The sequence below is a fragment of the Pelodiscus sinensis genome, chromosome 19, assembly GCF_052426305.1.
Source record: "Pelodiscus sinensis isolate ZL-2025 chromosome 19, ASM5242630v1, whole genome shotgun sequence".
Classification (NCBI taxonomy): domain Eukaryota; kingdom Metazoa; phylum Chordata; order Testudines; family Trionychidae; genus Pelodiscus; species Pelodiscus sinensis.
In genome coordinates, this window is record NC_143070.1 from 4,293,154 (window position 1) to 4,399,783 (window position 106,630).

The following is a 106,630-nucleotide window of genomic DNA, read 5'->3' on the forward strand; positions in this document are numbered from 1 at the left end:
CCATCCTAACCAGCTGTGATGTAGTGGGGATTGCGCTCCTTCTGTTCGCTTGTGGTGTTGTATGTGCTTCCTCCTGTCCTGCACTGCTCTGTGTGTGTGTGTGGTTGTGGTGTTGTATGTGATTCCTCCTGTCCTGCACTGCTCTGTGTGTGCGTGTGGTTGTGGTGTTGTATGTGATTCCTCCTGTCCTGCACTGCTTTGTGTGTGTGTGTGTGTGGTTGTGGTGTTGTATGTGATTCCTCCTGTCCTGCACTGCTCTGTGTGCGTGTGTGTGGTTGTGGTGTTGTATGTGATTCCTCCTGTCCTGCACTGCTTTGTGTGTGTGTGTGTGGTTGTGGTGTTGTATGTGATTCCTCCTGTCCTGCACTGCTTTGTGTGTGTGTGTGTGGTTGTGGTGTTGTATGTGCTTCCTCCTGTCCTGCACTGCTCTGTGTGTGTGTTGTTGTGGTGTTTTATGTGATTCCTCCTGCCCTGCACTGCTCTGTGTGTGTGTGTGTGGTTGCGGTGTTGTATGTGATTCCTCCTATCCTGCACTGCTCTGTGTGTGTGTGTGTGGTTGTAGTGTTGTATGTGATTCCTCCTGTCCTGCACTGCTCTGTGTGTGTGTGTGTGGTTGTGGTGTTGTATGTGATTCCTCCTGTCCTGCACTGCTCTGTGTGTGTGTGTGGTTGTGGTGTTGTATGTGATTCCTCCTGTCCTGCACTGCTCTGTGTGTGTGTGTGTGGTTGTGGTGTTTTATGTGATTCCTCCTGCCCTGCACTGCTCTGTGTGTGTGTGTGTGGTTGCGGTGTTGTATGTGATTCCTCCTGTCCTGCACTGTTTTGTGTGTGTGTGTGTGTGTGTGGTTGTGGTGTTGTATGTGATTCCTCCTGTCCTGCACTGCTCTGTGTGTGCGTGTGGTTGTGGTGTTGTATGTGATTCCTCCTGTCCTGCACTGCTCTGTGTGTGCGTGTGGTTGTGGTGTTGTATGTGGTTCCTCCTGTCCTGCACTGCTCTGTGTGTGCGTGTGGTTGTGGTGTTGTATGTGACTCCTTCTGTCCTGCACTGCTTTGTGTGTGTGTGTGTGGTTGTAGTGTTGTATGTGATTCCTCCTGTCCTGCACTGCTCTGTGTGTGTGTGTGTGTGTGGTTGTGGTGTTGTATGTGATTCCTCCTGTCCTGCACTGCTCTGTGTGTGTATGTGTGTGTGGTTGTGGTGTTGTATGTAATTCCTCCTGTCCTGCACTGCTCTGTGTGTGTGTGTGGTTGTGGTGTTGTATGTGATTCCTCCTGTCCTGCACTGCTTTGTGTGTGTGTGTGTGTGGTTGTGGTGTTGTATGTGATTCCTCCTGTCCTGCACTGTTTTGTGTGTGTGTGTGTGTGTGGTTGTGGTGTTGTATGTGATTCCTCCTGTCCTGCACTGCTCTGTGTGCGCGTGTGGTTGTGGTGTTGTATGTGATTCCTCCTGTCCTGCACTGATCTGTGTGTGCGTGTGGTTGTGGTGTTGTATGTGATACCTTCTGTCCTGCACTGCTTTGTGTGTGTGTGTGGTTGTGGTGTTGTATGTGATTCCTCCTGTCCTGCACTGCTCTGTGTGTGTGTGTGTGGTTGTGGTGTTGTATGTAATTCCTCCTGTCCTGCACTGCTCTGTGTGTGTGTGGTTGTGGAGTTGTATGTGATTCCTCCTGTCCTGCACTGCTCTGTGTGTGTGTGTGTGCTTGTTGTTTTGTATGTGCTTCCTCCTGTCCTGCACTGCTCTGTGTGTGTGTGTGTGTGGTTGTGGTATTGTATGTGATTCCTCCTGTCCTGCACTGCTTTGTGTGTGTGTGTGTGTGGTTGTGGTGTTGTATGTGATTCCTCCTGTCCTGCACTGCTTTGTGTGTGTGTGTGTGATTGTGGTGTTGTATGTGATTCCTCCTGTCCTGCACTGCTCTGTGTGTGCGTGTGGTTGTGGTGTTGTATGTGATTCCTCCTGTCCTGCACTGCTTTGTGTGTGTGTGTGTGGTTGTGGTATTGTATGTGATTCCTCCTGCCCTGCACTGCTCTGTGTGTGTTGTCCTGCGCTGCTCTCCCCCCTCCACACACACACACACACACACACACACACACACACACACACACACGAAGTGCAAGGCAAGAGAGAAACTGGGGCCAAGCAAGTTAAGATCTCAGACAACAAGCAGATCCCATTAGAAGCCAACTCCATGGCTGGTACTGAGCATGAAACCACCGTGCAAGGGAGGAAAAGGCCACAACCCTGCTCCCCAGATGCTCACCCATTCCTGACTGCAGCGCTGACATTTATCAACGCACCCGTGTCCTCGTACCCAGAGCTTCCACAAAAGACACACGGGCCACTCCCTTCTCTGTCTAACCTCTACACACAAGCTGGCATCAAATTACAACCACCTCTTCACCCAGGCACGCTCCTGAGCCAATAGATTCGTGGGACTTTAAGGTGCCCCAGGACTGCTCGCTCTCTTTACAACCACTTTGGTTAAACCGGTGCAAATCCTGCTCCAGGGACATCCTCTTAGTCCATTCCCAACCGATCTGAGCCAAACCAGAAAACGAAAAAAATCTGCTTTTCAACCAAAATAAGAGCATCTGTTGCTGGGGTGTAACAAACTCCGTTTAAATTCACGCTGCAGGGGTAATATCCCCCGTCCCCCCAGACCTTCAGCCTGTCCCCCCGCCCAGCTTCCCTGCCCCCCGCCAGACCCCCAGCCTGCCCCCCCGCCCAGCTTCCCCCATCCCCCCAGACTGTCCCCCCGCCCGGCTTCCCCGCCCCCCGCCAGACCCCCAGCCTGTCCCCCCACCCGGCTTCCCCGCCCTGCTCCCATACCCCCAGCCTGTCCCCCCGCCCGGCTTCCCCGTCCTGCCCCCATACCCCCAGTCTGTCCCCCCGCCCGGCTTCCCCGCCCTGCCCCCATACCCCCAGCCTGTCCCCCCGCCCTGCTCCCATACCTCCAGCCTGTCCCCCCGCCCGGCTTCCCCGCCCTGCCCCCATACCCCCAGCCTGTCCCCCCGCCCGGCAATTTCCCCTGCAGGGACAAAGCCCAAATAGAGGCAAGCGAGAGTTTTTGTTTCCCGTAACTTTAGGGGGCAGCCGAGTTAGCCTGTACAGGATAAACTTACAAAACAACAAACGGTCTGGTAGCACTTTATAGACTAACACATGGAGATGGGATCAGGAGCTCGCGTGGGCAAAGCCCGCTGCTTCAGATGTCCGGAGTGTTAGCTCGTGTTCGTTAAACTGACCCAAACGAGAAACAATCGGGAAGGGTCTGCCTCGCCCCCTCCCCCCCTTTGGCACACATATTGGCTGCGTCTAGACTGGCATGATTTTCCGGAAATGCATTTAACGGAAAAGTTTTCCGTTAAAAGCATTTTCGGAACAGAGCGTCTAGATTGGCACGGACGCGTTTCCAAAAAAGCACTTTTTGTGGAAAAGCAGCTGTGCCAATCTAGACACGCTTTTCCACAAAAAAGCCCCGATCGCCATTTTCGCCATCAGGGCTTTTTTGCGGAAAACCAATCTGAGCTGTCTACACTGGCCCTTTTGCACAAAACCTTTGCACAAAAGGGACTTTTGCCTGAACAGGAGCAGAATAGCATTTCCGCAAGAAGCACTGATTTCTTACAGTAGGAACTCAATGCTTTTGCGGAAATTCAAGCGGCCAGTGTAGGCAGCTGGCAAGTTTTTCCGGAAAAGCGGCTGATTTTTCCGGAAAAACTGGCCAGTCTAGACACAGCCCTCGGTCATGGGTGGGGAACATTTTTGGAGCCGGGGGTCGCACACCCATGAGAAGCAGAAGACTAAAATAATAATAAAAAACCCTTTCGCTGACATGGCCCCTGACTGTGAAGGAGAAAGACAAGCTTCACATTTCCCTTGCACACCAGAGCCTGGGGGGCAGGGATAGCAGATTTTGTGTGCTCCAGCCCTGCCAGGAAAAGGTGGGGGGCAGAGCCAGCATAAGTGTGGGTGAAACTCTGAACCTCGGGGGCCAGATCCGGCCTCCGATCCTAATTGGAGCAGACTGGCAATCAGTTAACTCGTGTTAAAAGGCCCACAATGAAAACAAGGCTCAGGCGTTGAAGCCCAGCTAGTAACAGCCCTTCTCCTCCCCCCAATCTCGCCCCCCTCCCACCCCCATGCACAGCCCCGTAGGGTTGCCAGGTGTCCGATTTTGAACCAGACAGTCCAATACTTGAGCTTTCTGTTCGGGAAACCAATTGAGAAAATATCAATGAGAAAATAGAACTGTCCGGTATTTTCTAACTAAGATGAAATGTCGATGGTGGTGTCATGTCAGGTGCGTTTGGTATTTTTGTTGAAACCATCTGGCAACCCTACTGCCCTGCCTCCCTGCCCAGTCCCCCCCTTTGATCCCTCCCTAACCTCCATGACTCTCTCCCGAGCCCGTCGCAAAAGAGCCGTCGCTTACTTACCCAGCCCCTGCGCCAGCTCCGCAGAGTCTGACGCTCAGACACCAGGAACTACACACTAGTTTCAGTTCTGTAGCACCAGGGAGTGCATGGAAAAAAACCCTGTTCTGCATAACCCCTCCCCTGCGAACCACAGACAGCCCAGAGCTGGGGCCCATCCTACTGCACCCACAGGATCTTCCAGGGGGTGGGTAAAAAACCAAACCCCACCCATTCCCATTGGCATTGCTTCATCCTTCAGGGATGTGAAAAATCCACACCCCTGAGAGATAAAGTTCTATCAAACCTCCCCCCTGCAGGCTCTGGTATTCTTCCATTCACCTAGCTACTACCTGGTAAGGAGGCATTACGTAGAAACCCTCCCTTTGGCAAAGGGAGCATGCACAGTGAAACACGCAGCAAATGTAAACAGGCCCCTGGGTGACTTCTGTGTCCTGGCTGGGGATTTTCCAGGCTGACTGGGTCACATGCCTGCTGCTGGGTATGTAACATGCAGGGGAAATGCAGGGACTTCACGTACTCTGCCCTGAGAGCCACTTGAAAAATTTCAGGGGTCCCAGTTGGAAGGTTTTTACCCGTGCACTTCGTCAATACGGCGTGCGTCATCCCATTCATTTCCTTGGGGATGCTCCAAGGAGTCAAATTAAACAGGTGCATAAGCGTTTGCAGGATCAGCGGCTAAAACCTGCGGGCCTGGAACAATTTGGATAGTACTGTGAGTCATTGAGCCAACCTGTAAATCCTGAATATAGTGGAAACCACTTCAAGCTGGCAGGGAGAAAGGGAGCTGCAGTCCCCGATTCCCAGCAGCTGTGGCTAAACATGTCTTTTGATGGAAACAATTTCTGAGCCGTTAGTCACCATTTTTATTTGTTTGTAGTTTGCATTTCTGTACTGGCAGAGAAGATAGAATTATACTTTTTTTTCCCCCAAACCTCCCTTTTCCCTAAGGCAGCGTTTCCCAATTGGTGCTCAGTGGAACCCCAGGGTTCCGCAAAGCAAAAGTAAGGATTCTGCAAGAACTCTGTCCCCTCTTAAAGAGACAGACTATTTTGCAGGCTTTTTTTTTTTTTTTGCTTGCCAAATTTTACCCTTGGAACCCTAGGGGATCCTCGAAATGATTTTAAGCTGAAAAGGGTTCCGTGGCCAAATAAAATCAGGAAACACTGCAAGGTGCAAAAGGGCTTAAAAAGAAGTGGGAGAAAGTGGAGTGGGAAAACTATTCACTCTTTTCTCCACTGTTTTTATTTTTTTTTAAAAGCAAACACACATACATCCCAACCATCACCTCTTTTTCTGACTTAACAGAAAGGCGGGATTACCTACAAGTGGGATTTCTCCTACAATTTTGCACTGGAAAAAATAATTTTTTTTCCTCCTTACAAGGCACTGGGAAAAAAAAAAAAAAAAAAAAAAAGAAGAAGGGAATGAATTGTTTTGGTGAAGAACGTCATCCAAAGCTTATTCTTCATTTGAAAACTAAAAATAGAACCGTGGTTGAATTTGCAGGACTTGACTCTGCAGTTCACCGAAATAATTGAGCTCACTCCAGCTTGCAAAATTGTGAGTGGGAATTTGTATTGGCCGACTCATAACCGGAGGGGAAAACAAGTGGGTGTGGTGCATGACTCTTGCCAGAGCTACAGCAAAAGCTAACAGGGGACTAGTTAAAGAGCCATCAGGGACCTGAGTTCCAGTAGGACTTAGTACATATAAAAGCACTTGTAAAAAACTTTTCCGTAACTTTCGCCACTGCTCACAGCCTTACCTCACACTTCCCACATGACTGTTTTTAAATACTCACTGACCCAGAGCAGAGGGTAGAGAAGCAACTGTTGGAGGTGGAGCATGGATAAAACCAACCCCCAACCAAATGTAATAGTCACCCTTCCCCCCACAGAGCTATTGGGAAAACCCCCTCGGTTTACCCTGAAATTCTCCCTCCCGCACAGAAAGGACAGCTGTGGAAGACAAAGCCATCAGCTTCCTGATCTAGATCAGCAAGGTTGATGTCCATGTATTATGGTAACACCCTAGAAGCCCTTCCTCTAGTGCTCACAACCAGTGCTATTTTTTGTTTAAAAAAAACCCAAAACAAGCAAACCCACGGCCTCAGAGGGAAAAAAAACCCTTTTCAGTTTCTGCCAGCAATTTTAATGCCGCTTTCTGCCCCGCAGTTTCCTTGTGATCAAAAAGCTTTTTTTTCATAACAACATAAGCTGTTCCTGTCGATTTTTGCTAAAATAGATTATTTCATTGTTTACACATTCTTTAGAAATTTTCATTCCTGCCTTCTTTTCTACTCATAAGAACATAAGAACGGCCGTACTGGGTCAGACCAAAGGTCCATCTAGCCCAGTATCCTGTCTGCCGACAGTGGCCAGCACCAGGTACCCCAGAGAGGGTAGACCGAAGACAATGATCAAGCGATTTGTCTCCTGCCATCCCTCTCCAGCCTCTGACAAACAGAGGCCAAGGACACCATTTTATCCCCTGGCTAATCGCCTTTTATGGACCTAACCTCCATGAAATTATCTAGCTTCTCTTTAAACTCTGTTATAGTCCTAGCCTTCACAGCCTCCTCTGGCAAGGAGTTCCACAGGTTGACTACACACTGTGTGAAGAAGAACTTTCTTTTATTCGTTTTAAACCTGCTCCCCATTAATTTCATTTGGTGTCCTCTAGTTCTTCTCTTTAGGGAACTAATAAATAACTTTTCTTTATCGGCCCTCTCCACACCACAAACTCCCAACAAGAGTCCCAATTTTTTGACAGGGCGTATAGCAAACCTTCTTATTTCGAAAATGTAGCCAGTTGTACTTCTTGCAAAAGTCATTTTTTGGATTGACAGCTAAGCAGCTAGGCCAGTCGTTGTCAGCTTGCTCTTGGACACCAGTTGAACCAGAACGAGAAACGGTCACTGACACAGTTAATTCTTTCTCTTCACTCACTGCGTCATTTGTTCTGGCTTTCTTATTCATGGAAGGTGAAAAGAAACTTGGCATCCTTTTCATTTTTACGTTGGGGTTCAAGACACAGTAAACTAAAAAATACATGTCTACGCGCTGTGGCGTTTCCGTCTCCACGCTGGAAGTCACATGACATGCCTATATTGTGCGCTGGAGGGGTGGAAGTCACATGACATGCCTATATTGTGCGCTGGAGGGGTGGAAGTCACATGACATGCCTATATTGTACGCTGTCGTGTAAACTACAGGGTTTTTTTTTTTTTTTTCGAAAAAATGCCCTTTTTTAGAAAAAACTTCCCCTGCGTCTAGACTGCTGCCGTATTCTTTTGAAAGGAAATCGAAAGAATGTGGTGTTTTTGTTGACTGAGGAAAACCTCGTTTTGTGAGGAATAACGCCTTTTTTTGAAACTGCTCTTTCGAAAAAAGGCGCTATGTAATGCAAACTGTGCTTTTCCGAAAGAGAGCATCCAGACTGCCTGGGTGCTCTCTTTCGACACCACCCCGAAGAGAGGCCGTCCCCTGCATTTCCACGCTCTTGGTGCTGCGTCAGTCCGTACGGCAGGGGTGGAGGGAATTTCGGTGTGTATGGCAGAGTGGCTCCCAGTTCCCACAGGAAAGCCGAGGGAATTTCACACCAGATGAACCACCACGTCACCACTTGTTCCTCCTCTCGCCATGGCAAGGTGCAAGGAGCCGTGTCCACCCAGGCGACATCAGACTTGTGCGCTCTCCTACCCCCACTAGCAGCCTGCGCCCTGGTTTAATTTGTCCCCCGCCATCGACTCTCCCACTGCGTTGGACCTCCCATTCCTGCACAGCCTCAAACCTCCTCCTCCCTCTTTCATGGACCAGGCACCTCCGCCCCTGCAGTGGGACCCTGCCAAGCCATATCCCCAGAGGGCCTAGCCCTGATTTATTCCCTTCACCACAACCAATCCTGAAGACATCCCGGCCTTTCCGTCTTCCATCCCCCCAGGTTACGGAGCTCTGTGGTAGGGTTGCCAGGCGTCTGGTTTTGAACCGAACAGTCCAATATTTGAGCTTTCTGTTCGGGAAACTAATGGAGAAAATAGAAATGAGAAAATAGAACTGTCCGGTATTTTCTAATTAAGATGGAATGTCGATTGTGATGTCATGTCAAGTGTGTCTGGTATTGTCTAACTAAGACGGAATGTCGATTGTGATGTCATGTCAAGTGTGTCTGGTATTGTCTAACTAAGACGGAATGTCGATGGTGATGTCATGTCAAGTGTGTCTGGTATTGTCTAACTAAGATGGAATGTCGATGGTGATGTCATATCAAGTGTGTCTGGTATTGGTAAACTAAGATGGAATGTCGATGGTGATGTCATGTCAAGTGTGTCCGGTATTTTTGTTGAAACCATCTGGCAACCCTACCCCCAGGGCCAGAGAACGGCAATGGATTCCCCCCTGCATTGCATGTGGCTAGGAGGGAAGGGGACATGATGGCTGACTTTTTAAAAGACCACAGTGTAGAGCTGGCTGGAAATTCAACTCAGGGGTTTATTTAAAAAAAAATTTTAAATGGCTTTTTGAAGAAAAGAACTTTTCTGTGAAGTTTTCCCAGAAAAGTAATACTTCCGCCCACACCACTATTGCGTTCTTTCAACCAATAGTAAAAAGAATGGAGAGTTTTTTCCAACAGCAGTAAACCTCATTCCACAAGGAAGAAGCCTTTTTCAGCAAAAGGTGTGTGTGGATGCGGAAGAGAGTGTTTTTTCGAAAGAAGAGGCAGCCAGGAAAAAGCGCAGGTGCCCTGGTGGCCACTCCGCCCACAGCAATCACAACTGAAATGCGAGAGAGCATCTAATCAAATGTGGACGCTATCTTTCGACAAAGCTGATCGTTTTTTCGTTGCGCTTTTGCTGTGCAGACGCTTTCTTTCAAAAAAACTTTTCCAGAAGAACTCTTCCGGAAAAGCTTCTTCCGAAAGAAGCCTGCAGTCTAGACGTAACCTAAAGGGTTACACTCGGGTAGCTAGGAGGTGTCGGCAGGGAGCCAGGAGAGCCAATGAGGGAAGGTGTTGAGATTGTAATGGGAAGATTTACCTGCCTGCTGCTTTCCTTTGTGTGAGTTGAAGCCCAGAGTTGGGGGGCCTAGGTGCTGGGTTGAGAAGAAACTCTCTGTAGGAACAGACCCTGTCTGTGAGGAAAAAATTGAACGGGGCCTAGTGAAACTGGGGCCAACAGTTTGGGGGGCTGTTCTGCTTGCTCGTTGGGCGGTCGTGTTTGGCTTTTCGTTTGGTTGGCATTTGGTTTCGGGTAGGTGTCCTGGGAGCAGGTGTAAGCTACACTGTGATGAACTGCTCTTAAACCAGATTAAGCCCGTCCACACAATGCCAGGGAAAGCTGTTCTGGTGTAACGACACCTGCTCGCAAGGTAACACTGGTTCTCCTAGCTGAGGCCTGTTCATAGGGCAGCATTTGGGGACTTGGCTTCTCTAAGGACCAGCCGGGAAGAGCTAATGAAGCTCAGAGCCCACCAGTTCTGTCTTCTCCTTCGTGGCTTTAACCAGCCCGTCAAAGAGGGGATTTCACTGCTGGGGCCTCAAACCTGCTTATGGCAGCTGCTTTCATCTCCCTGCTTTGCCTGCAGCCCAGTGGGGAAGCAGCACCTGGGAGCAGCACCAAGAGGCCAGCGGGGGAAACTGAGGCAGAAGGACCCAGCCCCCCCCCCCCCCCATAATTCCACAGAAGCTATTTAAGTACTTTACTCCTAGGGGGAACCACACCGAAATAGCTTTGAGGCCCTAGGTCACTGTCCAGATCTTATAATGAGGGCTCCGTGGGTGGCATGTGGGTCGGTCCTTGTAGGTTCGAGACCCTACGTTCCAGCTGAGCATTTACTCTAATTCTTGGCGCTGTGCATTATACCTAGGGCCTGTTTTCCCTCTCGGCCCTGCAGTAAAAGATGCCCCCAACCCAGCCCCCCAGACACTCAATTTGCATCCCCCCCATCCAAACGGCAAAAGCGGGTATAAAGCCAATTGCCGCAGGTCTGCTACAGAGCACTCGAACCGCTGTCGATCCACAGGGCGTCCTTCTGGCAAACCCATCTGTATTCCCCGCTGCAGGTTTCCGACCGGATCGAGCTCCCTTTGGTCACCCCGCAGCTGTTCTTTTCGGCAGAGCCTTTCACGGGGAACCTGCCGGGCCAAGGGAAGAGTCATTGGTCGCCCTCCTGGCATGCAAGGCGTCTTGTTAATGCAGGGCTGGTGTGCGTGGCTAGACCCAGACGAGTATTGACCATTGGAGCACAAAGCATGTGAAAATAATCAAGACAACCCACATGGAGTCCTGGCACGGTCTCATAAGAGCGGCCACACTGGTAAGACCAAGGGTCCATCTAGCCCAGTCTCCTGTCTGCTGACAGGGGCCAATTCCAGGTGCTCCAGAGGGAGTGAACAGAACAGGGAATCCTCAAATGATCCCTCCCAAATCACCTATTTCCAGCTTCTGACCATCAGAGGCTTGGGGGCACCATTCCTACCCATCCTAGCTAATAGTCATTGACCTCCATGAATTTATCCAGTTCTTTTTTGAACCCTGCTACAGTCTTGGCCTTCACTACATCCTCTGGCAAGGAGTTCCACAGGTTGACTGTGCTCTGTGTGAAGAAAAACTTCCTTTTGTTTGTTTTAAACCTGCTACCTATTCATTTCATTGGGTGACCCCTAGGTCTCGTGTTATGAGAACAAAATTTCCTTATTTACTATCTCCACGGAGGTCATGATTTTGTAGACCTCGGTCAGATCCCTCCTCGGAGTCATCTTTTTTCCAAAATGAAAAGTCCCAGTCTTAATCTCTCCTCATACAGAAGAGCTGTTCCATGTTCCTCGTCATTTTTGTTCCCCCTTCCAGCGTCTCTTCTGAGGAAGAAGCACAAAGAACAGCAGCATGGGGGGGCTTCACTCAGAAAGCTCTCCCCATGGATGCTGCATTTCGGCCTTCCAGCGAGTTAGGGTCTAGGCATATCATCTTCAAAAGGCACCTAAGGGATTTGGGTGCCTACGTCCCATTGGCTGTCAGACAGTAAGTGCCCAAATCACTTGGTGCGTTTTGGAAACTGTGCCCTAGAATTTCAAAACCCTGTGGGATTTTGGGGCACCGATGTCTGATCCTGTGGATCGGCACCTCCCCGCAACTGGGCCCTTTCGGGCCATCTCAGCTGGGCACCTGGAAGTCACTAGTCACTACTGAAAGTCTTGGCCTCAGATTATAAAGATAGGCCGCTCTCTGCCTAATTCAGCAACTCCCCGGAAAAGCAACTCACAGCGTCTGATTTAACAAGGATCCATCCAGCCAGGTCCACGTCCTACGGGGCCCGTTGGCACTGAGTCCCATCCAGACAAGGTACTTCTCCTGAACGCTGCTGCCTATGAATTCCTAGAAGCAGGAGAGGGGCATGGGGGGAAAAGACAGCCCGCTGTGACTCCCAGCTGGATTTATAATCTATTCACATTCTCCGTTGGATGAGCAGGACATGCAACACCCGGCCACCAGTGGGTTTCCACTAGCACCTCATGTTAGATCTTTAGGATTGTGTCTACACAGTGCCCTAAACTAAAAGTAAGATACACAATTTGCGCTATGCAATTTGCATATCTTATTTCAATTCTATTTCTCAATAGATTATTCAGAAGAATGGCGCATCTACACAGCACCAAATTTCAAAATAATGTGTTATTTTGAGACATCCCTTCACCCTTGTGGAACAAGGGTTACAGGGATGCTGAAATAACATGCCCATTATTTTGAAAAATATTTCGAAACAATGGGCGCCTTGTTAAGACGTGGGGTAGCTCTTTTGGATACCTCCGATATCCCAAAATAGCCATTCAGTTTAGATGTACCCTAAGGCTACGTCTAGACTGGCCCCTACTCCGGAAGAGGCATGCAAAGCAGGCAAGTCAGAATAGGGAAATCCACGGGGGATTTAAATATCCCCCGCGGGATTTAAATAAACATGGCCGCCGCTTTTTTTCCGGCTTGGGGAAAAGCCGGAAAAGAGCGTCTAGACTGGCGCGATCCTCCGGAATAAAGCCCTTTACTGGAGGATCTCTTATTCCACTTGCAAATCTAGACATAGCCTAAGGGTGTGTCTACACAGAACGGCTTAACTCCAAATAAGTGACGCAAACTGAGCTACGTCAATTGCATAGCTTATTTTGAAATAGCTTCTTTCGAAATTGGGAGCATCTACACGGCACTTATTTCGAAACAGAGCACCCTCCCTCCGACTTCCCTTTCTCCTCGTACACTGAGGCTACGTCTACACTGGCATGATTTTCCGGAAATGCTTTTAACGGAAAAGTTTTCCGTTAAAAGCATTTTCGGAAAAATCACTTCTAGATTGGCAGGACGCTTTTCCGCAAAAGCCATTTTTGCAATCGGGGCTTTTTTGCGGAAAACAGTACTGTGCTGTTTACACTGGCCCTCTTGCACAAATGTTTTGTGCAAGAGGGCTTTTGCCCGAACGGGAGCCGCACCGTATTTCCGCAAGAACACTGACGATCTTACATGAGATCGTCAGTGTTCTTGCGGAAATTCAAACGGCCAGTGTAGACAGCTGGCAAGTTTTCCACAAAATCAAATGATTTTGCGGAAAAACTTGCCAGTCTAGACACAGCCTGAGGGTAACAGGAGTCGGAGTAAGACGTTCTCCAGCTTGACAGTATTTCGACACTATTTCGAAATAACGGCCAGCTGTGTAGACACGGACTAGCTCCCCCACCCTCCATTCTCCCCTCCCGCATTCAGGATTTGGTGCTTCAGCCCCAAATTTGAAAATATTTATAGGAGCTCCATTCTAGACAGCTGTGGTTGAACGTAAGCCCTGCTGAGCTGTGTAGCTCCAAATGCTTTAAAGAGGAAGAGGATTTAAAACCATAGCTGTGTCTACACTGGCAAGTTATTCCGGAAAATCAGCCGCTTTTCCGGAAAAACTTGCCAGCTGTCTACACTGGCCGCTTGAATTTCCTGAAAAGCACTGACGATCTAATGTAAAATCATCAGTGCTTTTCTGGAAAAACTATGCTGCTCCCGTTCGGGCAAAAGTCTTTTTCCAGAAACCTGTTCTGGAAAAGGGCCAGTGTAGACAGTACAGTAGTCTGTGTTTTTCCCTTGGGTTTTTGACAGCCTGGGGATTTGGTCGGGTTTGCTGTATCAACCTGTAGCTCTCCATTGTTCAGAGATCTTGGGGCTGTTTAGGCCTTTTTTTCCCCCTGGCAACAGGAGAGAGAAGCTTTAAATCAACAGGCAGGAAAAACAGGAGTGGACACCTACACAGATTGGCAGAGGAATTTAGGTGGGACCAGTCCTATGATAATACTAAGCACATGGATAAGTGACAAATTGGGGACAGAATCCAACAGAGCAGTTGAAAACCCAACAAAGGAGGAAGCACATCGCCAAACCGCGAACGGTGGTTATTTGCTGGTCTTTGTGTTAAAAAACATTAGAGAGGCCAGACTGCACTAGCCCAAAGGTCCAACTAGCCCAAGATCCTGTCTTCTGACAGTGGCCAATGCCAGGTGCCCCAGAAGGAGTGAACAGACCAGGGAACCATCCAATGATTCTTCCCCTGACGCCCATTCCCAGCTTCTGGCAAACTGAGGCTAGGGGCACCATCCCTGCCCATCCTGGCTAATAGCCATCCTCCATGAATTTATCTAGTTCTTTTTTTAACCCTGTAACAGTTTGGGCCTGCACAACATCCTCCCGCAAGGAGTTCCACAGGTTAACTGTGTGTTGGGTGAAGAAGTAGAAGTATGAAGAAGGTCCGTAGGGCAATTTTATCATTTTTAAAAATCAGCTTAGAAAGGATATTCATTGACACCTCTACCTTTCCAGGGGAAGATTAACACACCCCCTCTGCCCGTTTCACACTTTACCATCTCATCCAGCTTCTGAATCACCACCAGGCGAGAGCTCTTCGCTGAGCAGTCCTCACGGCTCCTGTTCCAGATTTTACTCTCTGTGGAAAACCAGTAGCACTTGTCACTGTGTGGCAGCCAGTCTGGGGGACAGATTTTGCAGCTGGTGCCTTCTGGAGGAGACAAAACAGTAGACACCGTGAATGGTCCTTGATACAGCTGGATTAGGCACTTACATTGAGAGGCTGCGTGGTGCAGTGGCTTGGACAACAGCAAATCTCTGTTCTGTTACTGGCTGCCCCCTACAGACTTCCTGGGTTTCTTAGGAAAGTCATGTCTCCCTCCCGGGCCTCAGTTACCCCTTTCATGGCATATCTGATGGCTACGTCTACACTGGCATGATTTTCCGAAAATGCTTTTAACGGAAAAGTGTTCCGTTAAAAGCATTTTCGGAAAAGCGCGTCTAGATTGGCAGGATGCTTTTCTGCAAAAGCACTTTTTGCTGAAAAGCGTCCGTGGCCAATCTAGACGCGGTTTTCCGCAAAAAAAGCCCCGATCACCTTTTTCACGATCAGGGCTTTATTGTGGAAAACAGTACTGTGCTGTCTACACTGGCCCTTTTGCGCAAAAGTCTTTCAGAAAAAGACTTTTGCCCGAACGGGAGCAGCATAGTATTTCCGGAAAAGCACTCGTGATTTTACAGTAGATCGTCAGTGCTTTTCTGGAAATTCAAGCGGCCAGTGTAGACAGCTGGCAAATTTTTCCAGAAAAGCGGCTGATTTTCCGGAAAAACTTGCCAGTCTAGACACAGCCGATCTGTGTACATTGGGAGCTCTTTGGGGGCAGGGCCTGTCTCCCACTGTGTCTGTGCAGCGCTCGGCCCAACGGGGCCCTGATCTCAACTGGGGCAGGGACTGTCTCTCGCTGTGTCTGTGCAGCACCCAGCACAATGGGGCCCTGATCTCAGCTGGGGCAGGGACTGTCTCTCGCTGTGTCTGTGCAGCGTCCGGCCCAACGATCCCAGCTGGAAGCATGAGGCACTAGCAGAACTCCATTGAGGACAGTGGAATGACTCCAGGAACAATCAGCACTTATAAACCACTTACAAACTTTTTTCCAGGAGATGGAGCTAGTACACCATTGGCACCTGCCCTCACGGATGCTATCACCTGCTGTCATGCCCTCAACTACAGGGTAGCCACTAGGTTGGGATGGGCAAAATACAGCCCATGGACTGGATCCAGCCCTCCAAGCCACCAGGTCCGGCCCACGGCTCAGCAGAAGCCTCAGGCAGGCTCCCGTCTGCTCCACCCCAGCATGCCACTCAGAAAAGCCAGAAGCAGGGCCCTGGTTGTCGATGAACAGCTGTGAGCCTGGAGAGAGGGGGGAAGAGAGGCTTCATGCACTGCACCCGCCCCCAGCACAATCTCACAGCTCCCATTGGATGGTTTCCAGCCAATTGAAGCTGCCCCTTTGAAGAACAGGCGGTGTCCGAATTAGGGTTGCCAGGTGTCTGGTTTTCACCTGGACAGTCTGGTATTTGTTGTCTCTGTCCAGTAAAAAAACCGGAAAATACCGGACATGTACAATGTCCGGTATTTTCTCTTTTTCTTGGATGGAAGGCCGGTGGGGACGTTCTTTCCCTGACATGTCTAGCAGGGGTGGAAGGAGTGGAGAGTGTGGGGATTTAAAGGTGCAGTGACCTTTTTTTTTTTCCCTCAACAAGTTTGGTCCCTTTTTTTTTTTTTTAACTCAACCAATTTTTTCCCCCGGCATGTTCAGGATTTTTTATCTGGCAACCCTCCTCTGAATTACTTCTCCCCCTCCCATTGGGCTCGCAGCATTCAGAGCAGCACACATGGCCCCTGCAGCCAGCTGCTCTGAGCAGCCTGGGAGGAGGGGGTGCATGGGAGGCAGGGAGCCTGGATGAGGAACCTGCTGGGCTGCTGGCTGGGTGCTACCCAAGTAAGCGCCTCCTCAGAGCCTGCCTCCAGCACCCGCCAACCCTCTGACCTCTCACTCCTCTACCCTATGTACCCCAATCTCTCTGCCCCCCCTCCTGCACATCTACCCCTTCTCAGAGTCTCTCCCCTAATCCAATGCCCCAGGCCACATCCCCCTCCTACCCTAGGTCACAACCCAAACCCCTGCACCCCAGTCCCCTGTCCCACATCACAACTTCCTCCTTCACCCAAACTCCTTCCCAGATCCCACCCCCCCTCCTGTGCCCCAGTCCTTTACCCCAAGCTCCCTTATGCACCCAACCTCCATCCCGGCCCCCGCGCCCCCTTCATTAGTATCAGGGGAGACTGTGGCCTTTTACCACTGACAAAATTCCCATCAAAATGATTGCCCGCCCCCTTTCAATCACTGCTCTGCCCCCATCTCTCCAGAGGCCTTTAAACAGAGCTGCCGATGCCAGAGAGAAGCAGCCAGGCGTACCCAGGGAGCTGCTGTTGGGGGGGGCACACAGCTCCTGGCTCAGGCGGGCCACGAGGTGGTTCAGACGGGCGCTGCATTCTTCCCCCGCGTGGACCCCACCCTCTGCGGTAGCGTTCGGCGCTGCACCCAGCAGTCCTGCCGGAGACGAGCCTTGAAAAGAGCCAGGAGAGCCGGGGTAAGAATTTTCACTGGGCAACATGTGAGTGGAGAATGATCTTCAGAGGGAGATCAAGGGGAGAAAAGAAACATGAATTCAGGGGGAGGAGCCAGGATGGGGCACTAGGATTTGTGGGTTCTACCCCCGGCACTAGGAGCGGAGTTAGACTGAGCGGATTAGGGCAGGGAAAACTATCAGGAGCCTAGGGATTGGATGTTGTAACTGACTCATGCTTTGGCCCTGGATATATCACTCTATATAGCTTAACCCTTATTCAGCAAAGGAATAAGAACAATAACCTGGAAGCCAATGTGTAAAGGAGGGTAATTAACCACCGGAGCAAATTGCCAAGGGTCACAGAATCCTAGAACACTAGAACTGGAAGGGATCTCAAGAGGTCATCAAGTCCAGCTCCCTGCACACACGGCAGGACCAAGCCCCATGTAGACCATCCCCTGTCAGGTGTCTGTCCAACCTGCTCTTAAATATCTCCAGGGATGGAGAGTCCACAACCTCCCTGGGCAATTTATTCCAGTGTCTGACCACCCTGACTGTTAGGAACTTTTTCCTAATGTCCAACCTAAACCTCCCTTGCTGCAGTTTAAGCCCATTGCTTCTTGTCCTATCCTCAGAGGCCAAGGAGAACAATTTTTCTCCATCCTCCTTATAACACCCTTTTAGATACTTGACAACTGTTATCATGTCCCCTCTCGGTCTTCTCCTTTCCAAATTAAACAAGCTCACACAAAATACAGGACTATGTAGCACTTTAAAGACTAACAAAATGGTTTAATAGATGATGAGCTTTCGTGGGCCAGACCCACTTCCTCAGATCAAATAGTGGAAGAAAATAGTTGACTATTTTCTTCCACTATTTGATCTGAGGAAGTGGGTCTGGCCCACGAAAGCTCATCATCTAATAAACCATCTTGTTAGTCTTTAAAGTGCTACATAGTCTTGTTTTTTGTTTCAGCCACACCAGACTAACACGGCTACATTTCTATCACTATTAAACAAGCTCAGTTTGTGCAAGGTGTGACTACACTGCAGCGTTTTTCCAGAAAAACTGCCATTTTTCTAGCACCGCCATTGACTTCTTTCGACATAAAGTTGAAAGAACGGAGAGGTTTCTCTGATGGCAGTAAACTAAACAAGCCCAATTCTTTCAGCCTTCCCTGTCATTTCATAGAACACTAGAACTGGAAGGGATCTCTAGAGGTCATTGAGTCCAGTCCCCTGCACACACGGCAGGACCAAGCGCTGTCTAGATCAGTAAATAAGCATGAGATCACTTTTTGAATTTAATTGCAATCCAGGATCTACCTCAAACCCAAATACCCTGGCCCCTCCTCCTTCCCGCCCCTTCTCCGAGACCCCGCCCCTTCTCACTCCGTCCTCCCTCCCCTATCCTCACTCACTTTTATCAGGCTGGAGGCAGGAATTTGGGGTGCTGGAGGGGTTCAGGTCTGGGGCCAGGGAACGGAATGCAGGCTTCAGCTGGGCCCTGCTTACCACAGGTGGCTTCTGGATGGTGGTGCAGGGGGCTAAGGCAGGTTCACCTCTGTCCTTGTCCTGTACCACTTCCAAAAGCAGCCAGCAAACTCTCTCCTTCTGGTCTGTGGAGGTGGGGTTCAGGGTGGAGGAAGCAGCACCCTGAGATCAGCACCCCCCTTCCTCTTCTTCCCATGCCCTGCACAGCAAGCAGGAGGCTCCCACGGGTGTGTGTGTGGGTGGGGGAGACAGCTCCAAGATGGCAGGAGCAGCATGGCAGTGCTGAGAGGGGCAGATGAAGTGCCGGCACTTGATAGTCTCTCAGCCAAACCTCTCAGGATCACCTGTCAAAGGCTCCAAGATCTACCAGTCGATCAGGATCTACCACTGGTCTAGGCCATCCCTGATAGATGTCTGCCCAACCTGCCCTTAAATATCTCCAGGCATGGAGAGTCTATGGCAGATTCTCCATCCCTGACCATTTTAAGAATCAAGCAGGGATGGTTTTCCCAAGAGATCTGCTCTAGGAATTATGATAGGGGCAGATCTCTGGCCTGTGTTATCCAGGCAGCCAGTCTGGGAACCTAGGAGCCCCTGAAAGCTGGGACGGTTTTCAGGATGCCCACAAAAACAAACCGGATGGGGCCACTTACCCAGAATGCTCAGCGTGAGCGCAGCCAGCGTCGCCACGATGCTCCAGGCCCCCAGAAGGCCGATGATGATTTTATACCCGCGGAGGTCGGCAGGAGAACCTGTGAATGAGGATTTGTACGTCAGCCTCAGTGTCCCCCTGGGCCGTGGAACAAGGAACAGCATCACCCTTTCTAGCACCTCTTTCTGGGTGAAAAACAGAGGCCAGGAGGGACTCGACATGGCTCTCCAGCTCAAACGCCCCTCGGCAGAAGTGCTCACAGCCACGGGGCAAGATGTGACAGAAGATCTTAACATAACGGCCACATTGGGTCAGACCAAAGGTCCATCTCGCCCAGGGTCCTGTCGGCCCACAGTGGCCAAGGCCAGGTGCCCCAGAGGGAGGGAACAGAACAATCATCAAGCGATCTATTCCCAGCTTCTGGCAAACAGAGGCTAAGGAAACCCTCCCTTCCCATCCTGGCTAACAGCCATTGATGGACCTAGTTCATTAGGGATTTTAGGGGCCTAGCTGGTGACACCTTATGGGGGAACTGAGTCACCAGGGATAGGCGCTCAGCATTTCCTCGGAATCGGGACCCTTTAAAGCAGGGGCGGGGAACCGTTTTTAGGTGGGGGGGTCACTGACCCATCGAAAAAAAATCAGTCAGAGCGGCCACACATAAGTGAGAAGTATTCTCAAGTAAGGCCTCCAAAAATCAAAGAGGACACATTCACCGGCCACTATAGCAGATTAAAAATCAGAATTTCCCTCCCTACAGGAGCTTCTGACAGGTTCGGTTTGGAAATAGGACAAAATAAATCAAAACGTCAGGGCTGGGGTTTTGGAGCTTTTTTAAATGGATGGAACGGACAGTTTAAACAAATGATTTTAACCATAAATGTTTCGTTTTGGGTTAGTTCAGCATCGACCTGCGTGCAGTGGTACCTCATAGGAGTTGTTCAGGCACCTCTATTCTCCCCTGAGTTGGGCACTCTGAGAGGACTACATCTCCCACAATGCACCCAAGTGGCTCAGCAGGAAGCAAGGTGCATTATGGGAAGGGTAGTCCATCTGAGGGGCCCAGCTCATAGGAGGACATGTGGGTGCGCGGCCTCCAAACTACATCTCCCATGAGGCACTGCAGCAACGTGGGCAAATGAACGGTGATTAATATTGAACGGATCCAAAATATTTAGGTTCAACCAACAATTGGCCTGAGCCAAGAAATTTTGTTTAGCTATTCCCTAAGGGAAAATGATTTATCTTGCTGGAGCGCCCAAAATCACGCCCCAGGTCTCCACTAAGCCAAGCGCACTACAGACACAGAACAGAGACAGCTCCTGCCCAAGGAGCTCACAGCCTTAGTTACAGCATTGGATCATCAGGTTAGGGAAGATGGAGGATGTTTGCCAGAAGCACAAATGGGAGGTAGGCACCCAACTCCCCTAAGTTCCTGTGGATGTTAATATTACCAGTCATTCTCCCTCCGCTTCACTGGTGTTCAGCTGACCAGACATGCGCCTCTGCTTTTCCCTTCTTCCCTGACCTTGGCTTTCTTAGGCTCCGTCTATACTGCACCTCTCTTCTGCAAAAGCGTATGCAAATGACGTGTGGATTAGCATATCTCTGTGCTTCATTTGCATACTTAATTAGGGGCCACTTTTGTGCAAGAGGCTTTTGAGCAAAAAGGAGCTGTGTAGACGGCTCCTTTTTTGCACAAAAAAAACCCTCTTGTTCAAGAGCCGTTCTTCCTGTAAACATGAGGAAGAACGGCTCTTGTGCAAGAAGGTCCCTAATTCATTTCGGTGCAAAAATGGTCCCTCATTAATTATGCAAATGAAGCACAGCAATATGCTAATCTGTGCTTCATTTGCATACGCTTTTGCCGCAGAGAGGTGCAGTAGAGACGTAGCCTTAGTTATAATTTTTTAAGCTTTTTATCATGCCTTTGGTATGTTATCTGTAGTCCAGTGCAATTTCTTGTACCTAAGGCCATGAGGCCCCATTTTGCTTAGAAACTATATGGCTTATAAATATGCATGTTACCTGTGGAATATGCGTGAGGTGTGAATGAGAAATATTCAGCCAAAAGGCGGGTTAGGATCCGTGACCTTTTAAGGCACAAGCTGCTAAATCAACTGAGAAGTGGCCAGAAACTCTCTCTCTCTCTCTCTCGGACAAAATGTAACATCACAGAAGAAACCTGGGACCGGCCCAGAGGAAGCAAAGCCTCCTGCAGATCCGAAGGGATCTCCCAAGGAACATCATGGATGAGTCTGCAGGAAGTTGATGCCTGGCCAGCACTCCAGCCACCAGGGAGTAATCAACGCTACACTTGCAGCCTGCCTCCAAACTGTCAGCATGACTGTGGGGTGTGTGTGTGTGAGAGTATCACTTTACTTTTGAGATTCTGTGCCAATAAACAACCCAAAAGCCATACGGCTCCGGCCCACCCTTCGTCTGGGTTTGTTCCTCAGCAACGTTGAGGAAGTGCAACAGGTAGAAGCCAGACTGCCCCGGGGCTGACCTTGTTCTTTCAGCTTCGGCGAGATTGTCAAACAAAGCAATACAGGAAATGGAGGTGAGAAACGGTCCCTAGATGAACGCTTCACAGGACACACCAAATCTGAGGTAGGACAGAGACAGGATGTGGTGCGGCATGCGTTGTTATCCCTTGGACACTAGTACCGAGTGACTCCTGGTGAGAACTCATTGCTCAAAGGGCTGATTATATCCCTCCAGTTGCAGACAGAGGCAACCGAGGCCCTGAGAGATACAGCGATTTGGTCACGGTCTCGCACACAGGATCTGGGGGAGAGTTAGCAACTGGATCCAGTTCTCCTGGGTCCTAGCCCAGTGCAGCAACTGTGAGTGGTTGCTTAGTGCTGCTGCTAGGACAGTGGACACCAACCAGTCGATCGGGATCTACTGGTCGATCTTGGAGCCTCTCACAGGGGATCCTGACTGGTTTGGCCAAGAGGCTGTCAAGCGCCGGCACTTCAGCGGCTTCTTCTGCCACTGCTGCGCATTTCCTACCCTTTGCCTTGGAGCAAACCCCTCAGGAGCCTCCTGTTTGCTGTGCGAGGCAGGGGAGGAAGAGGAGGAGGCGCTGATGTCGAGGTGCCCCCCTCTCCCACTCTGTATCCTATCTCCACGGTGCAGACAGGGGCCACAACAAGACTTGGGAAGGAGTTTGCTGGCTGCTTTTGGGTGTGGTGCAGGGCCAGGGCAAGGGCGAGCCTGTCTTAATCCCATTGCACCACCACCCAGGAGCCACCTGATGTAAACAGTGCCCTGCTGGAGCTCACATCCTGAAACCCTACCCCAGTCATGAACCCAAGTCCCTGCCCTAGCCCCGAACAGCCCCACATCGTAGAATCATAGAACACTAGAACTGGAAGGGACCTCGAGAGGTCATCAAGTCCCATCCCCTGCCCTCACGGCAGGACCCAGCACCATCTAGACCATCCCTGACAGGTGTCTGTCCAACCTGCTCTTAAATATCTCTAGGGATGGAGATTCCATAACCCCCCTGAGCAATTTATTCCAGTGTTTCACCAGCCCGACAGTTAGGAAGTTTTTCCTAATGTCCCACCTAAACCTCCCTTGCTGCAATTTAAGCCCATTGCTTCTTGTTCTATCCCCAGAGGCCAAGGAGAACAATTTTTCTCCACCCTCCTTGTAACACCCTTTTAGATACTTGAAAACTGCTATCAGTGGCCAGACCCACTTCCTCACATCAAATTCTGGAAGAGAATTGGCATGAATTTGATCTGAGGAAGTGGGTCTGGCCCACGAAAGCTCATCAAGGCCTAATAAACCATCTTGTTAGTCTTTAAAAGTGCTGCATAGTCCTGTCTTTTGTTTCAGCAAGATCAGCTTAATTCGGCGACATCTCTATTACTATTCCCTGCGGGGTGGTTCACGTTGAATACCTACAGGGCAGCCAGGCAGGCTCCATTGGGTTGCTTTCTACACCAAGATGTCGGGGATCCTAGCCCCAAACAGCTCATTGCGGGAATTCTCTTCTTCTGCTCCATACAAACTCGGCAAGAAACAGAGCCGAGCCCTCCAGGCCGTAGGGCTGGGCCTTGAGAGACACAACGGTGCAAGAACGGTGCTGGGTTGGCCAATAAACCCCATACCCACCCACAGCCTGTCTGGAGTGTAGCACGGACCAGTTCCAGCACCACGGCTCTGATATGTCGATCCTCCTCATCCCCCCCCTTCCTTTGCTGTCCTCCATCGCACCCATACGAACATCCTCCTAGCTAGAGCACGCTTGGTAAGCCCCACAGCATTGAAACATCTCATGGTCTTTCCTGTATCCATCCTCCCCCGGACTGGCAGTGCTTTTATCCCCATGTCACAGCTGGGCAAACCGAGGCCCGGAGCAAAGACGAGAGTTCTCCAGGGGAACACAAAAGAGTTGGCCGGCAGAGCAAAGATTCAAACCAATTCACCCACCTCCCAGGCCAGAGCCTGCATCACAAGAAGCATCCGTGGCCTGTTTTCCAGCCAGCCTCAGACCGCCCCCCTCCCTCTCTCCGAAAGCACAATCTGGAATGACTGTGAGGGAAGGGAGAGGCCCTGCAGAGACTTCGGAGCGATACCTTGGATCCTGTTTGCCGCCAGGCACCTGGTGGTTCCCATCTTGGATCGGAGATTCAGCACCGTGTAACCTGCCTCATCCTGCATCCTCTGCAGTCGCTGTTCTTGCCTCCCAGCAAATGGGAAGGGGCTGGGGGGAATCAGAGACAGACCGAGAGACCCAGGGACGGGTTGCCTGAGATCCGGACCGTTTGGCTTGTAGGGCACCAACGTGCGGAGGAAACGGACGCCTCCCAGGCCAGCCCGCTTGGAAACCACACAGGAAACGTCAGGCCTCGCACAGCAAGCTGGCATGGGTCCAAACTGGAGCAGGGCGGGGCCCTACCTTGGGCCTTGTGTCCTATGCAAAAATCAGCCTCAAAGCTCTCCTGATGCCTCATGGCACTGTTTCCCAGCTCTGCTGATGGGATATGGCTGGTGGGAGGGTGAAGCGCCTGAATCCAAGAGCCAGGCCCCTGGAGGTTTGGGTGGCAGGAGGACTCTGGTATTTTTTTGGCTCGTGACCTTGCCGGTCGAGGCTGATAGCTCTCTCACGCACGGGGAGGGGGACCCGCACTGCAGCTGGGCTCTCCCGGAGTCAGGGAGCCCAGCCCAATTTGCCCCCCCCCAAAGGGAAATGGGTGCTACAGCCACTGATGGGGGGTGGGAAGAAGTTCAGGGGGGAGTTTCAAAGGCTGACCCTCTGCAGGCCGGAGAGCTGCACCCCAAAGGGGGGGTTTGCTTCCGGTTTTTATTTCCTTCTCTGGAGATACTTAAGAGCAGGTTGGACAGACATCTGTCAGGGATGATCTAGATGAGTGTTTCTCATCCAGTGGTACACATCCCCTCAGGGGTACTCGAGAGCAGTCTGGGGGGTACGTCGACACCACTAACATTTGGCGAAACCTGAATTTCTGTTTTAAGTTTTACAGCATTTTATTAGTTTTGTACTTTTTACACCCAAAAATGCCATCACCACCCGGCTACGATTAAATTGTTTCAACAAATGTAGCAATGGTAGAAAAAAATGTTGAGTGTCTGAAAACTCTAGGTCCTGGGGGTACTTATAATTTTTTAAGGGGGTACGTTATAAACAAAGATTGAGAAGCACTGCTCTAGACAGTACTGGGTCCTGCTGTGAGGGCAGGCGACTGGACTCTCGAGGTCCCTTCCAGTCCTAGGCTATGTCTACACTGGCACCCTTTTCCGGAAATGCTTAAAACGGAACAGTTTTCCGTTATAAGTATTTCCGGAAAAAGATCGTTTACATTGGCAGGATGCTTTTCCGGAAAAGCACTTTTTCCGGAAAAGCGTCCGTGGCCAATCTAGACGCGCTTTTCCGCAAAAAAGCCCCGATTGTCATTTTCGCGATCGGGGCTTTTTTCCGGAAAAGACTACTGGGCTGTCTACACTAGTCCTTTTCCGGAACAGTTTTCCAGAAAAGGAATTTTGCCCGAACGGGAGCAACATAGTTTTTCTGGAAAAACACAATTTTACAGTAGATCGTCATTGCTTTTCCGGAAATTCAAGCGGCCAGTGTAGACAGCTGGCAAGTTATTCCGGAAAAGCGGCTGCTTTTCCGGAATAAGTGGCCCAGTGTAGACACAGCCCCCTAGTGTTCTATGATTCTATTATTTTTCCTGGTGACTCCCTTGATTCTCACTTGTGGCTCCCAGCAATACCACGCCCTGGCCTTGGCCTGATGGGCTAACCCCAGGAACAAGCACGAGCAGCAGCAACCACGAGAAAAGGGCCCGTCCATCCCTCCCAGGGCTCACCAAGGAGTTAGGAAGGAAACTATGGGCTACGCCTACATTGGCATGATTTTCCGAAAATGCTCTGCTGGAGCTCGCGATGGCTACGTCTACACTGGCCCCTTTTCCGGAAGGGGCATGTTAATTTCACCTATTGTAGTAGGGAAATCCGCGGGGGATTTAAATATCCCCCGCGGCATTTAAATAAAAATGTCCACCGCTTTTTTCCGGCTTTTAAAAAAGCCGGAAAAGAGCGTCTACACTGGCCCCGATCCTCCGGAAAAAGCACCCTTTTCCGGAGGCTCTTATTCCTACTTCAAAGTAGGAATAAGAGCCTCTGGAAAAGGGCTTTTTTTCCGGAGGATCGGGGCCAGTGTAGACGCTCTTTTCCGGCTTTTCTAAAAGCCGGAAAAAAGCGGCGGACATTATTTAAATGCCGCGGGGGATATTTAAATCCCCCGCGGATTTCCCTACTACGATAGTTGAAATTAACATGCCCCTTCCGGAAAAGGGGCCAGTGTAGACGTAGCCATCCTGAAACCCTACCCCAGTCATGAACCCAAGTCCCTGCCCTAGCCCCAAACAGCCCCGCATCATAGAATCATAGAACATTAGAGGCTACGTCTACACTGGCATGATTTTCCAAAAATGCTTTTAACGGAAAAGTTTTCCGTTAAAAGCATTTTTGGAAAAGCACGTCTAGATTGGCAGGATGCTTTTCCGGAAGAGCACTTTTTGCGGAAAAGCGTCCCTGGCCAATCTAGATGCGGTTTTCCGCAAAAAAGCCCCAATCGCCATTTTCGCCATCGGGGCTTTTTTTGCAGAAAACAGTACTGTGCTGTCTACACCTGCCCTTTTGTGCAAAAGTCTTTTGGAAAAAGACTTTTGCCCGAATGGGAGCAGCACAGTATTTCCGCAAGAAACACTGATGATTTTACATGAGATCGTCAGTGTTCTTGCAGAAATTCAAGTGACCCGTGTAGACAGCTGGCAAGTTTTTCCGCAAAAGCAGATGATTTTGCGGAAAATTTGCCAGTCTGGACACAGCCATGGTGAACAGGAGGCCATAGACCCCCACATGAAGCTGGAGGAGACTGCACCGAGACCCCTCAGTGTTGGGAAGACAAGAATTGAAAGTCTTAGCCTCCTGGAGTTGGCAGAGACCTCAGGAGTCAGAGGCCAACCCCCTGCCCAAAACAGGACCAATCCCAACTCAATCATCCTAGCCAGGGCTTTATCAAGCTGGGACTTAGCTACCTCTAGGGTTGGAGATTCCACCCCCTCCCTAGGGAACCCATCCCAGGGCTTCCCCACCCTCCTAGGGAAATAATTTTTCCTAATATCCAACCTAGACCTCCCCCACTGCAACTTGAGACCATTGCTCCTTGTTCCGTCACCCGCCCCCACTGCGATCAGCCTCTCTTCATACGTCATGTGCTCTCGCTCCCAATCATTTTGGTTGCCCTCCACTGGACTCTCCAACGTGTCCACATCCTTCTGTAATGGGAGGGAGAGGCCCAGAACTGGTTACCCTCACCTCAACCCCCCCTCCCCCTCCCGAGGGAACGGAAAGATCCGTGGGCGAGGGAGAGCTGATCCGAGAGGCCAGCAGAAGCCGTGTAAAGCCACCCACGCTGAGGCACCATGGAGCTTGCTGGTCAGAAGCCACTTCCTGTGGGTCACTGTTGTGCTCCCACCTTTGCAGAGGTGTGTAAAGACGGACTGTGATTGGCTGGAGCTCTCCTGCGTAGGGTCTTTGAACCTACAGGACTTAACACTGAAAACACCCTTGTGGCTGACTCATCATGGGGTGTTTTCCAGGGAAATCCTCCTCTTGCAGCAGAGCCCACAGCCCTAGAAATGAAAAGTTGGGGGGTTTAACCAAAAATGAAAGTTAAGCTTTTGAACCTGAACATTTTTGCAGTTTCCCCTCCCTCCTCTCCTTGTTTTTGCCGCCGTAGAAAGGGAGGGCAGGGGGAAGAGAACAAAGGGGAAAATCCAAACTCGTGTTGGTTTGGTCCTGTGGAACATACCCTAACCCCTTCATCCCATGCCAATCTAATCTATGTGACTTCAGCTATGCTATTTGACATACTTGCCATAACATCATGTGTGCGGTAAGGTCAGGGGGAGGAGTGTTGCTCTCCCATCAACGCTGGCTGCTCGTCTCATCTTGGTGGAGCACTACTATCGAGCAGAGAGCACTCGGAGATTGATTTAGCACCTCAAAATAGACACCTGGTGGATCGCCCGCTGCAGCATTAATCCGCAGCATAGAGGGGACAAGCCCTTAGGTGCTAGGGATTTTGAGAAGCACAAAGCTGCGTTGAAAAGCAGCAAGACCGGGGCAACTGACTGACTTCCCAGTCAGCCCAGTGAAATCATAGCGAGGGGTCACTGCTAGGTTTAGATGAGGAAAGAGGAGTAAGTCCTGGTTAGTGGCCTGTGTGGGCAAAAAAGAAGCAAAATTCCCCCTAATCTCAGGTGGGACAGGGTCTGTCTGACCCTCTGGGTGGCACAGATCTCTGGATCCTTAGGTAATATTTTTGTTGGTCTTTAAGGTGCCACAGGACGACTCGTTGCTTTTAAAGTTACAGACTAATACAGCCACCCTTCTGAGACTCTGGGTCCTTAGGTGTTATGGCCAGACAGATCCCTGCCCTCAAACATCAGCAGGTTGTGCAACGTTGTGGTGTGAGCCACTTTCTAGAACAGGAGTGGGCAATCATTTTTGATGGCGGGGGAAGGCACTCCAAGAATTTGAAATGTGGTTGAGGGCCGCACTCTTCCATGATATTACTGGAGGAGGTGCAGGGGTCTGGGACGGTAGTTGGGTGCAGAAGGGAGCTTGGAGTAAGGGCGGGTGTTTGGTTGGAGGAAGCAGCTGGGGCACTGGACTGGTGTGCAGGGGTTTGGATTGTGACTTAGGGCAGGGAACTGGGATACAGGAGAGGGCGCAAGGATTTGGGCTATAAGAAAGGGCAGGAGGGGACTGTGATCTGGGGCAGGGGATTGGAGTGCCAGATCTGGCAGGGGGTATGGGTACAGGAGGAGGGCAAAGGATTTGGTTATGGGGAGTAGGGGGCAGGTGTGGGGGGCAAAGTGTTGGGGAAGGGAGGGGCTGGGATGCCAGAGGTAGGTTTTGGTCAGGAGACTTACCAGCCAGCAGCCTCCCTGCCTGCCAATGTTCCCTCTAAACTGTGTGGCAGCACGGCGTCACAGGTGGTTAATCAGCTCCGTGCAAGAGACCCTGAACCTCTGGCTGGGCTGGGCTGTTTAATCACTTAAGAAGCAGGCTACAGCCATGTGCTCTGGAGCTCCTTGTGCTTCGTGGCTGCCGGTTATTGAAATAGGCAGCTCCCATTGGCCAGTTTCTGTCCAGAAGCCAGCCAATGGGGATTGTGCTGGAGGCTGAAGCAGCTCCTAAAGTCCGCCCGCTATCCCCCCGGACTCATAGTTTTTAAAAGAAAAACCACCCCGCAGCCACATTTCTGAACAGCGTGTGGGTGTGGTGAGGCCTGGGGCTCCCTGCAATGTCCATGGGCTAGATCCGGTGGCTAGGCGGGCTGGATTCGGCCCACAGGCCGGATTTTGCCCAGGCTTGTTCTAGAAAGACTTTCAAAGCAGGGAGAGGAAATAGGAATGGTGGTTTCTTGTCTGGCTAGCTTAGCCCATTCCTAAATTTAAAATTCAACCGTCACTTACCTCAACGAGGCAGGATGCGTGTGATCACACTAGCAGAGCTACACACACACACACACACACACACACACACACATATACAGGTGTGTGCATGTTAATTTGTGCTCCAGAATAAAGAGATACCCATTCTGATCTGAGCAGCACCCCCAAAAATTGAGGGTCAATAAATTGTTCCAATTAGGAGAAAGCAGTGAGAAGCAAGGATTTATTGGGCCCAGATTTGTTTATTGACAAACACTGTACAAAAGTGCTGGTTCCCTTGACACAGAACAAAACAAAGATAACAGGGCCCAGCTTATTTTGCTGACAGCACCAAGAACACATGTTTCAGGCTACATCTTGCTCCAGGCTCAAACACTATGGCTGTGTCTAGACTGGCCAGTTTTTCCGGAAAATCAGCCGCTTTTCAGAAAAACTTGCCAGCTGTCTACACTGGCCGCTTGAATTTCCACAAAAGCACTGACGATCTCATGCCAGATTGTCAGTGCTTTTGTGGAAATACTATGCTGCTCCCATTCAGGCAAAAGTCTTTTTCCAAAAAACTTTTGCGCAAAAGGGCCAGTGTAGACAGCACAGTCGTGTTTTCCACAAAAAAGCCCTGATGGCAAAAATGGCAATCGGGGCTTTTTTGCGGAAAAGCATCCATGCCAATCCAGACGCTCTTTTCCGCAAATGCTTTTAACGGAAAAACTTTTCCGTTAAAAGCATTTATGGACAATCATGCCAGTCTAGACGTAGCCTATGGGTATGTCTAGAATACATGACTCTGTCGACGGAGTCGTGTAGATTAGCTTTCTAGACATAGGAAAATGTCATTCCACGAGGCATAACAGGGCAGTCGACAAAGCTTCCCTTGTCGACCGCGAAGCGTCCAGACTACTGCGCTGTGCCGCCAAACAGCTGATGGGCACAGTGCATTTTGATGTAAATGAAGCGGGATTATTTAAATTGCTGCTTCATTTTCCTATGTCTAGAAAGCTAATCTACACGACTCTGTTGACAGAACCATGTAGTCTAGACATACCCTATGTTTCCAGTTACTCCTTCCTGCTGTCCTTGTAGCCTTGTGGCCCTCTGTGGGAGGTAGAGTCCTCCTCTCCCCCCAAAACACTCAATACTTTGCAAAGCACCCCCACACATTCACTCCCAAAGTTCCAGACCCGTTCACATAGCCTGTGGGTCTGGAGTGGGGGCTTGCAATTAACTTACCCTGAGAGTTGTGTTAATTGAAAGGTGCATGCACACCCATCAGTCAAGTCTGTGTCATCAACGCACTCCTCAGTGGAACAGTATGAGGGTATGTCTACACAACAGAGGGGTTTTTTTTTTTGGAAAAACAGCTGTTTTTCCAAAAAAATGTCACTTATGCCCACACTGCAATTGCGTTCTTCTGAAAAAAAATCAAAAGAACAGAGGAGTTTTTCCGACATTGGTAAACCCCTTGCCATGAGGAAGACGACTTTTTCCCAAAGAGCTCTTTTGAAAAAAGACACGTGTGGACAAAGAAGAGGGAGTTCTTTTGCAAGGAGAGGAAAGAGGAAAAAGCACAGATGCCCAGGTAGCCATTCCACCCATAGTAATCACAGTTTGCGTGCAAGATGGCATCCAAACTGAAAGGACACTATCTTTAGAAAAAGCAGATGGCTTTTTCAATGCGCTTTGGCAGTGTGGACACACTCTTGCGGAAGAAGTTTTTCCGGAAGATCTCTTCCAGAAAAGATTCTTCTGAAAGAAGCCTGCCATCTAGACAAAGCCTTAGTCAGATATCAATAATCTTAACACTGTAATGACATCACCTTGCAATGCACATTCAAACCCAACAGGCTTCGTCTAGACTGGCATGATTGTCCTCAAATGCTTTTAACGGAAAAGTTTTTCCGTTGAAAGCATTTGCGGAAAGAGCGTCTAGATTGGCACGGATGCTTTGGCGCAAAAGCACTTTTTGTGGAAAAGTGTCCGTGCCAATCTAGACGCGGTTTTGCGCAAGAAAGCCCCGATTGCCATTTTCGCCATCAGGGCTTTTTTGCGCAAAACACTTTTTAGCTGTCGGCACTGTCGGCAAATACATTTTCGCAAGAGGGCTTTTTCCTGAGCGGGAGCAGCACAGAAAAGCGGCTGATTTTCCAGAAAAACTTGCCAGTCTAGACGCAACCAACAATGTTTCAGTTACTGCTGTTCCCGAGGCGCAGTGCAATTTTACTGTGGCTCCAAATGCAACAGTTGTGGAATTCCCCTGAGACGAAGCATAACAACCCATTATAAACACTGTGCAGAAAAAAGGGGAGGGGGCTGTTAAATATATAAGTTGGCAATAATAGCAGTGTTAAATAAATCAGAGGTTTTAAAGTTGTGCAAACCAACAAACTGACATGGAGCCCGTCACAACACAGTGGATGCATCAATGATGCATGTAAACAGGACAGCAGCTCTGGAGAGACCGCACCTACACAGGCCCGTGCCTAGAAGGTCACCACGATTTGGGGCTTTCCAGGAAAGGTTGGTGGTCAGGGCCAACATAAGGTAGACCTCTCCTTATCTGGAACAAGGATGCTCCAAGTTCCATTAGGGTATGTCTACACTACCCCGCTAGTTCGAACTAGGATGGTAATGTAGGCATACTGCACTTGCAAATGAAGCCCGGGATTTGAATTTCCCGGGCTTCATTTGCATAAGCGGGGAGCCGCCATTTTTAAATCCCCGCTGGGTCGAACCCCGTGCCGCGCGGCTACACAGGGCTCGAACTAGGTAGTTCGGACTAGGTTCCTATTCCGAACTACCGGTACACCCCGCTGCACGGGGTTCGAACCAGTGGGGATTTAAAAATGGCGGCTCCCCGCTGTGGGAGAAAAATCAAATAACTCCAATTGTGTCTAAGGGGGGACTGCAGAAATCAAAACTCTCTAAAAGAAAACTGTTGTAAGGGTTAAAAGTTTTCCAGGCCTCTCTCCCTGTAACAGAGAGAAATCAAATTAACTCTAATCAAGACCCTTACAAATGACTATCTCAAATTCATGGATACTCCTAGTCTGTCACAAATTATCATGTAAACTCTTATCTTTGTCACAGTTTGCCTTGTAAGACTACTCACTCCACATTCTCATGTGCCTTTGTTTTGTAAAACTTACTTCTAGCACTCCCGGGGTGAACAGAAGTCTCAGAGTACTTCTGCTGAGACTTTGATATGTTAAAGAATAACAATCCACAACTGAACTGTCTAAGCATTCTGTATAAAGGATCAAAAACCCTGTAACTCAGGGCTGACTGCTACGGCTGCCAGCCTGCATGCATGCATAATAAAGTTTTCTCTTCTAGGTTTCTCTCCTGCCTCACTGATTTGATTTGACCTCCAGCCTCGAACCCTTCTGAGGGCTCTGTACCCCAGGGGAGCGAGATTTCCCCCTCACCGCTTATGCAAATGAAGCCCGGGAAATTCAAATCCCGGGCTTCATTTGCAAGTGCAGTATGCCTACATTACCCCGCTAATTCGAACTAGCGGGGTAGTGTAGACATACCCTTAGAGACTAAGGGCCACATCTCCAGTTGCTGCGCTGGATGGAGATTGATCTTCTGGCATTTGATTTAGCGGATCTAATAAGGACCTGCTAAATCGAATGCTGAGGATGCTCCCCATCAGCAAGGGCACCCCCTGGCAGTTGGGAGGAGGAAGGGAAGCCGAGAGGAGCGCTTCCTCCCGCCGACCTCCCGCTGCAGGGATGGTGCCAAGCTCAGTTTTAAGGTAAGTTGACTCAAGCTATGTTATTTATGGAACTGGAGCTGCGTCCCGTAAGCCAACCGTCGGGGTGTAGTATGCCAGCATCACCTCTTTGTGACGATCTCTCCTGGAAGCTTACTGCTGTGCAGCCCACACTGGTAAGGGCATGCCAGCCCTTCCCTCCTGCATAAATAAAAATACTGTTCCCAAGACAGGACCATCCTCTGGACCCCTCTGTGTGGGCCTCGGGTGGTCAGCAGCACCAAACAAGAATGGATTTCTGCAGCAGCTTAGTACCATGCCGAGGTAGGAAAACGGACGGTCGCATGGTACTCTACAGCCACCTCTCGGCTTCCTGTCTGTTGCGGGGTGCTCTCACCCCGCCCCGTTTGGCCCTGGGGTAGAGCCTTTACACCCATGGGCCCTGAGGCCTAGTCCACAGCAAACACTGGCCTTGAGTCCTAGTCCAGGCTCTGGGAGGATGGGCTAGGGGGGTCCGGGTCCTCCCTCTCCACTGGACCCCAACCCAGAGCCCTATTAGTGGTGGGTGGTTCCCAGCACTGGTTCGGTGGGGAGTTCTCCCCAAAATGCACCAAGCCCACTGGGCGATTTCCTGCCCCCTGCCCTGGGTTGCTTCCTACCCCAGCCCCCTGTCCGACGGAGACAGGAACGGTGCGGGTGGTGGCCGTGACGTTGGCAGGCCCGATGTCTGTGGCAGCGGCGCAGAGTTTGCCCACCGCAGCTGGGGGGGGCTGTCCCCCGGGGTCGGCGTTGCAGTCAGGCTCAGCCTGTAGCGGTGAGGGCGGCAGGCCCGGTGGTTCCAGCTCCGGCGGCAGGTCCAGACGTGGCTCCGGAGGTCCTCCCTCCCCGGAGGCCAGCCCCAACTGAGCTGTCTCCCTGGCCTTTATACCTGGTCCACAGTTGGAGCAAGCCCAGCATGGCTGCAGGGGCGTGGCTTGCTGGCTTCCCCCTTGGCCAGTGCGGGGCTGGACTGCTCCATCACACTCCCCCGCCCTTAAGATGGCTCCCCCAGCGGGTCCTTCCTCTCCTTCCCCCAGGCTACTGCGGGAGAAGAAATCAGCATTCGTATGTCTCCCTCCTCCCCCTAGTCTATTGGCCAACTGGAAAGAGCAAGGCTGCAGCGCAAATACCAGCGCATTATTCAGGTGTTGGTGTCCTTCATGGTTTGCAGCCATCTGAGCGGGACGTGATCAGTTACTAATGTAAAAGATCCCCCTAGCAGGTAATAGCGAAAGGCCTCAATGGCCCACTTTGTTTCCCAGGCCTTCCGTTCAGTCGTTGAGTACTTCGTTTCCCGGGCTGAGGTAAAGAATTGGGTGTTCCTCCCCATCCGTTTCTTGGGATAACACCGCTCCCAGCCCAACCTCCGAGGCATCGGTCTGGAGTATGAAAGGTCTTGTGAAGTCCGGCTGAGCCAGGACTGGTTCTCGGAGCAGCTGGTCTTTCAGGGCCTAGGAGGCCTCTTCCACTTTCTACTCATTCCACTTTCCGGGGCTGTTGGTTCTTGGTCAGATCGGTCGGGGGGCCGCTAGGGTGGAAAAGTTGGGCACAAATCTGCAGTAGTACCCCGCCAGCCCTAAAACCTGCCCCTCCTGCCTCTTTGTCGTCGGGGTGGGGTGGTTTCAGAGGGCCTGCACCTTATCCACCAATGGTTTTACTGCTCCTCTTCCCACGGTGTACCCTAGGTACGTCACCTCTCGTTGACCTAGGTAGCAGTTAGCTGGATTCGCCGTCAGCTTGGCTTCTAGCACCTTTTCTAGGCGGTGAAGGTGCTCCTCCCAGCTCCTGCTATACACAACGATGTCGTCGATGTACGCCGCCGCATACCCCTTGTGGGGTCTCAGGACTTGATTGATTAGGTGCTGGAACGTAGCGGCGGCCCCATGCAAACTGAACGGCATCATCGTGAACTGATACAGCCCGAAGGGGGTTGGAAAAGCTGTGTTTTCTTTTGCCACCGGGGTTAAAGGAATCTGCCAGTACGCCTTTGTAAGATCTAGAGTGGAGATGTACTCGGCTTTTCCTATTCGCTTGAGCCATCGTCTACCCTGGGCATTGGATAAGCGTCGAACCGTGATATAGCGTTGACTTTTCGGAAATCGACGCAGAACCGTACCGACCCATCAGGCTTGGGGACCAACACGATCAGGCTTCTCCACTCACTCCTGGACTCTTCTATGACCCCGAGGTCCAGCATTTCTTTCCGCTCTCGACGTACGGCGTCCCACATTTTTCGTGGTAGGGGTCGATTGTTCTCTCTCACCTTCTGGCCAGCGATGGTGACAATGTGGTGACTCGCTAGTGGGGTTCTCCCTGGCCGGCCCAACAGGACATGCGAGAATCTGGCCAACAGGCTTCCTACCTGCTGTCGTTGTGTTGTGGCTGGTCCAGGTCTCCCCCGAGATCTACTACTGGACATTCCCCTAGGGAGCTGACTTGTGGCCCTAGCTCTGGCTCTGGGGCATCTGGGGCTGTGACGTAGTGGGGGAGAACTTGCTGGTTTCTATGGGTCTGTGGTAACCCCACTGGCTGCCGCCGGTACCACAGCCCAGAAGGACAGGGATGGGTCATTATGCAAAGAGGCCCTCTCAACCGGTCCGACCAGATAACCCCCATGGAGAGGAACAAAGGAAGGTGAATGCTGCCCTGGCTGGGGGGCAGGGCTGGAGGAGAGGGAGTTAGTTTCTGTCTGGGAGCATGGAGGAAGCAGCCTCAGCAAAGGTTGAGGGGTTTAGAAGCCGAGACCCCTACCCCATATCAAGGGGGGCTGAGGCATCCTAGGCCTGCCCTGTAACCTGATGACATCTGTGCTGTGCTGTATACTGGAGAAGCAATAAACCACCTCTATTCTACTGGCTGGTGGAGTCTGTTCGTGCCATTTCGGGGGTGCAGAAGACGGGGGACCCCAACGCGTCATCACAGGGGCTATCATGGCATCCCGCTCCTTCCAAGCCTTTAACAGGATTACATGGTATATGCGGGTTTCCTGACGTCTCCCCGGTAGCCGTACTTTGTAATCCACGGGACCCAGCCTCCGGGTCACTTCAAACGGTCCCTGATATTCGGCTAACAGTTTGGATTCCGCGGAGGGGAGCAAGAGCAGTACCCTATCGCCAGGCCGAAAGGTCCGGGCCTTCGCCCCTTTGTTATATTGTCGGGCCTGCTCCCCCTGGGCTTTCTGTAGGTTTTCTAGGGCTAATCGGCCTAGTTCTTCCATCGACCCGCGAGTCCATTGGTTCAGAAGGCAGCTGTGACATTGACAAGAGCGGCTGAAGGAAGCGATGCAGTGGCCGTAAGTGGAGCGCTGCTCAGCTATCTCTTTGGGCCACATATGCCGCCCACGGGGCGTTACCTGGGCTGTAAGGGCCAGGAAGCAGGGCAGCCCCAGACCCCAGAGCTTGTGGGGCCGGGTGGTAGTTGCAGGCCACCTGCTGCACTGGGCAGCCAGGAATTCAGGAGAAAAAAAAAAGTTTGAAACCCGCTGTGCTGGCACCCGGCTGATCTGGCTCAGACGCAGCAGGGAAAGAGGCCTCAGGGGACAGGAATCCCCCACTGCCTCGGGTCCAGCCTGCTGCCTGAGGAGAGGAAAGGACACCGAATGGGCAGTCACAGGATCCCTTGCCCACTGGGGAATGTTTACGCCCACACATGGGTCTCTTCGGCCCTCCCGGGTGCTCTTTGGTTTAGCTCTCGCGCCCACTGGCTGGAGAAATGGCCCGGCCCGTCTGCGTCGACGTTCTCCCGTCTCTTCGGGGGCGGGACCTCCAGCCCCCTGCCCGGCTACGCCTTTGGCCCCCCGGGGGGCGCGCTGCAGATCCAGCGTCTCTCCATTGAGCACCGCGAGGAGCTGATGGCGATGCCTTCCTTCAGGTACACGCACTCCCCGCCCCCTCCGATTTTAAACCTGCGGGGAAGGCACAGAGGGACCGTCAGAGGCATGGGGTGGGAGCGACTCCCAGCACAGTCCATGGACACGCACAGTCACACGGCCCACCAAGGCCGCTCACTGGGGTCCCCCTCCTCCATCACCGAGTGTGGGGCAGTCACCCATCCGGACGTGACTCCCAGGCAGCAGGTAGAAGAGAAGGCTCACGCGTTGACAGGGACACAGCGTAGCACCGACTTGCCGTTACAGGAACCAGAAGGAGTTAACACCATCCATCTTGGGGATAAAGGGAGCCCAGAGGCTTCTGCCCGACCCCCCAAGCCAGCTAGACTCTCCTCTCCCTCAGCCAGCTGAAAACTCAACTCACACACCCAGCAACTGGTCCCAGCCCTCTAGGCAGTCCCGCCTCCTCCTTTATCCTGCCTCCGGGTCCCAAGGTGTTATCTGCTGTCACCTGGTCCTCAAGAGGTGAGAGACTGCACATACTTCCCCAGTGACTCATGCCCAGCCTTCCCAGGGAAAGTGAGGCACACACACACACAAGAACACATATTCCTGTGCATCCAGAAATATAATCTATGCTATCATGTGCCGAAAGTGTCCATCTACTATGTACATTGGACAAACGTCTCAGACACTTCACCAAAGGATCAACGCCCACAAAACAGATATTAGACAAGATCACAAAGAAAAAACAGTTTCTTGCCATTTCAACCAGAAAGGACACTGTCTCAAAGCCTTAATTACCTGCATCCTGCTTCAAAAGCCTTTTAAAACTGCACTTGAAAGGGAATCCTCTGAACTGTTATTCATGCTAAAATTCGACACTTTACGCGGGGGTCTCAACAAAGACTCTAGTTATCTTACCCATTACAAAGATAGCTTCCCCAATTATCACCTCTAATATCATTAGCTCATAGACATTTACCTTCCCCCCCTCCTCCCCCGCATCCCCCTTCTGTTCTGAAATGTGATTTGTCCTTTTCATATGTGTTCTTTTTTTTAATTGTATCCTTTGGTATCTGTGGTTGTGACTATTTTCTTCCACTATTTGATCTGAGGAAGTGGGTCTGGCCCAGGAAAGCTCATCACCTAATAAACCATCTTGTTAGTCTTTAAAGTGCTACATAGTCCTGTCTTTTGCTTCATCTACACCAGACTAACACGGCTACATTTCTATCACTATTCCACACACACCCAGAGTTACTCAGGAAGAGCACAAGCCAGTAGACTCACACACACAACGAAGCAAACAATGTGACCACAGGGCCGACAAGCGTTCCCACGACGTCACACACCTCTTAACACGGAGGCAAAGGGACCTGCCCCCGGCAGCTATTAGCGACAGAGCGGGGCTCAGAACCCAGGTCTCCCAGTTCTGGTCCCCTGGACCCAGCTGGGAAGCTCTGAGGGAGAATATCCCCCCCGGCGCCGCGGTCGGGGGCAACGCGAGAGCAGCCCCTCGTCCTCCCGCCACGGGCACGGCAGCTGCTGATGAATGAGGCGTCTGAGCCGTCCCTGCCAGGGCAGCTGCGACAGGGTTAGGGCCCCCCCACGGCAAACACGTACATGGGAGGTCAGTCAGCCGCAGCTGCCAGGTTTCCCCCTGCCCCGGGCAGAGGCAAGAGGGCAGCGGCGCCCCTCCGGCCCTAGAGAGAGCCACAGCAGAGTCCAGGAGAGAGGGGCAGCCACAGCACACAGAGAGCAGCTGTTTGGCATGGGCGGGAGGAGACAGACAGAGAGAGCAGCTACGCTAGAGCCCAGCGCAGAAGGGCAGGAAATTTGCACCCCGCAGGTGCAAAGCAGCAGAGACCCATGCAGAGGGACCCAACTCCATGACACCCCAGGAGACAGGGGGTGGAGATCTCTGAAGGCAGAGAGGAATTAGCCCCACGCAGGCCTGGAAGCTGACCCCCCTCTCCCCATTGCTCCCCTGTGCCTCCCCGAGAGGCGGCGTGGGGGGCGGACGCGGACACAGGCCGGTATCATGCCGGACTCAGCTTTCCCTGGCCAGTGACGAGTCCCGGCTGGTCCAAGTCCAGCCCACGCTCAGGGGGAGAAGGGAGAACTCACCAGTTGTTGAATTCGGTGCCGTTCACCCATCGCCGGGGCTGGTCTTCCTCCCCCTGGAGGCCGATCCAGTGGTCAGAGAGGCCTCTGTAGCGCAGCATGAAGGCCTGCAAGGAGAGCCGCGGGACGCCGCGCGTGAACGCCGGACGCAGCTCCCAGCCAGCAGGGCGAATCTACTGGCCGACAGAGGGGACCCCACCAACACGCCGCTTGGAAGAGATTATTCTACAATGACTTGATCCAGGGACTCCCACCCCTTCCCAGGGCCCTGAGTCTCAAGAGTGATAATTAGGGAGGAAAAATGTTGATGAATTGGCTGCTTTGAAGCACCTCCTACTTTCCCCCTTTGCCTCTTCTTTCGGATAGAGGCGGCAGAGCGACTGGTTGACTAGCGGGTCGACTCGCCAAGAAGCATTTGCGTATCAGTTGGCTAGTCGATCACATCCCTAGGGATCATCCGAGGGGTCTCCCCTTGACTCCCTCATCCTGAGTCCCATGAGACAGGCCTGAGACGTATCCAACGTGTCCCCGTCTAAGAGCCCCAGGACACAGGGACTAAGGTGAGGCCCAGGGGAAAGCAGTCGAGCTGGACTCAGGGAATCTGCTGGACAGGGAGAAGTGAGAGCTCAGGCCAGAGAGGGTGGATGGGGAGATGCCAGCAGATGGGGGGCCGGGGAGAGTGCAGGTGAAGGGGCTTTGGTAGCCATGGCTGGGTGGGGCTGGGGGGTGGAGATCTCAGTGCCTGGGGAGCTGGGGAGTTGGTGGAGACAGCAAAGGGTTGACCGGGATGGGCAGAATCTCATGGGTTGCTGCCGTGAGTTTGGAAGCCGGACGCCTTCCGCACAGACGTGGCTGGAAACACAGCCCTGAGGATTCATGGGTTTTGTGTCCGAGAGGGGAGAAGAGCCAAGTGCAGAGAGCGGAGGCTGACGGACAGACAGCCTGCCCCGGGGAGGGAGCCGGCTGTGCCCACGGGGATGGGGGTCTGCCCGGGAGAGGGGCCCTTAGGTCAACACAGGGCTGGGATGCAGCCCGGCCCCCATTGCTCCAGCTCCCACCCCGCCCCTTGGTCTGAGCCCTGACACCGCTGCAGCCTCAGCCTGCCGACCTGTCACTGCTCCGGGGACTCACCATTTCCTGCGGGGTGTCGATCGCAGCCAGGGAGGCCCCCAGGGCAGAGCAGTGGCTTCGGCTGTAGGTCCAGTTCCCTTCGGCCTCGGAGAAATAGAAGCATTTCCCCTGGAAGCTGACCCAGACCCCGGAGCAGGTTACAGGAGCCCTTGATGCAACCACTGGGAACGAAAGAGAGGGTGAGACGGTCCCTGTTCCCTGCCCTCCCAGGGGAACAGCCCCTCAGGCAAAGAATCCTACATCCCCACCCCAACTCAGGGCAGAGAGCCAGGACCCCCCACATCGGAGCCAGCGACTCCGGGCCCAAGAGAGACCCCACCCCCTCTGATCCTCCATACGGACCAGGAGGCAGGATTCCTGGGGTCTCATCCCCCCGTTCTGCAAACCCAGCCCCATGGGGCCCCTCAGTAAGGAGGGGACAGTCCTGCCCCCCTTTGGGGCGGAGAGAAGTCACCTTGGGGCAGAACCATCCTCTCACTTTCTGCTGGGAGAGGGTGGGGAGAGCCGGCCATACAAAAGGGAAGGGCCTGGCCTGAGATGATGGGGAGTCAGCCGCCGAGTTGCAATCAGAACCCAGAAGGCCTAGCGGCCAGGCTGCCTCCTCCGCTCGAGTTGGGGGGCCAGGCCCTTGCGGGGGGCAGGGTGGGAGCATGGCTGAAACAAAGGTTTGCGTGGGGCAAATGGACCTCACGGCTCACACCGAGCAGCCTGGACAGCGGGAGCGGATCCTAGCCGGAGGGGGGCTTCTCAGTTCCAACTGGTCGGGCAGGCGTAACGCCCGGCTGTGCCGCTCTAAGAGAGCCCCCGTCCCCGCCACGGGCTACCCCAGCCTGCTCAAAGAAGCTGCAGAGCCTGCCAGCCTGGACCTGGGAGCCGTCCCCGTGACGGGGGGGTGCGGGAAAGGCCGGTGTCGCGCCGAGCAACGCTGGGGAGGGAGCCCGAGAGCTGGGAGTGGGAATTCAGGTCAGCCCACTGATCTAGGGGAGGGAGTCTGAGCTGCATAGAGGAGCGATGGTCGCTGGGAACCACATTTCCTGGGGATCCTTCCTCAACCCGCTGCTGAGGTGCGAGGCCAGGAGGGGAGAACACACCACGGAGGGGGGAGCACAGAGGAGGGCAGGTGGGGAACTTACCTGCCAGAGCTATTGTCAAAGCTATGACGAGGCTGCTGAGGAGAACGTACAGGCCACATGTGCCTGATGCGGTTCTGGAGGGAGACCGACGACCTGAAAGAGACGGTACAGATGCCCGCAGGGCTGCTCCACAGCAGAGGGAGCAGAGAAAGCGCGTTAGTGCCCAGAGCAGACACAGACCAGGGATTTATATATAGCGCCGGAATGCACCTACCCCCACTCGTTAGGGATCAGAAAGGCCCACCCAGGCCTGCCGAGGGTAGGGAGCTGCTCCAATTGTTCGGGACAGCCCCTGTCCTTTGTGGGCCCTGCAGCCAGAGGTCGCTCCCGTCCAGCCTCAGTAGACGGGGGGGAGCGCACCAGTCCCACTGGACAGAAGCAGCCCCCCGCTTGTCCCCCCATTAGTCAGTTAACTCGTTAAATATAATGCTTTCTAGCTGGTTGACCAGTTAAACAGGATTTTACATCCCTAGCACGCGGGCGTCGTTATTGGCTAGAAACCGTCCAGAGTCCTAACAACTCCCATCAAGATGAATTTTAACAACACAGCAAACGGTCTGGTAGCGCTTTAAAGACTACTTTAAATTTAAAGCGCTTTAAATCCCACTTCTTCAGATGGAGAAGCGCCCACAAAAGCGACCCCATCTCTATGCATGGTTAGTCTTTAAAGTGCTACCAGACCGTTTGCTTTTGTTTTTTTAAGTTTATCCATGTCATGGCTCCTTCCCCACTCTGGCATGATTAATGCAGAAGTGGGGGCCAGCAAGTGTACCCCCAAGCCTTATCTACCAGGCTTTGGTATAAAACTTCCCCCAAAATCTTAAAAAACCTAGATCTCCAGTCCTCCCAGGTGAGAAAATCCCCGTTCGTAACTGCGGATCCGACATAAGTCGGATCCGCGTAACTCGGGGACTGCCTGTATTCCAACAAGAGTCTCACAAAGAGAAATGGCAGCAGGTATATACATACCATTCAAATTTCAACCATCTTTCCCATTGGTTCTCCTTGCTTCCTGCCAACACCCCCGCTAGCTACCTGACACCACGTCTACACTGTAGCTTTTGTCAACAGAGGCAATGCAAATGAAGCACTCATTAGCATTTCTCGAGCTCTCATTTGCATAGTCTCTTCCGATCCGCTTGGCGGAAGAGGCTTTTGCGCAAAAAACGCAGAGGCTGTGTCTACACTGGCATGAATTTCCGGAAATGCTTAAAACGGAATACTATTCCGTTTTCAGTTTTTTTGAAAAAGGAGCATCTACATTGGCAGGCTGCTTTTCCGGAAAAGCCCTTTTTCCGGAAGAGCGTCTGTGGCCAATGTAGACGCGCTTTTCTGGAAAAGAGCCCCGATCGCCATTTTTGCGATCAGGGCTTTTTTCCGGAAAAGACTACTGGGCTGTCTACACTGGCCCTTTTCCAGAACAGTGTTCCGGAATAAGGAGTTATGCCCGAGCGGGAGCAGAATAGTTTTTCCGGAATAGCGGCTGATTTTGTACAGTAGAGCGTCGTTGCTTTTCCGGAAATTCAAGGGCCAGTGTAGACAGCTCGCAGCTTATTCCGGAAAAGTGGCTGATTTTCCAGAATAAGTGGCCCAGTGTAGACACAGCCAGAGTATACAAGCCCATTTTGTGCAAAAAAACCCCCCAAAACCCTTTTTGCACAAGAACCCTTATTCCTCAAAAAACCAGGTAGACAGGATCTTGCATAAAAGGGTTTTTTGCCCCGTCTACACTGAGGGGTTTTTTTTGTGCTAAATCCTCTTCCGCCGATAAAGGCTGCAGTGTAGACAGCCTGAGTGCAACTCTTTAGTCACTGGGTGCTGGCCAGCCTTCCTCCTATCCATCACTCCCCCCACAAGTCAAAGATGGTTCTGTTACAGGCACAGGTCGGGTAACTGCGGACAGGCGCTGATTGGGGCAATTGCAGCTTTGATACCTGGACAAATGCAAGGCGACAAACCCACAGTGGAAGCAGATATTGCAAAGGCCGGCGTGCGTCTCCCCGCTGACCAGGAAGTTGGGATTACCTGGATTTTGCTCTCTCCTTGCATCTCCGTTGCCACAGGAGACCATCAGGGACCGCTGCTCTCCTTGAGGCGTCTCGCCAGATTCCGTCTCTCCGCCTGTCTCCGGCCCCCCATTACAGGTGGGTTGCCCCTCGCCTTGTGGAACCTGCTCAAGAGCGTCCGCTGTTCCCTCCATCTCTCCGCCAACACGCCACTTCCCCGCGGCTGGAGCGAGCGTCGCTTCCTCCGGACGGGAAGGCGGCCGCACCCCGATTTTTCTCCCTCTGCGGCTTCTGCAGGAGCTGAAAGCCAAGGGGTCATGCTTCGGTCAGTTCATATCTTTGGGGGAAGCTGCTGCTTGGGAAGGTGAGGTACCCAATCTGTGGCCCCGCCCCTGCTCCTGAGGCCTCACCCCCAGCTCTCCAGGCCCCGCCTCCTCCCCATTATCCCTCCCCCGTTCTGCTCACCCTTCCAGCCAAACCCCAAAGGTAGCAAATCTCTTACTCTACCTACAAAATAAAAAAAAATTTCCTGCGGGATGACAGAGCGACATCGTGCCACTCTACGTCCCACAGCCCATCCCCCCTTTCCCTCCCTGATGCTGGGGTGGACTGTGGGCCCAGAGGGTGTGTCTAGACTACAGGGTTTTGTCGACAAAAGAGGACTTTTGTCGACAAAACTGTACCTGCATCCACACTGCCTTTGAGTTATGTCGACAGAACGTCGACAACACTCAGCAGTGTTGTCGACGTATGTAAACTTCATTCTACGAGGAATAACGCCTTTTGTCGACAGAGTTCTGTCGATAGAAGGCGTTATTGCATCTACACTGTCCTTTGCGTCCACACTGTTATGTCGACAAAGCACCTTGCTTTGTCGACAGAACTGGATGTCGTCTAGACGCTCTTTGTCGACAGAAGCTTTGTCGACAGTATCTGTTGACAAAACTTCTGTCGACGAAACCCTGTAGTCTAGACATACCCAGAGTCTTCTCCCCCCGCCCCATCAGCCAGAGGGATGAGCATGGGGGAGCCAGGGTGCCCCGGAGGCCTTTTTCCATTACGGGGGGGGACCTCAGAGGCCTTTCCCCCTCATGGGGGGTCAACTAGCCATGGACCAGCCCAGCTCTCTGGCGGGCGCAGGGAGAATCGGCATGGCGTAGGCCCAGCCCCTCCCAACACACAGGGGGAAAGCTGGACCTGACCCCCCTCAGTGACAGGGGGGAGGCAAGGAGTCCCTGGGGGATCAGGGGGCAGCGAGGGAGAGAGGTGGGCGGTCTCGGGGCTGGTCCCTCCCCAGAGTCAGGGGGAAGAGCCAGTGCTGTGGTGGCCTCTGATACTCCCTTGTGGTGGGGGAGAGAGGCAGAACCACCGGGGTTTGAGCCAGCCAGACATGTGCCGTGGACCGGACCGGCTGCTGGGATTATGGTTAGACCATGGTGGGAGAGAGAGAAAGGGCCAGGGCTGGCAGATGTGGGGAGGGAGAAGGGCCCCAGGCCGACATGGCTGCAGCCCAGCCCTCCCTGTTGGCCAGGGGGAGCCAGGGTTCCCTACCCCCTATGACGAGGGGGCGGGGGGAGGTAAGTGCAGCCCCCTAGTGGAATTTAAAAATAACACCCACACTCTAAAATTTCTTCCTAAAGAAATTGGAGCATGCTTCCCCGTGCATGGTGGATTGTGAAGACAAGACGTGCAGAAGGTCCCTACTTTTTTTATTTCCAAATGTCAGTCACAGGGATTTCTGGTACACCCTGAAGTTGGCCAGAGATTTATTTGCAAAAGCTTTGTGAGGCAGGCAAATCAGCTGTCCTGCTGAATGCAACATTCCATAGGATGCAAAACTGGACACAGCTCCGTCTGGTTTCCATTTTCGTAGTCAGTATTTCTAAGCTGATTTTATATTTTAAACGTACTCTCATGCCTTCACAAAGCAGTCATTCCAGATCGTTTCGGCGCCTTAAACATGTAGTAAAGACATTTTAAATCAATCAGCCAGAATTGTTTCACATGTTAGAACAAGGTTCCAACAACACACCTCCTGGCAGGCTCCAGCTTTTATCGTTTTCATCAGTGTCTATGCCTGGTGTTGTGTTACAGCTCTTTTATCTGTGTGGCAGCTATTTCAATTTCCACAGTTGTGGGGCAACCCGGGGGAGGGGGCGTGGTGGCTTCAGACACTGTTTCATGACTGTTCGTGAGACTATGCCAAGTTCAAGCTTTAGAAATGTTTTAACAATCTGCGCCACCCGTCCAAAGACATAAAATCAACTCTTGAGTCTTATTCTTCCTTTGCCAGGCTGTACATTTGAACAGAGATTTTTGTTGGTGTGTCCGTGTGTGGTGAAGCCAATCCTGACATGTCACTATCATAGAATATTAGGACTGGAAGGAACCTCGAGAGGTCATCGAGTCCAGTCCCCTGCCCTCATGGCAGGACCAAATACTGTCTAGACCATCCCTGATAGACATTTATCTAACCCGCTCTTAAATATCTCCAGAGATGGAGATTCCACAAGCTCCCTAGGCAATTTATTCCAGTGTTTAACCACCTGACAGTTAAGAACTTTTTCCTAATGTCCAACCTAAACCTCCCTTGCTGCAGTTTAAGCCCATTGCTTCTTGTTCTATCCTCAGAGGCAAAGACGAACAATTTTTCTCACTCCTCCTTGTGATACCCTTTTAGATACCTGAAAACCACGGTCATGTCCCCTCTCAGTCTTCTCCTTTCCAAACTAAACAAGCCCAATTCTTTCAGCCTTCCTTCATAGCTCATGTTCTCTAGACCTTTCATCATTCTTGTCGCTCTTTTCTGGACCTTCTCCAATTTCTCCACATCTTTCTTGAAATGCGGTGCCCAGAACTGGACACAATATTCCAACTGAGGACTAACTAGTGCAGAGTAGAGCGGAAGAAAGACTTCTCGTGTCTTGCTCACAACACCCCTGTTAATGCCTCCCAGAATCATGTTGCTTTTTTTGCAACAGCAAAGTACAGGGACCCACCAGGTTCCCTGAGGGAAACAGTGGCTTTGAGGACTCTAAGGGTGTGTCTAAACTGTATGGCTCCATCGATGGAGCCATGTAGATTAGGCTGATCGGCAAAGGGAAATGAAGCTGCGATTTAAATAATCACGGCTTCATTTAAATTTACATGGCTGCCGCGCTGAGCCGACAAACAGCTGATCAGCTGTTTGTCGGCTCAGCGCGCTAGTCTGGACGCTCCCGCGCAGACATGAAAGCCTTTTATCGACCTCTCCGTTATGCCTTGTAGGATGAGGTTTACTGGGGAGGTCGATAAAGGGCTTTCCTGTCGACAGGGGAGCATTCAGACTAGCGCGCTGAGCCAACAAACAGCTGATCAGCTGTTTGTCGGCTCAGCGCGGCAGCCATTTAAATTTAAATGAAGCCGCGATTATTTAAATCACGGCTTCATTTCCCTTTGCTGATCAGCCTAATCTACATGGCTCCATCGATGAAGCCGTGTCATTTAGACACACCCTAAGATAACAGAGGCCAATTTGAGAAAGGAACCATTCTTCCTGACAAAGTCTGTTATGAAAAATAACCAATGACCCTAAATGCCTTGTTCTGGTCAAACAAACCAGCTGAAAAGGAACAGTAATGGGACCCTATGTGCAGGGTACTTTCTGTTTCGGAAAGAGCAAACAGAACAGGGAATCAGATGATCCATCCGCTGTCCTACTCCCGGATTCTGGCAAACAGATAGGGTTGCCAGGCATCTACCTGGTTTAAAACCAAAAAAAAGGAGAAAATACTGGACACTTTCTGTTTTTCGCAGACAGAAGGCTGCTTGGGACATTCTTTCTCTGCCATATCTGGAGGGGGTGGGGGGGGGCGTGGGGATTTAAAGGCGCAGTGACTCTTTTTGTTGTTGTTGTGTGGCTTTTTTTTTTTTTTTGCTCAACCAATTTTTTTCCTGCCATGTTTGGTATTTTTTGTGAAAGTATCTGCTTTGGCAAGGAGTTCCACAGATTGACTGTGTGTTTGTTTTAAGCCTGCTGCCTATTCATTTTATTTGATGGTGCCTAGTTCTTGTTACATGAAGGAGTAAATAACATGCCCTTATTGATATGTAGAGACATGATGATATTTTCTGCCTTGTTCTCCATCCCTTTCCTAATAGATGTTGTGTCGCCGTTCTATCATTAAATGGCTGTTAATCAGTGATCACAAGCAAACAATGAAACTGGTTTTCAGAGAACACCCTTCAGTCTAATCTAGGATCTCAAAGAATGACTTTTCAGAGCAGAGTGGACTGATTTAAATCAAAGCACTTTAAAAACCACCAACCACAAACCCTTAATCTAACCATTTATTTGAATCCTGTTTTGAATTTGTACTTTATTTTCCTAAACCGTGCTGATTAGAAATCATTAAAACATGCTGACTTGCAAGTAAATGTGGTGGGTTTTTGTGCTAGCCAGGAGGACAGATTATATCAGTGGTTCCCAGCCTGTGGGATTAAGAAATTACAGGCAGTCCCGGGTTACATCGGATCCCTACTTACAAATGTGGTGAGGCAACCCCACACTAGCTGCTTCCCCACAGCAGACCAGGGAGACGCGGAGCGGCTTTTCTCAGCAAACACCTCAGCTTGAGAATAAAGGACTGAGGGAAGTGAGGTGTGGGAGAATAAAACTGAGCTCTGGAGAAATGTTTGGCTAGAGTTTCCCCTACAATATGTACCAGTTCCGACTTACATACAAATTCAGCTTAAGAACAAACCTACAGTCCCTATCTTGTACGTAACCCAGGGACTGCCTGTATACTATGCTAAAAGATGGACCCAGCGTTGCTCAGGTGCATAACTCTATTAAATATTTTTTTAAATAAAAGGGAAAAGGGCATGATTTAAATGATTGTATTTTTCAATAAAAAAGTGTTATTTTTATGAAGTTAATATTTATTCTTGATTTCTTTTAAAAAGGACTTAAAATTGGTCTCGTGAATTTTTTTGTTCATTTTTTACATGGGAATTCCACACAGTGTATTTTTTCCCCTTCATCCCTATAAACTCTTATTATTCACACTTCTTTACCAAAAAGGGCTCTAGTCACTTTGGCTTCCAAAAATGTTGCCCTCTAATTTTCAAACCTTAAACCCCCTCTCTTGTGGCCGGTCAATATTGAATAGATTTGACTCACTGGGTGTCATCTGCCAAGACATTGGTTATTTTTCATAACAGACTATGTCAGGAATAATTGTCCCCTTTTCAAAGTAGCCTCCAATATCACATTGTTCTCGAAGTCACTGTGTCCCTCGGGAACGCTGGTGGATCCCCACACTTCGAGGAAACAGAGAGATGCAATTCTCAAAACGACCATGGAGCGAGGAGCTGTATTGGCTCCTATCCCACTGAGGACAACAGGAGATGACACCATTTTGGAAGAGGGCAGCTCTGCCTGATGTTTTCTGTAACAAGCTGTTGTATCTGTCTCCATTCTGCAGGAGACCATGAGAACAGCTGGGTCAGACCAAAGGTCCATCTAGCCCAGTGTCCAGTCTGCCGACAGTGGCCAATACAGATGCCCCAGAGGGAGGGAACACAACAGGGAATCGTCATATGTTCCCTCTCCTGTCACCCGTTTCCAGATGGAGGCTAGGGACACCGTTCCTACCCACCCTGGCTAATAGCCACTGATGGACCTAACCTCCATGAATCTGTCTAGCTCTTTTTTGAACCCTGTTAAAGTCCTGCCCTTCATCACATCTTCTGGCAAGGAGTTCCACAGGTTGTCTGCTGCATGAAGAAAAACCTCCTTTTGTTTGTGTTAAACCTGCTGCCTATTTATTTCATTTGGTCACCCCTAGTTCTTATATTGTGGGAACAACTAAATGACTTTTCCTTATTCACTTTTTTTACACCAGTCATGATTGTATAGACCTCTATCACACCATATCAGTCCGAGGCATAAGGATCTTGTGCAAAAAGGGAGTTTTGTGCAAAAAGGAAAAGTACACACTGTCTGCTTTTGCACAAAAACTTGCCAGCTGTCTACACTGGCCGCTTGAATTTGCGCAAGAGCACTGACTTTGTAATGTACAAAATCAGTGCTTCCTGCGCAAATACTTTCATGCTCCCGCTTGGGAAAAAGCTCTCTTGTGCAAGAATACTTGCTCAAGAGGGTCAGTGTAGACAGGGAAGAATTGTTCTGCGCAAAAAAGCCACGATGGCTAAAATGGCGATCGGGGCTTTCTTGCGCAAAATCGCATCTAGACTGGCCACGGATGCTTTTGCGCAACAGCATTCGTGCCAATCTAGATGCGCTTTTGTAGAAATACTTTTAACGGAAAAACGTTATGGCTGTGTCTACACTGACCACTTATTCTGGAAAATCAGCCACTTTTCCAGAATAACTTGCCAGCTGTCTACACTGGCCCCTTGAATTTCCGGAAAAGCACTGATGATCTACTGTAAGAAAGCAGACACTTTTCCAGAAATACTATGCTGCTCCCGTTCGGGCAAAATTCCTTTTTCCGGAAAACTGTTCCGGAAAAGGGCCAGTGTAGACAGCACAGTAGTGTTTTCCGCAAAAAAGCCCCGATCGTGAAAATGACGATCGGGACTTTTTTGCGGAAAAGCGCGTCTACATTGGCACGGACAAACATCCTGCCGATGTAGACGCGCTTTTTCCGGAAATACTTATAACGGAAAACTGTTCCGTTTTAAGCATTTCCGGAAAATCATGCCAGTTTAGACGTAGCCTATGTGTTTAGGCTACTATTGAATATACGAGATTGCAGCGATAGGATTACATGGGAAATATAAAGAAATCAGAGAAGGCAGAGTTTGGGCACCCAAACTTTAAAACGTTTGCATTGCTTTTAATGGTCACCAGAATGGTGAATCCCTTAGGGTTGTGTCTTGACTGGCATGATTTTACGCAAATACTTTTAACAGAAAAGTTTTTCTGTTAAAAGTATTTGCACAAGAGAGCGTCTATACTGGCATGTGCCTTTGCGCAAAAGCAACTGTGCCCAGTGTAGACGCTCTCTTGCACAAGAAAGCTCCAATGGCCATTTTAGCCATCAGGCTTTCTTGCGCAAGAAATTAACGTGGCTGTCTACACTGGCCCTCTTGTGCGAGAATACTTGCGCAAGAGGGCTTATGCCTGAGCGGGAGCGTGAAAGTATTTGTGCAAGAAGCACTGATTTTGTACATTACAAAGTCAGTGTTCTTGCACAAATTCTCGTGGCCAGTGTAGACAGCTGGAAAGTTTTTGCGCAAAAGCAGCTGCTTTTGGGCAAAATCTTGCCAGTCTAGATGCACCCTAGATGTGTGAGTCCCTTTGGAGGGTTGTAGTGTATATCCTCACCCACGCATTTGTGCTCTCAACTGCAACTCTATTTTAATACTGGTTTTGACCAAGAATTGATCCAAGATGTTTTTTCCCGCATGTTCAGTGTCCTGTCACAGGAGGAAGTCAGAATAGAAACACATCTAAAGAGGAAGTTGCGGACAGAGCATTGATTTTTCATCCAGCTTTCTATCCCTACTGGGTAGCACAGCAGCATTTTAATTATGTGTTTGACAGGCTGCAGGGTGCAAGAGACTGTACAAAGGGAAGCCCCCGCACTGGAGTGCTCTCTGGTGGCAAGCTATGGTCTGACCATAGAATCACAGGGCTGGAAGAGACCTCAGACGGTCGTCAAGTCCAGACCCCTGCCCAAGGCAGGACCAATCCCAACTAAATCAACCCAGCCAGGCCTTTGTCAAGCCGAGACCGCTTGGCATGGATTCTTAGACTGGCTTCCTCTATAACAGCCCTTCCTCGGGGCTGGTTTATTGCAGAAAATGTCCCACAAATAGCCCAAAACTTAAGTCCCAAGTAACACATGAGTCATTTCTCACTGAAGCACAAGACGACCGCCTAACCTCAAGATGATTCTTACCAACAACCACAGGACATACCACACTAACACCAACCCTGGTACCTTCCCTTGCAACAAACCCCGTTGCCAGCTTTGTCCACATAGTCACTCTGCTGATACCATTATTGGACCTAACCAAGTGAATTATAAGATCAACAACACATATTCCTGCGCATCCAGAAATATAATCTATGCCATCATGTGCCGACAGTGTCCGTCTGCTATGTACATTGGACAAACGTCTCAGACACTTCGCCAAAGGATCAATGCCCACAAAACAGATATTAGACAGGATCACAAAGAAAAAACAGTTTCTTGCCAACCCAACTCCTTTCCCTCTGCCCTCTGCCCCCCCAGCTCAACTCTGCCCCCCCCCCCGCACCGGTTCTGTGTGCAGACCAGTCTTTTTCCTCCTCTCTGCCCCCCCCAGCTCAACTCTGCCCCCCCCCGCACCGGTTCTGTGCTCAGCCCAGTCTTTTTCCTCCTCTCTACCCCCCCAGCTCAACTCTGCCCCCCCCCCACACCGGTTCTATGTGCAGACCAGTCTTTTTCCTCCTCTCTACCCCCCCAGCTCAACTCTGCCCCCCCCCCGCACCGGTTCTATGTGCAGACCAGTCTTTTTCCTCCTCTCTGCCCCCCCAGCTCAACTCTGCCCCCCCCGCACCGGTTCTGTGCGCAGACCAGTCTTTTTCCTCCTCTCTGCCCCCCCAGCTCAACTGTGCCCCCCCCGCACCGGTTCTGTGCACAGACCAGTGTTTTTCCTCCTCTCTACCCCCCCAGCTCAACTCTGCCCCCCCCCCGCACCGGTTCTGTGCGCAGACCAGTCTTTTTCCTCCTCTCTGCCCCCCCAGCTCAACTCTGCCCCCCCCCGCACCGGTTCTATGCGCAGCCCAGTCTTTTTCCTCCTCTCTGCCCCCCCCAGCTCAACTCTGCCCCCCCCCCGCACCGGTTCTGTGCGCAGACCAGTCTTTTTCCTCCTCTCTGCCCCCCCAGCTCAACTCTGCCCCCCCCCCCCGCACCGGTTCTGTGCGCAGACCAGTCTTTTTCCTCCTCTCTACCCCCCCCAGCTCAACTCTGCCCCCCCCCGCACCGGTTCTATGCGCAGACCAGTCTTTTTCCTCCTCTCTGCCCCCCCAGCTCAACTCTGACCCCCCCCCCCGCACCGGTTCTGTGCGCAGACCAGTCTTTTTCCTCCTCTCTACCCCCCCAGCTCAACTCTGCCCCCCCCCGCACCGGTTCTGTGCGCAGACCAGTCTTTTTCCTCCTCTCTGCCCCCCCCAGCTCAACTCTGCCCCCCCCTGCACCGGTTCTATGCGCAGACCAGTCTTTTTCTTCCTCTCTGCCCCCCCCAGCTCAACTCTGCCCCCCCCTGCACCGGTTCTGTGCGCAGACCAGTCTTTTTCCTCCTCTCTACCCCCCCAGCTCAACTCTGCCCCCCCCCCCGCACCGGTTCTGTGCGCAGACCAGTCTTTTTCCTCCTCTCTGCCCCCCCCAGCTCAACTCTGCCCCCCCCTGCACCGGTTCTATGCGCAGACCAGTCTTTTTCCTCCTCTCTACCCCCCCCCGCGGTCCAACCTCCCACCCCGACGCGCTCAGCACCCCCCGGTCTGCCCAGTCCCGGAGCCTACCTGCCCCCCCCCAAAAAAAATCCCGAAGTAGGGGGCGATCAGCGCTCAGCCCGCGCGGGGAAAGTTCCCCCTGCAAGGAGACACGCGTGGGAAAGAGCCATCCGCGCCACTCACCCCAAGCCGCGAGTCAGGGACAAGCGCCCGGTGCCTCTGGCTGCAGCGAGCCAGCTGCGAAAACCCTTCCTGGGGTGGAGTGGGCTGCAGGAAAGCCCAGGTCCCTGAGTCACACGCCGCTCAGCTTATTGCAGGTCCCAGGACTGCCAGATCTCTCTCGGGGGCGGGGAAAGTCCCCCAGAGGCGGAGTTCCAGGGGGCAGCTGAGTTAGTCTGTACAGGGTTAAACTTAAAAAGCAACAAAGGGTACGTCTACACTACAGCGCTAGTTCGAACTAACTTAGTTCGAATTAGTTAATTCGAACTAAGCTAGTTCGAACTAACGCATCTAGAACTAAAAACTAGTTCGAACTAGCGTTTTGCTAGTTCGAACTAGTAAGTCCACATTGAGTGGACTCTGAACAGGGCTTAAGGATGGCCGGAAGCAGTGCCGGCAGGGCATAAAAGGAGGACTTAGAGCATGGAGATACTGTCTCAGGCTAGCCGAGGGCTGCGCTTAAAGGGTCCCGACCCCCACCCCGGACACACAGTTCTAAGGGGTGCCCCGCTTGCAAAGAAGTTCTGGCTTGGAGTGCCCTGAGTGCCCACACTGGGCACATCACACCACTCGGCCATCAGCCCGGCTGCACTTGCCGCAGGCTGCCATCTGGGGAGAGGGAGTAATTGGGGGGCTGCAGGAGAGCTTCCACCCCCAGAAGCCCGCAGAGCCAGCCCAGTCCTCCCCATCGGGGGCTCGTACCCCATTCCTCCCTCACCTCCTTCCACTTACCCTTCCTTAGCCCCCTTCTTATTGATGTACAAAATAAAGATAACGTTTCTTCCAACATTGACTCTGTCTTTATTGAACAAAAACTGGGGGAGACTGGGAAAAGGAGGTGGGAGAGGGGAAGAGAAAGGCTGGGAGAGGGGAGGGCAACTAACATGATCAGGGGTTGGGAACAGGTCCCAGATGAAGAGAGGCTACAGAGACTGGGACTGTTCAGCTTAGAAAAGAGGAGACGGAGGGGGGACAGGATAGAGGTCTCTAAAAGCAGGGGTTGGGTGGAGAGGGTGCATTCAGAAAAGTTCTTCCTGAGTTCCCATAAAGAAGGACTAGAGGACACCAAAGGAAAGGACTGGGTAGCAGGCTTGAAACTAGTAAGAGAAAGTTGTTCTTCTTCACAAAGCAAATAGTTAACCTGTGGAACTCCTTGCTGCAGGAGGCTGTGAAGGCTAGAACTGGAACAGAGTTTAAAGGGAAGTGAGATCAAGTCATGGAGGTTGGGTCCATGGAGTCCTATTAGCCAGAGGGTAGGAGTGGTGTCCCTGCCCAAGGTTTGTGGAAGGCTGGAGAGGGATGGCATGAGACAAATGGCTTGGTCACTGTCTTCGGTCCATCCCCTCCAGGGTCCCTAGGGTTGGCCGCTGTCGGCAGACAGGCTACTGGGCTAGATGGACCTTTGGTCTGACCCAGTACGGCCATTGTAAGCTCAGGGCTCAGGGTCGGGGGTCTCAGTGGACCCCCTTGATTTTCATGCACACCTGGTCCTGGGTGGCCAGGCTGGCAGCTCTCCTGCCCTAGCCGGCCACTTTCCTGTGCCTAGTGCGGAGATCGTGGACGAGGTCCACGATGTCCGCACTAGCCCAGGAAGGTGCCCGCCTCTTGCGGTCCAGGGCAAGCTCCCGGGAGCCGCCAGCCTGGTCCCGGCAAGAGGGGGTGGGCTGGGGGGCATCGGGTGGGTGGCTCTGTGCCGTGCCAGGTGCAGGGTCTGCTAGCTGGGTGCTGGCAGGCTTGCACCTGGCACGGGCACCGTAGCCAGCCCGTGCCCCTTTAAGGGGTCCGGGGCCGGGAGGGGGGCATAGAGTTTCCCTGGTGTTGGCCAGAGTGGCCACCAGGGAAACCTGGGGAGGGCTAGCCTCCCACTAGTTCGAACTAAAGGGCTACACAGCCCTTAGTTCGAACTAGCTAGTTCGAACTAGGCGTTAGTCCTCGTAAAATGAGGTTTACCTAGTTCGAACTAAGCGCTCCGCTAGTTCGATTCAAATTCGAACTAGCGGAGCGCTAGTGTAGCACCTATTAAAGTTAGTTCGAACTAACGTCCGTTAGTTCGAACTAACTTTGTAGTGTAGACATACCCAAAGGGTCTGGGAGCACTTTATAGACCATCTCCATGTTTTTAAAGGGCTAGCAGACCATTTGCATTTCGTGGAATCACAGTCCTACTACTTTGGGGGGCGGGGAGGGATGCCACTAACGTAGAAGTCAAAGTATCCTTCTGGAAAACTACTTGACCAAAAGTGCAAAAGTACGGAATCTGAACTAGACTTAAATATCCAGTCGTAAAATGTAGCTGCCCTGTGGACATCTATGATTAACCACCACAGTTATTGGAGAGCACCATTAGTTTTCACCGGCATGTCTAGGCTACCCATTTTTTTTCTGAGAGGAGATATGCAAATTCAGCGCTAATTTGCACATCTTCTTCCATAGCTTTTTTTTTTTTAAAGTGAAGGTAGTTTAGACCCCGTTCTTTCAGAAAAAGAAATCCTTTTTTGAAAGACTCCTTCCTACTAAACTACTTTCACTTTCAAAAAAAAGCGCCGTCAGAATATAGGCAAATTAGCATTGAATTTGCATATCTTGGGGGGCGGGGGGGACATAGTCTAGACATGCCCTCAGGCTATATCTAGACTGCAGGCTTCTTTCAGAAGAAGCTTTTCTGGAAGAGATCTTCTGAAAAAACTTCTTCTGAAAATGAGCATACATACTGAAAAAGTGCATCAAAAAAACAATTTGCTTTTTCAATAGATAGGCTACTCTACACTATAAGGTTTCTGTGCAAAAACTGGAGGCTTTGTGCACACCTCAAGCACGCTTTTGCGCAAGTAAATTGGCAGAAAAGAGGGCGTTTGCCGGTAAAGTTATTCCTCTCCCCACAAGGAATAACTCCTTTTTGCACAAGACTCAGCTCCTTTCCCACCTGGGACACAGACACCCACATCTGGCCGAGTCCAGGGAGCAGAGGCTGACGGAGGGGAGGGAGCTGGCTGTGCCCACAGAGCAGTTAGGTCAACGCAGGGCTGGGATGTGTCGAAGCAAAAACCTCACTCAGTTTACGCGGCTAAGCAGACAGTTTTATTGGCCAGTAAAAGCAAAGTGAGCCAAACGTGGGCCCAGCAGAGCCGGGCCCAGTGAGGCTGGCTAATACAATTAATCCTAGTATTTTATACCCATAACCAAACAAGTCTGACATCAGGGCAACAAATCAAAGCGAACTTCAAAGAGGAATTATTATCAGCAGAGAAAGAAACAGGTTTAGAGTGAGTTCGAGCTTCAGCTCAAAATAGAATCATAGAATCATAGGACTGGAAGGGACCTCAAGAGGTCATCTAGTCCAGCCTCCCGCCCTCAAGGCAGGACCAAGCTCCGTCTACACCATCCCTGACAGATGTCTATCTAACCTGTTCTTAAATATCTCCAGAGAGGGAGATTCCACCATCTCCCTTGGCAATTTATTCCAATATTTGACCACCCTGACAGTTAGGAATTTTTTTCTAATGTCCAATCTAAACCTCCCCTGCTGCACTTTAAGCCCATTACTCCTTGTCCTGTCCTCAGAAACCAAGAGGAACAAATTTTCTCCTTCCTCCTTGTGACACCCTTTTAGATATTTGAAAACCGCTCTCATGTCCCCCCTTAATCTTCTTTTTTCCAAACTAAACAAGCCCAGTTCATGAAGCCTGGCTTCATAGCTCATGTTCTCTAGACCTTTAATCATTCTTGTCGCTCTTCTCTGTACCCTTTCCAATTTCTCCACATCTTTCTTGAAATGTGGCGCCCAGAACTGGACACAGTACTCCAGCTGAGGCCTAACTAGTGCAGAGTAGAGCGGCAGAATGACTTCACGAGTTTTGCTTACAACACACCTGTTCATTAACCATAGTTCATTAACACATTCCAACAGCGCATTCCTCTGGCCTCTCCCCACCTCGATGAAGGCCAATTCTCTCCCTCTAGTATACGTGCAGACACAAGAAACTGAAATGGCTTTTGTTATACAGAATGGCTTCTAGCTAAATATGAAATGGTTTCTACAGCTCTCCCCTTTTAGCCTTTTAAAGGCTAACTTTGAAGCCATTTCATGCCCCCATTTCCATCAAAGCCTTTATATACATTTCTTGTTCCCTTCTCTGCTCATCATATTTTAACATCATTACTTCCACATTCCCTTTAGTATGAGTCTGTCTTGTGTTTTCCAGAATATAAGAAATACAGCAAAGCTGTGTCAAGACTGGCAAGTTTTTCCGCAAAATCATGTGATTTTGCGGAAAAACTTACCAGCTGTCTACACTGGCCGTTTGAATTTCCGGAATAGCACTGACGATCTCATGTAAGATCGTCAGTGATTTTCCAGAAAAACTTTGCTGCTCTCGTTTGGGCAAAAGTCTTTTTCTGAAAGACTTTTGCCCAAAAGGGCCAGTGTAAACAACACAGTAGTGTTTTCCGCAAAAATGGCGATCGGGGCTTTTTTGCGGAAAACTGCGTCTAGATTGGCCACGGACACTTTTCCGCCAAAGTGCTTTTGCGGAAAAGCATCCTGCCAATCTAGACGCGCTTTTCCAAAAATGCTTTTAACGGAAAACTTTTCCGTTAAAAGCATTTTCGGAAATTCATGCCAGTCTAGACGTAGCCCAATTGATTAACCAGAAACAAAAATAAACGCAAAAGAATATAGCTGTGGAGGCAGGAAAAGGGAATAAGGGAATTTGTGTGCAGTCATCTTGGTCTTGTTAACAAGAGAGCAAGAGTCAGGCTAAGTCTGTGGCTTGACAACGCAAGATCTGTAATCGCCTCTCGCCTCCATACGGAGATAAGGATAGAACGCTGACTCTGGCAGGGACCTTGAGATAAGGAGCATCTGGGTGGAACTAAAATAATTGTTAGTCATTGATGTTTGTAATGGGAAGGAGACTAATTGTTTATTGTTACTATATCTAATGGACAGTATATAAACTGATTCATAATTGCTTGTATCCGAAGATCTGCCTCGGAGCGGGGTGGGGGGGGATTTCCCCCCGTCCGAACCAGTTTTTCCCTTGCTGCAGCTCGTAATAAAACTGCCTCTGGCTACTTGTTGCTTACAAACACAGAGTGAGGACAATGTTTTCTTCCACAATTTGGTGCCGGGACTCGGATGGCAACTCCCGATTGAAGACAGCGACAGCGGCTGCAGACTGTCCCCCTTCACCTCCAGGGCGCCAAACGAGAGGTAAGAGACCTTTTGAAATCTCTACTGGGGTGTGGAGGAGGACTGCCTGTAGGGTCGTCTGCTTCTTGTGGGCTCACGCCATCCGAACTTCTTGAATCTGCAACAAGGTCAGACGCAAAGCGGTTCTGGGGAGGTTGTTTTGTTACCCCCGAGTAGGCCTAAGTTTATGCAGTGCTGGGAACTGCTGTGGTATTGATGGTGCCGCCCCGGGCACGGGAAGAAAATTGTATTGCGTCCGGACATAAGGCACCTAGGTTTATGCAGTGCTGGGAACTGCTGTGGTTCTGGGGGAGAACATGTTGTTTGCCACCCCAAATATGGACAAGGTCCATAAAGAGAGATGCATCTAAATGTAGGAGGAAAATTTCTGTGTGAAAAGCATGCTGAGTGTGAATGTAATGAGTGGAGTATGAATGCCGCTGCCCAGGTCTCTGAGAAGTAAGCTGATTCCAGCCGCACCAGGGCTCTCCCACGAGGGAGTTCTGAACGCAAGGGGGTCAGCCGAACCTCGAGACCGAGCGGATATGTGAGGGAGTGACGACTCCCCTGATTTCATGAGCTGCTGATAAGGTCTGACACTCTAGACCCAGCAGACCCCTTCTTTGGAGTGTGTAGATTTAGTTTCCTATAAGTCACTGTACGCACGGGGAGTGGACAGGATGCTTCCCTGAATGACTAAAATGGATGGGGATCCGTCTAAGTATACCCCCCAGACCGCTGAAAGTCACCCCTGCGTACTACATGTACGTGCATCATGGTCCAAGGACCTGTAAGCATTTGACCGATTCACAGAGGAAGAAATTAAAGCCCTGAGGGATGAGATTGAAGCTCAAAAAAGCAAAAATCCGCCCTGCAGTGAGAAATGTAACTTACACGCAAGTGCACAGCCTCTCCCAAGCTTAGGGGGGAATTTGGCCCAACATTACCCCCTCTTCTCCTCTCTATGCCCAGCCCTATATGGGCCCTTACCACACATTACTGAAGATAGAGAGGAGGCACGGAAGATAATTAAAAGGGATCAGATCTTCTCTTTGGAAGAACGGGCTCTAGTTACAAATCTGTCCGATTCAAAGCAAAACACCGAGTTTTGAAATAGACTTAACAGCTTGTGGGAAGTATTCCTCCAAATTCTCACGGAAGGAATGCCTACCGACCATCAAGCCATATTGGCCCTAGGCATTTTGGTTGGAAACATATTCACGGAACACAACGCAGGAGTAGGAAAGGGCTGCCAAGCAACTTTAGGAGATTTTCAAGCCCTTGTTAGCGAATAGATAACTACAGCCTCTCAGGCTGGAATCGCAGGCTACCCAAGGATGTTTCACAACGCACAAGTGGGGGCCGTCCAGAAAAAAATAATAAACAGTTAAAACCTTTCCCTCACATGCCGTTATAATAGGCTTGAGGGCATGGGAGGAGGTAACCTAAAAATCAACCGGTAGAAATTGAATTTGAAGATGTAATCACTAGAAGCTAAATCCGCCCTAACAAGGAGACACATTCTGCAACATAAATCTCCTTACAGAGCATGGGCGAGTGATCCACCCCAGAGTCAGCAGCATAGATCAACTGCTGCAGCAAGGATGTTATGAAAACCCTATACTGAGAAGTTTAAAATTAGTAACAGCTGACTGCAATAATACACATTTGGATTTACTGATTGAAAAGAATTAGGAGGTGTGGGGGCTAATGGGAAAGCCCACCCTCCTTACCAAATTAATACTGGACAAACCTGTGTAATTGGGAAAGGTCATTTAGTAGGAATCAGGACAGATCATAAGAAGGAATTAAGCGATTGTTGTAATATATGAAGGGAAACCTGCTTTAAAAACTGACTCCTTGTTTCTTGCAGCCTTTTTCAATAATCCAGGCAAAGAAACAATCAAATGTAAACATTTGGCTACAGACACTTTTGTTAAATCTGTAAAAGGAAAATAAGGAATTCTATTGACACTTAACTGGTTAACTGTATAAAAGAATGAAATCTATACATTCAATCCTTAAGGTTAAATTTACTCTTTAAGAAAACAAATAATTGTTTTAAGAATCCAAGCCCTGAAACTTCACTGTCTCTTTTCAAGGCTAAGTTGATAACACTTTTGGCTTGCTTTCAAATCCAACGTTATATGTGAATACAGACTGCCTGGCTATTTCAAAGGAATATAAAACACCTGTCCCCTCAAGTAAATTGTCCAAATACAAACAAAATATTTATAAGCACCCATTTAACAAAATTTAATGTCAATATTATTATTACTATAGTCTTAATAAGTAACACTGTATATGATTCTTTTCAGGAAAAGAAAAGCTTTTTGCTTGCTGGAACAGTAACTGGCCAATACCTTGTGCTAAGGAAAAGCATTATAGCTTCACACATTAAGCCTGATCTGTGATACAAGAGGAAAATCAAGGCATGCCACCTTTAACTTAATAATTGAACAATGAAGTAATCCACTCAAACCCTCTGAAGCTGGTGTGCAAAATAAAAGCATACCATTGGGTAACAACAGGCTGATCAAAATTAACAAAGCGCATCTGTAAAAGAAAAGTATTTTAAGTTATAATGTACCACCCCGATGGGGGTAGAAATGTTTTCTTGTCTTTCAGATCATGAGAAAGTGCTGGTGCCAGCTGAAGAAAAACAACAACAACAACAACAACAACAAACCATGGTTCTGTGTCATGACATCATAAGTTTGTGTTCTGTCCAAGTTTGTCTTGTGTGTCTTAATTGTAATACGTATCGCAAATATTGTTGTGTGTAGGATATTGTTTTAATGAAAGGATAATTTGAGTAAAGCAGAAGCATGAATTTAAACCAACAAAATTAATAATTGGTCCCAATCAATTGGCAACTCTAAACTTAGTCAATTGGCAACTTTAAAATTTAGTGAAAGGATAATAGTTTAGTAATTGTTTAAGCTAGGAGAATGTTAACAATGTCTCCACAGGTGAACAAAAAGGGAACTGGAAGGAAGCAAGAAGTGTGCCACGTGAACAGAAGGACTGGGAGTGGGGTACCAGCCCTCTCCCCCACCGGATTGATTTTGCTTTAATGGCCACACAAATGAAATATTTATCTTCTGTAAATTTGCACACCAACCATAAAAGTGGTTTGGCCAGAGATAATAAGAAATCTATAAGTAACAACACGGGCAAGTGGGACATCAGCATATTTAAGTAAAGATGCCCGCAACAATGAGGAAACTAGTAACCTCACCATTGCAGTAACAGCTACTTGCCTTGCTACTCATTGGTGCCTGATGCCTTAAAAGGCCTCAGGAATTATGGAATTGCATGGGTTATCAATTAAACATCTGTGAACCATGCTTGGTCCTATCAGAGAAACAGTGACTCTAGTCAACGTAGCCTCCTTCAAGTCACATACGTAGAACAAATACACACTAATAGCAATGGGGAATACATGGCCTTGGGCCTCCCCTCATTCACTCAGAATTATTTTGCTTATTGTAACATGAACACGACGAGGACAAAGAATACACAGTCCTCTGAGTTAAAGTTTGTATGGAATATTGTGGGAAAGAAGCTAAACACTGACATCAGGCCACTGAAGTTGGACCTACTGACTCCCACTGGGGCTTACCACTTAAAGCCCAGACAAAGGTAACCCCTGAGGCATGGCTGTCATTTGTTTGCTAACTTGCCTTCATCTGGATATTATTAACCAGGTCCTTAAGGACAAAATAAAACCTCCTGAACGTACATCATGCCCCAAGCAGATCCCTGTCCCAGAACCCGGACTGGTAAGGAAAGGACCAGTGGTGCCAGTCCTTACCTCAGTGGTATTCCACAGTTATAAGGTTAAGATCTAAAAGGTATAAACCAGCAATGCACCAACACTATCAGACTGGCAGATGGAATTGGCAAGCACCTGATTAGGCAACGACGGGGCTTAGCAGATACCATTGGTTTGGGCCTGGAAACTCTGTCAGCAACACTTACGTCATAGCCCAGAAATCGTATAAAATCCAGGCTGGTAGATGCAGTAATATCCAGTGCCCGTAAAGGCCTAGACACCAGCCAAGCCAACCGATTGATCCTGGATAGTTTGAAGGATCTGTCCAGCTCTATGTCCACTTGACTAGACCTAACCAGATATTTGGACCAGAGACTAATTGGATTGCTAATTAATGGAACTAAATTAAAGGTATTAGAAGAGCAATGTTGGAGAATAGCTTTGACGACCCCAGTCCTTATGGTGGTGAGTCCCCATCTCCCCCGTGCCTATCCATGGGAGTGGGGAAGGAGAGAATCCATGAGGATCCATAGGCCCATCTGGACAGGACATAATATAACCGTTTGTTTTTGGCCCCTCTGGGGATTTCTCACTCACAGGGTACGTCTAGACTACCGGGTTTTGTCGACGGAAGTTTTGTCGACAGTATCTGTCGACAAAACTTCCGTCGACAAAGAGCGTCCAGACACATTGAGTTCTGTCGACAAAGCAAGCTGCTTTGTCGACAGAACCCCGTAGTCTGGACGCAACCCTACAGGCAATAACACCTTCTGTCGACAGAACTCTGTCGACAGAAGGTGTTATGCCTCGTAAAATGAGGTTTACCAGCTGTCATGATTATGAGGGTTAGCCAGCAGCCTGGGGATTAAGGGGTTAACTACACCTAGCCAGGTGGAGTGACCAATAGGAATGTAGGTGGGACTTTTCAAACTGGGACAAAGGAATTTGGGTTTTTTTCTTTTCTCCCTTTTGTCTCTCTGAGAGCTCTCTGCAGCTACAGAGAGGGACAAGCATGTCTCTCTCTCTCTCCAAGACACCATTCTTCATTTTCTGTAAGTAGGGTAAAGTTTAGGTAGTTTCGTTAGGTTTTATTGTGTTATGGATTGGGTATGGGATCTGAGATCTGGCACTGCTTAAAAGATGTTTTGGCTTTTCTTTGTAACTAAGTTCTAGGCCCATGGAGTTTCTCCATGAGTATATTTTGTTACCTTCCTCTCTAGTCATTATACTTGCAACCAGAATATTGTTGTAATAATAAAAGTTCTTTCTTTTCTTTTATTAACCTGGCAGTGGTTAATGGTGTGCCCTGATTTTTGTTTTAGGGGGAAGATTTCCCAAATGATCTTTCCCCTGGTTTCTTTAGCAACATTTGGGTGGTGGCAGCGGAAGTTTTATTCCCAAGATCTAGGTTTTTAAGATCTTGGGGGAAGTTTTATACCAAAGCCTGGTAGATAAGGCTTTGGGGTACACTTGCTGGCCCCCACTTCTGCATTTATCATGCCAGAGTGGGGAAGGAGCCATGACACCAGCGTCGACAAAACTGCTGAGTTCTGTCGACGTTATGTCGACAGAACTCAGCGGTAGTGTAGATGCTGGTATAGTTTTGTCGACAAAAGTCCACTTTTGTCGACAAAACTCGGTAGTCTAGACACACCCACAGTGATCAGAATGGTAACCGCTCTGCCTGTACCAAAGCAGGGGCATATTGACAGAGTAGAGGGCATTGCTTATTCTGAAGGTGTGGGAGCCTCCCTGTACCCAGGGATTGTTGCACCCACTTTGATAAGGAAATTTTATGTAGCTGCCCATTTCACATCATGACGAATCTGCCTAGGTTTGATGTGGTTGTCTCAGAGAAACAAAAACATCGAGCTGGTCCAAATAAATGGTACCTACTGGTGTTTGATTACCTAAACAGATCACTCCAACCTGCCCCTCTACATATCCGTCTGTGTGCATAACAGCCCCTCGCCGAACGATCCTGACCATTGATGGAACGCGGCTCTATCGCACTTCGGCAGTGATAAGTAACCTAACATGAGATCCTGAGCGGCATGGCGGAAGTAAGTACCAAGAGGAGGGTTTACTGGCCTTGCAGGCAAAGATCGAGGAGTTGGTGGCCAATGCCCAAAGATACATCGGGGCTGGCTTTCTGAGGTACACACAGATAGGGAAACACCGGGGACCATGCCAAACACCTGAGGAACTCGACCAGGCAGTAGAGGTCAAGTCTATTATCATGGGCAGTGCCAGTAAGGTGATGAAATATCTTGGGGATGGATTTCAATAGTGTTTGCCAAATTATGTGGGGAGTTTCGATTATAACATTTATAATAGTGCTGGTGCTGTGCTGGTGCTTCCAAGGTAAATTAAAAGCCCTGAACTTGTTGTATTTAACCTGGCAGGTTAAGGAGAACCCCAAAGTCAAGAGAAAGGAACTATAGGGCTACGTCTACACTGGCACGATTTTCCGGAAATGCTTTTAACGGAAAAGTTTTCTGTTAAAAGTATTTTCGGAAAAAGCGCGTCTAGATTGGCAGGATGCTTTTCCAGGAAAGCACTTTTTGCAGAAAAGCGTCCGTGCCAATCTAGACGCGCTTTTCCGCAAAAAAGCCTCAATCGTCATTTTCGCAATCGGGGCTTTTTTGCAGAAAAGAAATCTCTGCTGTCTACACTGGCCCTTTTCCGGAACCGTTTTCTGGAAAAAGACTTTTGCCCAAACGGGAGCAGCATAGTTTTTCTGGAAAAGCACTGATGATTTTACATGAGATCGTCAGTGCTTTTCCGGAAATTCAAGCGGCCAGTGTAGACAGCTGGCAAGTTATTCCGGAAAAGCGGCTGATTTTCCGGAATAACTGGCCAGTGTAGACACAGCCTAGGAGTATATAGAGGCAGTCCATGGTATCTTGCTGAGAACTGACAAACTCAAATCTGAAAGTATTAGGCCAGCCCTGGGAAACATACAGTAAACAGTTATTGTGACCCTGGTTCCCCTGGCAACCACATTCCAAAAGGGCCTTACTTTGATAAGGCCGGTACTAAACAACCAAACAACTATGCGGGATTGTTTTTACGGTTTGCTTTATTCCTAGGAAATAACCTTAGTTCCAAAGGAGCCAGCTGGCTTTTAGCTCAGAGAATAGAGACTCTTATGTCCATCAGCGAAAGACAGCTCTAAAAAGTCCTTTACCAAGTTTTGCTAACCACCAACACCGCTGTGATGTGCCAAGAACTGACTATTGGCCAATGCTTCTCACTGCAAAAAGATCCCTCCATCTCGAAATGATCCTACTCCGCCTGCTGAACTCTCTCTCCTTCTGGTCCTGCTTTCCTACCTGCTGGACACCAGAAGAACCAAAATATTACAGGGTTATGTGCTGGTAAAATCTCCCCTGCATGATGCTGAACCATGACTGTTTCAAGAAAACAAAGAGGAAAAGTCATAGAATCATAGAATAATAGGACTGGAAGGGACCTCGAGAGGTCATCGAGTCCAGCCCCCCACCCTCAAGGCGGGACCAAGCTCCGTCTACACCATCCCTGACAGATGTCTATCTAACCTGTTCTTAAATATCTCCAGAGAGGGAGATTCCACCACCTCCCTTGGCAATTTATTCCAATATTTGACCACCCTGACAGTTAGGAATTTTTTCCTAATGTCCAATCTAAACCTCCCCTGCTGCACTTTAAGCCCATTACTCCTTGTCCTGTCCTCAGAAACCAAGAGGAACAAATTTTCTCCTTCCTCCTTGTGACACCCTTTTAGATATTTGAAAACCGCTCTCATGTCCCCCCTTAATCTTCTTTTTTCCAAACTAAACAAGCCCAGTTCATGAAGCCTGGCTTCATAGGTCATGTTCTCTAAACCTTTAATCATTCTTGTCGCTCTTCTCTGTACCCTTTCCAATTTCTCCACATCTTTCTTGAAATGTGGCGCCCAGAACTGGACACAGTACTCCAGCTGAGGCCTAACTAGTGCAGAGTAGAGCGGCAGAATGACTTCACGAGTTTTGCTTACAACACACCTGTTGATACAACCTAGAATCATATTTGCTTTTTTTGCAACAGCATCACACTGTTGACTCATATTCAACTTGTGGTCCACTATGACCCCTAGATCCCTTTCCGCCATGCTCCTTCCTAGACAGTCGCTTCCCATCTTGTATGTATGGAACTGATTGTTCCTTCCTAAGTGGAGCACTTTGCATTTCTCTTTATTAAACCTCATCCTGTTTACCTCTGACCATTTCTCTAACTTGCTAAGGTCATTTTGAATTATGTCCCTATCCTCCAAAGAAGTTGCAACCCCACCCAGTTTGGTATCATCTGCAAACTTAATAAGCGTACTCTCTATCCCAATATCTACATCATTGATGAAGATATTGAACAGTACAGGTCCCAAAACAGACCCTTGAGGAACTCCACTTGTTATCCCTTTCCAGCAGGATTTAGAACCGTTAACCACAACTCTCTGACTACGGTTATCCAACCAATTATGCACCCACCTTATCGTGGCCCTATCTAAGTTATATTTGCTAAGTTATAAGTCCACTCCTCTGACATCGCCAAAGCCCAAAGATTCCTGACTACAAAAGGACATTAAGAACTGACCTTGGTGAAAGAAGCGAAGTATTGTATATTGCCAAGGAGAAACTTGTGGGAGTGGTTTGGGTTTCTCCCTTTGATCTGGACTCTGTGCTTATGGACAGGTACCATCAGCATGTACCTGCCCTCCCTAATTGGCTTTTAGATGCAATTAACCCTTAAGTTCCAAATACCCTTTAATTGGATTACCTTAGTACCCGACCGATTCCAAAATCTGCATTCACCAGAGGTCCAGAGAAATCTCTGAATATCCATTTAATCCATAGCACATTCTCTCTGGTGTACTAATTATGATATGTTGTGTTATGTTACTAAAGTTATAGTACAGCCCCATCATAGAATTATATTGGGGATATTAATGATTATATTGCTTTTGCTTATTAAAGGTTTCATATTTGATTGTTGTTGTAACAGTTGTAGTAATAGAAATAGCTTTTATGTTTGTACTAATTATGTAATGTTTAATGAAAATAAAAGTTTAGAAAGGTAGTTGTGCTGTAAGCACAAAAGGGGGGAGTGTGGAGGCAGGAAAAGGGAATAAGGGAATTTGTGTGCAGCCGTCTTGGTCTTGTTAACAAGAGAGCAAGACTCAGGCTAAGTCTGTGGCCTGATGATGCGAGAGCTGTAATAAGACGCTGCCTTTGCCTCTCGCCTCCGTACGGAGATAAGGATAGAATGCTGACTCTGGCAGAGACCTTGAGATAAGGAGCATCTGGGTGGAACTAAATACCTGTTAGCCATTAGTGTTTGTAATGGGAAGGAGACTAATTGTTGTTATTATATCTAATGGACAGTATATAAACTGCGTCATAATTGCTTGTATCGGAAGATCTGCCTCGGAGCGGGGGGGCTTCCCCCCGTCCAAACCAGTTTTTCCCTTGCTGCAGCTCGTAATAAAACTGCCTGTGGCTACTTGTTGCTTACAAACGCAGAGCGAGGACAATGTTTTCTTCCACATAGCCAATACTAAAACTACACCTTGCAAAATCCAAGTTCACACACGTCCAAACCAGCCTCCCAACCGATCCCAGAGGGTCCAGTTTTCCTCCTGTCTTAGGCTTTCCACAGTTTTTTTTCAATCTCTGAGACATCATGCCTACATTACCCTCCTAGTTCGAATTAGGAGGGTAGTGTAGACATACCCTTTGAGGGCTGTTCCTTTCTGCCAGGTGGCCTAAGATTTGTTGGAACCACATACCAGCGAGATGCACAATGGGTTTTATGGTCATCTTAGAGCCGGACTAGAAGATGGAGCCAGGACGGCTCAGGTCTGTCATGGAAGGAATTTCTTTTATTGGGGGGGGGGGGGGGGAATGAAAAATGGATGTGCGGCATGGGAAGAGAAACAAATACCAAAGGCTATAGAAAGAAAAGTGCCCAGAGCTGGAGAAAAAGGAAAAAGCCCTTGCTCACCTTATTTGAATTCTCTCTTTCCAGCTCAGGGGTCATTTTGCCTGCTTTTAAACCCCGGTGACTCAGTTTCCCTGAGGATTTTATTTGGCACGAGGGGAGGCGGAGCCGGCTTTTTGCACCAGAATTTTTTTCCCTGTCACTCAGAAAACAATTGTATTTGTCAGTTCCTACACAAACTTGCCACAGTATCACCAAGAGACGAGGTTTCCTCTTTCCTCAGAGACCCCAAGGAGCTTTGCGTTAAACAAGTCTTATTTGGGTACTGGTTGTGTATGGGTGTCCGACGGCTTTGCCTTCTGAGATGTAGTGGGAGTAGGAATTCACTCGGGTTGCTTTGCTGTGCTTTGTGGGATTGCTACTGTCCTGTGCTGTTCTGCAGTGACTTCAGTGTGTGTGTGTGTGTGTGTGTGTTGTACCCCACGGGGAATGGGATCTTTGGATGAGGGAAGGCACGAATGTCCCAGGCCTTCTGTCACCTGACCTGTCACGTTTCTGGATTTTAAGGGGAGCAGCCAGATCACTTCTGTACCCATGGGGGGGGTATTTCCCCCAAAGTGTACACAAAGGGGTCTGTGTGAGGTGTCCCATGAAAACTTTTGTTCTACTGATTCTGTATATGCTATTCATGTACTCATATAATATCTGTGTGTGGAGTTATACACATGTACTCTGTATGGATGCTGGAAAATTCCCTTTCTGTGACTGAGCAATGGCCAAGGAATGTTCAGTCAATATCTATGCTAATTAGCAAGGCGACAATGAATCTCTAGATGCTGATACACGCCTCAGGAATGTGACTGATACCTGCAAACTAGCATGGGACACAAGGATAGGTTGTCTGACCATGTGACCTGCAGTAACCTGCTCGGGTCAGGAAGATGCCATGTGCCATGTGGCACCCTCCATTTGATCTTCAGTTTTGCTCCTGATCCCAGATGTAGCCTTGCAGGGAACAATGAGCCGGAAAGAACCGTGGACCCATCCTGACAGAGGATGTACACCAGAGACTTTTAAGCTAGCAGTTTGTAACATCTCTGCTAAGAGCCTGCATCGAGAACTGGGTGATTCGATGCATGGAATGTATTCTCCTTTAACAACTTTACTCTCATGCTTTTCTTTCTTTTAGTAATAAACCGCTAGGCTACGTCTAGACTGGCATGATTTTCCGGAAATGCTTTTAACGGAAAAGTTTTCCGTTAAAAGCATTTCCGGAAAAGAGCGTCGCGATTGGCACGGACGCTTTTCCGCAAAAGCAATTTTTTCCGGAAAAGCGTCCATGGCCAATGTAGACGCGCTTTTCCGCAAAAAAGCCCCGATCGCCATTTTCGCGAGCGGGGCTTTTTTGTGCAAAACAAATCTCAGCTGTCTACACTGGCCTTTTTGCGCAAAAGTTTGCCCGATTTTTGCCCGAACGGGAGCAGCATAGTATTTCTGAAAAAAGCACCGATAGGAAGTCAGTGCTTTTGCGGAAATTCAAGTGGCCAGTGTAGACAGCTGGCAAGTTTTTCCGGAAAAGCGGCTGATTTTCCGGAAAAACTGGCCAGTCTAGACACAGCCCTAGATTTTAGATTCTAAGGGATTGGCTCAGTGTGGTCTTGCGGGTAAGATCCAGGGTGTAAATTGATCGGGATCTGTGGCTGGCTTTTTGGAACCGGAAGAACCCGTTTGGGGAAGGTGAGTTTGGGTTCTATAACCCCTCACCTGTGTGTTAGGCCGGGGGCTGATTGGGGCACAGGGAAAGCTGGGGTGTGAGAGGGGTTTTGCTCGTGAGGCTTCTAGCTGGCCAGATGAAGCGCTTTGTGTGGCTGGTGTGTGGCCTCTTTGGGAAAGGCCTCCAGTCTGGGGCTGTACAGAGCCCCGAGTTTCAGCAATTTGCCCTGAGCAGACGCCCTCAGTGGTGCCCAGCCTGGCTCGGTCCATCACAAAGGGCGTGCACTCAGCGTGCTGCTCCTCTTCCTCCACAACTTGTCCATGGTGGGGGTGGGGCCTCTGCACAGGGGGCGGGGCTATAGGTGGGTCTGGGGACCTGCCTCCTCCAACCCCAGCTGCACCGACGGTCTATGCGGTTATTCCCTTTGGATGTGTTTGTGTTGTCAATTCGTTTTCTTTTTAGGCCTCTCTTCTGCCCAGACCCAGCCCGGTCCGTCATATGACCCTAGGGGGAAGATGTAACCTGTGCTAGCCAGATAACACCTGGGGCCGAGGCAGCAGGACAAAGGAGTTGGAGGGGCCGCCTGGAGGTCCGGGACCAGTGGCTGGGTGTCTGTGTTAGTTTTCTGGCTGATAGAGAGAGGAGTCTAGCTGTCTGGGGGGGGTAGAGGTCGGGGTTCTGGGCCCCCTTATCCCCAAGATGGGCTGTATTGAACACTCCTGGTTCCTCTAACAGGAAGTCTGGGCTACACTTTGTCACTGTGTCACAATGAACCTTCTGTTCTACCTGCCGGCTGAGTGTCCCATCTGGCTGCGGATGTGGGGGCAGGGTTGGGTAACTCCCTCCCCCCCCCCCCATGCCGTGACACCTTCCCAAACTGCCAGCCTGGTCCTGCCCACACCCCACCCTTAGAACGCCTGCTCTAGGTGCACAGGAGGCTGAGTGTTCCTGCCCGGGAGTGCCCGCCTTCCCCGTGCACTGGGGTGGCCAGGGACCACACCCCTGCCTCGCTTCCTGGTGCCCTATGTGTTTCTCAACTTTTTTTTTATAAAGTACCCCTTATAATATATATCTATATACCCCAGTACCTACAGTTTTCAGACATACAACGGTTTTTTTCTACCATTGGAACACATTTGTTTAAACAACTTAATTGTAGCTGGGCAGCCAATGATGTTTTTGGGTGTAAAAAGTACAAAAATAAAGCGCTGAAAACTTAACACAACAATTCAGTTTTCTACAAATTTCAGTTGTGTTGACATACCCTCCCAGATTTCTCTCAAGTACCCTTAAGGGTACTTGTATCACTAGTCTAATTCCCCCCCCCTCTTTTTTCCCCTCCTCTTTTCCTCCCCCATCCCCTCTCTTTGTCTCCTATTTATTTTGCACCCTGGACCACTTAAACACCATTCATCTGAAATAGGGGATTGTGCATACAAAAGCTCATGATACCAGCTACATTTTGGCTACGTCTACACTGGCATGAATTTCCGAAAATGCTTTTAACGGAAAAGTTTTCCGTTAAAAGCATTTTCGGAAAAGCGCGTCTAGATTGGCAGGATGCTTTTCCAGAAAAGCACTTTTTGTGGAAAAGCGTCCGTGGGCAATCTAGACGCGGTTTTTCGCAAACAAGCCCTGATCGTCTTTTTCACGATCGGGATTTTTTTGCGGAAAACAGTGCTGTGCTGTCTACACGGGCCCTTTTGCGCAAAAGTCTTTCGGAAAAAGACTTTTGCCTGAACGGGAGCAGCACAGTATTTCTGCAAGAACACTGATGATTTTACACGAGATCGAACTAACGAGCTAGTGTAGACATACCCCCTTTTATCTCTCTCCTTTCCTCTGTCTTTTCTTTCTCTCTCTCTCTTCTCTCTCCTTTTATCTCTCTCTTTTTTTATCTTGCTAGCCCTTTATCCCCCACCCTTTGGGTGTGTCTACACGGCACCCTAAACTCAAAATAAAGCGCTATTTCAAACCATCCCTTATCCCTTGCCCAATGAGGTTTGCAGGGTTGGTGAAACAGCCTGGCTATTATTTCGATATAATGACCACAGTCCTTGGACATGGGGTAGCTATTTCGGGATACCTTGGTATCCCGAAATAGTGTGGCAGTGTAGATGTACCCCTCATTTCTTTTTATCTCTCCCTTTTATCTCTCTCTCTCTCCATTTTTTTCCCAGGCAGACAGGCATGGAAGTTGAAAGTCTTTGCGATTCCTTCATGCCTTAGGGCAGAAAAAGTACAGGTAGGCGCATAGGCCTGTGATATAAAGAGTCTCTATAAGGGGCTGCTGAGAATTTTCCCATGCAGCCATTGGCTGTACTGTACAGGGAACATCACCCCACCCTCACCCCACACACCTGGTGAAGTGTCAAGCAGCCAAAAGCAACAGTCTGTGCTGAGCTTAATTAGTAGCAGCTTTCCAGTGTACTCACACTGCCCCCCCCCCCCAACTCCCACAGCGCCCCCTGGTGGTCAGTGCAGTGCTGTCAAGTTTGAATTCTCGCCCTTTCTCATGTCAATTCCTGCATCATCCGGATTTCTAGTGCCCTCTGGCTGGCATGAGAGACCCAAAAAGGAGCCAGGGACCCCAGAGAGACCTAGGTCTTCCCGACCGTGGAGGTTTAGCTGAAATAAGAGCACTTTTCGGGTCAGTTTGCAACAAACTGTCATGTGTTAGAACTAGCTCTGGGCTTTCTGTTCTTTTCATTCTGGCATTCACTTTGCTCAGCCTGTTTTCACTTCCATCCTATGGCTTGTACGTAATAAAATCACTTTTATTCACTATCAAGCCCAGTGCAAATCATTGTTCCCTGCAGGAGCAATCCATGTGTACATCCTCCTGTCGTTGTTGAAGGGGGCTTGCCTGCAAAATGTAATTGGGGTTCTGATCCCTTTTGGGAGTTGGGTTCCTGGGGGGCTGGGCCTGGAACTACATTCTCCTCAGGGCTGAAGTGATTCCGTGTCTGCTTTGCTCTTCAGAGGAGCAGTGATCGCATTTCTGGGTCTCGGCTGGGGAGCCCAGGAGAGCTGGCCCAGCAAGGCCGGATGGTGAAAGGCCCAAGAGAGCCGGAAGAAGTGGCCAGGGTCTTGTCACTACTCTGGGAAGCAGCCCCAAGGGGTAGTCTGCACTTAAAAGTCAGGTATTTTTCAGTCACAGTGGCAATGACTAGGGAGGTAAAAGTCTAAGGCTGTGTCTACACTGGCCACTTATTCCGGAAAATCAGCCGCTTTTCCGGAATAACTTGTCAGCTGTCTACACTGGCCCCTTGAATTTCCGGAAAAGCACTGACGATCTAATGTAAAATCATCAGTGCTTTTCCGGAAAAACTATGCTGCTCCCGTTGGGGCAAAAGTCCTTTTCTGGAAAACTGTTCCGGAAAAGGGCCAGTGTAGACAGCACAGTAGTCTTTTCCGCAAAAAAGCCCTGATTGCGAAAATGACGATCGGGGCTTTTTTGCGGAAAACCGTGTCTATATTGGCCACGGACGCTTTTCCACAAAAAGTGCTTTTCCGGAAAAGCATCCTGCCAATGTAGAAGCGCTTTTTCCGAAAATGCTTATAACGGAAAAGTTTTCCGTTATAAGCATTTCCGGAAAATCATGCCAGTGTAGACGTAGCCTAACTGTTTAAGGCGCGCGCATGCGCGGTGCAGGGCTGGCAAGTGGGTTTTCACCGCGGTCATTGAGCCCTGCCAATAAGTATCAGGTTAGCTGTTTCTGTGCCAACTCTCGGCTGCCAGTCCCATTTCCTGGGAGCCAGCTGTGCTGTGGGCTACACAGTATAAAACGTGTATATAAGCTCTTCTACTGCAGACTCCGTTTTTCAGAGGTTCCATGGTTATATTTTTTTAATTATTTTTTTTTACATCCCCAGCTATGACCCTTTTGTATTCCTGCTTCTGAATTTGTAAGCAAGTTGGTTTTAAGTGAGGTGCAGCTGGAGGGGGGAGGGGGTATTCAGGACAAATTGACGTTCAGAAGGGGTACCGTAGGTCACATCTTTACTTACCGTGCCAGAGATCAATCTTCTGGCATTTGATTTAGCGGGTCTAGTTAAGTTCTGCTCAATCAAATGCTGAGGACAGCTCCAGTTGGTGAGGAGTAAGAGAAGCTGACAGGAATTTTTCTCCCGTTGGCCTCCCTCTGTGAAGACTGCGCTAAGGTCGGCTTAAGGTATGCCGATTCCAACTACGTATTTTGTGTAGCTTGAGTTGCATACCTTAACCCAATTTTCCACGTCTAGGGTAGACCTGGCCATAGTCTGGAAAAGTGGAGAACCACTGGATTACCGCAAAGAAAGATGCTTGCATCTAGCGCCAATAAGTAGATTTAACAAGTGGCCTATTTAATTTGGAATTTACATTAGGAATGATTTTAGACACCATCTGCGGAACTCACTTCTGCAGGAATCAGATGCAGCTGGATTAGCATTGCCAATGCTGCCAGACTTCCCTGGAGTCTCTTTAATTAAAGATTCCATGAGGGGATGAAATCTCCAGGAACATATCCTACCAAAATTGGCAACCCTGACCTGGCTTTTTAGGACCACTGACAACAGAGGCACAGTGGGCAAAGGGAAAGAATTCTCTTTTACCCACTGGCAGGACCTGACCCATTTAGCAGCTGTCACTGGTACATATAAGGGCTGGACTTTTCAGAACATAAGATTGGCCAGACTGGGTCAGACCAAAGGTCCATCTAGCCCAGCGTCCTGTCTGCTGACAGTGGCCAGCACCAGGTGCCCCAAAGGGAGTGAACATAACAGGGAATCATCAATCAGACCCTCTCCTGTTGCCCATTTTAAGCCCCTAACAAACAGAAATTAGGGATACCATTCCTGCCCGTCCTGGCTAATACCCATTGATGGACCTAACCTGCAAGAATTTATCAAGTTCTTTTTTGAACCCAAAGGGCTCAGCTCCTTTTATCAGGAAACAGCATGGTGTGTGCAAGATGGATGCTGAGACTTTTGAAAATCTTGGCCCACTGATGGGGTTCCCTGTAAGCTAAGCGCTGGGGCATTTGCCCAGAAGAGATTCACATGTTGCCCAGCTGATTGGTAGAATGCCCACATCTGAGCATAGCCAGCAGCCTATGTCTATATTGGTGGTGCACATCTGCACATACCTTAGTGCACAGAACAAAATTTATTCCACACCAAAAGGGAAAAATATAGTGGATACGTTGCCTAGTGATTTAGGTACCTACATGGGAGTTGAAAAATCCAGAACCTGCTTTGGACTTCTTCAGTCAGTCGAGGGGAATGCCTCCAGAGCTGAGCTCCCAGTGTTAATGTTGGCTTCTTTATTAATGTTAGACCTTGTTAGTAATCAGCTACGTTGAAATGCTTTCAGTTGTTTATTCGTGGGTGCGCCATTTTGTTTTGTTTAGAACAACAGGTGAGCCTCCATTTTGATTCGCCGTCGTCTTCCTTGCTCGTGGAGAAGTCGGGAAAACAGGGAAAGTGTTGCTAGGCTACCGGAGCGCATCACTAGGGGGCGCTCTGAGCGCTTGGGGGCTCTGTTCCTCCAGCTGGCTCACGGGCGGGGTGCGGGGAGCGGTGCTCAGAGAACGGGTCACTGGCTTGGAGTGTCAGTTGTGAGCCCGGTGGGGTAACATCCGACGGGGTATTTGATTATTGGGGAGCACACGCGCACACGCGGATTGTCAGATTAGACAGGGCTAACACACACCCGAGACGGCGCAAAGGGGCCAGGGTGGGGTCTGAGTTAGGGCCCAGCCTAAGCTCCTACTGTAGTTCCCGATCCCTGTCATCCGGAGAGGAGACTTGACGTCAGCTTTCCCTGGAGCTGGGTAAGACAGGAGGCCTAACGTCGGCTACTATTTCCCTAGGAGGGTGGGGAAGCCCTGGGATGGGTTCCCTAGGGAGGTGGTGGAATCTCCATCCCTAGAGGTTTTTAAGTCTCGGCTTGACAAAGCCCTGGCTGGATTGATTGAATTGGGGTTGGTCCTGCTTTGGGTAGGGAGCTGGACTTGATGACCTCCTGAGGTCTCTTCCACTTCTATGATTCTACCCTCCTCTGTGTGCCTGCTGCTGTTGTGTGTGGCTCTTGCAGTCTCCAGACCCAGTTCCCCTGTCCTGCCCTCGTCCTTTTTACCTTCTCTAGCCTACAGACAATACAGTTTAGTTTCCTTTATCATTTTGTGTGTGGACTTCTGTGACAGGGCGTTCGCCCTGCGCTGGCCCTTTAAGGGCAAACCCCAGCCGGGAGCAGGGCCTGGGAGGTTAGCCCCAGCTGAGGCTGCATGAGTGGATTAGGGCCCAGCTGGGAGCTATATAAGAGGATGGGCCCCTGCTCCCAGGGAGAGCAGTGAGAGCCTGGCTCCTGGGGGAGTAGGAGGCTCCCTGGAGCTAGGGGAGCGCTGGCCAAGCAGACCCCTGGACTGAAGGGCCTGAAGCATGGCCTGCTGAAGAAACAGCCACCCCTGGAAGGGGGCTCAGACTGACGTGGGCAATGCCGGAGGGCCGTGTCCTGAAGAGAACGCCGTGGCCTGGAGGAAAGAGGGGGAACGCCACCGGAGGGAAGGTACCCTGTTGGCAGAAGGAGCTAATTCCTAGGACAGACAGCAGGGGGTGCTATGGTGGTGAGTGACCCCTCCTCACAACTCCTCATTTGTTCCCTAAAAGACGGGTAAGAGCCAGATAAGAGCTCAGGCGGATTTCTCTGGAGTCCTCCTTTCTCTTACACCAGCTGAGCTAGTGGGGAAGAGCTAAGATAGTACAGGAAACTTCTGATAATCCGGCACCTTTAGGACCCAGGGGGTGCCGGATTATCCGATTTGCTGGACTATCGGAAGGGGGGCTGCAAGGGGTGTGGGGGGGATGCCACCGCAGACCCCTCATAGCCCCTCCTGATAGTCCGGCTCTGCCCCAGGCATCCCTGATTCAGCCGCTGCTGGTCCGTTTCAGCAGCGGCTGAATCGGGGATGCCTGTAGCAGAGCAGCTGGAGTGCTGCCGAGTCGGTCCGGCAGCGCCAATCCTTGGCACTGTGGGACCAACCCGGCAGCACCCCAGCTGCTCTTGGGGACGTCTGGGGCAGAGCAGCTGGGGTGCTGCCGGGTTGATCCAGTAGCACCGCTCCTCAGTGCTGTGGGACCAACCTGGCAGCACCCCAGCTGCTCTGCCCCAGCTGTCCCCGAGTCAGCCGCTGCTGATACTGATCAGCGGCTGACTCCAGGAAGCCCGAGGCAGAGCTGCTCTGCCCCGGGCTTCCTGGAGTCAGCCGCTGGTCAGTTTCAGCAGCGGCTGAATCGGACAGCTGGGGTGCTGCCGGGTTGGTCCCGCAGCCCCGAGGGGCAGCGCTACGGGACCAACCCGGCAGCGCCCCAGCTGCTCTGCCCCCGGCTTCCCCGATTCAGCCGCTGGTCAGTTTTAGCAGCGGCTGAATCGGGGAAGCTGGCGGCGGAGCAGCTCCAGTGGTCGGGCTGCCCGGAGCACTTCCGGGTTCCTGATGATGCCGGACCGTCAGATGCCGGACCGTCGGAGTTTTACTGTAGTAAGCTAGAGCCTTTTACAAAGCAGGTCGGTATTGTTCTCCCCCCCGGGGGAAACTGAGGCACCTGGCAGGACATGGCAACAGTCACCAGCAGGCTTGTGGCAGACTCAGGAATGGAACCTACGTCCACAGCTTCTGAACAGACCATGCTGCCTGGGCCGGGGGTGTCATTCTGCCAAGCAGCGCCAAGGCTGTGCAAGTGATCTCACCCTCTGCGCTCATGCAGCTCCCTCCCCCCCCGCCTCCTCCTGGTGGGCAGGATGTGGCAACGTGGGAGTGTCGGGCATCCTCTTGGCCACGGGATGCGAGACCAAGCGGTTTGGGGATTTCCAGCCCCGCCGATCCTGGCGTAGAGAGGCTTAGTCCAGCCTCTCCTGCTCCTGGCCACGTGCGGCGCAGCCGTCTGCCTTGGAAACTACCTGGGAGGGGAGGAGAAAGTGATTAGATACATCTGCCTCCCCGGCCTGTGCCACATGGAAGGATCAGCCTTGTCCCGCTTCCCGCCCAGGGAGCCACAGGCAGGAGCAGGGTGAAAAAACTATTATTTTGGTAGGAAATTGTGCAAAATATACATTTAAAAAAATAAACACTCCGCCTCCCCCAGGGCCGGCCCATAACATTTTGGCACCTGAGGTGGGGAGCTCAAATGACACCCCCTGTGCCCTCTCACTTGGGCCAAAACTTAGAAAGGTCTCAATTCTGCCTTCACCCTCTCATGACACTCCCCCATCACTGTGCATCTAGAGCAGAGAGAATGCACAGGCACCAGCAGCAGCCACAATGTTCTACACTCTGGGTCCTAGTGGGCCCCCACCCACACAGTCTGCAGGGCCGGCTTTAGGAAGTGCGGGGCCCAATTCAGACCGTTTCGATGGGGCCCCGGCAGCCGAGATTTTTTTTTTTTGTTGACCAAAAAAAAACCAAAAAAAACCACACACGCACACAGTAATTTAACCAAAAGAAGGCTGAGGGGGGACATGATTGCACTTTTTAAATATAGTAGAGGGATAAATACCAGGGAGGGAGAGGAATTATTTAAGTTTAATACCAATGTGGACACAAGAACAAATGGATATAAGCTGGCTAGTAGGAAGTTTAGACTTGAGATTAGAGGAAGGTTTCTAACCATTAGAGGAGTGAGGTTCTGGAACGGCCTTCCAAGGGAAGTAGTGGGGGCAAAAGATTAAACTAGATGGGTTTATGAAGGGGATGGTTTGATGAGAACAGGATCTTGGTAACTAATTGACCATTCATTATCAGTTGGAAATAGGTCAATGGAGGGATGATAGGAGTTATTATAGAGAACTTTCTGGGTGTCTGGCTGGTGAGTCTTGCCCACATGCTCAGGGTTCAGCTGATCGCCATATTTGGGGTCGGGAAGAATTTTCCTCCAGGGTAGATTGGCAGAGACCCTGGAGGTTTTTCGCCTTCCTCTGTAGCATGGGGCACAGATCACAGCTGGAGGATTCTCCGCATCTTGGGGTCTTCAAAGTATTTGAAGGCTTCAATATCTAAGATCTAGGTGAGAGGATTATTCTAGGAGGGGTGGGTGAGATTTTTGTGGCCTGCACTGTGCAGGGGGTCAGACTAGATGATCATAATGGTCCCTTCTGACCTTAAAGTCTATGAGTCTGAGTCTAATTTTGGTTGAGGGGGAAAAAAAACAGCACGAAAGTCACAGCCCCTTTAAATTCCCAGCGACAGGGTGGATTCCTGTCTTCCAGCCAAAACCAGGGGCTGACTCCCCCCTCCTGCCGCGCTCCTCCTCCGGGGCCAACGCCCCCTCCCGCAGCGCACTTCCAAGTTTAGGGCGTTGGGCCCTCTGGTTTTAGAGCACGGGGCCCTTTTAGGCATGTGGCCCGATTCAGGGGACTCGGGCGAATTGGACTAAAGCCGGCCTTGGCAGTCTGGCACCTGAGGCGGCCCTCCCCCAGTGACAGCCAGCCCAAAATCCCCACCCCTCACACTTAGCTCTGCCCCCGCAAACACCCCTCTCTCTGTCAGGTTCGTAGTGCAGATCCTCTGGAGCTATCAGCAAACGTGGAGAAAGCTGAAGCTGAGGATGCACCGGTCCGGCTGCAGGGTTTGAGCAGAAATGGAGTTTCACTAAGCAACTTGCATTCCAGGCCTTGCAAAGCCAGATTTAATCTGACACCGGTTTCCTTCATGGGTGATGCTGGGCCACGCCCCTCACAGCAACGTACTTTAGCTACCACGCTTCGTTGGCTCCTCTGTCAGTCAATCATTTTCCCCATGTCCCCTAGAGGCAGCAGCAGGGGGCAGTGTACCCTGCAAGCTGTGCTCTTGGGCAGCCCCCCCAAGAGACATTCAAATGCGGCCCAGCTGATTAGCACAGTGCCCGCAGCATGTGGTGGTGCACCTTTGTCATGCCTCGGTGCACAAAACAAAATTTATTCCACACACAGGTGGAAAAAAATTATTCCACACATGGATGAGAAATTTAGAGGCAACCCTGGCTGGGATCACTCACCTCAGCCACGATCAGGCCCAAGAGACAGAGAACCAGGCCGGTGAAGCCAAGGCGGATGGCGTTGCGCACCAGGCTGAGTCTGGCTTTGTTCCCTCTTCCCGAGTGTATGGGCGCCGCTGCCGAGAGACAGAAGTGAATCACAGAGACCGGCTCCTCTGTAGGCCTGATGTAAAGCTCCCATGCAGATCGCTGTCTCCATCACAAGACGCACGTTGCCCTCGTGTCTGGGCACCTCACAAACTTTCACTGAGTTTTCCATCAGGGTTTTCAGGGGGCCTGACAGAATTGCTGGGCCCCTGGACAAGATGGAAGGGCAGCTCCAGGCTCCCAGAAGGGGCGGGGCTTCAGTTGGAAGGGGCGGGGCTGTGGACAGCCACGCCCCCACCAGCCTTTAGCGCCACCTGCAGCACACAGCCTGTAGCTTCAGTGCTGCTTTAAAAGGCAATTGCCCGTTTTGGCCCTCCGGACGGGAGGCCTGAGGGCTTCTATCATGATCATTCAGGGCTCCAGTTAGAAAGGATGTGGTAGGACAGCTAACACACCCACGTGCCCTGCTGCTTTCCTGAGCTCCGGAGTCTCAACGTTGGTTTTTGTTTTTAAAATGAGACCAACTGTGTTTTTTGAGCCGTGAAAAAAAAGTGAAAAAAGTGAAAGTCAGGCTGGCCGTAACGTGCTAAAAACAGCTTGTGTTACGCCCAGAAAATGAAATGACCAGGGGTTAGAAGACTGCAGCAAGGGAGGTTTAGGTTGGACATCAGGAAAAACTTCCTGCCTGTCCGGGTGGTGAAACACTGGAATGAGTTGCCCAGGGAGGTTGTGGAATCTCCATCTCTGGAGATATTTAAGAGCAGGTTGGACAGACACCTGTCAGGGATGATATAGTGGGTTCCCAAACTGGGGGGGGGGGCATGAAGAAATTCCGGGGGGGGTGCAAGGTGACCCACCCCCCTTCTCCCCCATCAGTTTCCTTCCCCCCCAAGAAAGAGCCCGGGCCATCCATCTACTCGGCCGTCCGCTCAAGAAGTTTTGCTGCTATATTTACTTTGGGGGGGGAGGGGCGTGAGGGTTTCTCAAAAATCAAAAAGAGAACATGATGTGGAAAACTTTGGGAACCACTTCTAGACAGTACTGGGTCCTGCCATGAGGGCAGGGGACTGGACTCGATGACCTCTCAAGGTCCCTTCCAGTCCTACGATACATCTACACTAGCCCCCAGTTCAAACTAGGGAGGCTAATGAGGGTGACCGAAATTGCAAATGAAGCGCGGGATTTAAATATCCCACGCTTCATTAGCATGTTCCCGGGCACTGCCATTTTGGAAATTGACTAGCCCGGAAGAACTGCCCGCGTCTACACATGGCAGAGAAGGGCGATTCCGAAATAAACCCCTTCATTTGAAGTATTTCGGAATCGCCCTTCTCTGCCATGTGTAGACGCGGGCAGTTCTTCCGGGCGAGTCAATTTCCAAAATGGCAGTGCCCGGGAACATGCTAATGAAGTGTGGGATATTTAAATCCCGCACTTCATTTGCAATTTCGGTCGCCCTCATTAGCCTCCCTTGTTCGAACTTGGGGGCTAGTGTGAACATACCCCTAGTGTTCTATGACTGTAATTGACATGTAACTTTTTTTTCTCCCTCTACCTTTTATTCTAAGGGTCCCGCCCCCTCTTTTCTCCACTCAGGATTATGGTCTTGCCCAGGAATGCTCATGGGACCTGACAATACATATATTTTGGCTAGTCTCTAAGGTGCCACAGGACTAGTAGTCTTTAAAGTTACAGACTAATATGCCACACCTCTGAAACTTTTAAAACGTCGGGCAGGGAGAGATTCTGGGTGCTGAGTCTCTTTAGTTCACGGAGGAGACTGCTAAAGGAGATTTGATCACTGTCTATGATGAATGACGATGCTGGGAACTACAATCTGACAGCAAGCGGCTCTTTACATCTGGCAGACGAAGGTAAAACGCACTCTGAAGGCTGGGAATAGTAAGCTAGACAAATACAGACCAGAAATAAGGTGAACGCTTGTAATACTGGAGGTCGGGGGGGGGGGGGGGGGGAGGAGATAGACTGTGTGTCCTCAACGACATGGGAGGTGGAACAGACTGGGAAGGATGCTCTGGGGGAGGAGAAATCCCTGGGACAAACCATTCTTCTCTCCTATGGCTGATCTCGCCTGCCCTATTCCCCTGCCACCCCAGGTGTGCTCAGATGTCTCTCTGTGGTGCCTCCCAGCTGTTGCCTGCCCACACACCAACCCTCCCTCCCTACCCTAAAGCCAGTGCGGGCTCTGGAAATCGGACCTTGGGCTGGTTGCTGTGGCTGGGTTGGGTCAGCTGGAATGTCAGGAGAGAACTGGCCAGTAGCTTGTAGCAGGCAGGCTGGGACTCCTCTGGCTGCAAGGTGGCGGGTGGAATCTGGGCTCCAGCTGCGGAAGGTGGCACCAACTCTAGGGGCGGAGTCTTGGGCAGAAGGGGCGGAGCCAGGAGGCTAGCCTCTACTAAGCGGGATGGGGGCGGCTTACCTGCCACTCATGCTCCTCTCCCTGTAGGGTTGCCAGATAGTTTCGCGAAAAACACTGGACATGGAATTTGCTCAAGTTGTTGAGCAAAAACGGGGATCAAATTTGTTGAGCAAAAAAAATTCACAAAACAAGAGTGATGGCCCCTTTAAATCTCCACACACTCCCACACTCCCCCTTGCCCCCACCAGGGAGAAAAACATCCCACGTGACTTTCCATCTGAGAAAAACAGAAAATACTGGACATTTTACATGCCTGGTGTTCTCTATGGTTTTTGTTTGTTTTTTAACTGGACACATGCTGCAAATACCAGGCTGTTTGTTCCAATACGGGCAACCCTATCTCCCTGTCGGTTACCTTCATCCACAGTCAGGTTCAACTCTGCCATGACACACACATCCAGGCCTCGCACGGTGATCCGGTACGTCCCGGCATCCATAGGCTGCACTCGCTGGATCACCAGGGAGCCGCTCGGCAGAGAGAGGTTTGCCTGCTGCTGATATTCCTCCGCCACCTTCACGCTGGCCTGGCAGGAACCTGGCCACCCCTCGCCACCACCACCGCACTTGCTCAGCACATAGGCTAAGACGGGGCGGTGGCCTGAAAGGAAATCCCATTTGATGTGCAAGAATTCCCCCGGCGGGGCGGAGAACCGCAGGGAGACGGGCAGGATGGCCGTCTGGTTGGCCGTGGCGTGGACGGGGTTCTCCGAAGTGGTTATAACGAGACCGGAGCAGGTCCCTGGAGGAGCGAGAGAGAATGAAGAACTCTGTAAAGTGGAGTTAAAATGCAGGCAAAGGTCACAGGGTCACAAGGGACCTCAGCAGTCGTCGAGTCCAACACCCTGCCTGAAGCAGGACCCACCCCAACTCAATCAGCCCAGCCAGGGCTTTGTCAAGTTGGGACTTAAACACCTCTAGGGATGGAGATTCCACCACATCCCTAGGGAACCCAACCCAGCGCTTCCCACCCTCCTAGAGAAATAGTTTTTCCTAATCTCCAACCTGGACCTCTCCCACCGCAACTTGAGACCATTGCTCCTTGTTCTGCCATCTGAGAACCGCCTCTCTCCAGCCTCTTTGGAACCCCCCTCACTCTTCCCTTCTGCAGACTAAACAAACCCAAACCCCTCAGCCTCTCCTCGTAGGCCATGTGCTCCAGCCCCCTCAGCATTTTGGTTGTCCTCCGCTAAACTCCTACCAATGCGTCCACACCCTTTCTATAGGAGGGGGCCCCAGAACTGGACGCAATACACCAGATGTGGCCTCACCAGTGCTGAATAAACGGGAATAATCACTTCCCTAGATTTGCTGGCAATGCTTCTCCTAAAGTACCCCAAGATGACATCAGCCTTCCTGGCTGCAAGGGCGCCCTGTTGACTCATATGCAGCTTCTCGTCCGCTGCAATTCCCCACGTCCTTTTCTGTTGATTGTTCTCCCTGATCAACAGTCCCTGGGCCTCCAAGTTAGGAGTGGAAGGCCTATTTTTTGATGGGGGGGAACATAAGAACGGCCGTACTGGGTCAGACCAAAGGTCCATCTAGCCCAGTAGCCTGTCTGCCGACAGTGGCCAGCACCAGGTGCCCCAGAGAGGGTGGACCGAAGACAATGATCAAGCGATTTGTCTCCTGCCATCCTTCTCCAGCCTCTGACAAACAGAGGCCAAGGACACCATTTTATCCCCTGGCTAATAGCCTTTTATGGACCTAACCTCCAGGAAATTATCTAGCTTCTCTTTAAACTCTATTATAGTCCTAGCCTTCACAGCCTCCTCTGGCAAGGAGTTCCACAGGTTGACTACACACTGTGTGAGGAAGAACTTTCTTTTATTAGTTTTAAACCTGCTACCCATTAATTTCATTTGGTGTCCTCTAGTTCTTCTGTTTAGGGAACTAATAAATAACTTTTCCTTATCGGCCCTCTCCACACCACTCATGATTTTATAGACCTCTATCATATCCCCCCTCAGTCTCCTCTTTTCTAAATGGAAAAGTCCCAGTCGCTTTAACCTCTCCTCAAACCCCTAATCATTTTAGTTGCCCTTTTCTGAACCCTTCCCAAGACCAAAATATCTTTTTTGAGGTGAGGAGACCACATCTGTACACAGTATTCCAGATGTGGACGTACCATATTTTTATACAGGGGCAGTAAGATATTCGGGGTCTTATTTTCTATCCCTTTCCTAATAATTCCTAGCATCCTATTTGCCTTTTTGACTGCCGCTGCACACTGCGTGGAAGTTTTCAGAGAACTGTCCACAATAACTCCAAGATCTCTAAATTATTTGGAGGCCACGCAGCACTGCGAAGCAAAAAAATTCCTCCAACAAGCCCCCAACAAACAACAACAAAACAAATGATCCAACAACAAAAAACAAAATCCGTCACTATCGGTTCCAAGAAACAAAAAAAAACAAATTTCCCTGGCGTGACCCCTAATTACAAAATAGACACGTTCCGGGTGCAGGGGCTCCCTCGGGGCTGGATCCAGCCCCAAACTTCCCTTGATCCGGCCCATGGGAGAGGCTCTAGGTCTCCTTCTCCCCACCTCCCACAGAGGGCCACGGGCTGTCTTAGAGCTCCAGAGTTTTGCTGTGGGCTTGATCAAGAGAAGCCAGGGGCCAGTTCTAGCCTGTGGGCTGAATTATTCCCCATCCCCTGCCCATGTGATTCTCTCCACACGGCTACATTTCTATTACTAGTCTCCCGGCCCCTGCTCCCTTACCAGTGTGAATAAGCCTTCCGTGTGGGAAGGGAGAGGAATGGAAATAAAAGGGATTTTTTTCCCTCTACAGTTGTATGCCAGTTTTTCTCCCTTTCTTAGCCTTTTGCCACTGGAAAAGAAAGCCCAAGCTCTTTGTAAAAGGCCCTTCACACGCTCACTCCCCGATGCCAACTTTCTCTCTTTTGGTTAATGAAAATTTTCCCAGCAGAAAAACGAGGAGGAAGAAAGGGGACCAAAAGAAAACAAAAACACCCAAACCACCGACCGTACAAAAAATGATTCCCTTTCCACACACCAAAAACAAGCAAGGCCTTTTAAACATGCAGAATGAAACCAAGCAAAATATTGGATACCTTCCCATTTTTTTATCATTGAAAAAAATGAACATTTCAGCCAACACATTCAAAAGAAACGAAATCTGTACCAAAATTTCATAGAATCACGGAATGCTAGAACGGGAAGAGATCGCGAGAGGTCATCCAGGCCTCACGGCAGGACCAAGCACCATCTAGATAAAACCTGATTGATGTTTATCTAACCTGCTCTTACAAATCTCTAATGGTATTTGAAAATTTGTCACATATATTTTCTATTTCCTGACTGGCTCCAACAACCAAGAAAATAATCTACCAGTATTTATGGTCAAGGATAAAGTTAGCTCTCGTCAACACACAGATTTTGGACCAAAATTATTACATTGGTTTGTCCATTGTATTGATAGAGTTATACCAGAAATATCTCGAGGGGGATGCATCTATACTAGTGAAAAAGCAACTTATACCCATCCAGTTCATTCCTCTTCCTGTTGGGGATGAAACTCTACCAGCGTAAACACACTTATACCACTTTAACAGTGACCACACTCGAGGGGTTGTATTGTTTTAACTAGACCCACACTCGAGGGGTTGTATTGTTTTAACTAGACCCACGCTCGGGGGGTTGTATTGTTTTAATTAGACCCACACGCGAGGGGTTAACTAGACCCACGCTCGAGGGGTTGTACTGTTTTAACTAGACTCATGCTCGAGGGGTTGTACTATTTTAACTAGACCCACACGCAAGGGGTTTTAGTGTTTTAATTAGACCCACACTCGGTGGGTTAACTAGACCCATGCTCGAGGGGCTGTACTGTTTTAACTAGACTCACACTCGGAGGGTTGTACTATTTTAACTAGATCCACACTTGAGGGGTTGTATTGTTTTAACTAGACCCACACTCGAGGGGTTAACTAGACCCACGCTCGAGGGGTTGTACTGTTTTAACTAGACCCACACTCGGGGGGTTGTACTGTTTTAACTAGACCCACACTCGGGGGGTTGCATTGTTTTAACTAGACCCACTCTCGAGGGGTTGTACTGTTTTAACTAGACCCACTCTCGAGGGGTTGTAGTGTTTTAACTAGACCCACACTCGGGGGGTTGTAGTGTTTTAACTAGACCCACGCTCGAGGGGTTGTACTGTTTTAACTAGACCCACACTTGAGGGGTTGTACTGTTTTAACTAGTCCCACTCTTGAGGGGTTGTACTGTTTTAACTAGACCCACGCTCGAGGGGTTGTACTGTTTTAACTAGACCCACACTTGGGGGGTTGTAGTGTTTTAATTAGACCCACACTCAAGGGGTTGTACTGTTTTAACTAGACCCACTCTCGAGGGTTGTACTGTTTTAACTAGACCCACACTCGGGTGGTTGTACTGTTTTAACTAGACTCACGCTCAAGGTCTAGCCAAGCATGGATGGATCCCGTCTCACTAGGCCTCAGAGACAGTCCGTACTCACCCACGAAGGCAGACAACAGTAGCACGGCGATCATTTCTCTGGGCCGCAGAGAGAATTAGTCCCGCCTTGAACTCCAGCCCTTCCCGAGCTCTGGAAAGGCAAAGAAATTGCTGCTCGTCTCCGCTGCTGGCAAGGAAAGCTCCGGGCATTTACCGAGCGCACAGAGCAGGGCTGGCTTTGTCTGAAATGCACCGATGTGACGGTCACGCTTGCTCCGGAGCCGAGGATGTGGTCTGGCGTTAGACCCTCCAGAGCTCGCCACAGGATGTCACAGGCATGTTCTGGGGTCCAGGTTCTGAGAACCAGCACAGAGGTGCCCTACAAAGAGACAGGAAGACACGACAAAGCGTGGTTAACGGGGCCTGTTGTTTTCCTGGGGCTGAGAGGGTTAGGCCCTTAATACGCTAACGTGGGGGCGTGTCTTGGTGGTCTCTGAGGCTGGCAAAGCCAGACCCTCGCTGTTCCAGGGCCAGGAGGCAGTGCTGGGGTTGAAGCCGGGCAAGGAGGGAAGAAAGCTAAACAGAATTTCAGCTCTCTCATTGTTGGGGCCGTCCAAGGGGTTGGTTCAGCCCTGGCGTAGCTCAGAGCAACCTTTGGGCTGCTGTACGCGACACCAGCTACAACGGGCCACTACGGATCCCACCATGGACCAGAGAGTTTTAAACAGCTTTGACATTTCAAAGCGTTTCGCCGAAATGTTTGATGCCCAACCGAGCACCTCCAGGAGAAAGTGCAAGAGGCTGGATTCTCCCTGCTGCTTCGGCCTTCTTTGCTCTCTGGGCTGCTGTGTGCCGAGCCAAAATCCCCTGGCTGATATTCCAGCAGCCTGCAGGAGGTCGTGACCGCGTGGCCAACTCATCCCAGTCTCATGATAGCCGCTGCTTTCTCTTAAACTCCAGCTTGTGGTTTCCCGTCATATTTTTTTTAGAGAACTGGCTGCTTGTATTTAAATAGAAAAGCAGGGTTCTCGCCTATGTTGCCAGGGAAGAGAAACCAGAGATGATGAACTGGGTATCCTAGAGTGGCTCACAGCCCCAGAATTAAACTCTCAGGTGTTTTTAAGCCAGTGCTGTTGTTTGGCTCATGATTTCAGAATGAGTAGGTTTGGCAAGTCCGTAGACGTGCACCAGGTGGTGCCAGGCAGCCTCCAGCCATTGGTGCTGGGCTTGCAGCAGCAAATCCAAAAACTGCACCAGAAGATGCAGGGCGAGCTCTGGCTCCATGGTGCCAACTGCGGCAGCGTCCCCAAAGGGAAGCACCGACACAGACGGGCGCAGAGAAAAACGCTTTGCTGTCCCTCGGCGAGGTAGGCGAGCAAGCGGAAAAGCTGAGAACCTGCTGTCCAGGGGGGTCCCTTTAAGCACGAGCCTCAGTTAGCCTCAGACAGCAGCCACACAAAGCAACTACTGACCTGATGCCCTGCCGGAACCGGTTTCAGCTGCCCTTAAATGCGCCCCTGCGTCCAATCAGTGTGGACGCGCTAGTTGGAATTAGCAAAACGCTAATTCGAACTAGTTTTTAAGTCTAGATGTGCTCATTCGAATTAGCTGAGCACTGTAGTGTAGACATACCCTCAGGGTATGTCTACACCACCACCCTTGTTCGAACTAGGGTGGTGAATATAGTCAATCAAAGTTGCAAATGAAGCTTTCTAATTCGAACTACCGTTACTCCTCGTGGAATGGAGAGCCTAATTCGAACTACCTACTCCGTGCCGCGTGTAGCCGCGGGCACGGAGTCCGAACTACCGGGGATTTAAAAATGGCGGCGCCCGGCAAGATGCAAATGAAGCCCGGGATATTTAAATCCCGGGCTTCATTTGCAACTTCGATTGACTACATTAACCACCCTAGTTTGAACTAGGGGGGTAGTGTAGACGTGCCCTCAGGCAGGATTGGGGAACCTAAGACCTCGGGGCCAAACACAGCCCCTGGTTTGCCTGAATCTGGCTCCCAGGTCAGATTGGGCTTCCCCCAAAGCCTTTGGAAGCCCAAGCTGGCTCTCCAGCCCTCTTGCCATTCCCCCAGGCTCTCGTATGGGAAGGGAATGTGGGGAGGGTCTTTCTTCTTCTCAGACAGGGGCCTCATCAGTGAGGGTGTGTCGGGGGGAGGGGCTGGTTGGTTGGTTTTTGCGTCTCATGCGTGGGTGGCCCTCAATGGATTTTTCTGTGGGGCAGCAGCCCCCCCAGAGCCAATCAAGGTTCCCCACCCCTGTTCTAAGGTGCCCCAGGACTCGTCGTTTGGTTGATTTGGGCAAAAGCTTTCATGGGTAAAAAATACTTTGTCAGAAGCATCTGATGAAGTGCTTGGGGGGGGGAGGGTTTACCCACAAAAGCTGAAGCCCAAATCCAGCTCTTAGTCTCTCCAGCGCCACAGGGACGACGCCACCTTAGTTTTTTTAATTGGTTCATGTCGACAGCAGGTGATGTGTGGGCTGGACTAGACGTGTGGTAATGTTCTGGCAGAGCCGCACCTCTTCCTTTCACCTGCCGGCCATGCGACGGGCAGGTGTGTTTGCAGTGCTCCTCAGCCTGGCTGCGGTTTTGGACGGCCCTTCAGGTAAGAGAGCCTGTCTCCCGCCTGTGCTGCTCCGGGGCGCTGGCATCCCAAGCAGAAACGGGGAGGAGGGATGCGTTTTGCCTGCAGGTTAGAGGAAGTTATGAGGCGAAGGCAGCGGAGGTGTGTTCCGAACACCTCTGCCTGCCCCTTGCTTCAGGTCCTGTCCTGCCTGGGGAGGGGGTGGGAATAAATTGTATGCGGGGGGGGGGGTGGAGGGGGGCAGGGTGAGAGCCATGGAACCAAACTGCAACCCCTGAATTTGACAGAAACCCCTTCAACCCAGGGGGTGTGGCAGCCCCCTCAGTTTCTGCACTAGTGGCCCTGTCCTGGTTGATTTTCAGAAAATATTGGGAGGGTTTTGCGACCGTTTTTTTATTATTATTATTATTATTATTTTTCTAGAAGATTTACTGGTACCTAGTGTTTGGGTCCTTCAGGGCAGGGGGGCTGGGAGTGTGGGGCTGCAGGGGGGCAGGGCTGGGGGTGAGGAGGAGCTCAGGGCAGGGGGGCTGGGAGTGTGGGGCTGCAGGGGGGCAGGGCTGGGGGTGAGGAGGAGCTCAGGGCCTGTGCTTGGGAGTGTGGCGGTTGCAGGGGGGGCAGGGTTGTGGGTGAGGAGCAGCTCAGGGCAGGGGGCTGGGAGTGTGGGGCTGCAGGGGGGCAGGGCTGGGGGTGAGGAGGAGCTCAGGGCCTGGGAGTGTGGAGGTTGCAGGGGGGGCAGGGTTGTGGGTGAGGAGCAGCTCAGGGCAGGGGGCTGGAAGTGTGGGGCTGCAGGGCGGCAGGGCTGGGGGTGAGGAGGAGCTCAGGGCAGGGGGGCTGGGAGTGTGGGGCTGCAGGGGGGCAGGGCTGGGGGTGAGGAGGAGCTCAGGACCTGGGCCTGGGAGTGTGGAGGTTGCAGGGGGGGCAGGGTTGTGGGTGAGGAGCAGCTCAGGGCAGGGGGGCTGGAAGTGTGGGGCTGCAGGGGGGCAAGGTTGGGGGTGAGGAGGAGCTCAGGACCTGGGCCTGGGAATGTGGAGGTTGCGGGGGGGGCAGGGTTGTGGGTGAGGAGCAGCTCAGGGCAGGGGGGCTGGGAGTGTGGGGCTGCAGGGGGGCAGGGCTGGGGGTGAGGAGGAGCTCAGGGCCTGTGCTTGGGAGTGTGGCAGTTGCAGGGGGGGCAGGGTTGTGGGTGAGGAGCAGCTCAGGGCAGGGGGGCTGGGAGTGTGGGGCTGCAGGGGGGCAGGGCTGGGGGTGAGGAGGAACTCAGGACCTGGGCCTGGGAGAGTGGAGGTTGCAGGGGGGCAGGATTGTGGGTGAGGAGCGGCTCAGGGCAGGGGGGCTGGGAGTGTGGGGCTGCTGGGGGGCAGGGCTGGGGGTGAGGAGGAGCTCAGGACCTGGGCCTGGGAGAGTGGAGGTTGCAGGGGGGCAGGCTTGTGGGTGAGGAGCAGCTCAGGGCAGGGGGTGGGAATGCAGAGGTCAGAGCAGTGCTGGGGACTCCAGGCAAGAGGCAAGGTTGCAGGAGGCAGGGCAGGAAGTTGGGAGGTGAGGGGGCTCAGGAGAGGCGGTGGGAGACCCAGGGCAAGGTTTGGAGCTAGCCGCCTGCTACTTCTGGGGCAGGAGGGGCAGCTCCCCACTGCTGACAAGCAGGAAGGGCCCTGACTAGCCCCAGGTTGGGGAGTTGGGGGCAGGGGGTGGGGTGGATTTGAAGTGCACCTCTTCTTTTGTAGGGGGAGTCAACTTTGGGGTTTTCGGGGCTTGGCGAGGGGGGTACATGTCCCACTGCAGAGGTAACTGGAGTTATGGATTCCAGGAGTTCTAGAGCCCTTTGGAACAAGTCATCCATTTTAAACCATTGCGTGTTTAAGTTCCACTTTCCTCAGAACTAGCATGGTTGGGGCTCCTGGAAGAAGCAAGTACTTAAGGAATCCATCTGCAAAGATCTGGAATATAATAATAAGGTCACGGGGAACAGCCAGCGTGGAGTTTGGTGTTTAGAGGAACTGTCTTCCACTTTTATACGCCCACAAATGTACGGTCATTCTCGTGCGGTGAGCTATATAGACCAGCGGTTTTCAAACTTTTTTTCTTAGGACCCAGTTGAAGAAAATTGTTGCTGCCGCGACCCAACGTAACGTGACTGGAGCGTGGGCTCCGGGGTGCAGCTGAGGAGGAGAGTTTTGGGGTGTAGGAAGGGGCTCCGGCTTTGGGGCAGGGCTGGGGCAGGAGGGTCTGACCTCGAGCGGCTCCCAGCCAGCAGCAGGCTTCCAGCCAATGGGCGCGCGGAACGAGGGCTCGGGGCAGGGGCAGTGCATGGAGCCCTGTGCGCTATTCCCCCTGCCCCCCAATATAAGCCCCTGGCCTGCTATTAGCTACTTCTGGGGCACAGCCCCATCTGTGGTGCCAGGCCAGGCAGAGAGCCTTAGCGCCCCCCACTCCTCACCTGGTCCCCCTGCAGCCACGAGACTCAGTGACATTCCACTATACTACATAGCAAGTTTAAAACAAACAACAGGAAGTTTTTCTTCACTCAGCACACAAGCAACCTGTGGAACTCCTTGCCAGAGGATGCAGCGAAGGCTTGAATTTTAACAGGGTTCAAAAAAGAGCTAGATAGATTCATGGAGGTGAGGTCCATCAATGTCTGTTGGCCAGCATGGGTAGGAATGGTGTCCCCAGCCTCTGTTTCTCTAGAGGTGGGTTACTGGGGAGGGATTGCCTTTTGTGATCCCTCCCTGTGGGGAATCTGGTATTGGCCACTGTCGGCAGACAGGATACTGGGCTAGATGGGCCTTTGGTCTGACCCATTATGTTCTAGGATTACCCAGTCCTCGGTCACGACGCGTCGTTTGAAAACCACTGGTCTATATGATACATCCTCCTCATAATGTCATGCCATAGGTGAATTATAAGTAAAATAATTGGATATGATGACAAGCCAAACTAATACACTTCTTGTTTGAAATCTCACAGCTCACAAAGCTTGTCTGAACGTCCCCCCGGAGGTAAAGACTGTGTCTGAAGGAAGCACTGTGAGCATCTTCAGACTGAATACCACCAACATTACAGAAACGTCTTTTTTCGTGCAAAAATATAACTCCTCAACTTTGCAATGGAAAGATGTCATTTACGCCTCTCCTGAGGGCACCAAGCAACTCCTCAGTTCCTTTAAGGAGACATTTTCCTTTTCCGGTGGCGACTTGAGGATGGAGCACGTGAGCCAAGACGCGGCGGGAGAGTACAAGATTCGAGATCACATGACTGAGCAGTGTGTGGCGATCATAAATGTGACATTGGTGGGTAAGTTTGATGCTCGGTGACTCCCGGGAAAAACTCTGAGACAATGTTTATGCTACAATGCTGTGGATCAATGCTGCGAAGCTCATTCTTTCAGCATTCAATTTAGCGGGTCTAGTGAGGACCTGCTCAATTGAATGCAGAGGGCAACCCCGTCAACTCCGAAACTCCTTGCAGTTGTGAGGCGTAAGGGAAGTTGGCGGGAGAGTGTCTCCCGTCGACCTCCTACTGCGGGTCTGCTGGAGGAATTGGACTTAAGGTATCCACAGCTCACTTCTTCAGATGACCGGTAGAAGAAAAGTTTTTCCAGTATAAGAAAAGTTTAAAAACTTCTCTCTCAGGGAACGGCAATGCATTGTACAGGCCATGAGGCAATTTTTAGGGTGGCCAGCAGGGCTTTCGTTCCTCAGGCTGCTCATTAACTTACGCCCACCTCTGTCTGACTGTCAGCTCGGTCAGACTGCAACAAAGGGCCTGCCTTTGTTTTATGTTTTATCGCTGGCCCGTCACCTTAGTTTCTGAGGCCCAGCTATTGATCATTGGGAACCAGGTCCCTAAATACCTTGGAGGAGCCGGGCCTAAGGGTCAGGTCGCCCAAGGGATTTAGGCACCTAATGTTGCAAATAGGCGCTTGCGGGAGCGGGGGTTCAAAAGCTCCTAAGGCCCGTTTTCAGTGTAATTTAGGGGGATTTTCAACAGAGCCCAGTTGCCTCACAGGATGGGGGCTAGTCACATTTGAAAATCCCAATAGCAATCCATTTGCATCTTCAGGAACACAAAGACCTTTGAATATCTGGCCCTACCTAATCAAAGGGCTCTGGGGCAGAGGGTGGAATTCATAGCATCATAAAACCAGAGCATTCTAGAACCTCGAGAGGCCATCATGTCCTTGCGGCAGGACCCAGCACCATCTAGACAATAGGTTCCCAAATTGGGGGGCGCATGAAGAAATTCGAGGGGGGCATGAGGTGACTGCCCTCCCCCTCCCCCCATCAATTCACCCATAAGAAAGAGCCTGGTCTGTCTGGTAAGAAAATTCAGAAAATACCAAGTGAAAGTCTGGTAATTTCTGATTTTCCTGGCTTGGACGTCCACGAGAACATGTGCAGCTCGGACTGGCTGGGGCAGGGGGAGGATGGAGGGTCCCGGGCAGACTTCAAAATGATGACCACCTTAAAAGGGCAACTTTTTTTTTTTTTTTTGGTCAGCAACTCCCCCTCCCCCCCCCTTTTTTTTTTAATTGCTGATCTCAGCAATTAAAGGGCCTGTGTCTGTTTTTCAGCCCCGGTCAGGGGCGTGTGATGTCAAAAAGTTTGGGAACCGTTGATCTAAACCTTCCCGGACAGGTATCTGTTTAACTGGCTCGTAGATCTCCAGTGATGGAGATTCCACATGCTCCTTCAGCTCCTTGGGCCGCAAGATTGTCGTAACCAAGATGTTCTCCTGGGACAGGGTGGCTTTGCTAACTAGGCTTGGGGCCCTAAATTGTGCAGGGGGTGCCGGTGGAACTGTAGCAGCGCTTTGATTGGATGCAGAGGGAGTGCCAACGTTGTGTGCCATTGGCACACCCCTCACTGCACATGCTCTGGCTTTACGGGCATGCCACTTTAGTAGGAGAAAAGACACACAGCCAGAAACAATTTGAGTCTGGCCACTCCTGCGCGTTGGCAACAAAATTGTCTCGCAGGCCACACACAGCACTTGCTGCACCTCTGATATATGGAGTCCTCACAGACACTTTCCTCCTCCTTGTCTCATTCCAGAGCCCAGCTCATCCCTGCCTCTAGAGTCCAGGATCACATGGGAACCTCACCATGGAACCAACAGATCGGGTGAGTAGTTTGGGATGGGGGAATCCCAAAACCGACACCCTCTCTCCGCCCCGCCTGAATGTCACGCTGGCCCTGATGTCAGTGCGAGTTCAAGGTCCCTGTCCAGTTGCTCCCACTCCTCTCAGATAGCCTGAGGCCTCGGGCCACCACCAGAGCCACGGGAACCCCACGTCTCCAGCAAAATTGGCTCCGGTCAAGGACGAGCCCTTAGCCAATGGTGGAGCAGTGTTTGGGGGCTCCCAAGGGGTGTCCACTAGGGAAGGGGTTCTTAAACTGTGGGTCCCAACCCCCCAGGTGGTGGTGAGCAACTTGGGGGGGGGGTCATGAGCAACTTAGAGAGGGGTCACGGTATCACAAAGTTTGAGAACCCCTGCATTAGGGGGATGAATTAAAGGGCAGAAAACTGTGATCCCCAATAGTCAGTGTGCTTGGGGGGGACGGAGTCACTTACACTAACCAATGGGAGATGGCAAGGAGAGAGGTGTGTCCTAAATCCCGCCCCTTTCTGGCCTATCCTCCTTAGTCATAGAAAGCAGCTGCTGGTGGCCTGAGGTGAGGGAGGGAGGTGCTTAAGCACTGTCAAATAATTACTTAACAGCCCAATTAAGCTAAATATGATACTTAGCAGGTGTCTGGAATTTGCAGCCCGCTTAGCAAGGTCCGTAAAGACTGGCCCAGAGAGCATTTCGCTATTTGCATAGCGAGGAAGCTAGGAAATGAAATCTCATAAGAAACCAGCTGGGAGGAAGGAACAAAAGTTTGCACCATTCAAAGGAAACAGGAGTTAGAGAGAAGTGAGCAGCATCTGGAAGACACTGTCAGCCGCGAAGTTTTCTTAACATTGCAAGGAGAGAGGCTTGTAGAGGAGATGGCTTTTAATGGGGATTTTGTAGGTGTTTAAATGGAGTCATCGGGAGGTTCTGCAGAGGGAGGAGACGGGGGAAGGAACCTGATTTATGGCTCAGGCCATGTGTGCGCTGAAAACTTACAGTGCAGCCCTTCAGTGTAGACCAGTGGTTGAGCGGTGGGCAGCAGTTTCTTGGGATTTCTGAGGGGGGATATGATAGAGGTCTATAAAATCATGAGTGGTGTGGAGAGGGCCGATAAAGAAAAGTTATTTATTAGTTCCCGTAATAGAAGAACTAGAGGACACTAAATGAAATTAATGGGTAGCAGGTTTAGAACTAATAAAAGAAATTTCTTCTTCACACAGCGCGTAGTCAACCTGTGGAACTCCTTGCCAGAGGAGGCTGTGAAGGCTAGGACTATAACAGAGTTTAAAGAGAAGCTAGATAATTTCATGGAGGTTAGGTCCATAAAAGGCTATTAGCCAGGGGATAAAATGGTGTCCTTGGCCTCTGTTTGTCAGAGGCTGGAGAGGGATGGCAGGAGACAAATCGCTTGATCGTTGTCTTCGGTCCACCCTCTCTGGGGCACCTGGTGCTGGCCACTGTCGGCAGACAGGATACTGGGCTAGATGGACCTTTGGTCTGACCCAGTATGGCCATTCTTATGTTATGTTAGCCCCTTGCGGATCGCTGCTGCTATATTTATCTGCGCTTCCACAGGTACGAGGGATGGCAGCTCCCATTGGCTGGGAACAGCGACCAATGGGAGCTGCGATTCCCCCGAGACCTGTGGAGGTGCAGGTAAATACAGCAGTGGGGGAGACCAGCAGGGGCTAAACCAGGTGGAGTGCATTCAGCCCACAGGCTGGTATTTGACCACCCCTGGGGTAGACACTTCCTACAGCCACTCCAGTGGCCCCGGTACTCGCACGTAGTCGTCTCCCCACCAACATCGCTGAGAGCTCGACAGGCACAAGGATCGGGCCCATCTCTGTCCCCCAGTGCTGTGCTTATGTATCACTGACCCAATGCGAGGGCCCTACCAAATTCACGGTCATAGGAAATGTCACAGTGTTGTAATGGGGGGGGGGCTTGAGCCAAAAGGAGTTGAGGAGTTGCGGGAGGGGGGGCATACGGTTATTTCTGGAAGGTTGCAGTCAGTGTTTCCTCTAAGCTGAGCGCTTGAGAGGCCGATCAGGAGAGACTCAAGTGCCGCCCAGCTGATTAGCAGGGCACCCACAGCTAGGTTTGTGTTTCTACTGGTGGTGCACATTCCCCCATGCCTTGGTGCACATAGAAAAAATTATTCTGCACAGAGAAGAAAAAAAGGATTAGAGGGAACATTGATTGCAGTATTCCTACCCTTACTCCTGTGCTGCTGCCTGGAAGCATGGTATCACATTGCCACCCATATTTCTGCTCTGCTGCCCTAGAGTTGGAGTCTTGGTGAGCAGACGCCATGCTCTGTGCATCTCCTTTGGAAGGCAGGGCAGACATAAGGGTGCGCCCTCCCCCCCCCCATTAATATCCTTGCTACACCCCAGCAACTCAATGTTTCCTCAAATTTTGTCCACCTATGTGCGGAATAAATTTTGTTATGTGCACCAAGGGATGTGCACCACCCTTAGAAACCCATGCTGCCAGCTGCGGGCAGGTGCCAATCGGCTGTGCAGCATCTGAACCTCTCCTGGGAAGCCACCCACACACTCATCCGACAGGGAACACTGCTGTAACGCCCTTTTGGGTCAGAACTCCACAGTGTGGTTTTCCTCTGGGGAAATCTATATAACCGAGAGTCAAGACACACAAGGCCAGGTTGCATGGGAAGAGACTAGATTCCACGGACTATGATACATTTCTCTACTCATTACATTGATGGCGAGGTCAGAGCCTGCCTTCAGCTCTTCTTTCTCTACTGATGTTCAGTCTACAGCTAGTCCATCGCTTGCCCCTTCCAGGAAAACCCAAGCCCAGTTCTTCCCTGGGGTCTGGCAAGGACATAGACAGCTGTTCTTAGCCTGCTGCTAGGGAATTGGCAAAGAACGCCAAAGAAAAGGAATCATCGCAAATGTGAGAACCCCAGGGTGCCGGTGCGTCAGGCTGGTTTTTTGACTCGTGCCAGAATTCTGTCTGCAAATTAAACTTTCTAGTTAAAAAGGCTCAGAGGGGAGTGGCCGTGTTAGGCTGTAACTTTAGAAACAGAGGGAGGAGACTGGACGGATCCTGATTTACGGCTCAGGCTGTGTCTGTAGTCCCGTGGCACCTTACAGTACATCTACACAGCAGCATTCCGAAATAAGAACACAGCTACGCAACAAGCCGTTATTTCGAGCTGGAGGACTGCTTTCTCCGACTCCTGTAAGCCTCATTTCATGAGGAGCAAGGGACGTTGAAGGAAGAGTGTTCTTCCTTCAACTTCCTGCTGTGTAGACGGGGCCAATAGCCAAATTAAGCTATTTTTAGCTTCAGCTATCCAAGTGACATAGCTGAACTTGCGTCGCTTAATTCGAATTTTGCCCTGCAGTGTAGCCATGCCCTAACAAATATATATATATATAGTATCGTGAGCTTTTGTGGGCAAAACCCACTTCCTCAGATGAGCTGGAAGCTGGAATGGAAATGATAGGAACCCAGAATTGATAACAGAAAAAGATGTATAACAGAAGACATGTATCTGATGTGATAAATGCCATCAAGTGCCAGCAATGCCCCTCTGCCGTGTGTATTGGCCAAACCAGACTGTCCCTGGGCCAAAAGATAAATGAACACAAATCTGACATCAGGAATAGTAACCCACAGAAGCCTGTAGGCAGGGCCGGATTAAGGCATGGGCTAGCCGGACAGCTGCCCGGGGTGCCAGATTGTCCTTCCCTGCACGTCCTTCCTTCCCGGAAGCAGCGTCCTTCCCCCCCACGGCCACTGTGCCAGCAGCGGTAGCCGGGCTGGGCTGGGCCGGGCCGGGCACGAGCGTCCTGCAGTCGCCAGCTCCGCACGCCCTCCCCCACACTCCAGGCAGGGATGGGTCCACACATGCACCCTCTCCCGCACACCGGTGTGGGGGCGGGGCCGCGCATACGCTCTCCCCCAACCCGGGGCGCAATTAAACTGTCTGCCCGGGGCGCCGGAATGGCTCTGGCCGGCCCTGCCTGCAAGGGAACATTTTAATCTGCCTGAGCATCAATCATGGATTTACAAGCAGCCGTTCTTCTACAAAGGAATGTCACCAGCCAATGAATGACAGAGAGAGAGAAATTTGACAGTTTCCCTGGGGTTAAACAGAGACATTAACTGGATGTTGTATTATAAAGCCATTCTCGTCTGCATTTAACACCTCATGTGTACATCAAAAGCTAAGTATGGGGACACTTCCAGCCTACTTAATTTAGCAAATATAACCCATGGATTATATTCATTTTTACAAACCCCGAACCCCCACCCCCCACCCGTGGGCTATACTCGGGTGCGGGGTATATAAAATTGTTTAAACTCACCTGGTGAGTTCCTGTGCAGCCACAGCTGCAGGAACCAGGGGGATGAGTGCTCCCCGACCTGGAGGCTGGAGGCTGGCGGCTGCACAGGAACCAGAGTGGTGAGTGCCCGCAGGAACCCCCCCGGCACCGTAAATTAACAAATATATCCCCCGGCACAAAAAAGTCTTGTATACCCTGCGGGTTATACTCGTGCGCGGGGTATACAAGATTTTTTTTACTCAATTTGGAAAAACCGCGGGGTATATTCGGGGATGGACTATATTCACTAAATCACGGTAGTCTCATTAGCACCCGTCCTGCCATTGACGGATATCTTTTTTGTTTGTTTTTTCTCCCTTCTTTTTCTGTTATAAATTTCTGGGTTCCTGTTATTTCTCTCCAACTCATCTGAGGAAGTGGGTTTTGCCCACAAAAGCTCATGATACTGCATATATATGTGTGTGTGTGTGTGTGTGTGTGTGTGTGTATATATATATATATATATATATTGTGTTAGTCTCTAAGGCTATGTCTACACTGAGTTTTCTTGGCAAAAAAATATGCTCATTGAGGCATAAGAATCTTGCAGAAAAAGGGGGTTTTGCACAAAAAGAAAATTTCCACGCTGCTTGTTTTTACGCAATCACGGACTGGCAGAAAATATGCAAATGAGATCATGACTCATGCAAATGAGTCCCTCATTAGCATATTTTTTGCTGAGAAAACTCGTAGCGTAGATGTAGCCTAAGGAACTGTCTATGCTGCAACACTGCTTCAGGATACTGGAGTATCCTGAAATAGTTATTCCGCGTCTTAAGAGAAAGCCCGTAATATCGAAATATAATGGGCTCACTAGTCCGATGCTCCTGTAAGCCTCATTGCATGAGGGTTAAGGGACATTTTGGAATAGTGCCTTATTTTGAAATTTGGCCCTGTGTAGACGAACTAAGCTATTTTGAAATAACATCAAAATAAGCTACGCAATTTGCATAGCACAAACTGCATCGCTTATTTCGAGTCACAGTGCAGTGTAGATGCACCCTAAGGTGTCGTGGGACTTCTTATTGTTTTTAAAGTTACAGACTAACACCGCTTCCCCTCTGACAGTGAAGACCCCATCCTGAGGCAACTTCCAAATCACAGTTCCCGGGCTCTGTAACAGGAGCTGCTTTGCCCGGCTCACCTTTCTCCCTCCATGAGGTTGGCAGCTGGGGATAATGAGTCCAGAGATCTGCTCTCAGTGGTGCCCAAAGCCCATCTGTGCATGGCCAAACTCAGCTCTTATGGTATTCTGGGGATGTCTTAATCGTTTGGGATCCTCACCGCAGCACTGCGGCCGTTTAACCGAGTCCCTTCCTAAGAGGCCTTTCTCTCTTTTGTTTCAGAGCCAGGGTTGTGGAATTTTGTCCAGATTCCTGGTGCGGTGGCGGCAGTGGTGTTGTTATTCGTGTGGCTCATATGTCAGTTTATGAAATATCGAAGAACAGTGTCTGCCTACCTGCAAGCCATCTTCACTAAGTTGACTCATTTCTGGCAGCACGCTGCTGCCACCAAGCAGCCTGGAAGTGCACAGAATTCACAGGAAAGAGATGAGTGCAGTGAGGTTTAGAGACAGATACCAGGCCCAGGGAATCAGGAAGCCGAATTGAGATCTACCCCCTCCAAAATGATGAGGAAGATTTGCTAATGGTGGCCAGAGACGGAACCAAGAGAAAGGACCCATTCATGGGGGACACAGGCTTAGATTAGGGAATCAGAGTGAGTGGGGACCCATTAGAAGGGAACAGACAAGGGCGTGGGGACCCATTTAGAAGAGACGATCCCTCTTATAAAGACCAGCAATGGGAGTGAGTAAACTGGGCCAAATTTTTCATTGAACATTTTTCCCCAGTGAAAAATGCAGACTCGGCAACTCGGGGGCTGTGTCTAGACTGGCAAGTTTTTCCGCAAAATCATCTGCTTTTGTGGAAAAACTTGCCAGCTGTCTACACTGGCCGCTTGAATTTCGGCAAAAGCACTGATGATCTCGTAAGATTGTCAGTGCTTTTGCGGAAATACGATGCTGCTCCCGTTTGGGCAAAAGTCTTTTTCTGAAAAACGTTTGCACAAAAGGGCCAGTGTAGACAGCAGAGATTTGTTTTCTGCAAAAAAGCCCCGTTCGCAAAAATGGCGATTGGGGCTTTTTTGCAGAAAAGCGCGTCTAGATTGGCATGGACGCTTTTCTGCAAAAAGTGCTTTTACGGAAAAGTGTCCTGCCAATCTAGACGCGCGTTTCCGAAAATGCTTTTGCGGAAAACTTTTCAGTTAAAAGCATTTCCGGAAAATCATGCCAGTGTAGACATAGCCTATGTGTGTTTAACTTTACTGCTATGAGTAATTCCCTTGGAATAGGACAACTCTGAGGTTGGGTTTACATTATGGCTCTATGTCGGTGTGGCCATATATGGTTCAGGGGTGTGACAAATCCACACACTTCTGCCCCCTACCACTCAGGGATGGCTATAGTAGGAAAAGTTCCTGAAATATAAGCCCTTGTATCAAAGAAGAGATGTTCCTGACAGTGTTGGTGCCTTATGCAGCTCAGCACTGATACGCCCACCACACACATCGTGGGGGGAGCAGCCGCTTTGTTGGGGGGTGGGGCTGAAGCTGTGGGGGGACAGGGAGTTGCAGACAGACCAGACTGAGCCCGTTTGCAAGCAGACCAAATTTAGCAAGAATGGGGAGGGTCGAGGGGGCACTGATACTGCCATCAGGCAAACCCTGACTTTGTTTCTTTGCTTGACATTAGCAAAGTTCGACCTCTACTTTAGTTCAGGCTTCAGGCCTTACCCTAGGCCTCTGATACAAGGGCTCACATCTCAGGCGCTCTTTCCTGCTCCGTTACTGTAACACCATCTCCACCCCGCTGTAGACAGTGTTATGTCAGTGGGAGACCTCCCCTTGCCGACATAGCTAACCCCCTTTGGGGTTAACAACAATGGCGGGAGAGATTCCGGTTCTGTCATGGCGTAGGTGCATGCAGAGTTGTTGACTCGAGTCCCATGACTTGAACTCGAGTCCGACGTAAGTTGCCTAGGTGACTCGACTTGAGACTCGACTCGGGTTCACTGTTTGTGACTTGAGACTCGACTTGAGACTTGCTAATTTTGTTAAATTGACGGTGAAAAAATGGTCAGAAAATGCTGATATTGAAGGCTTGTACAAAAGTGACTTGACATTTTTAAAATTAAGACTTGAGACTCGACTTGGGACTTGACTCAAAAGTGACTTTAGGGACTCGAGACTCGAACTGTAGTGACTTGAGACTCGACTTGGACTTCACAATGAAGACTTGAAGACAACACTGGCTGCATGTGGGTAGCTGCACTGAGGCAGTGTATTAAGTGCAGATGTACCCGCAGTAGACCAGCTAAGCCCTTTGATGGGGTGTTTGTTGGATCGGAGACATAACATATCCTCCGGATATTGCCCCTGTAAATGTGATGGAACAACAAATAATCTGTGAGTTGCTGTGGTTACGATTAAAACACAGAGTGGGTGAGGGAATATTTGTTATTGCTTCTGTTGGGGAGAGAGAGAGGATGCATCTACACAGCACCCTTCAGCTCGAAATGAGTGACGCAATTTGAGTGATGCCAATTTTGGCGCTTATTTTGAGTCCATTTCAAAATGTCCTACTTTGTAATTTGGCGCTGTCTATAAAGTGCCACATTTTTAAATAAACAGCTGCTCTGCAACATCCCTTACTCCTCCTGGAATGGGGTTTACAGAGACGTTGAAATAGCCAGCCCGTTTTATTTCAAAATAGCAGGTGCACTGTTAAGACGCAGAATAGCTATTTTGGGATACCAGAAGTCTCCTGAAATAGCACCGCAGTGTAGACCTACTCAGAGAGAGAGAAGTTTGAAGCCACACAGAGCTCTTTTTCGTGTCCTAGAAAGGATATTACCTCTCCCAGCTCCTCTCTCTAATCTCCTAGGACTGACCCAGCAATAGTTACACTGTTTACACTATATGTATATTGGTTTTTATTTTTCTTTCTTTAAATTATTTCCCCCTTTGACATTATATATACTCTGGAAGGCTGTTCTCTTTTTAATATTTATAAATATATAGCCCTTTGTGGTATGTAAAAAATAAATATGTTTTAAAGTTAACTGTGTAGGGGGTTTTTTTTTTTCAGATGTAAGAAAAAATAGCTACAGGTTGAATCTCTCTAGTCCGGCACCCTCGGGACTTGACCAGTGCTGAGCCAGAGAATTTTCTGGACCACAGGAGGTCAATATTATCCAGCAGCATTACCAGCACTTCCACTGGTTACTGGGCTCTTAGAAGACTTTTAAGGGTAAATCAAAGCTAAATCACAGCACAGAACCCTGAGAGCAGGACTGGTGGCTGTAAACAAACTTTATGGGACTGCAGGAAACTTGGCCACACCCATGATAAGTTGACACCTGGCTAACTCAAATCATGCCGGACCATGGAGAAGCCGGACCAGAGAGCGCCGGACTAGAGAGGTTCAACCAGTAGCTATAAAAATTGATGTTACAAGTTGAAAATGACCATCTTCCAGAACATGCTACCGTAACATCAGGCCTGTACACAAAGTGTACATGTGTGAAGGGTGTGAAAGCACTCTTCCAAGGTCTCCCAAGTAAGCATGCTCCAGCCAGCCAGGGAAAGGCAGGAGCAGCCCAGTTCTCAATGCAGGCTCTTAGCAGAGATCTTACAAACTGCTAGCTTAAAAGTCTCTGGTGTACATCCTAGGTCACAATCCTATGATTCTTCCCGGCTCACTGTTCCTCGCAAGGCTGTATCTGGAATCAGTAGCAGAACCGAAGGCAAGATGGAGTCTGCATCATAAGAACATAAGAACGGCCGTACTGGGTCAGACCAAAGGTCCATCTAGCCCACTAGCCTGTCTGCCAACAATGGCCAGTGCTAGGTGCTCCAGAGGGGGTGGACCAAAGACAACGATCAAGCAATTTGTCTCGTGCCATCCATCTCCAGCCTCTGACAAACAGAGGCCAGGGACACCAGTTCTATCCCTGGCTAATAGCCTTTTATGGACCTAACCTCCATGAATTTATCTAGCTTCTCTTTAAACTCTGTTCTAGTCCTAGCCTTCACAGCATCCTCTGGCAAGGAGTTCCACAGGTTGACTACACGCCGTGTGAAGAAGAACTTTCTTTTATTTGTTTTAAACCTGCTACCCATTAATTTCATTTGGTGCCCTCTAGTTCTTCTTTTATGGGAACTAATACATAACTTTTCTTTATTCACCCTCTCCACACCACTCATGATTTTATAGACCTCTATCATATCCCCCCTCAGTCTCCTCTTTTCTAAACTGAAAAGTCCCAGTCGCTTTAACCTCTCCTCATATGGGACCTGTTCCAAACCCCATGTCATTTTAGTTGCCCTTTTCTGAACCCTTTCCAAAGCCTTATATATCTCTCTGGGTGTCCTCCTGGTCAGAGCAGGTCTCATGGTCGAGCGACCTATCTCTGTTTGACATGCTGGCAGCCATTATGCCCTGGCTGGTTTTCACGTCTCAGACACATTCTTCAGGCGTGTATTGGGCACCTTGAGAGCCATTGTTCCTGGAGCCTCGCTAATTAGCTTCGTCACTGACTGGACATTCCTTCCTTATAGCAGGCAGCTCAGGCCCACTGCTCTGTCTCAGGCGGAGAACACTCCCAGTATCAGCACAGAGTCTACATTCATAACTCCATATACAGATATCACACAGGTACATGAATAGCATACATAGAATCAGTAGAACACACGCTTTCATATGACTCCTCACATGGCCCCCTTCTTAGAGACTTTGGGGCAACGCCCCTCTTCCCAGGGGCAGAAATGATCTGGCTGTTCCCTTTAAAATCCAATAACGTGACAGCATGTTCCTGTGGGACGCAGAGTGACACGGTGACGTCACACTGTCACCCCACAAGAAAAACTATTTTACAGTATGGTAAGGAAAACCAAATTTGCAATGAAAAATCATCAACTCTTCCAATATACAAGACACGTTGACTCATTCTAGAAGTGGCTTGCTGCTCTCTTTCAACGTTCTAAGGAACAATTCCTGCATCAGAAGAGGTGTTATTCCTCGTGGAATGAGGTTTACAAACGTCGGGAAAATGCCCTCCATTATTTTGATTTTCTTTTGAAATAATGCAATTGCTGGGTAGACGCTCGCATTGTTATTCCGGAATAACGCTGCAATGTAGATGTACCCCTAGTCTCCTCTTTTCTAAGTGCAAAGAGGTGTTTTTAATCTCTCTTCGTATGGCAGCTGCTGCTAACCCCTCATCAAGTTTGTTGCCCTTTTTTTTAACCTTTTCTGGGAATATATGGCCTATTTCCATTCCCGTATGCAATCATGTCTCTGGGCAGTGTCTCTTGACTCCTTAGATGTCATTGACAGGTGTTGGGTGCTGTCCCCAGGGGAGGGTGAGAGAATCTCTCCTTATGGGGAGGTGCGGGGTGGGGTGGGGACACATAAAGGGAATCCCCAGACTCTGGGCGAAGTGGACGGGGTGAGGACAGGGGGAAATCGTTGGCGTCTTTTGTTTATTTAAACTTAGCAATTTACTTTGTTGTGTCTGTTTTCACTTGTAATCACTTCAATTCTATTATTTATACTTAACAAAAACACTTGTTATTGAGCCCAGTGAAAATAATTGTTACCAGGGGAGGGAGGAGGGGAAGCAACCACTGTGCATATCTCTCTTTCATTGATAAAGAGGGTGAACATCTTTATGAGCGTTCGCTGTGTAATGCTTTTACATAGGGCAAGACAGATTTATTTTGGGGGTTTGGTCCGTTTCCGGGGGTTGGGTTCCTGGGTGATGAGCCCTTAAGAGCTCAGCTGATTCAGCATTTGTGGTGCTCTGTGTGTGTGTGGGGGGGGGGGTACCCCAACTCCGTGCCTTGGCTGGAGAAGGCCAGAGCTTCTGGCCCAGCAGGACAAGGCAGCAGGGAGCCCCAGAGAGTAGGTAGGTGGGCTCAGTGGCATGATCAGCACACTGGGGGGGCAACCCCAAGGGGATTCTGTGATCCCGAAATACACCCCCAGCCACCCCATAAAGCTACCTCAGACCGTCTTCCTGGCTCTTCTTTTTTCCTTTGCTGTCCCTCAGTTGGGGCCTGGATGGAGAGGTCCCTCCCACATTGTTGAGGGACTGGGCCTCTGGTTTGGGGCATGCCTAGGCCCGTCTGTATTAATACTTCTCACTCAGCAAAAGAAAAAAAACGCAGAGTGACTCACTAGTCCTGGGTTTCCTAATCCCAGCCGGGGGGGGGGGGGAAACGGTTCCTTTGTTTGGGCCTTTTCTCGGAAAGGACACTGGCCCTGCCTGGAAGGAATTGACTTCCCCAGAAGTTCAAGACTTTGATTCTCCCAGGAGTTCCACTTAGGGAGAAGGGGAACCCGCCTCCCCCTTCTCTTCCCCTTTCCCCCCCGGTTTTGTACCACCAAGCAGCAGCTCTCCCCCTCCCCCACATAGCTTGCTCCTCTCCCTCCTCTTGTCCCTAACTGGAAGTTGACCCCCCCCCTCAGAATTTGAAATGGCACCCCTGGATCTCCCCTGTTTCACCCCCACTCTTCTAGCTCGTCTCTCCTTCACGGCCTTGAAGATGCACGTCCCAATTAGCCCGCCCTCCCCCATCCCATTCCGCTTTTCCACCCAGCATGGCCACCCACAGCACTTCCTGCCTTATCAGGTTGGCGATTTCTGATTCAAAACCATAAGAACAAAAGAACAGCTGTACCAGGTCAGACTAAAGATCCATCTAGCCCAGTATGTGTGCCCAGTACCTGATGCCCTCCCCTGTCGCCCATTGCCAGCTTCTGGATTTTGCCACCTCACTGTTTACCCTTCTTTCAAGAACATTTATAAGCTTAACAGGACTGGTGAAAATGCAAATCCCAGCAGCACAACACTCACTCCTACTATTCTCCTCCCCCTCCCCTCGCAATATCATTTAAGTGGAAGAGCCAGCAATGTTTCCATGACAAACTAATGATCCTTCAATGGAGAGATTTAAGAGCAGATTAGACAGACATCTATCAGGGATAGACCAGTGTTTCGCAACCATTTTTTTTATAAAGTACCCCTTTTTCGAAAGAAAGAAAGAAAGAAAGAAAGAAAGAAAGAAAGAAAGAAAGAAAGAAAGAAAGAAAGAAAGGCTGTGTCCAGAACTCAGGGGTTTTTTCGGGAAAAGTAGCCTTCTCCCGAAAAAACTTCCCCTGCGTCCAGACTCAAGCCGCGTTCTT

At 50.4% G+C, this 106,630-nt stretch overlaps 4 protein-coding genes and 1 pseudogene across 10 annotated transcripts in view; 1 reads left to right on the forward strand and 4 right to left on the reverse strand.

Moving 5' to 3' along the window:
* Positions 1 to 4,564, reverse strand: part of LOC102446465 (C-type lectin domain family 2 member B-like) — a 19,967-nt gene extending 15,403 nt beyond the window's left edge. For 3 of the 4 annotated variants that reach the window (XM_075913483.2, XM_075913481.2, XM_075913479.2), the window contains exon 1: positions 4,434 to 4,564. The gene's annotated coding sequence lies outside the window, so the exon portion shown is untranslated. Of the gene's footprint in view, positions 1 to 2,254; positions 2,648 to 4,433 lie in introns of those variants that run through there. The other variant, XM_075913480.2, reaches the window with a different exon arrangement.
* Positions 4,565 to 8,903: 4,339 nt separating this feature from the next.
* LOC149522065 (killer cell lectin-like receptor subfamily F member 1) lies at positions 8,904 to 24,938 on the reverse strand. The gene is made up of 6 exons (XM_089771758.1): positions 23,632 to 24,938; positions 19,038 to 19,136; positions 16,737 to 16,886; positions 14,313 to 14,467; positions 11,693 to 11,805; positions 8,904 to 10,565 (listed from the first exon to the last, which is right to left on the reverse strand). The coding sequence occupies exons 1-6, from the start codon at positions 23,921 to 23,923 to the stop codon at positions 10,421 to 10,423; spliced, it is 954 nt and encodes a 317-aa protein (XP_089627884.1). The 5' UTR covers positions 23,924 to 24,938; the 3' UTR covers positions 8,904 to 10,420.
* Positions 24,939 to 26,726: 1,788 nt separating this feature from the next.
* Positions 26,727 to 52,885, reverse strand: LOC102446706 (C-type lectin domain family 2 member B-like). Of its 3 annotated transcripts, none has more exons than XM_014577528.3 (6): positions 52,655 to 52,884; positions 43,043 to 43,323; positions 41,018 to 41,110; positions 39,885 to 40,045; positions 38,757 to 38,860; positions 26,727 to 36,701 (listed from the first exon to the last, which is right to left on the reverse strand). In XM_014577528.3, the coding sequence occupies exons 2-6, from the start codon at positions 43,215 to 43,217 to the stop codon at positions 36,578 to 36,580; spliced, it is 657 nt and encodes a 218-aa protein (XP_014433014.3). In that variant the 5' UTR covers positions 43,218 to 43,323; positions 52,655 to 52,884; the 3' UTR covers positions 26,727 to 36,577. The 3 variants fall into 3 exon arrangements, with proteins under 3 accessions (XP_014433014.3, XP_075769606.2, XP_089627885.1); XM_075913491.2 differs by having other exon boundaries at positions 26,728 to 36,701; positions 41,018 to 41,140; XM_089771759.1 differs by lacking the exon at positions 26,727 to 36,701 and having other exon boundaries at positions 38,753 to 38,860; positions 41,018 to 41,140; positions 52,655 to 52,885.
* A 26,399-nt stretch (positions 52,886 to 79,284) lies between these two features.
* Positions 79,285 to 86,680, reverse strand: LOC149522066 (uncharacterized). Its single transcript, XM_089771529.1, has 4 exons — positions 86,369 to 86,680; positions 82,222 to 82,605; positions 79,487 to 79,489; positions 79,285 to 79,455 (listed from the first exon to the last, which is right to left on the reverse strand). Exons 1-4 carry the CDS (start codon positions 86,400 to 86,402, stop codon positions 79,310 to 79,312), a joined length of 567 nt encoding a protein of 188 aa, XP_089627655.1. The 5' UTR covers positions 86,403 to 86,680; the 3' UTR covers positions 79,285 to 79,309.
* Positions 86,681 to 88,846: 2,166 nt separating this feature from the next.
* Positions 88,847 to 100,468, forward strand: LOC142823203 (uncharacterized; annotated as a pseudogene). The gene is made up of 4 exons (XR_016347408.1): positions 88,847 to 88,926; positions 91,870 to 92,196; positions 93,957 to 94,025; positions 99,729 to 100,468. The product of XR_016347408.1 is annotated as an uncharacterized LOC142823203 (transcript).
* The last annotated feature ends 6,162 nt before the right edge of the window (positions 100,469 to 106,630 follow it).

Coding starts and splice junctions, on each gene's coding strand:
- LOC149522065 (XM_089771758.1), bottom strand. CDS start 23,923: ATGCCAGCTTGCTGTGCGAGGCCTGACGTTTCCTGTGTGGTTTCCAAG. Junction 19,137..23,631: donor GGCGGCAAACAGGATCCAAG/GTATCGCTCCGA, acceptor CCTCATTCACAG/GTTCTCCTGCCGACCTCCGC. Junction 11,806..14,312: donor TTCAGAAGCTGGATGAGATG/GTAAAGTGTGAA, acceptor TCCTGCTTCTAG/GAATTCATAGGCAGCAGCGT.
- LOC149522066 (XM_089771529.1), bottom strand. CDS start 86,402: ATGATCGCCGTGCTACTGTTGTCTGCCTTCGTGG. Junction 82,606..86,368: donor ACTGTTGTCTGCCTTCGTGG/GTGAGTACGGAC, acceptor TCGCTCCTCCAG/GGACCTGCTCCGGTCTCGTT.
- LOC102446706 (XM_075913491.2), bottom strand. CDS start 43,217: ATGGAGGGAACAGCGGACGCTCTTGAGCAGGTTCCACAAGGCGAGGGG. Junction 41,141..43,042: donor AAGGAGAGAGCAAAATCCAG/GTAATCCCAACT, acceptor GCTGTGGAGCAG/CCCTGCGGGCATCTGTACCG. Junction 40,046..41,017: donor TTTGACAATAGCTCTGGCAG/GTAAGTTCCCCA, acceptor TTTCGTTCCCAG/TGGTTGCATCAAGGGCTCCT.